The sequence below is a fragment of the Cibotium barometz genome, chromosome 44 (assembly GCF_041138505.1).
Source record: "Cibotium barometz isolate CiBa-2024 chromosome 44, ASM4113850v1, whole genome shotgun sequence".
NCBI classification, from domain to species: Eukaryota; Viridiplantae; Streptophyta; class Polypodiopsida; order Cyatheales; family Cibotiaceae; genus Cibotium; species Cibotium barometz.
In genome coordinates, this window is record NC_141089.1 from 36,252,096 (window position 1) to 36,396,274 (window position 144,179).

At 43.2% G+C, this 144,179-nt stretch overlaps 1 protein-coding gene and 1 pseudogene across 2 annotated transcripts; both read right to left on the reverse strand.

The window, feature by feature from the left end:
• Nucleotides 1-7,437: 7,437 nt before the first annotated feature.
• On the reverse strand, nucleotides 7,438-106,605 carry LOC147613233 (uncharacterized; annotated as a pseudogene). The gene is made up of 11 exons (XR_015263382.1): nucleotides 106,108-106,605; nucleotides 105,910-106,022; nucleotides 84,997-85,180; nucleotides 34,282-34,909; nucleotides 34,003-34,082; nucleotides 27,394-27,487; nucleotides 27,198-27,308; nucleotides 26,937-27,092; nucleotides 8,455-8,574; nucleotides 8,108-8,263; nucleotides 7,438-8,004 (listed from the first exon to the last, which is right to left on the reverse strand). The product of XR_015263382.1 is annotated as an uncharacterized LOC147613233 (transcript).
• LOC147613234 (uncharacterized) lies at nucleotides 61,583-71,109 on the reverse strand. The gene is made up of 5 exons (XM_086782109.1): nucleotides 69,524-71,109; nucleotides 69,119-69,440; nucleotides 68,739-68,996; nucleotides 62,252-62,551; nucleotides 61,583-62,152 (listed from the first exon to the last, which is right to left on the reverse strand). The coding sequence occupies exons 1-5, from the start codon at nucleotides 70,516-70,518 to the stop codon at nucleotides 61,583-61,585; spliced, it is 2,445 nt and encodes an 814-aa protein (XP_086638235.1). The 5' UTR covers nucleotides 70,519-71,109.
• Nucleotides 106,606-144,179: the final 37,574 nt, after the last annotated feature.

Consider the following 144,179-nt stretch of genomic DNA (forward strand, 5'->3'; position numbering starts at 1 on the left):
GATACTAGAAATAATCTCCGAGTAAGAATCATCCACTACATCATCATGGGGTGATAGAAGCTGTAAAGTTGGGATCTACCCTATTGTTACCAAGAATTTCAAAAAATGTGCTTCCTAAACATGTTTGTTACAAGATGGGCTACACGAGAGGGAGCTCTCTGTAGCTCATAACTACTGCGGCCCTTGCTTTGCGTCTCTCTTCTTGTCTTTGTCCAACTTGCCCCTCTGCTCTGGTTCACTTTCCTCATTTTTTCTTAGCCTACCTCTCTGCTCAACAATTTCTCCTTCGTTTCTACATCAGAGCCTAGCCCAAGCTCTACTCATCTAGACTTCAGTTTGTCCCCTCTCAATTAAGTCTAACTATTCGCCACCATTTTCATTGCTGCTCTCACAACCTCTTACCCCACAATCACCTTATCAGCTACCCAAGCCTTTGTTTTGGTCCCGAACTTCTGAAACTCGTTTTTTTCTACCCTTGTATGTCCCACACCTCAATGTTGGTTGCACCCTTATATTGTATTACTCACACACGGACTAGCTCATGTTTGTATAGCCCCCATTATGAAGAGCAGCCTGGGCACCCAGCATTCCCGTATTCACATGGGAAGGTGGTCTAGGAAGCCCAATGGTTTAGAGACGGCTTGGACTAGAGGTGGTCTAGGAAGCCCAATGGTTTAGAGACGGCTTGGACTAGATTTGGCACACTGCCAAATAGGCTCCATGGTAGACTTTTCTCTTGGACCCCTGTCCTGACATTGCAGGGTCCAAGGATGAGCCCATAATATTCTTCTCTATCTCTGTTAATGTGCAATTGGAGTTTTAAAGTTTTGTGTTGTGAAAGATCCTACTTCTTGTGAGTTCTCTTGTATAGACCGCATGCACTCTCAACACCTCCCCTTCCCTCAGGCTACTAAATGAATTCAATAGTTTCAGTTAGTCCTTCACCCTTTGATGGGCACATAGATTGAGCTAATCATTCTCCATCTCCATTGGCCAATAGCCAATCACTCCCTATACTCCAAGAAGCCAAGTGAGAGATTAGATATTGGTTGTCTTTCTCCCTGATGGAGTTGGGCACTTCACAAGGTTATTGGGATGGAGATATGTCCATCCATGGTTGTCTTTCTCCCTGATGGGGCTTGGAACCACCCATGGTTGTCTTTCTCCTTGATGGGGCTTGGAACACAAGGTTATTGGGATGGAGATATGTCCATGTGGATTTTGAAACCCCCAACATTGGCAATAAGATGAATGGCAACCACCCATGGTTGTCTTTCTCCCTGATGGGGCTTGGAACACAAGGTTATTGGGACAGAGATAAGTCCATGTGGATTTTGACACCCCCAAATTGGCAATAAGGTGAATGGAAACCACACATTCCCATTCAGTAGTTAAAAGATTTTCCTTTTTAGATTCCACTTAAATTTTGATACTCCAAAGAAGAACTAGCAGATGACTATCATCCTACTTAGAGTCCAAGGCTTGTTTAGAGTCAGCATCTATTGGAGCCGATAATGATGAGGTTTGGAGGTTCACCAATTCCATGACCTCCCACTTCAGACTCTCAAAGTCAGTGTACTGGTCCGAGGCCCAAACCTTACAGATGATCATATCATGTTTCAAAGGTCAAATGGGTCCTTTTTCCACCAAAGGCTGGAGATTACATAGTGACCCATGAGATCTAATTTAATGTTTTCAGTAAAAGATCATTAAGCATCTAAATTGTTCGACTAAGTGTTTGGACAAACATTGAGCAACACAACTTAGCTTCAACTAGGCCAAGTGTGCTTTTGTTATCTCAAGTGGAATGTTGTTGGGATATGTGGGTATTGGCTCTTGGTATAGCTGTGGATGATAAAACGGTGAAAGTGAACTAGCCCCCATAAATATCAGAGAGTTAGAAAGGTTTCTAGATTAGATCTAATGGCATAATAAGGTTTTTAGTGCACGTGGCTTACATGCTTATCAGCTAACTAAGAGGGGCATCTGAAGTTAATGGCCGCCACCTCATTGGAGCAAGAATTTTCATGTGTATGTGGATGCTGTTAGTGCCACATTTGGACACAACTAAGATACATTTCTAGGGATTCTATCGAGAGGAAAAGTAGTCCTAAGAGATGAACCCCTCCCGATCCCCCCATCCTTGGGTCAACAAGACTACAAGACAAGTCAATATAGCCCCTACTCCTCCTAGTCCACGGAAATCCCAATGGGTGGTTCCAAGGCATGGCTCTGACATGCCCAGACCCCTCCATCAGATCCTTTGGTTAAGCACCAATATCCTTTTGCTCCACCTCTTCCCCTAAGCTGGACAGTGATAGTGATGATGTTGTTAAGCATATCCCCAACTCTACCCATCCTCTTTGAGAGAGGAGACTTTGCCCACTTCTACTTGGATTTCAATCACGTGAAATACTTCCATGCAAATCCTTCCAATAGAGTTTCCATAGCTGTCACCTCGTGCGAGACACGCAAACTTTGCACACTTCAATCGCAAGAGGATTGTGAGTTGGAACATTCAAGGACTAGGTGGCGTACCTCATTATTAGAAACCGGCTTCACATTTCAATCATTGAAGGCCCCATTGACATCCTTCCTATATTCAACAAGATAAGCTTGATGGACGACATTGTAATAGATTAGGTAAGCTTATCTTTGAGTACACTTTTTGGTGAGATACAGTGGGCTATAGAGCTGGAATTTGTATTTCAATCTCTTCCTCCATAGTCCCCTCATCATTGCCTATCGTTATTATCATGCATGCTAGAGCATAGCGGATAATTCTACGGTAGGATTGGCATTCTTAACATATATGGTCCCAAACTTAGAGGAGATAGGGTTTGTCTATGGGAAAAATTACACAAATGGCTTCCACATGCACACATTCATGGAATGTAAGGAGACTTTGGTATGGTTGGGCAATCCCTACACAAAAAGGGTGGGCAAGAAGGTGACCTGAACCCCTTCCAAAGAGCATGTTTGAGAGAGATGTCTCTTTGTAATAGTATGGGGATGCGATGTAGGTGATGCCCTCTAGCCTTCTTTTCCCTTGGTTTTATATATTTATATTAAATATATATATATATATATGTGTGTGTGCGTGCGCGCGCGCGCAATGATTGACTGGTTCTATGTTTATGATTGTATGCGCAACGAGAGGATGCACTTTCATAGCACTAGCATTAGTACTCATCTTCCCATAGTACTCGTCGGTATTGGTGATCCAAGAAACCATGGTTCCAATCCTCGATTACATATTCATGCTTTTTATACAATGATGAAGAGCTTACTAATGAGGTAAAATAGATTACCGATACCACAATAATACTGACAAACCCAAGGATTTAAATTGGTCGTGCCGCATATCAATAATATGTTTCCAAATGGCCTAGATTAGGAGATGAGATTATCTTCAGAAAAAGGATTGTCAAAAAAAAGATTTTAGCCCTACGAAGGGCATAGGAGAAACATTCTTTGATCATTAAATTTCAGACAAATTAAGGCAAAGTTGCACCATCTATTGAATAAGCAAGCAGAGTACAAATATAGTCTTTTTGAACTCACATATGAGGTAAATGCAATAAATAGTCTAAGGTGCTTATAGCCCTTCCTCATACACCCTAGTAGCGACAAAGCACAATAGACTATGGGCAACGTAATGCTCCTTGATCACTCAAGAAATGAGGGCTATTTTGGATGCCCCACCCCTTTTAGCATTGCCATGCAGTAAGTGCCGTGAGGATAATCGTTTACCCTCCTCTTTCTTTTTGGCATCTTGGGAGGACCCTCGGGCAAACATCACCTGAACCTTTCATGAGATGTGGGACACAAGAATCATGCCAGCTCTCATTATCAAGGGCTTAATACATCTCATTCGAAAAGAAAATGAGGTGACTTGGCAGAAATCAATTAGTGGAAACGCATACACTACATTCCTTTATTGATGGTGCTTCTCTTGGTTTCCTTTTCCACTTTTCTAAAATTTAAATTTGCATTGGTGCATCGAACATGTAGGCCTCATAAGCCCTCTTCAGCTTGAAGAACAAAATTAGAAGTCCCCTTTCCAAACCTTTCAAAAGATGAGTCCCTTAGAGATTGAAAGAGAAAATAGTACCTCTCCCAAATCTACCTTAGAGAACCACTAGGAAGAAAAAAAGTCTCAACAATGACTATATGGCTTAAAGAATCAACAACTATGAACCTTTTATCTGAACGATGACGATGCCTACCAATAATAGGTAGCTCATTTTGTCTTGTATGATTTCTACGAAAGTCGTCCTTTTCTCCGAGAGTCTTATCATACTTCCAACCAATCACATGATGGTTCTGAATTTCCAACACAACTAGAAAGAGCGTTTATCACCTTGAGAAATCTCAAAACAAAGCTGAGACCAATTTTATCCAAATCTTGGGAAATAATGTTAGTGATCAAAGAATAAGAGGATGACAAGGGGGGAGGGGGTGTCTGGTCTGGTCAACAATCTAAGCTCCAACTAAAAGTTAATGAAGATATAACCATTATTAAGAATCACTATTGTATGTTAAAGTAGACATCTGAAGCTTGCAAAAAAGATGAACACCTAGTAGTACGGCATATAACCCAAGCGTAAAGACCAATCAGTGGACTCTTGAGTATCAAATTGATGGAATTGATGTGAACAGTGTGGGAAGCTTAATGGTATTAGGGTTAGCACATAAGCTATGTAGGATGAAAGTGCTCCATGATGTGTGTCGACAAAGAGGGGGAGCGAGATAGAAAGACAATGCTCAAGGAGAGAGAATATTGCACGACTCAATGATGGTTGAACTTCCGTGAGTACAATACTTTTATAGGCTTATAGCCTTATCATTTGACACCACACACTAGGGCAATGACACATGGCTAGGCCTATGACATCACTACTTATTACACTCACATAATACCTAGCTATAAGTGGTTGTTCACACATACAAACACACTAACTGACACTAAGAGGTTTACATACAAACAGTACACACACGAGACTACGAATCCCAACGTCCCCCCTTCAAAGCGAAGGTGGTGAGACGCAACACACAAAGGAAGTAGCTACCTTCTAACTCCATCACATGCTGCAAGGGAGCAAGCTAGCATGCACACCTCCCATGCAATGCTAATCCTCCAATCAAGAAGTGATTGAAGTAGCAAGGCTAGCTCTTCGTCACCCCCCTAGCCCCTAATGGAGATAAAGGATAACACGGTGCCTTTAAAAACTGAAGGCATACAAAACACGAGACTACGAATCCCAACAGTCCCCCCTTCAAAGCGAAGGTGGTGAGACGCAACACACAAAGGAAGTAGGCACCTTCTAACTCCATCACATGCTGCAAGGGAGCAAGCTAGCATGCACACCTCCCATGCAATGCTAATCCTCCAATCAAGAAGTGATTGAAGTAGCAAGGCTAGCTCTTCGTCACCCCCCTAGCCCCTAATGGAGATAAAGGATAACACGGTGCCTTTAAAAACTGAAGGCATACAAAACACACAAACATTCGTTACAAATCTTATTTGAGGGACAACCCGGGCAAAGAACCCATTGTTGACTCAACACACAAGAAAACTAGAGTGCCCAATCATAGTCTTCCTCATTGAGAGAGACGTGGGTTGTTGCTACTACAATTATCTCTTCTTTATTCAGCTCTTGCCCATCTTCAACAACAAGATCTGCATGGTACTTTTCTTGCTCTTTCACAAGCTTTTTCTTTGTAGCCCATTTGTTTGCAATACCATTATTGGATCTTTTTATTGCTTTTCCATTTCTATGCTATGACAAAAGCTTTTTCGTGGTCACGTTTGCAACTAGCTTGATGTTCCTCTTTATTTCTTCTATCCTTCTCACGAAGCAAAGCCACTAGGCTTTCAAATCTTGTAGCTACCACATGAAGGATTTCCGAAGTGTGCTCATATTTGAGTGATCCCTTGCATACTCTTAATGAGTAGCAACCTTGTTTTCAAGATCTTCATGCTCACATTTAAGACTAGCAAGTTACTGGACTACTGACCCAAACATGGCCAAATGATGACTCAACTCTTCATTTTCATTCATTTTAAGATCACAAAACTTGAGCTTCATGAAAAAAATTAGAGTTAGTGATTTTGTTTTTGAAGATGCCTTCCATTTTCGCCCAAATTTGCTTGGCTATAAATTTGAAGTCTAAGTGATGCACCAAGGAATCTGCAAGGCTTAGACCGATTAGGACAATGGCTCTCTCATTATGTCGCCGCCACATCTTTTGCTAGTCTTGTTCAGTATCTCCTGGATCTTGGTCGTCTCTTGAGACTATCTCCCATACGCCCTCTCACATCAACAAGAGCTACATCTTGGTTTGCCACGTAGGGAACCTGGTGCTAGAGAATTTGTCAATTGCTACCATTGATAGTGCCATGATGTCGAAGCAAAGGTAGGTGTTCAATGGGCAACAAACATGAGATGCTAATGGTGATGTCACACGAGAAGCTCGACGCGTTCTCTCGAGAGCATGGCACACGTGCAAGAGTTGAGGTGGAGAAGCTCACAACAATCGGCTGTAGAAGTAGCTGAGCAGAATCTAGAAGGCGTGAGCGAAGAGAGGATGGAAGTAGAAGGCATGGGCAAAACGGCCGCAATGGTGGTCAAAAAACGAGGACTGTCAGGTAAGGCCAAAAGGGGCACAAGTCCGCCCGGGGATGGGTGGCTTAGCCCAGGTCTTTGTTCCCAAAGTCCGCCCAACTGGTTGAGTTGGCAGCTCAGCCCCACCCCACCAAGAGGGCTATCATGAGCTCCACCCGCAGCTGTGGCAAGACGGTGGAGAAATGGGGGCATTGTGAGAGATGCGAACGAGCAGATGGAATCATTGCATGCGAGTGAAGGTAGATGAATGCCGGCGGCACAACTAGTCTGTGATGGGCAGCCAGAGTGCGCGAAGACAAGCACTACAGGATGTGAGAGCTAGCATGCGAGTGAAGGTACGCGAATGCCGGTGGCACGATCAGTCGGTGATCAGCAGCCGGAGTGCGAAAAGATGTGCAGTGGAGAATGTGAGCTAGCTCTGATACTAACTAATGGTATTAGGGTTAGCACAGAAGCAGGCTAGAGCTATGGAGGATGAAAGTGCGCCATGGTGTGTGTGTGTGTAGAGAGGGGGAGAGACAGAAAGAGAATGCTCAAGGAGAAAATATTGCAAGACTCAATGATGGTTAATTAAATGTGATCTCCAATGAGTGCAATGCTTTTAGCCTTATCTTTTGACACATCACACACATTGAGGCAATGACACATGTCTAGGCCTATGACAACACTGCTTATTGCATTCACATATAATATATCTAGCTATAATTGGTTGTTTACACACATAAACACACTGACACATACTAAGATGTGGTTTACACACAGACTGTACACACAAGACTCTGAATCCCAACAAAGCTGAGAAGCAAAATTTCTTTTGCGAGAAGCAAAACCAGGCTTGAAAACCCAGGCATTTCTATGCAAAATGAGCTGCACAAATAACAAGTATCGTGTCATTTTCAACCTCTCATTCAATATCAATATAATTATATCAGTGTCAATACTGATGATTCCCATATGCAGAAAAAAGTACTGCAAAAAGACTGATTTTGTTTGGCATCTCTCACCATAGTTACTCTCATAGCGTCTTCTTTATGAATATGTTTCAGTATGGTAGCCTTTTGGCCTGTGTTTTTAAGTGCTTCTGGAGCTGGCGCCTTAGAATACTGCCTATAAACTTTAAACGTTTTACACAGGATTTAGGACAGGGAAAAAATAAACCTGGTCCTCCTTGAGAAAAGCTTCTTTTACCCTTGGTTTTTAAATAATCATCTGTCTGTTGACTGTTTTGTGTTTCCCACAAAAGATCCACACTCTGATTCTCTCCATCTTGAGCAAGCCCCCTTTTGAACTTTTCTCTCTCAAATTCTGCTTTGAAAGTGTAGGTGTCATCCTCAAATATTGCATCCCAATTCCCAAATCCATGCTTCAGCACTCCCTGTATAAGAGCAGCGAAAAAATTACTGCAGCTAATCAATCTCCAAAAAGAACTAAAAGATAGTCTCAGGATGCCACTTTGCCCAAGTGGAAGGGAAAAATACCATAGCAAGTTGTCTGTCATGGTTGCCACTTTGCCACCAAGATGGTAGATTATGGCTCTGTTGTACTGTTAATCCAACACTTCTCCAGTCCTCAGAAAACAGGTCTGTGGCTTGTCTTAATGTCTCAAATAATTCGAGCCTCTCCTTCAACCTCACCTTGACATATGCGCAAATGATTTGAAACTAATGTCAAAAATATCAGTATAAAGATCACAGATTCAATATTAACACTAAAAAGATGCAGCACGCTCAGGTTTAACCACTGTAGTTGGCAAGGCATTCTTCCAAGGCCAGCTACTGCAGAAAAATAAAAGTAAGCAGTTCACTTATCAAATAAAGATTCTCACTGCCGTTTTTTGTGTAAGAACTGCTGGTCCTGCCTGAGAGGGCTGTCCAAACTCTAAGTGACCCTTCTCATCACTGTCATCTGATGACCCCTCATGATCCACAGAGCCTGACTGCTGTGCCTATTACCACCATTAAATAAATATTGTCAGTGTCATGCCTTCCTGCATTATTTTGTTGTGACCAATGTCAAAAAATGCTAACCATTTCAAAGTTGTAGCTAATCAATTTGCACACGAAGTCTGAAACTGTGTATGCAAAGTTACCTGATAAAATTGTGCAAATAAAGATTTAATATTCAAAGAATTATCATGTCCTGAAAAGTGCTATATTACCATTATGACTTCATATCCACTGTGAACCTCCAGGGTTGAAGGAAAGTCTTTTCTATTAACAAAATATAATGCTAAGACCATATTCATAAGAAACGTTTTCTCCGTTTTGTCGTTTCAAAAGGTTTTGTTTCGTTTCGTTTCGCCATTTGGAAGAAACTTGTTATATAAGCATATTGTTAAGTGATAAAAGTCACATTTTAGTCTATAACATAGAAAGAGAAACATTCAAGACACTTCTCCACAAAATTTGCATTTTGTGCCAGAAGTCCAATACTTGCTAATGAGAACAGAATTCCCCCAAATGTCCCGTTTCAAACATAAATATGTATGTGTATGTAAGCTTCAAACCTAAGATTTGTTTTGGGGGCAGCATGTCGGCGTGGGGTGGGGGGGGGGGGGGCTGTGGGGCTTCCAAAAAAAAAAAAGACGTTTGGGCGAAACAGTGTTTCTGCTAGGAGGTAAATATTTTGTCACACAGAAACATTTCATCCCGTTCCCAAGGAACAAAACACGTGTTCATGTGACTATGGGTGCTGGCTCTGACCTTTAGGCTGAATCCCTTACCAAGCACCCTCAAACTAGATTTGCCTCCCTTTTGGATAGCCTTGAATTCAACAATGGGAATGCTCAAGCTCTTGGTTGAAGAAGCTTAGCCTAAGATCCACATTTGAATTGTTAGAAGGGGAGATAATGGTTCACACAAGCATGTAGTCGACTCGGCAATGTGCAAAACCTTTTTAAGCCATCTCTAAACCATCTGGCCTCCAAGGCCACCATCCCTAGTAGACAAAGGAATCGGGCATCCATGCTTAACCATAGCTATTCCTCATCAAGATGGTAAGGAACTTTTGGTACAATATGTAACGTACACACATGGAACAAGTATGCAAAATACTAATTGGGTTAAGGTATGTTGTCATCTTTTGAACAAATAGGTATGTGCATATGACTACATATGCGTAAGCCGGACAATTCGATCTACTGTATGAGAATAGAAATGTATTCAGTTAGAAGAAACTTAGGAGAAAAAAGAAGGAAAAGAAAAAAACTCTAAATTGTTATACCATCGTAAGGCCATATGAATCTGAACTTACGAATAATTTTAAAAGAAAGAAGAGAATCACTAAAAACAAACAAAATAAAAAATAGGAAAGCTTAATAGGGACACCTAAGAAAAAACTATAAACTAATGCTTCTTTTTTTTTGCACATGTACATAATGTTTCATAAAAAATGGAACACATGGTTCTTGGAAGCCTAGTACGGATCAATACACGTGTGCCAAGGCTTTCTAAGCAATACATCACAACCATTCAAAGGCGTTACAAGAAAGTTTTCATGGTCCACATAGCCTTGAATATGTATGCATAACTTGCCAATAATTGGCATAACCTAGACTCCTCTACCAAACAAAGGCAACCCCTGCTTCAATTTGAGAACCCACGTCTCCCACTTCAATATCCAAAACAGCTACCATCTGTGTAGATATAAAGTTCGCAATCGCACAATCATAAAACAAGAACAAAGTGGGCTGATCCTTAAGCTGTCCTCAAGCTTTACATACAAGCCTGTCTTTGCTATCATGTGAAGTATTTCCCTGCACGTCCAGAACCATATGCACATTAGGCTTTGATGCATTCCCATTTTCATGCTTCTTCTTGTCTGGGCATGCGTTTGCAATATACTCATACTACCACAAGTAAAGCAATTCCCCTCGCTCATATACCGCTTTTTCTGCTCCGCAATGAGACCATAGTCTTTCACTTGGAAGGGACGCTTCTTGGTAGGCTTATTTTCAACCTTTGGACCATTTTTATCTTGGTTTTGGCCCTTTTTAGGTGGCTGTCCAGTATCTTGCAGGTTTTGGACAGCCCTCTCTTTGCCTTGGAATGAGGGTTTAGCCTTATTGGATCGACTCAATTGCTTAGTGGCAATGGCAGTAGTGGCTGTAATTAGTTGACGTAAGGTGTGACCAGGATACATTAGTAGTCCCGCTTTGTACACGGGTTATAATCCCAATTCAAACCTTCTCTTCCTGTCTGTCTCTGGAACATGCATAAATGGAGACACCTCGAGAAGCACTTTCCAAAACTTTTGCACATATGCATTCACCGATTCTCCCTCATTCTACTTCACCCAATTCCACTTCACTTTTATATCATTTAATGCATTGGGAGGCAAGAACTGGGCATAGAACCTCTCCTTCAACTCTTCCCATGATCTAATAGCATTTGGTAAGAGCTTCTCAAGAAGCCACCAATGAGCAGCAATACCTTTCATGCACATGCTTACATGCCGGATCATGGATTTCAGAGTGAAATCCTCATCACTAAAAGCAATATCAAACTGGGCAATAAAAGCAAGTGCCTTTGATACATCATATTCCCCATGATATGCATCAAACTTCAAAGATTTGTCTCCAGCTTTAAAGTCACGTGACTTTGATGCATTAGCTTGCATCTCAACATGTTTTCCCACATGTATGTCCATTGGAACAGCCCCTATGACTAGCATCTTTTTGGGAACAAAAGGTGATGCATTGGACATAGAAACATGTGCCCTCTAAGCATGAGGAAAGGCTGTCCCCTCAACACACATTGGTGCATTTTCACCCATAGCTTCTCCCTCACGAGCACACTCGAGGGCATGAGTAGCATGAGATATATGTGGTATACATGCCAAGACAGCACAAGGAGCTTCTGAACGCCATCCATATACAAAGCCATAGGGGAAAGACATTAAACATCAATGCACAATGCCATATACACCACAACAAAATGGTGTAGCAAAGAGGAAGAATAGATCATTGATGGAAATCATGAGGTGCATGATAAAAGGTAAAGAGTGGCCACACAAGTTTTGGCTTGAGGCCATCCTATGCGCAACTCATGTACTTAATAGATGCCCCATGAAAGCCTTGAAGACCATCACACCATTTGAGGCTTGGCATGAACGGAAGTCCAAAGTTGATTACTTTCGTGAAGGTTACAAACTTTATGGCCTCTCTACTCACCAGTAGGGATGTCATATTTGCTGAAAATTTGGTTCAGCCACTTGCCTCTACACATAGGCAAGTCATTGGTGTCCCAGATGACTTATTTCGTCATCATGTGACATTCCCGCATTCTGAAATTTCTGAACAGCAGGGTTTGGGACAGCAAACACCTTCGGATGAGCTTGGAAATCAGCCCATTAACGAGCCCTATGGTCATACACGTGTTGATGAAGTTGTAAGGGATGAACGGAAAGCCATACATGAGGCTAGAACAGTCCCTAGATGGCTAATTCGTACCCTTTAAGAAAGCAAGCCTAGTGCTTCTTTTGAGAGCAGGACAAGGGCAGCAAGAAGAGGTGAATCTAGCAAGCATGAAATGGATTACACTTGCTTGGGTAGTATGTTTGATTCTGAGGAACCATTCTCTTATGAGAAGGCTCATGGCAATGAGCATTGGGAGACAGCCATGCAGGACAAGTTTCGTTCCATACAAAAAAACAATATTTGGGAACTAGCTGACTTGCCTCCAAGCAAGAATGTGATTGGTCTCAAGTGGGTGTACAGAATCAAATAGAAACAAGATGGATCCATTGACAGGGACAATGGCAAGGCCGGTCACTAAAGGCTATTCCCAAGAGAAGGGGATAGACTATGATGAAGTGTTTGCCCCAACTTCAAAAAATGATAACCATTCGCACAGTCACTGCATTGGCAACTCACCATGGTTGGAGTATGCATCAGTTGGATATAAAGATGACATTTTTGAATCGGGATCTTTTGGAAGAGGTGATGAGGCTTTATGGATTGGAAAGTGAAAAGTTTAGAGAAAAGCTTGTAAAGGTGGATGAGAAGGTTCAAGAAGAGGCAAACAAATCCCGCGGGTTTAATAAAGGCCAGCACCAAAACTTTGCTCCGTGCACTTGAAGAGCTTCTCAAGAGATTCTTGAGACATTTCAAGGTACCTAAAACAATGAGAGGGTAAATCGTCTATAGAGAGGTTGAAAAAAAGCTTTGTGCTCTTCTCAAAAGCTGGCCTTTTTCAAATAAAAAGCTTAGTTTTTTTTAATAGATTAACTCCTTGCTTTATAAAGCGTGGCTTTTTTAATAAAAAGCTTAACCCTATGTTTTGCAAGGCATTGTCCTCAGCTCTTTAAAAAAGTTTGCTTTCCTTTTAAAGAAAACATGGCCCCTTGCTTTATCTAAAAACAACAAACAACCTGCTTTTTTTTTAAGTCACCCCCTCTCTCTACCTGCGTATCAGCAGTCCTCTTTCTCTCTCTCTCTCTCTCTCTCTCTCTCTCTCTCTCTCTCTCGTGTGTGTAAGCTCCACCTGTCCCCAACACATGCTGCCTGCCAGGCTGCCCACTGCTGTCCCTGGTCTGCCCGGCTGATCTGCACATCAGACATGCCCTGTACGTTGTCTTGCACATCCTGCTGCCCTGTTGGCCCCCGGCTGCCCCGCTGGCCTGCACTCTCTACTGTGCGCACAGCCTCTGCTGGCCAGCCCGTAGCACATCTGTGTGCGGCCTGATCTGCCCGCCATCATGTGCTGACTCGGCTGGGGCTTACTTGAAAGGTCTATGGCCGGCCTTACCCTAGGTTTTATGGCTGGCTACACTCAACCCAGAGCCTGGCAGTTTGGGCTGCCTCATGGGCCTGGCTACAGGTTTCCCTTGCCCATGGCCTCCATGGCCAAAGCTTGTCTACCTCCGCCCCCCCCCCCAGAAGAGCTGTGCACTGCTGCCCCCCTTCTCCATGCTTTTCCCCGTCCATAAGCTCCACCATGCTTGTCTCCCAACACGGGCAGAAATCAGGGGGCAGAAAAACCTTCTCTCGCAGGATCTTGTGCACAAAGAGGACAGCCCACAGCATCCTTTTTCTTCCTTCCTTCCTTGCTCCTTGCACATCCGCACACATGGTTCTTTTCCTTGTCTCTCCCATACATCAATACGGGGAAACCAGCCCGCATGAGGGTACTGTCAGGCACAACCTCCATGCCTCGGGTTCAAACTTTTCAGATCAAAGCTCTGATACCAATGGAAGGTCTTCACTGGTCCGTGCCCATGGATAATCTGACGACATAGAACATGTAACTATTTGGCCCTCCTAGCTCTATTTCACATGATGAAACCCATGCCCGGAAACCACACAGGTGGAACAAGACATGCAGACAGGCTCCATAAGGTTTGATTGAGAAAAGCACCAATTTGGTCAAAAAGCAAGAAAAAGCAAAAAGTCAAACTAGGTTGACTGCGAGCCAGGGCCACCACTGGCAAGAGGAGACTTGAGCCGGACCAAAAATCTAAAAGCTGCTTTCCAAAAAGCAGCTCCAGGGCCAAAAAGCAAGGCCCTAAAGTTAGAAATGCAAAAGCTAAATAACTTTGCCAAAAGTTGAGTAATATTTTATTATTGAAAAGCAAAAAGGGAAAAGCAAAGAGTAAAAAGGCAAAAGCAAAGCATGGATAAGCTTTTGGCAAAAAGCAGGGCCCTCTTCAAGTATAAAAGAAGCATGAGCCTCTCTTGAGCATCAAGTTGGAGGACAAACTCTTCATCTTTAAGGTGTTGCCGTCTCTGTTGAAGCTTGGAAATCATCTTCTTGATCATGAACCAAAACATGGAGTTTTTCATTGTTGCCCACTGATTGAGAGTGCCTTCATCGGCTATAGTGCCATGTCATCATTTGTATGTATGGCTGTACAAATCCGTATAGCTGTACAGAACTGTATAAACATGCGCGCAGCTGTACAGACCAAAAATTTCAAAAACCCTAAAACTATTCCAAAACCCCTAAAAACTCCTTTTCAGTGGTTTTTATCTCCCGAAAACCATTAAAACAGGTTTTATATCAGCTTTCTTGCCAGAAACAACTTTTCCATGGTTTTCTTCATGAACAAGGCTGTAGGAGTTGTGGAGATTACTCATGGGATGAGAGAGTTATTCTTATACTTAAACTCGGGCTTGGATCTAGACTTAGACTTGATCATTGGATTGGAAATAGGACTTGGACTTGGACTTGGATTTGCACTTAGACTTGGATTTGGATATGGATCTGGACTTGGACTTGGACTTGGACTTACACTTGCACTTGGACTTGGACTTGGACTTGGACTTGGACTTACACTTGCACTTGGACTTGGACTTGGCCTTGGACTTGGACTTGGATCTGGATTTGATGTGGACTTGGATTTGGACTTGGAATTTGGAGTTGTGTTCATTGGAGTTGGATTCATTGGATATTGAATCTGGTACTAGCCCGGTGAGAGATACTTGTGGGTCATCTCCGTGGTGTGCTCGCCATAAGAGATCTTGTGCCTCAACACCAACTTTAACTTAGGGCTTCTACATCGGCATATTTGTTTGCTTTTGTATTCATTGATTGTATTGATCCTAGCAAGTGTGCCCGTGGATTGTTCCTGAATAGATTCCTGAGAGGGGCCAGGGCCTATTCCCCCCCGCTCAATGTGGTGTACTGTGCAAGATCCCTATTCCCTTCTCTCTCTCTATCATTATCTTTTGGATATGTGGTTGAGTCTGTCACGGCACGCCCCGCTAGGCTTACAATGGTATCAAAGCAGAATTTCTCTTGAAGAAACTTTCTTAGGGTGATATATCCATGTTGAGAGCAGAGGGCGACCAAGGGCCTAATGAAGGGAACAACTATGAGAACAATACAAGAATTCAAGATGGGAATTAGGCCATGGCATCAGAAGAGTACCATGACTTTCAACAGTTCAGATAGTTTCTCCAAGATGAAGAATTCCTAGCTTGGAGAGCCGCATGTGGTTTCTATGGGTTACCATATGGATTTCACTTTGATGAAGGATCCTTATGCTACCAAAGAGGATTCCAAAGATGTTTTGGAACAAATTGCGGAATAGAAATTTGATGACTTTTTATATCATCAACTAGGGTTCTCTTATGACGCAAACCCAGGTTATTTATGACACAAGGAATTGAGGCCAAAGCAATGGAAGAATGCCATGCTCCTCCCTACATGGGACATAGAGACACCTTGACTACACTTCAAGCTTTTGAGAGCTACTTCTATTGGCCTACTACGAGAAAGGACATTAAACTTTATGATTCGAGAATGTTTGGTTTGTCAGAAGGTCAAGTTTCATCAACCAAAACCAACAGGACTATTCCACCCATTGAATGCTCTATGGGAGAACATTGCTATGGATTTTATCTTTGGATTACCAAAGTCAAGATTCGGAAATGATGGAATATGGACTATTATTGATAGATTCAGTAAGCAAGCCCACTTTATTCCCGTGAAGAAGACTATCCGCACAGCGCATATGGCGAGATTGTTTATTCAGCAAATTTTCAAACATAATGGATTACCCAAATCAATTTTAGGGGATAGAGATCCTCGGACTACTAGCTTCTTTTGGAAAGCTCTTTTTGACAACATGGGGACAAAGCTGAATTTCTCTTCCGCTTATCATCCTCAAACAGATAAACACAGTGAGACTGCAAACCTCACTATTTTGGATATGCTAAAGTGTTATGCCAGACTGATGCGCAGACTACAGGAGATGGGAGTGCCCACAGAGCTGCTTTGGGGAATCATGGCTTTATACAGGACAGTTGTGGGGCAGGTACATACTACTCAGGGTACATCTGAGATGGTTCACTCCACTATTGGGGTGAAACAGGGCTGCCCCCTTTCTCCCACCTTATTTCGGATGTATGTGGATGAGGTTTCGGACTATGTAGAGCCGGAGGGTGACAGAGGAGCACAGCTAGCAGGGACATGGATTCCACTATTATTGTATGCTGATGATATTGTGTTGATCTCAGATTCTCCAGAGGGGATGCAGCCTCATTTGGATGCATTGCACACGTTTGCACAGGACAGTGGATTGTCTTTTAACCTTGGTAAAACCAAGGTGATGGTGTTTAACACCACAGCACAGTGGGTTAGGAGGTCAGCACCCACCTTTACATATGGTCAAGAGACAGTGGAGTATACAGATGCATATACTTACCTTGGTGTGGTTTTTAGTGGCCCACTATTTTTCTTGCGGAGAGCAGATTGACCAGAGCTTATGCAGCATTGGGGAGAGCAACGGAGACCAGATTGACCAGAGCTTAGTGTGGTTTTTAGTGGCCCACTATTTTCCTTGCGGAGAGCAACGGAGACCAGATTGACCAGAGCTTAAGCAGCATTGGGGAGAGCAACGGAGACCAGATTGACCAGAGCTTGGTGTGGTTTTTAGTGACCCACTATTTTCCTTGCGGAGAGCAGCGGAGACCAGATTGACCAGAGCTTATGCAGCACGTTCGCACGTTCAGTTTCAGGAACCTCGAACAAAGCTCTAGCTCTTTGACACTTTGGTCACTTCAGCCATGCTGTATGGAGTGGAGATATGGGGACCCTCAGTGGATCATCACAGCTGAGCTGGTAGCACTGATAGATGGATATGTATGGAGAGGCCCTTGGTTTCTATGATTTCCCGGACGATTAGGGCCAAGCCCTCCGTACCACATGATATTACCCGTGCAGAGATGGCTCCCCCCCCATTGTTAGTAGAGGCACTCACTCGATCAGTCTCCTTTATACATAGCACTTGGGCTCTCCCTAGAGACAGATATGCTCGCTTAGCCCTGGAGTCTTCACGACAATTGGCATCACAGGGAGACGGATCATGTTTGTATGCACAGATATTGAAGCTTGAGGACACAAGTAGCTTAGTAGGCTAATCCCAAGTCACCTGTTTTGTTCGTCTTCGAGCCTTTGAGTACATGTTATGCATCCTGTTTGCCCTTTGAACGGCTAAGTATAGATGCTGCCAACAAAAACCAAGTGTTGTCTGGGAATCCAATGAACACTCTGCCACTAAGCATTCACCCATACATAACACAATTGCCACCTTGTGTACATGCAGTTTTCATCTTTAACTTCACTTGGCCCAAGTTTCCCCATCTGATTCCGATGAGAGCAATTGCCACCTTGCTGCTACATCCAACCATAAGTACATTGCCACCTGCACTCCTGGCTGTTTTCATCTTCAAGTTCCCCTTGGTATGCATATGTGCCTTCATGGTCCTAAATTGACCTCATGTAGCACGTTGTATTCCAAAAATCTGTTTGCCCTCCCTAGATTTCTCCAGTTTGGGTCGGCATGGATCTCGAAGCGTTACACACACTAAGAGTCCATGGATTGTAGCTCCGGTTTTGTGACCTTCTTGTGCGATACTGGTTGCACGGCCACAGTGATATGACCACTATGTTGGGTCCTTCTGATGATATGATATGTGTGAATAGGGAATCTTGGTGCCATGATTGGACTCACCCTCACCCGAATGATGATGTCTCTTGCCAGCTTTACTTGCCCGGCATTTGCCAACCTTCTGTCAACACACATGATGATATAGATGATGGGGTTATTGGTGCCATCCTTGGTCTTACCCTCACCCGCACATCAATGGTGAGAATGGCTTCCGTTTCCCAGTCGCTTCCACCAACTCAAAAATGGGGGTTCAAGCCCCGTAGATGCTGCCAATTTCAGCTGACAGGGGGTTCAAGCCCCTTTGATAAGATTGCACCAGAAATGGGGGTTCAAGCCCCTTGGATGCTGCCAACTGCAGCTGCTAGGGGGTTCAAGCCCCTTGAATGTGATTGCATCTGAAATGGGGGTACAAGCCCCTTGAATATGATTGGGGGTACAAGCCCCTTGGATATGAATGGGGGTACAAGCCCCTTGGATGCTGCCAAATCGCAGCTGACAGGGGGTTCAAGCCCCTTGAAATATGATTGCATCGAAAATGGGGGTACAAGCCCCTTGGATACTGCCAAATCGCAGCTGATAGGGGGTTCAAGCCCCTTGGATATGATTGCCTCTGAAATGGGGGTTCAAGCCCCTTGCTCAATCTGATACCTTCATGATCTGCGAATAAGATGTGGTGGCTTCATTGCCACAAGGCTCATCATGGCCTTAGCGGACACCTTGCCGCCTAGCAGGTACAATCCCGCTCGATGTATTCCCCAAAATGATTCCTCCTGGTGGTTTTGCATTCACTGCTCTTCCATGTTGTATGATATATATGAGGGTACCATGCTGACACAACGGTCCCATACCCGCTGCATCAATCTTCAAAAGACAAGCTCCCAGTCCCATACCCGGTCGCTTTCATGGCCCCTTTGTTTTGCTTCCTTGATATCCATATGCATATGCTTCATGATTCATCTATCTCTGCACAAGAACAAGTCTTCTCCGCCAAGGGTTCTTCATACTTGCCTCATGCTAGTTTCCAGCTTCACAACTACAAGCCTTCTCCTCCAAGGGTTCTTCGGTCTTCCATCATGTCACTTTCAACCCAATATACTGCATCCTTGTAGCTTCACAGCTTTGCCTTTCGGCCAATGACCTGATTCAAGTTGATCCGGCTTCCCACACCGTTTCTTCTTGGCATCCGTATTGCCGTCTATTCCACATGCTGATCTTGCTCAATTCCCATATGTTCATGCATTCTAGGGCTCCACCAACCCATTGGTTCATATCAATATGTGTCTTCCAATGATATGCCTCCCGGATTATACCGTTCGGCTAATTCACCACGATTGTCTAGTTTCCATTTCCAAATGATCTTGATGTGGCGCTTCCAGCCCGCGACCTCGAAGTCGGGTGCTGCTGGTCCGAATGTGCCATCATATCTTGATTGCCGTTTTCTGCAAATCTCCACCTTCCATGGTGGTAAACTCATGTGAGGTCCCAAGCCTGCTGTTCTTCTGACTCGAAGTGTTGTCAGCCCCACCAGGACCAAGTTGCATATATCTTCATATGAATGATATGGGCCTCTATTATAGATTAGCCCTTGCCAACAACTCAGTTGGACTTGCACCTTGATACCTTCCCTTGTATCCATGCCAAGCATTCCACATGCCAAATAGCTCATTGGTCAACTATGGATTTTCACAAAACAGACTGCATAACTGCATTCTACTCGGAAAACTGATCACTTTTCATATATAACATGTCCTCAAATTCCATCATTTTGGGCCTCCGTCCAGAGCTGCCTTGTTATTCAAGCTTCCTGTTCTGCAGCCTGGGTCACCGGCGGTCCCGACCAAGCATGCCATCCTGTACCTTGCGTCCACACGCTCGTGATAGGTATATGTAATCATGGGCAAATTCCATCGTCTTGATGTTCAAAAATGCGTTTTTTTGCTGTCGGCTACTTTTGTGCCGTCGGCTCTGTTGCCGTCATATAGTCCTGCTCAAAATGCCGTTTTTGCCGTTTTTCGGATTTTCTTCCGTCTGGCATCACACGCCCCCATGTGGGCTTCCCAATGATCTCTGCGCAGACTACAGGAGATGGGAGTGCCCACAGAGCTGATTTGGGGAATCATGGCTTTATACAGGACAGTTGTGGGGCAGGTACATACTACTCAGGGTACATACTACTCAGGGTATATCTGAGATGGTTCACTCCACTATTGGGGTGGAAACAAGGGCTGCCCCCTTTCTCCCACCTTATTTCGGATGTATGTGGATGAGGTTTCGGACTATGTAGAGCGGGAGGGTGACAGAGGAGCACAGCTAGCAGGGACATGGATTCCACTGTTATTGTATGCTGATGATATTGTGTTGATCTCAGATTCTCCAGAGGGGATGCAGCCTCATTTGGATGCATTGCACACGTTTGCACAGGACAGTGGATTGTCTTTTAACCTTGGTAAAACCAAGGTGATGGTGTTTAACACCACAGCACAGTGGGTTAGGAGGTCAGCACCCACCTTTACATATGGTCAGGAGACAGTGGAGTATACAGATGCATATACTTACCTTGGTGTGGTTTTTAGTGGCCCACTATTTTCCCTTGCGGAGAGCAGATTGACCAGAGGCTTATGCAGCATTGGGGGAGAGCAACGGAGACCAGATTGACTAGAGCTTGGTGTGGTTTTTAGTGGCCCACTATTTTCCTTGCGGAGAGCAGCGGAGACCAGATTGGGACCAGAGCTTGGTGTGGTTTTTAGTGGCCCACTATTTTCCTTGCGGAGAGCAGCGGAGACCAGATTGACCAGAGCTTATGCAGCACGTTCGCACGTTTAGTTTCAGGAACCTCGAACAAAGCTCTAGCTCTTTGACACTTTGGTCACTTCAGCCATGCTGTATGGAGTGGAGATATGGGGACCCTCAGTGGATCATCACAGCTGAGCTGGTAGCACTGATAGATGGATATGTATGGAGAGGCCCTTGGTTTCTATGATTTCCCGGACGATTAGGGCCAAAGCCCTCCGTACCACATGATATTACCCGTGCAGAGATGGCTCCCCCCCCATTGTTAGTAGAGGCACTCACTCGATCAGTCTCCTTTATACATAGCACTTGGGCTCTCCCTAGAGACAGATATGCTCGCTTAGCCCTGGAGTCTTCACGACAGTTGGCATCACAGGGAGATGGATCATGTTTGTATGCACAGATGACAGCTTGGTTCCAACTGCATGCCTTTAGTATGGACACGCTACCTCCATTTCACTACTCCCTGGATGCACCCTCCCTCTCTCTCACACAGGCAGAGATTACCAGACTTATCAGGCAGGACTTGACTCAGCTGAACACTAGGAGGACATGGATACAGCCGACACACGAGCTTGGTACGAAGATGGCTTTCTATAGAGATCATCTTCTCCAGCTCACGGAGGATGGGTTTGTGATTAGACCCAGCTACATGGATAGTCATCTTTCTCATGGGGTACGGTGTGCTATTGGTCAGATGCGCACATCCTCACACCAGCTAGAGATTGAGATTGGCAGATTCAGAGGAGTACCAGCTGAGGCCAGGATTTTGTCAGTTGTGCCAGATGGAGCCAAAGACAAAGTTACATTACATATGTCACTGTCCAGTATATTATGAGACACGAGGCCGTTTTCCCTATCTGTTCAAAGAGGGTTTCCGGATTACTTTCCAGAGTCATGAGATACCAGGATCAAAGATGCCTCGGATTATACTTGCAGGAGCTGCGTAGACATAGAGAGGGTCTCTTGAGAGGGAGGGGATCAGAGAGGAGAGACACCTACAGAGGGCAGATTACAGACTTCTTTCGACCAGAGATTGAGCAGCCAGGCTAGCAGGCATTGCAGCTAGCCCCAGAGCATAGCCGCACCAGAGGTACACTGATTAATCGGGCTATAGAGCTGGGATGGTCCAAGCCGCCCCAAGATGAGAGTCCCATCTCGACACCGGCGGAGACTACAACAGAGGATCAGAACCATACTAGCACTGCATGGGAGACGTCCAGTCAGAGTACTCACCATGGAGGACATTGAGGATATCCGCCATCGACCGATGAGAGACATCTTTGGATAGTGATGTATATGATGCTTACCTTTGTTGCTGGAGTTTTCCTTCCCAGATGTTATCCATTAGGAGCTCCTAGTACCTTACTTTTCCTCATAGTTGTTGTTTCAGTTTGAGTTAGTTGTTTAGTTGTTTTAGCTTTTCTTACACAGACATTGTATCAGATCCACCAATTGTTGTAACCCTTTTTGGTCTCATAGGTCATTTTGGCCTTTTGAAGACGTTAATATTTCATTTCATTTCTCTCTCTCTCTCTCTCTCTCTCTCTCTCTCTCTCTCTCTCTATGACGTAGTTCCCTCTGAGAGCGGCCAACCAAGGAGGGGACTACCCTCCCCAATGTTTTTTCTCTTTTGGAGGCTCTGAGCATGAAATTCAACATGTTGGGTCATTTTTCGCCCACGGTTGGGGGGGGGGGGGGGGGGGTCACGACCCTGACTACTGGTACTAACAGACACCCAGCCAGCCCACCCCAACCAGTCCATGACCTTAAGCCTTTTGGGTCTCGGCCCCCACACAGTCGTGGCCACCCATAAGCTCCTTGGGTCATATAATCTCTCCACCGCCTCGGAGGGTTCTCTCACCCCTCTCGGTTAAAATCATGGCATATGGACAAACATAACACGCCACGATATATGAGCCAGCATACAAAAGCATAGCACTTCTACTCATTGTCATGAATATTCAATTCACGACATAGAAGGCATAGAGCATGCAACATAAAAGTAGATTCAACCACAAAAATTGGCAATAAAAAGGCCTCAAAATTTAAATTCATTAAATAGGAATATTTACAAAAAAGTACATCAAGTACCCCAAAAAAATCCAGTGCTTAAGAGTTTTCCAAGTAAACAAAAAATTGACCTACGAAGTGAGTAAATACTCCATAAAAAATCCAGTTCTATGAAATCGGCTTTGTCAAGCCACTCTTGGGCCCATGCAGTACTTTAAATTCCACATGGAAAGAACCTCTCGGCACCAAGAGAGAACACCGTCTTTCAGTGCACAATGGGGCTATGGTTCCTTAATTTCACGCTCGGTCAAGTCGCTGCCCGTGAGGTTCCAGACCACGCTTTCCCAATCATCCTCCTGCAAAACACATGGCAGAGGATAGGGTCCAAGACATTCCTGTGGCTTCACTGACTTCAAGGCATTACTAGCCACAGATTCCATAGACCTAGCTTGTCAAATTGCGATATAAAAAGTACACCGCTTACAAGCCGTCAATAAACTCGGTTAATCCCATGGTTCACTAAGTGTATCCACAACTATAGCTGCCCCACTTCAATGTTCAGCCGAGAAAGTCACCCCTGAGGAATGCCTAGAGACCAAAAGCATAAAGCATGACGTGAAGGAGATGGTCACCCTGTGCCTGTGGCAACTAACGGCGCTTTTTGCAGAAACCTCTACCTAGTGTACAGGCCACTTTGGCTTCAAGCACCTCTTTGGAGAAAGGTGTCTTATTGTGCGCCCGGCTGTTCCTCTGTTTGCAGCAGTGCATGTACAGTAGTCGCCTTTACGACCCGCCCAGCATGCTACAGCCATCTTATGTCCTGTAAGGCTCACAAAACAGCCACAATAAACCTTGAACGTGCCTCCGTTAGGACTCCCATGCACACTGTGAACCCCTTTTATGGATCAGCCACCATGCATACAGACCTGGTGCATCTTCAGCCCTCAGCCTGTGCACTACTTGACCAGTCCGGACAGCATACAGACCTGGTGCATCTTCAGCCCTCAGCCTGTGCACTACTTGACCAGTCCGGACAGCACGCCTAGATGCCGGTGGTTCACGATGCGCCTTATCCAGAGGGATGCACACAATTTCCAGCCCATACACGGCCCCTATCCCGAACATGACCACCTCGTGCACAGCTTGCTAAAGACAATCTTGCACAAGTCCTGCATACTTATGATCCACCCTTAATAGGAATATACACACTTTGAGCGTTCCGAGAACCTGAAAAACACCAAATGTGTAAGATCCCTCCTCCCTTCTCCTGGTGTAGCTGAGTTGTTGAATTTTTATGTATATTTCTAGTGAGAGAATATGAAATTTTTCACAAGATGAGCATTTTTTTAAATGGAAAATTAGAAGGCTGAGAAATTAAGAAATTAGAAAATAAAAATTTGATAAGCTACCATGCGCAAAAATTAAGTTGGGGATTTCTATGTGCACGTGCACATTTGTACCCCTTTGCACACTGAAGTTGCGAAACATACACAGAAACGCTTAAGAAATGTCACTATGGACACTTATGCAGAGTGTCTGCGAAAACCTTGTAGGGCCAAATCAAGGTCCGAAATGACTCCGAATGGCCAAAATAAGGATAGTAAGGCCTTGTTTGGCCTTAAAAAGAATATACACTACTTTTGCTTCATTGAAAAGGGCTCCCCAAGATATGACAATGTCCCCTCTTGCTGTGCCTACTACCGTTGTCCTACTGCAAAGATTTGGTTTTGAACCAAAGGGAAAGTGATCGAGAGGGACGCCGGTAACGCTTGCCAATGGCTCCAAATCCAAAGGAACCTATGTTACCACAATGCGCCTCCGTCTTGACCCCCACAGAGCAAAGTGGACAGATCCTATGCTCCCTTGCAATAATTTCTGCTCTCTCTCTCTCTCTCTCTCTCTCTCTCTCTCTCTCTCTCTCTCTCTCCGTCCCACATGATATTGTATCCCCTCACTATACTCCACTCACCTCCATAGCGTACCCCCCCCCCCCCCCCCCCTCGCTATATTCCAGTTCCAGTTTCATTTTCTAGGTGCCGGTAGTATCATCTTTATTTTTTCATTTTCTGGGTTTTTTTATCCAGACATTGTATCAGATCCACCATGATGTAACTTTTGGTCTCATAGGTCATTATGGCCTTTTGAAGACGTTAATATAACATTTCATTTCATTTCTCCACTCTAAGATGGTGAGATAAGACTCAAATCTGCTCAATTGTGATCCGCATGACTGTGGGCCACAACAGATTGATTTATCGAGAGGTCCACATATATGCAAGACACATGCAACTAGTAAAACTGCATCTTCAGAGTATCTCCAGAGACGCAAACCATGTAGAGTGTATATATGCAAAGAAGATCAAAGCGGATGAGAAAGAAAGAAAGAAAGATTACATTACGAGACCCAGAATATCAAAGCGGACGAGAAAGAAAGAAAGAAAGATTACATTACCATCTAAGAGAGACCCAGAGAGTTTATGAGACCAAAAAAATGTTTCATGTAATCCATGTGTAAACTCTTGATGTCAAGGCAACATGAAAAGAAAAGAAACAAAAGCAAGCATACATACTACAAAAATCTCACGTGTCCCAGACAGTGTATTCGTACGTGAGATCCACGTCCTGCGATGGTGCCCTCCCTGTGGCATCAAAGAATACCTCCAAGATGGACAATAGCTCTATCATTATGTATTTTCTGGGTTTATTTGGTTCCAAATAGTAGGTCACCCAAATATTGTGTACAAGCTATTAAGAATGGGGGATTGTCCAATAAAATGTGCAGAGCATCATCTGGTCTTACCTAGGAGTTGGTCATGGGATGTGTGCATCTGTTGATGTGACCATTGAGGGTCTCCGTGATTTCTTGGACAACATCCTTGTGAACAAGGGTCAAAGAAAGGACATTTATGCATGTTTATAATGGTGCATTCACACCATTTATGTGTGTATAATGGTGGATTCACACCCTTTTAATAACTGGGTGGACGCTTTATTATACAGGTTGGACAACTTATAATATAGGCACCATATTTTTAATGTGGTGTGAACAACTTATCAAGCAGGCACCTTGTTTGTAATGTATGTGAACCTGATAACTTTTAAGAATGGAAATTTTAAGGCAATTGGGCATGCTAATGGAAGGGGGGCACATGTGGGTGGTCCCCCACACTAAGGCATTGACGAAACTCCTTACATGGAGTTAAATGCATAAAGCCTCTAATGTTAAGAAGGGGCACGTTTCCTAAGCTTTTACGTTTAGAAAGGAGCTGTAGCTGCACCCATCTGCTCTGTACCTGTTTGAGGCCTATTCCAGTTGTACCCAAAAAAAATTGACGCACTTGCTGTACTGGCAGGACCAAGTGCTGTACTTACTGAAGCACCAATTGTACCATGTGATGTACCTTCTGGAAGAAATTTTGTGCAATCCTGAAAGCCTGTGTATGAGTAGGGGCGGACCACAGAGGTAGAAGTATTTATAAACATACTTTGAAAATCAGAAAATTCTTAGTATTTTTGTACGCTTTGTTGGAAAGCATTCTATTTTTGAGTACTGGATGATTATATATGGGGAGATAGGCCCTCATAGCTTTTCCTTTTCCTTGGATAATAATATCTTCCAAGGGAGGGGGAGGTCGCCACATTTTGGCCCAATGTGGTCTCACTCTATTTCAGTCGTGGATTAGCTTTGTGTGGATGTTTATCAAGTGTTTAATCGTAGTAATGGTATGAAAGCGTTTTCCGAGCAGTTACATTAGGACAAGACCTCTAGTATGGAATTAACTTTTCCATGGAAATTTGCAACGGTAATTGAATGAGGAGCGTGTTTAACAATTCAAGACCCAATAATCCGAAGGCTTATTAGCATCTACTCGAATACACTTTCAAGAGCCAAATAATCTCAAGGCCTATTAGCATCTCTTGAAACAGAACTCTAAACACTTTCAAGAAAACTAATTGTGAAGAATCTGATGATTTTGTTCAAACCACGACAAATGGCACTTATCAATAACACAAAAGTTGAGAAACTTTAAGCCACAACAGAAAATGCATCCACTTGAAGATTGAATGGTAGATTCCTTTTGTAAGAAACCAGGACAGCTTTTGTCAGCATACCTCTTGTAAATCTGAACCTTCTAAAAGTTGCGTCATTTCTTTCATTAACCCATCATAGCATGCTTCCAAACTTGATTCTTTTTTACTTTTCAGTGGCCTCACACTTGCTTGATCCTTGAAGAATTGCCAGCTCACTTCATCTCCCTGACCAGGTATCTGAAAAAGTTCTTAAAATTTACTTTTAGAACTCTATGAGAACCCTAAATAAAAATACTTTGAGCATCTTTACTGTGGCTTTTATAAAGTAGCTTCTTCACTTACAACAGGAAGGCCCCAAGTTAACAGTATGCGAAGAAAGTTCAGCTTTTCTCTTTTACTCCATATCTGTCCATGTCTCACTTTTCTTCCAATTCCCTTCTGGATGTCTACTGCCTGTGCTCAACTAAACTTCCAAGTCAGGCGTACCATACATATGTGTTTAATAGGAGGAATAATGAATGTGTCCTTGGTTCAATACCTGCTCACCGATACGCCCAATATGCTCCACTAAGCGCTTCAGTCTTCGAGTGAGTGCATTAGAATCAGGCCACGATGAATCACCATTGGAATCTCTGTAAAGTCACACTTGGCATTAAGCCTAAAATTCCGACCCCCAAAAAAACGGCCAGCTCAAAACAGTTAGAACACGTCTGGACTGGATCAGTCTACATTACATAAGAACGCATGCAAAATGAAAGGATTTCTGCTTACACCAGTTCTTTCAGCCCTTTTTTTACAAGCATCAAACCAAGACGTACTCGTTAAAAGCTACACGCTCACATCAAGAGCTTGAGGTTTTATCTCAAAGCAAAGATGTTCTTTACAATGATCAATAAAACAAGATTACGCATTACTGCCTTCCAAACTTGCACACTTGCAGCAAAAAGGTTTCAAATATCTTTGTGCAGCATCATACTCCTTTCCTCAGGCTTGTTGACCCTGAGATAGTAATGTGATGTCAAAATCTCTCTCTTACTCTTAGCATACACTTGACATGCATAGCGAATGGAAGTAAGAGTAGACTCCCCAACACACATTCATAAGAGTAGACTCCCCAATGCACTTTCTTTATTTTCAGGGCATGTTCTAGCACAAGGTCAAAAGTGTAGGCTATTATCTAGAAAGGACCAGCAATGCTTTGCCAAATGGCAAAGACCTCCAAGGCACTTGGTGCACTTACACTTAGCAACAGCTTGTAAATCTCAAACACACTCAAACATCCTTGGTGCCCTCATAGTAACGCAACAAAATCTCATTTTGCAGATATGCATAAGCACAAGTGGACATTTAAATCCTCTATGGACTCATATTAAAAGATGAGCGGCAGAATATCCTCTTAGTAAGAAGACAAGAGTACAGTGGAGTAATGCACGCAAAGACGCGAGATGGAGGCTCTATGTTGACTAAAAATAGAGTTCCTTTACAAAATCAGGAAGTACAACAGTAGAGGGACCAGCCTTATTGACTTCTTCAGCTTGCCTTATGCTCTACCTTAATGGTCTTTATATAGTGGCGTATAGAAGCTTGAAGGTATTTGTGAAAGATATAAATATTCCAAAAGCTAGTAGATAAAAAAGATCTATAGTATATGTCCACATTTCTCCTAAGTAGGCGATGATATGGACATACAGTGATGTCATGGCAGTCCATGTGGGGCCGACATATGAAATCTTATAGCATCGAAAGCTCACGACCGGCGGGGGGGGGGGGGGGGGGGGGGGGGGGGGGTCAAAATGGTGCATGCCACCAGGCCGAATTCTGAAATACCTATGGGCCAAATGCTAAAATACTTATAAATCTGTAAATATAAGTGTGTGCAGAAAAAAGTAGTCATTACGGTACTCACCAAGAACCCCTCAAGGGCTACTTTGTTTTCTCACTCCAAGTGCATATCCGCACTCTTCAGATTTCTCACGTGCGAGTGGCTCTGTGTGAATTCATGTTGCTTGCTCCTGTGCTGCACAAAGTTTCATCTCGCCACTTTGTATCTTCTCCTCGATGAAGTGGTGGGGAATCTCTGTATGGTAGTCTTATCAGGGTGAAATAAAGTTGATCTCTCTATATGTAATCCCATGTTTGAAAGTACCCAACAAAGCTAGATGCATTTGTGATTTTTTCGTATTCTCCTTGAATAGGAGACAAGAGAAACAGAAGGCTGCATCTTGCTAGAATATGCAATAGCTCCACCGCTAAGATGAAAAAACTGGCCCTTGATGATCTCTGGTCATCTACATTGTCTTCCCAATCTGCACCTTAAAAGCCCCATAGTTGCAAACCTCTACTCAAATTGGTCCTGATGTGTCACATGGTGATCAAGAGACCATGTGATGGTTGTAAGGCTTAAGCAAGCCAAAGCAGGCTCTACATCATCAACGTGTGACCCAAATAAAGGCAACAATGTATCAAAGACATCTTCTCGTCCAATTGATGTCTATTTTTGACATGACATCAATGGCTAAGATGCAAATTCATCAAAGATAACATCCCAAGATACAATGATTTTACCTGTAGCACGCACATAAAGTCTATACCCTTTGCTTTCACTGTTGTAGCTTGTAAAAGTACATTTGATGGCCTTTGCATCAAGTTTATGTCTTTGTTGGGTTGGTACATGCACATAAGCCAGACAACCAAAGAATCGCATACGAGTCATCCTTGCAATTCTCCCATTCCAAACCTCATAAGCTGTCATAGATTTCAAGGCTTTAATGGGACAACGGTTCAGCACATAGTTGACACACATGACTGCCTCAAGCCAAAATCTACTAGGCAAATCCTCGGTTTTAAGCATGCATCTACCCATCAGACTGCATAAAACCTGTCAACTCATTTGATAAATAACCACCCCCTCGATCTCTACGCAAAGCAACAAGCTTATGCCCACAAGTATTTTCAGCCAAGGGTAAAAAAGCACAGAAGGATGCAGACACATTTGATTTGGCTTTCAAGCCATACACTGAAGTGAACAGAGTGTAGTCATCAATGAAAGTGACAAAATACAGATGTCCCCCAAGAGATAGAGCCCGCATCAGGCCACAAGCATCACTATGCACAAGCTACAATGATCGAGTAGCTTGCACAGTGCCGTCCTTGGGAAAAGAATGCCGATGCATCTTCCCAAGTAAACAACCCTCGCATACATGCTTCGCAAGGAGCTACAAAGGATGCAACTAATGAACCATGTTATGCTTTTGAAACCGCATATGAGATGGGAAATTAAGGTGACCAAACCAAGCATGCAACAACTCAATGTCACGTAGAACTGTAGGGATAGAGACAATCATAGCATCATGAGACTCTTGTATCCTGTCATACATATCTACCTTGTACAAACCATCGCACAATGTACCAGACATGACAATAGAATCTACATCTCGACGATCAAGCTCTGAGCCACAGTGATAAAAAAACTGAACTTTAAACCCAGTTTTAGCAAGAGCAGATATGGAAATGAGATTTTTACGAATTCCAAGTACATACAATGTGTCATGTAAAGTGAAAATGTCACCATTGCATGCTGTCAAATCTATATTCCCAATGCCTTTAATGGCATACGATGCATTATTAGCAAAAAACTGTACCACTTTTAGGTGCATCTTGCAAAGTGGCGAACAGCATCTTACATGAAGTGATGTGCTTTGTAGCACCACTAGACGAAGGCATAGACGGGGTACTACATGTGACAAGCAATGCATAGCCATCATGGGCCAAGTTGGCCTCTTCCTTAGTGTCGTCTGTGGTAGCTGCCAAACCTTGCTGCTTTTTCTTTTGCTCACTCACAATACATCACAGAGGATGAGTGGCAATTACATACAATATTACGCTTAGTAGGCAACCTTGCCTAACCGATTTTCCCAAAGTTCAGGGTGATAATAATCCTTTCCCAATGATACATCTAGCTGTGATGCTTGCATACAACCACCAGATGACTTCTGCCATTTTTGGACCAAACCCCAGACGTTTCACAATGGCAGCAATAAAGTCCCAATGCACTGTATCAAATGCTTTGGCAATGTCTACCTGCAATAGCAACACCTCCTGACCAGTATATTTGGCATACTCCATTCCCACATAAGCATTACATATGTTGTCTGTTATTTGTCGTCTAGGAATAATCCCATATTGGACACGATGCAACCCTTTGTTAAGCACATTGACGATTCTATCGGAGATCAATTTTGTCAGCAATTTGTATAGCACGACATTAAAGTGATAGGTCTCCAATCAACCAAATTTAGGCATACATTCTTTTTTTGAGCCAATTTCACAAGACCCTCTTGCCAAGAAGCAGGCATCACTCCTTGTAACCATGCAACATTTATCATTGCCAATAGAATGTCTTCAAATTCCTCTCAAAAATGTTGAAAGAATTTTATAGCCAATCCATCCCATCCTGGTGACTTCCACTTACCCAGTCTAGTAAGAGAACTTTGCAATTCCATGCTCGTGAAAGGGGATTCCATCTGTGCAGGTTCTTGTTGATTAAGAATTGGTGTCACATTTATAAGCATCTTGGCTTTCGCTTTCAACTCTTCCCGCAAGAAGTGCCCTGGTGTAGCAAAGACTGATTGGAAATGTGCCACACATTCCCTTTCAACATCATTGGTCGACTGACTGTCAGGCAGGCTTATGCACACGATGTATGCTTTGCTTTTGTCTTTTAGCATGCAAGCTTTTGAAAATTTGTTTTGACAAGCAGCCTTTATCTAGAAAAGACTTTTGTCTCGCTCGTATTTGCCATTTTTTCGATTTCCTCTGATTTATGCAATCTATATATCATATATCGTGCATTTAGCAGCTGTTCTTCTTCCTCTTGATTCAATTGCCTTGTTTATGCAGCCACATGCAATGCCTACACATCCACTTTGCATCAGTTTATTTGTCACATGCACTCTGCACTATAGCACATGGTGACAAGATGGCTCCTCATCAATGCATCGTTGTACAACAGTAGGATCCTTTAGGATATGATTTTGTCATATGCCGTAGCCCCATTGTAAGCCCCACTCCAGGATATGTCAGGCACGAGCTACATAGGTCTTTCCTCAGCCTTAAAGTGTCAGTCAGTCAATCAAGTCCCTTAACCCACTTGAAGAGAATCATTCATGCATGTAGAAGTCAATAAAAGCCTTAGGGTTTGCATTAGTTCATGGTCAGCATTTGCATAGCACTCATCTCATGTGCATGTAAACCATTGCGTAAGCCTTGAGTAAGCCTTAGATCATTTATCCAATATTATCATCCAGTCGGCAGCATCAATATCGAGTCGGCCAACATTATTACCATATATTCAGCATTTACCATATTAACAAGTCCTGTAGCATGCTTATCTCACTTGACCTGCTCTGTAGCCAGCCGACAAGAGAGAAGAAAAAGCAGAGGGGCAATGTGCAGCAAGGAGAGGGAAGGGGGGGGGGGGGGGGGGGGGGCAGACAGCGAAGAGGGGGAGGCGGCAAAGACAATGAAATGCGAAAAAGGGGGGAGGACTGTGCTGAGACAGGGCGGGCAGCGAAGCCAAGGGCGGGGGGGGGCGGGGGGGAGGGCGGGCTGGGGTGGAAAGCGCAGGCGTCGCCAATGAACAGGGGAGAGCTCGGAGCGTGCGCACGACTGAGTCTTTGCAAATCTATCTTGTCCATCACCAGTTTTTTCCAACCTAGAGGGGTGGATGGGGAGGCAGCAGAACCCATCATGGATATATGGGAGCCTATACCGCAGTGCCCCCTCGCAGCAGGCCCATGGGGTCACATTAGATTGGCCACGCACACTCCAGAGAGCTAGATGCCCTTGTGAGCTCTATTAGGGTTAGCAGGGAGGTTGCTATGGAGGCCTAAATGGATACATGGTAAAGATAGTAGTAAAGAGTGAGTGAGAGATGTGACAAACTGAAATGAGAGGAGCTCAGTTATTGCACGACTCAATATTACTTTTATTGATGATTATGCTTCAAATAGTACAATGCTAATTATAGGCTTTTGGAGCCTTATCCTTTGACACCACACACACTAGGAAAATGACACATGGCAAGTGGACATTACTGCTTATCACATACACACATAAGTGGCTACAAGAGGTGGTTCACATGCACTTACACACATACTCACATAAGTGAGTGTTTACACACACATACAAGGGCTGTTCACAAACGGACACATGGGGGTACACAAATAGAGACTCTGAATACTCAACAGCCCTCGCCCCGTTGGACCCCGGCCACCCCCAGCTCATTAGCCCCAGATTTCGGAGATCCCGGCCCACCATTGAGCAGCTTCATCTGCACAGCAGTGTATCGACATCTCTAGCCTTCTTGTATTACCCATGATGGACATCTTGCATGGGCCCTTGCCTGGCACACAAGGCTGATTTGACTGTTTTTATTCAGCTCTCCCATATCCCATTACTTATTGTACCCTATAACTGGCATAGGAGGATCTAGATGTTTCATCTTTTATAATCTCAGAGTCTGAGATCTTAGCGTTCAGTTTTCAGTTGTTGCTTTTTCTTATTTCATCCATGATGAGATTTCTCTCTCTCTCTCTCTCAAGTTCGGCCTCTAGTAGACGTTAATACAGCTTTCTTTCTTTCTTTCTCTCTCTCTCTCTCTCAAGTTATCCTTCAATGTTTCAATCAAGGAGGCAAGTGCACATGAAACAAAGTTGAAAATACTTGCCAAGGATCTTAAAGCCACAAGCAAATAAGAACGCAAAAGTAGCAGTTCCAGCCTCTTCCAAGAGGTCTTTGTTCTCACCCGCCAATCAGACCAATGACAGCAAGGACGAGAGAAACCCATCTTATTGTCAAAGGTAAAATCCCAACAGTAACAAGATTTTTGAGTAACTTTCAATTTTACCCATAGAAAAAGAGAGCAGCAATGTCCACAACCCTAAGTGATCCCATAATCCAATTACAATAAAGCTTGGAGCTGTTGCAAAATGCATATACTTTAACTATGCTCATATCATTTATACAAGATTACAGCCCACCATGTCACATGTCAAAAGCATCCATCAAAAAGAACATTACAAATGCACCTACTCTAATGGCTAGCAATGATAAACCCAACCAAGCTATGTGAATTGAAAGTTCAAACCTGGCATCCAGTTCTGCATCCGAATCATGATCGGAAAATTTCCTAAAATTATTTTGATCCGTGCTGTTTGCAACAAGATCCTGTGAAACAACGGTGATGGCTTGCACAGATCAGAAAAAATGCAGACTGGCAACCGTTTCAAAGAAGGCATCAAACATAGAAAGTGTACTAGCCCCATACGAAAACCAGTTAAACCAGCAATATCTTTTCAAGGTGCATCTGACACAAACTCAACCCTATTGCACCAGTCATCTCAATCCTCAAAGCTTGTTTTTTTACCTTGCGTCCACTTGCTGCCTCTCCCGCAGACACTTTCTCTTCCAAAGAGGGCCCAAAAGCCTCTGCAAATTGTTCATCCATTCGCAAAGATTCATAGCTTCCAAACCCGTGCTTATAGATTCCAGCTAGCAGTGCCAGATCTGATTCCCTGGTCCACCAATCACAGGGAAGGGTTGCATCACCCAAAGAATCAATGGCATTATAAGCAGCTTCTTTTGTTCCTGGGTTGGCACAAAGCCTGACTACATGACCAAGATTATCAAGCAGCCTTATTCTCTTGAGCCAAACTGAACCTGATTTTTCCATTCTTTCCCACTGACCTACACGTTCAGTAACCTCTGGACCCACTTCAATGCCTAGGTCTTTTGCTTTTCCAAGCAATTTCTCCACAAAGGCACTTTCTTTCAGGTCTGAATATGCAGAACATGCACGAACAAACTCCCAACAGCAATCTGCAATCCATGCTGCATCTGTTTTACCGAGCCACGCATGACACCCCTGACCTTTTCTGACCTGCCCACGCCAAACATCAGGATTCCACGACGAATTGCTTCTCTTTCATTACTCCGCCAAGCTAACCTTCTACGCAAGGGAGATTTTGCTGGCCGTTTCAAAGAGCTAGCTACATCTGTTAAAGAATTCACATACAACGTGCTGACCAAATTAGGATAGCCATCATATTGCAGTCTTGTGACAACCAAAAGTAAAAGTTGATGCTGTCCAAGATCACAATTAAGGACGTAAGAACCAAGCAAAGTGTCATAGTCCATAAAAGTTTGGTAAGCCTCAAAATAATGATCGCTAAAAAGACAAAAGAAATACTCCAAAGCCATTTAAACCATTTATGGAGTTATCTTTAAGGAGTAACGAAGGTGATCAGAAATTCTAAGATATTGAAAGACCAGCTTCTCTGCCCTCCCAACTTTGTAGCTTGAAAAGAGGTCCTTGTCACACTAACAGGGCTAGACAATCAACACAATAAAGCACATGAAAACAAATTCCCACATAATCTTCACACTAACATTTGAAACAAGTTTGACAGCTAGAGAATCTGCATATACAACACTGCATTAAAAAATAAAGGATTTTACTTGGTATCAAAGCCAAACAAGAAGAACAAGGGAGTTGTTTTTATCCACAGAAGAACGGTATACGAAAACCCCACGAACAGTCAAATGCAGAAAAGGAGGAAACATCCCCAAGGCCGAGGGGAGGGTCAGAGCATGGTTCCTTTTGTTCTAGTGTGGTGTACAGTGTGCTTGTGTAGCACCTATCTGCACCATTTGTATGACTAAAATTAGGATTGACTTCTTGAAATGAAGCTAAGCCAATGCAAAACTTGAAAGCTAAGATATGGGAAATCATCATGAAAGCTCGCATGTATTAAGGAGATAATCACATACAAGGCCATGATGCCTAAGTGAGTTAGCCTCTCACCAAAAGGATGGAAATAGCCTTCCATAAGCCCAATGCAAGAAAGCCAAAGGCTCCAAGATTGTCCAAAAGATAGAATGTCCAAAGATAGCAAAGTACATAGTCCATGTGCCTTTTATAGTCCCAAGGCCACATGTGCCCTAATCCAACGTGTATAGAGATATCCTAAGCCCATGTGCCTAGACCCATGCCCATGTACATGTGCACCCTAAGTTATTGCTTCATTAGAAACCATCCCCTCCCATGTCCTTGAAATCAAAGGATGATCATGTACAAACAAAACATATACAATAATAGGCTATATACAAAAAGCCAAAAATCAACCATAACTCGGTGTCGATGCCAAAGAAAATGGATGCCAAAAACACGAGTCATGAAATGTCGACACCAAAGTCGCATAACCCCAGGATCAAACGGAAAGGAAGGTGGTATGTCGTCAAAGGCGAGGCTAAGGATACGACCGCCTAGACCGAAAGGAAATCCAAGCCAAGTAGAATCCAAGGTAATGGCTCTCAAACCACCTAGGTTAAATAGAAAATGTAGCGAACCAATATCGATGATGAAGCTAACTATGCTCCCGCTTGGATCAAAAGGAAATCCGATGCATGCGAACTCCAAGACAATGGCTCTGTAATGCTCTGGATCAAATGGAAAGGATAAGAAACCATTATCGATGACAAAACTAGCCGTGTATCTTCCAGGATAAAATGGATAAGTATGGTACACATCATGGACTCCCGAAGCCAATGTAATAGTAGCTCCTGGGTCGAAAGAAAAGCTCAAATCCGAGGGAAAGCTCACTAGCCCATCCTCGTGATTGTGGTGCAAATCCAAAACCCAAGGTGTCCATCAAGAAATCTCAAAACCCCTCGCCGGAATATTGAGAGCAAATGGCATATGATACATCCAAAAATGAATGTCTCGGCTCCAAAGAAAATAGGATCGTATCGACAATCGTGAAAGCCAAAGAAACATATCTCATGGTCGGTATCGTGCAAGAACAAATCTGAAGCAATACCGTCATCCATTGTAGCAATGTGTGCATGGGCACGATCCAAACCATGCATCAAATCCTCAAGTACAAATCCCTCTATGTGTGTGTGATCCTCCAAATTAAAAACATGATCAACAAGATCATATAAGTGTCATCATCACAGAAGACAAACAATGTATCCACACATGAGAGATAAGTGGAATCAGCCACGAAATCACTAACCATGGAATCCCCAAGGTCAATGAAGCCATCCTCATAAGTTGGTATCGTGCAAAACAAATGTGAAGCAATACCGTAGTCCATTGTAGCAATGTGTGTATGGGCACGATCCAAACCATGCATCAAATCCTCAAGTACAAATTCTATGTGTGTGTGATCCTCCAAAGTAAAAACATGATCAACAAGATCATGTAAGTGTCATCGTCACAGAAGACAAACAATGTATCCACACATGAGAGATAAGTGGAATCAGCCACGAAATCACTAACCATGGAATCCCCAAGATCAATGAAGCCATCCTCATAAGTATGGTCTATCTCCGTCAACACTGGATGTAAGAAAATATCTATGTCAAATACAAAACTGTCCAGACCCATATGTATAATCCTACCCCCCCTAGAAGGTCTCACCACAGTAAAGTCATCACTACCCTCATGCTCAATGTCTTACTGCTCAAATATATGCACTATATCCACACAAACGCTGCCAGATAAGCTATGATAGCTAGTAGTAGTGATATCGTGAATGTCCCCACATGTGAAAGTCCTAGAAGAATAGCCTGACACATCTAACACAGACCTATGTTCATAGGTATCCCGTGACTCCACATGCGAAGTATCACTAACCTTGTGAGTACTAATGGATGCAATGGATGCATCACTAATCGAATGCTGCTCTACATGATCATCAAATGCATCCCTACTATGATCCCCAAGAAGGTAGGTAGGCCTAGGTGTATCAACACTCGTAATGTTCCTTGCCATCCCTATCCACAAGATCATGCCCACATGATCTAGCTTACACATATCACCATCACATACACCATCATCATGTGCATGTATCCATGTCATCATGTGCATATGTATCACAATCATCATGTGCATGTATATCTTCATGTGCACGTGTGTGATACATCAATATGATCATATGTGTGTGTGTGTGTATCAGAGATACATCATCATGTGTATTGAGTATACAATACATCATAATCATCATTCAGATCCATGTCGATGTAGTCTACACCATCAAAAACATAATCATGGGGGCTCAAGAGTGTAAGACACTCGAACAAGTCACCAAAAGAAGACTTGTTCCATGCAAACAAAGCTGGACCAACTGTATCAAGGTAACCAAGCAATGAAGTCAATGAAGTCGCCGTGTGCGAACCATCTGGACCATTTGGCACATACATCCACCTCATCGAACAAATGCCGCCAGTGGCTAGGAGCTCGAACATCCAACAATGGCAAGAGTATGCTACCTCATCATAGCATGAAGTCAGCAAATGAGGATCGAAGTGTGTAAGCCTAGAAGTGCCAAATGTATGTGTGAACTCGGCAAACCAAATGTGGTCCGAGGCACAAAATGTCAAGTTGACGTAGCAAGCACGTAGCCCATGATAATAGTAAATGAGCACGTCTCCCACGATCTGAATCTGTAAAGGTGTCGAAATGATGCCCATGAAGATGATGGTGTGCAATATGTCAATGCAATGAAGGATAGTAATAATATCCCATAGATGTGCGTCAACACAACCCGACACACTCAAAGCGTGTGAACACACTCAAAGTGCTCAAAACAAATGCTAACCCACCCAGAATGTGAAGCACATGTGAAAAAACTCCACAAAATACAGTGTGTAAGCACCCTCTCACGAACACAAAGTGTGTACAAAACACCAACCAATGCTCAATACAGACCCCACAACTCACAAAATACAATCACGTGTGAACGAACCCCATACGATAACCAACCTATACCCAAGCCACAATGTGTGTGAATTACCCACACACAGCATGTGAATGGCCACTAGCCAAAACAAATACCATGAGTGCGTGTGAGCAGTCCCTAGGGTAAACGAGGGTATAAGGTAGATCAATGGCTTGGGTGAATGAAGTGGACAAAATGGTGTAGAAGGTCCCAAGCAATGTGAATGGCCAAAGATAGAGAAGTGTGAAAAGACCCAAGTAACTCTAAAATTTGATGGAAATAGGCACCCTTTTCTTTTTTCTTTTCTTTTTTGCTCAAAATTTCCCTTCTCCTCACGCTGGCAGCCAACCCACTGAAGGTTCCTCCTCCTCCTCCTCCTCCTCAAGGTAGTGGCCAAGCTTTGCCTTGTTGTGCTTGTTCACAACAATTGAGAGCTCTTTTAGCTCGGTCTTCAACTGACAAATTCAGCTCACTGGCAATGTAAGCAGAAGGCAAAACACCTTGCACAACAAAAGGTGCATAAGCTTGATGATGCTTGGTGATCAAAACGCTGAGATCTCAAGAAAGAGAGCTCGATGATGCTTTTTTTTATAATAGTAAAAAAATTCAAATTGTCTTTTCTTCAGCTCTGCGTTCGGGCTTTCATGAGATGCCAATGCTATGCGTGCACTGGTCTAGCTCAACCGCCTCGACTGTGATGAGCTGTCATTTGAATTCTCGTTTAAGCTGTGATGCGCTTGCTACTTGTGATTTGCAATAATGTGTTGAGGCGTTGTGCTTGTGATGCTTTGCTCAATGTTTACTACAGCGAGCCATCATAGAGTCCTCTCGCCATCGATTCCTCTTACTCGTGCTAGCCTTATTAACGTTCCTCTCTACAATCTACCTATTTCATGCTATTTACATCATCTCTACCAATGAAGGAAGGCATACCCTTTATAAAGGCTATGGAACTGTGTCGCAAATTGTGTAAGCCGAGCGGGGCATGCAGTGAGAGACTCAACCATGTGTACAAGAGATAAAGATATAGAGAGAGAGGAGAGACAGAAGGGAATAGGGACCTTGCACAATACACCACACTGAGTAGGGAACAGGTCCCCCCCCCCCCTTTCAAAAACAATCCACGGGCACGCTGGCCAGGATCAATACAATCAATGAATACAAAAATAACAGATATGCCGATGTAGGATATCCAAGTCAATGTCGATTGTTGGGGTAAAGGCATTATGCCCACCCTTATAGTGTGTACAAGCCCATATGTTTTATAGTACATAGTACACTTAGTACTTTTAATGTACTAAGTGCACTATGTGTACTAGAGCAAATATACATGTGTGATAGGGGAGTCACACACTCATACTTTGTGAGTTGACTTATCCCCACATGTCTCTCTCTCTCTCTCCCTTCTTCTCTATTTGTGACTCCCACATGAAACCCTAACTCTCTTCCTTCAATTGGTATCAGAGCCTACAACACCGTTCATGGCCTCTGCAGCTCTGCCTCGCCTGCACTCCCTTGACAGCACGGCTCTCTAGCTGCTTTGCAAGGCCTCTGAGTGCCAGCTGTCCACGTCCAATTGGCTCTCTGTTCCCGCCCTTATGAGGGAAGAAGCCAGCCAAAAGAGTCGTTGAACCAGTCGCAGGCAGGTGGGCGGATATGCGCACGCAAGTAGGTGGGCGGATATGCGCATGCAGGCAGGCGGGTATGCACACTCAGGCGGACACGTAAAAGCAACTCCTTCAACTGGCGCCGGCGTGACTTCAACTCCGTGCGCGACCTCATCGCAGAGGACTGCATCTACGAAGACCTTGTCTTCCCACAGCCCTTCGTCGGCCTACGTGCCATCCCCGCTTTGTGCCCGAACCCTTGTTGCTGACCGAGTCGGCTCAGTCTGCTGCTGCACGCCTGAGGAGCTCCCACCTGAGGAGCTGCCGTCTGCACGTTTGCTGCCCTTCAACCCTGCTCCCGCCACGTCAACAACTAGCAGCACCTAGACTCTGGAGTGCAGCCTGCAACAACAGCCCGTCAGCAAATCCCGCCTACTAAATTTGTACGAGGTATTTGCTTCAATTTTTTGGGATTTGCATGTCCATTATCATCAATTGAGCATGTACAGGTCCTAATGGTTCAGATTTGAGCACAATTGGCAACATTGGGTGACATTGGTCACATTCCGGGGCTAAATTGCAGGAAATTGGAGTGCAAATCAAAGGGCTTTTGTGCCAATTGGGTTGATTTGCATGCAGGCACAGGCATTTGATGCTTTGGACAATGTGTTGATGCCTGTCAAGCACTCAATGTGCCAGTAAATCAAGGGGCTTTTATGTATTGGATGTATATGTGGCTAGGGGGAAGCATTGTGAAGACTCTGGATGCCTTCATGTGCATTAATGTACCATTCATGATCAGAAATTGATCTTGAATCAAGGGGCTTTTCAAGATTTTGTGCTTGTTGAGCTTGGCAAAGCAGCAGGGAAGACTTTTATGCCTTGAACCCTCAGTAATCCACTTGCAGTCAAGGGGCTTTTGCCCAATTTCTGTCCAGGACTGTTGTATGCAATGGTGGGGACAGTCAAGGTCTGATTTTCACTCATTTGGACAGCCAGGAGAGCATTTATTGCTACTGTACTTGCTGGTATAGATTTGGTACAACTTTGTACAAGTTTTGGCATGGCTGTACATTGATTTGAGTGAGGAAAAGGCTCATTTTCAGCTGCTGTACTTGCCGGTACAGATTTGGTACATCATTGGTGAGCACTTAGTATTGCCGTACAGTATTTTGGAAGGGGAACAGAGCACATCTAAGGTGCTGTCATAAATCTGCAGCAACCAGATTTTGGTGATTTTATCACATTCAGTGGGAGGAGAGTTGCATTCGTGCTTCCGCAGTGGGAGATAAACTTTGGGAGAACAACTGTGGCAATGTTTGCACATCTTGCAGGGAGTCAGGCATTGACTGTGTCAAAGATTGCATATTGCTATGGCAACCACAGGTGAGAGCTCTTCATTGCTTCACATCAAGAAGCTTGAAGGCTCACATAATTATGACATTTGGCAAACCCAGTGCTATAATGTGTTGCTCCAGAAGAAGCAACACAAGCCCATCAAAGAAAGGGGTGTAATGCCTGCTTCTCTTACTGCTGAAGAATGGGAAGATATGGATGAGCTGGCAAGATCCACCATCATGTTGTCTGTGTCAGACTCTTTACTTTTCAGCATACGTGAAGAGAAGACAGCTTGGGGAATGTGGCAAAGATTGCAGGACTTGTATGCCCAGCAAAGTGCCTCAAGCAAAGTGTATTGGTTGAAGAAACTCATAGGTCTTCAAATGAAGGAAGGGGCGTCTATGACAGCCCACTTAAATGAGTCTAATGGTGTTGTCAGCCAGGTCATCAATCAAAAGTTGGCAATGGACGATGAGTTCAAAGCCACCTTTCTCTTATGCACTTTGCCAGAAAGTTGGGACACATTCAGGACAGCCACTAGCAATTCAAATGCTATGCTGTCATATGCAGATGTGGAGGGTGCTCTCCTTCAAGAGGGGATGAACAGGAAGAACAACTCTGTTGGAAAATCCAATGCAATGAATGCACGTGGGAGATCCCAGCAAAGGGGTAAAAGCCAAGAATGGGGAAGGAGCAAGTCCCGCTCCAAAAAGGACTTGGAATGCCATTATTGTGGCAAGAAGGGACATTTCAAAAAGCAATGCTACAAATGGAAGAATGATCAAAAGGAAAAGGGCAAAGGAAAAGACAAAGACAAAGATGAAGCCAAAGATGCAAAGCCAAAGGGCAAAAGTGAAGTCAAGATTGAAGAAGTCAATGTGTCACATGCAGGTGACAGTGAGGATGAAGTCCTATTCATGTCTTCACTTGATGCCCATTCACTCCATGCAAGAGATGGTCATGGTGTGCACTCACGGATCATTGATTCAGGTGCCTCCTTTCATGTCACAGGTTGCAGAGACTTGTTTGTCAGGTATACTGCTGGCAATGAAGGAGTAGTTTATTTGGCTCTAAGGTGGACACTCTTTACTTCATGCATGCTGGTGTTTGTCACCATGCTAATGTAAATGCAACCGAGCTCTCGGAAATCTCTATGTGGCATAGCCGGTTGGGACACATGAGTGTCAAAGGAATGGAGCAATTGTCTCGTTTTGGTTACTTGCCTTCTCTAAAGTTCTCAAGTTTTCAGTTTTGTGAGCATTGTATATATGGCAGGCAACTCCAGTGTCCCCACAAGAAAGCTCTTGGACAGAAAGATGCTCAGTTAGAGCTTGTGCATACAGATGTATGTGAGATGCCTCAGCTTTCTTTGGGAGGGGCAAAATATTTTGTCTTTTATTGATGATGCCACACGCAAGGTGTGGGTTTATCCTCTTCGTTTGAAGAGTGATACAATCTCAGTGTTTGAGAAGTTTGTTGCTCATGTTGAGAATCAAACTGGCAAAACACTGAAGGCTTTGCGTTCCGACAATGGTGGAGAGTATATGTCCAAACAATTTCAGGACTTTTGTGATGCTAAAGGCATCAAGAGGGAGCTCTCTGCTCCTTATGATCCTCCACAAAACGGGACAGCAGAGAGGATGAACACGACCATTCAGGAGAAGGTCCGTTCTATGTTGTCACATGCTGCGTTACCTCATGGTTTTTGGACTGAAGCTGTTATGACAGCCGTTCATCTTATAAACAGGTCACCTAACACGAGGCTTGGTGGGAAAGTGCAAGAGGAAGTATGGACAAGGAAGCCTCCGTCCTACAAGCACTTGAGAGCGTTTGGTTGTGTTGCGTACGTGCACATACGCAGGGAAATACGCACCAAACTTGATCCTAAGTCTCACAAATGCATATTCCTAGGATATGGTGACAGAGGTGAAATGGGGTATAGACTTTGGGATCCAGTGAATAGAAAGATTATACGCAGCAATGATGTCATTTTTTATGAAACATGCATGTATAAGGAGCCTGCAAGGCAACAGGAGCCTGGCAGAGTCATCTTTGATGATGATGGACATCATGGACAACAACCAAGGGCTGTAAATCAGCCATTACAGCAACAAAACCAGCCCTTAAATGGTGCTCAAAATGGTCCAAATGGACAGCCAGAGATGGCAGAAGATATCCCTATGGATATCCCACAGTTAGAGGAGATACCGGGCATGATCTTTCAACCTTATGGCATGGAACAGGAGCCACCAGTAGGTGATATGCAGGCTGGACAGCAACCTGATGGTCATTGGGTACGGAGGTCCACAAGACCCTCCAGACCCCCTGACAGGTTTGTTCCAGGGGTTGACTACTTGATGTTCACTGACTGTGGGGAGCCCTCTTGTTATAAGGAGGCTTTACAGAGGGCAAACAAGGCTCTTTGGGAGCGTGCTATGAAGTCAGAAATGGATTCTCTGCACAAAAATGGAACATGGAAGTTGGTGCATTTACCTACAGGCAAGAAGGTTTTGCCATGCAAGTGGGTTTACAGGCTCAAAGTTGCACCTGATGCAACGCCAAGATACAAAGCCAGGTTAGTAGCTAAGGGGGCTTCAAGCAGGAATATGGTGTGGACTTTGATGAGATCTTCTCTCCAGTGGTCAAAATGACCACACTTAGAGCTGTATTAGCTTTGGTTGCTCATGATGATCTGGATTTGATTCAGATGGATGTGAAGACTGCTTTTCTTCACGGTGATCTCCATGAGGAGATATATATGCAAGAGCTAGAGGGTTATGCAGTGAATGGAAAGGAGAAGCTTGTATGCAAGCTGAAAAAGAGTCTTTATGGGCTCAAACAGGCACCAAGGGAATGGTATCATAAATTTGATACATTCATGAAATCCCAGGATTTCAGGAGGAGTGACATAGATCACTGCTTATACACCAAGAAAGCTTTGGATGGCAGTCTATTGATCCTCATCTTGTATGTTGATGATATGTTGATTGCCGGGAAATTTCGTAAAGAGATGGATGCCTTGAAGAAGAGGCTGCATCAGACCTTTGATATGAAGGATTTGGGTGATGCAAATCACATTTTGGGTATGCGGATACTTCGGGACAGAAATCAGCATGTGTTGTATTTGTCTCAGAAGGAATACATTGGCAAAGTTTTGCAGAGGTTCAATATGGAGGGGGGGAAGAAGACTAGTACTCCTTTGCCTCCATATGTGAAACTCAGTGCTATGGACAGCCCATAGTCGGATAGTAACAGGGCTGGTATGGCCAAGATTCCGTATGCTTCAGCTTGTGGCAGTCTCATGTATGCCATGGTTGCTACCAGGCCGGACATTGCATTTGCAGTGGGAGTGGTTACTAGATACATGGCCAAACCTGGCAAGAAGCATTGGGAAGCAGTGAAAGGTGTCATGAGATACCTGAAGGGCACACAGGATATGTGCATCTGCTTTGGCAAACAGGATGCATTAGTGCATGGTTACACGGATTCGGATTATGCCGGTCATCCAGATAACCGGAAGTCTACTACCGGTTATGTGTTTACATTCACAGGAGGTGCTGTGTCATGGATATCCAGGATGCAGAAGTGCACTGCCTTATCTACTGCCGAGTATATTGCAGCCACAGAGGCTTGCAAGGAGGCATTATGGCTATCTCGGTTAGTGGTTGATTTGGGTTATACATGGGATATTCCATTGTTGCATTGTGACAGTCAAAGTGCCATCCAGTTGGCAAAGAACCCTGTCTTTCATGCAAAGACGAAGCATGTGGATGTGAAGTATCACTTCATCAGAGAGGTGATAGAGAACAAGTTGATTCAGCTTATCAAGATTCATACGGATGACAACCCGGCTGATCTGTTGACAAAGAGTTTGCCTCCAGAGCGGTTTGCTCATTGCAGACACTTGATGGGCATTGGATGAGGCCAGTTTCAGCCTTGATATGGCCTTGTATATTATCATGTACATGCTGATTTTTTCTTTTCCTTCACTTAAGGGCACACTGCCTTTAAGTGGGAGGTTGTTGGGGTAAAGGCATTATGCCCACCCTTATAGTGTGTACAAGCCCATAAGTTTTATAGTACATAGTACACTTAGTACTTTTAATGTACTAAGTGCACTATGTGTACTAAGTCACACACTCATACTTTGTGAGTTGATTGATCCCCACATGTCTCTCTCTCTCTCTCCCTTCTTCTCTGTGTGTGTCTCCCACATGAAACCCTAACTCTCTTCCTTCAGTCGATGTCGATGTCAAGGCACAAGATCTTTGCGAGCACACCACGAGGATGACCCACAAGTATCTCTCACCGGACTAGTACCAAATCCAATATCCAAATCCAATGAATCCAAGTCCAATGAATCCAAATCCAAATCCAAGTCCAAGTCCAAGTCCAATTCCAATTCCAAGTCCAAGAATCACTCTTTTTAGCAAGAAAACTCATAAAAAACCTGTTTTAATGGTTTTCGGGCGATAAAAATCTCCTAAAAGCAGTTTTTAGGGTTTTTGGAGCAGTTTTAGGATTTTTGAAATTTTCAGTCCGTACGGCTCCATACACGAGTCCGTATTGCCCATACAAGTCTAGGGCTGACCGTACATCTGAAAAGCAAGTTGGAGAAGGTGTTGATGGCAAAGAAGAAGCTCTCCATGATCATAATGATGCCCACACACACACTCCATGATCTCCTTCATGATACTACAAGAGAGATTCAAGCCTTTTTATACTTGAAGAGGGCTCTCCTTTTTGCCTAGAGCGTAACCAAACTTTTGCTTTTGCCTTTTTCCCTTTGCTTTCCACTTTATAATAAAATATTACTCACTTTTGTCAAACTTCTTTAACTTTGCTTTTCTAGCTTCGGAGCCTTGCTTTTCGGCCCTAGAGCTGCTTTAAATGCCCACCCCCCCAAGCTTTCCTCACATAATACATTCAACGTTCACTCTCCATGCTAGTAGCTACATAGCTTGAGCCTTGAGCTTTGATTCTTGAAGCTCTAGCCTCCCTCTCTCTCTCTCTCTCTCTCTCTCTCTCTCTCAAGTCTCAACTATCAAGCCCCTCTCTCTCTCTCTCTCTCTCTCTCTCTCTCTCTCTCTCTCTCTCTCAACTCTCAATCCACTCTCCCCCCTCTCTCAAGCCTCTCTCTCTCTCTCAAGCCTCTAGGCTCTCTCTCTCTCTCTCAAGAGTCAAGCCTCTCACTCTCTCATTTCTCAAGCCTCTCTCTCAAGCCTATCCATCTCTTAGTTCTCCTTGTCTCTCTATTACGATGATGAGGGAGAAGAATGAAGCCTTCAATGTGCATGCTATCGATGTAGAGAGAGCCGATGGAAAGTCCAAGTCATATAGGTGGACTTGTAAGTATTGTGGCAAACAATACACAAGTGGAGTTACTAGGCTTCTCCAACATCTCAGAAAGGTGGGGGGGCAAGTTGCGCCATGCAAGCAAGTCCCCCCAGCTATATCCAATGAGATCTTCAACAATATCAAAGGTGGATTGGGTGCTCACCGTGATAGTGGTAGAAGCTCAAGAGCAGATGATGAGGTCATTTCCCCGCCATGTGATACATCCTCCCCCGCCGCCTCCGCTGGTGCCGCAAAGAAGCAAAGGTTTGAGTCTCACATGAGGCAAGCCACTCTTGCCCAAGCTGCTGGGGGTGTCTCTTCTTCTCTATCACATCTCTGAGAACGGCAACGATTAGCGGATATAGAGATTGCACACACCATTATTGAGTGCAATCTCTCATTCCATGTGCTCGCTATTGCAAATGTGGACCCATGTGAAGGATGGACCGACATCTCCTATCATGACATGCGCACACAAAGAGGCTTGTGGATGAGAAGGAGAGAATCGATAGATCTCTCAATCCGGTGTAGGCAGCATGGTCCAAGTATAGGTGTAGCATCCTCTCCAACAGATGGAGTGACGAGAAGAAGAGAGGCATCATCAACATACTTGTCTCTTGCCCTCTTGGCACATACTTTGTGTGGGGCGTGGATTCCGGAAAGGCAGGGAGGAAAACATCGGGCGCATTCATATATCGCCATATTAAGCAAGCCATCATGGAGGTAAGTTTCAAATTGCACTCAAGTCTTTAAAGTTTAAAGTTTAGCATATGTCATAGACTCATATGTGGCTATGTCATGAGTCATGACTCAAGTCTCATACGCTCATTGCATCCATTTATGTGTATTGTGACATGTAGGTTGGACCGGAGAATGTGGTACAAGTCATCACCGCTAACGCTTCAAATTGCCACCGTATGGGGAAATTGCTCGAGGAGGACTATCCCTCCATAGTATGGACACCTTGTGCCTCCCATTGCATTGAATTGCTCATGGAGGATATGGACAAGTTAGTGTGGATGAAGGAAGTAATGGCCGAAGCTACCTCTATTGTTATTAAGAGACTAAGGTTTTGTAAAAGGGGAGGAGAAGGGTGTGTGTGTGAATGGACTTCTCGTTCACTTCATGAGAGAGGCCATAGCGGAGTTGCGCACTTCTCCTTCCGTCGACGAGGAGAAGCGCAATGGTATGTTGGCCATTGTGGAGAAGAGATGGCAGTGGATGCAAAGACGTATCCATGGTCTTGCCGCATTATTGCCTCCAGCATACAAATCACCCGCCCTCTTCACCGACATGGAGTTACTTGAAGACCGGGATAATTTCTTGCCCAAAGCATTTCCAGAGGATCGCCATGGGAAGTTCCTTGAGGAGCTCATTAGCTACAACGACCAAAGGGGGGGGAGCCGCGTTTGCATCTACTACCTGCTGGAAGAGGGAATCCCTTGTGAAACCCCTCTTCTGGTGGGAGACATTTGGGTATGCGCTCTCAAGCCTCCAAAAGGTGGCTTTGAGAGTCCTAGCTCACAATTGCTCTTCGGGTGCATGTGAGAGGAACTGGAGTTCATACTCACTTGTACACACGAAGTTACACAATCGCTTGAGCACGCAACAGTAAGAGTGGCTAGTGTATTGCTGCGCTAACTTGTGCATGGTGCGCGCGATGCAAAAACTGGAATTGGCGAGACAAGTATAACTTATAAGTTATAACTTATAAGCATTCATTGTTCAAATTTCAAACTTCAATGTTTATTGAAACTAAATTCTAATACATTGCTTGTCACTTGATCATTGTACAATGTAGGTGAATGTGGATACATTCAAGCTCACACGGGGCACTCTTGAGAGTGTTAACAAAGAGCAAGATGAGGTGGATGAGAGGATCTATGCAGAAATCTATCGACAGCTCGAGTCGTTTGATCGACGACCTACTCACACTCATCGTGGGCGTGGAGGTAGTGGCAAAGGAGTGCAAGTAGGAAGACGTGGATGCATGATTCATCGCGCTTCCAGGGACGTGGTGCATACCTATGTGCGGCGTGGTTCGAGTAGCTCCACAGCCGCTCTTGCAGATGAGGATGCTCCCTTTGGCTTCTCACATGAGCTTAGAGAGCCCGAGTTCGATGATGAGGGCAACCTCCTTAGCGATGGCGACTTCGGCGAGGCCACCGATGTGTCCTCTTCTCATGAGGATGATTTCAGCTAGAGCTCTGATAGTGATGCCTTTGTCTAGTCTCTCCTTGGGCCTTTGCCCTCTTTTTGTACTAGGCGCATCGTGTTGGGTGTTGGACTCACACACTCACACACACAAACCTGCACATTAGGGTTAGGTGCAAGGTTGAGAAGCTCACACACAGAAATGAGAGAGAGAGAGAGAGAGAGAGAGAGCCAAAAGTGTGGTATCCACAAAATGCAAGTCAACCCTTGCATGTGTGCCACATCCATATAATATAGAAGTACAAAATATTATATGTTAGAGTGTCCTTTCACACTTGATGTCCAAGGGGAAAAACCACATGGGAAAAAGTGCCCTTGGTTAAGCCCTGTTCACACATAGCACTACCATAAGTGAGCATATGCCTACAAATCCCCCCTGTAGTGGAAGTGTGAACCTGTACAAGGTAGCAGATCACTCTCTGTATGAGAGTAAGCCCAAAGCTTTGCGGAAAGCTTCAAACTTTTCTCGAGGTAAAGCCTTTGTGAATAGATCTGCAACATTATCCTGTGTAGGGCAATAAGATAAACTGATCTCCCCTACATGTAGCCTCTCTCTGACATAGTGATAATGAATCTCTATGTGCTTGGTACGTGCATGAAATACTGGATTTCGTGCCACGGCCATAGCACTCTGGCTATCAGTGAGAATGGTGGTGGGTGTCTGCTGACACTCACGAAGATCAGCCAATAGTCTCCTCAACCATACACAATCTACTGTAGCTGTAAAGACTGCCCTGTACTCAGCCTCACAAGTAGATGTAGCAACAGTGGGTTGCTTTTTACTCAACCAAGATATGCATGAGCTGCCAAGAAAAAAACAATTCCCACTGGTGGATTGCCTGGTATCGTAATCACCAGCCCAATCTGAATCACTGTATGCATAAAGCTGCAAGCTGCATCCCCTGGGATAGAACAAACCAAGATCCAGGGTACCCTTAAGATAACGAAAAATGCGTTTGACTGCTTGCCAATGCTTTGTGCCTGGGCTGTGCATGAATTTGCTCAACAAAGACACCCCAAAAGATATGTCTGGCCTCGTGTTACACAAGTAAATGAGGCATCCCACTGCCTGGCTATAAAGGCCGGCCTCAAAAGGCTCTCCAATATCATGCATAGTAAGCCTTACACCTGGTTCTACCGGAGTAGAAATGGGCTTACATTCATCCATGTGAAACCTTTTTAGCAAACTTTTTATGTACTTAGTTTGCTGCATAACAATGCCATCATCTGTATGCATAAACTGTATGCCGAGATAGTAGTGTAAAGGCCCCAAATCTGACATATCAAATTCAGCTTTCAAATCAGCTTTGAAATCTGAAATTTGTGCTTTGCTTGTACCTGTAATGAGCATGTCATCTACATACAAGATGACTATGAGAATATCGGCATCGGTTTTCTTCACATACAATGTGCTTTCAGCTGGACTATTCTCATAACCTTGGCTGGTTAGATGAGCATGTATCTTATCATACCAAGCTCTTGGAGCTTGCTTTAACCCATACAATGCTTTGTGCAACCTGCATACTTTATGTTCCTCACCAGGAACTACAAAACCAATGGGCTGATTTACATATACTTCCTCCTGTAAATCCCCATTCAAGAATGCAGTTTTGATATCCAACTGATGCACTTTCCATCCTTTATGGGCAGCCAATGCAATCACTGATCTTATTGTGGTCATTCTCGAAGTAGGAGCAAAAGTCTCTTCATAATCTACTCCCTTTTTCTGGGAGTAGCCTTTAGCCACAAGTCTTGCTTTGTACCTGTCAATAGTACCGTCAGACTTTCTTTTGACTTTGTACACCCACTTTGTGCCAATTACATGCTTGCCTTTAGGCAATTCCACAAGATCCCATGTATTATTCTTCATGATAGAAGAAATTTCAGCTTGCATAGCTTGCAACCAATGCTCATTCTCATGTGCTTCTTCATAAGAAGAAGGCTCTTCTGAATCAAAGAGACCACCCATTGCGAATGCAGACTCCCCACGATGTACATTCAAGGCATGGCTGGAACTAGCCCTTGTTCTACCTGTGAGTGGAGCTGCAAGTTTGCTTTCTTGCAAAGTTTTCAGCAACCATCTTGGCACTGACTTGGCTGTGTCTATGGCTGTTTGCTCTTCCCTGACAAGATCTTCCACTTCTTCCACAGAAGGGGGTTGAATGGCTGGCTGGTCCACATGTTCTGCATGTGGATTTTCTTGTGTAGGGGCTGGCTGATCTGAATCCCCCCTAATTGCAATGGGTAAAAATCCATCAAACATGTCCTGTATGCCTGTATCATTGCTTTTATACAAGCTGACCATGGGCTGTTCTGAATTTTCAGCAAATACCACATCTCTACTCACAAAAATCCTTCGTGTAGTTGGATTATAAAGACGGTATCCTTTGCTTTCATTGCTGTAGCCCACAAAAATGCATTTAATTGCTTTGTCATCAAGCTTTGTTCGGAGTTGTTCTGGCACATGTGCATATGCCAAACACCCAAATGTACGCATATAATCCACTGTTGGCTTTCGGCTATACCAAGCCTCAAATGGTGTTATGGTTTTTAAAGCTTTTGTTGGACACCTGTTCAACACATGAGTTGCACACATTATAGCTTCCATCCAGAATTTGTGAGGCAACTTTTGTGCTTTCACCATGCATCTTGCCATCTCCATGAGAGATCTATTTTTCCTCTCAGCTACACCATTCTGCTGCGGTGTATAAGGCACAGTACATTGGTGTTTGATGCCCTTTTGAAGCATATAATCTTTGAATGCATTTGACATGTATTCTCCACCTCTATCTGAGCGAAGTGTTTGGACTTTAGATGCACACATATTTTCAGCCATTGCTACAAAGTGTCGAAAGCATGTAAACACATCTTCTTTCGCTTTCAAAGGGTAAGCCCAAGCAAACCTGGAGTAGTCATCAATGAATGTGACAAAGTAAAGATGCCCCCCTATGGATGGTGTCCGCATTGGACCACATACATCACTATGTATGAGCTGTAATTTATTTTCAGCTCTAACAGCTCCATTTTTGGGGAATGGTTTCCGATGCATCTTTCCCAAAATACACCCCTCACATACATGTCTTGGCGGAGACTCAAGAAGCGGCATATTATCAACCATATGATGCTTCTGCAAAAGCATCAAACTCTGAAAATTTACATGCCCAAAACGAGCATGCCATAGCTCTGCATGATGCATAGCAGGAGTGTGGGCAGCCACTGTATTTGCATCATAAGTGCGCTTGTCATAGCTGTCCAGCTTATACAAGCCTTTGTATCGTGTTCCAGAAGTGACTATTTCATAACCCTTTGATGGGTCTTTTACCAAACACTTCCCATCTTCAAATTCAACCTTTAAACCTTGATCGTTTATGGCTGAGACGGAGAGCAGATTTTTCTTTATTCCTGGAACATACAATACATTTTTCATACATATATTGGCACCATTGGCTGCAATAAGTATGACATTACCAATTCCCTTTACTGGATATGTGGTATGATCTGCACATGATACAGTGCGGCCATTTGAAGCATAAACCAAGTGCTGAAATACATCTTTGCATGAAGTGATGTGGCTCGAAGCACCACTATCAAAATACCATGATGCATTCTGTCTGTCAGATGCAATGCAAGACATATCAGTGTCTGAAGCACCTGGTGTGTCACTAGTGCATGTGACCAAAAAAGTGTACTCTTCCTGGATTACATTAGCTGACTGCTGTGCTTTGTCATCCGAAGAGTCTGCTACTGCATTGCCTGCTTCTTTCTTTTTCTCTTTTGCAATCCTTTTTCTACATTCACTGATGTAGTGTCCAGGCTTATGGCAGTAGTGACATTTGCCCTTCTTTTTGGGCTTGTTTGCATCCCCTTTGTCAGACTTTTCACCACTAGAAGAGGGCTGTCCATGACCAGCCTTGCTAGACTGTTGTCCCCCATGCTTAAAGCTCTTTGCTTTACCCTTATCCTTGGCTGTAAATGCCTTTTCTCCACCACGGTTGCTCGATATGTTTGCTCTTGTTTGCTCTTCCTGCAAGAGTAAACCCACGAGCTCTTCAAAAGTGACGGGATCACCACCTCCTCTCATCGAGAGGTTGAGAGAGGTATGAAAGCCCAAGTAGGAAGGCGGTAAAGAATGAAGAGTGTTGGTGACCATCTGTCTGTCTGGGATAACCTCATCAATGTTGAGCAATTGTTCCTGCAAATCTTTCACTTTGGTGAGATGATCTGCCATGGAGTCACCCTCATCCATAGAAAGAAGATCCAATTGCCTCTTCAAGTAGGCAACTCTTGCCTCGTTGCGTACCTGATACATTGCTTCCAATGTGTCCCATGCAAGCTTCGATGTCTTGCATGAACGAATGTGCGGAATAATAGTCCTTTTCACTGAAAGGGCTATCAATGACATGGCCTGTGCATCTCTAGAGTCCCATCTCTTCTGCTCTTGTGTGGGAGCAGGATCTGCATCAGGAGCTCTTTGAGCACCTCCCCTTTGAGGCGTGGCTGGTTGAATGGTATGTGGGCGTGTGTCATCACCACACACGATGCCCCAAAGCCCTTTGGCTACCAGCAAATTACGGATCATAAAACTCCAGAGGGAGTAGTTAGATCCATCCAGCTTGTCCTCCTGGGTGAGCACACCAAATACATCTGTAGCATTTTGTGCCATGTCAACAAAGTATAACTGCAAGCAAACCAAGCACCAATGTGCACTGCCAGGCAACCAAATGTCCTGTGCAAATGTATGCCTGCAAACCAAAGCAAGTGTAAACTTGCACCAAGTTGTCCAATTACACTCAATGTGTATACATACGCGACAAATCGCAGCTGTAATGCCCAATTACATGCTCCAATCAGAAAATCCCCAATTTTTATGCACTCCTATCGCTTCAATGTGCATCTAATTGGCCAATTTTCAGAAAAGCCCCAAATTTCTGCAAATGTAAGAGCTTCAATTTGCCAATTTTGACCTCAATTTTGAAAACCCCCAAATTTTTGCAAATTAGAGAGGTTCAATTTGCTGATTTTGACCACAATTTCAAAAACCCCCAAATTGCCATGCCCAATTTTATCAATTTGTCCTGAAATTGAGAAATTCCCCAAATTGGACCTGCAATTTTCCTGTGAATTTGACTTGCACAGAAGTGTCTGCTGAATCTGCATATGACCTGCACTGGAACTGCTGCAAATTTTGTATTTAGGTTTGATCTAAAATGTGTACAGAGAAATACCTTCCTGCAAGGGCAGCAGGCTTGGAGCAGAGAGTCGAATAGAGGGAGCCAGCAGGCTGACCAAGTCGTTTTGCAGGTGGAGGCTTGGATGGAGTCGTTGCAAGGCGGTGGTTGGCTGTGGGCAGCCGACGAGGAGCTGGGGCTGAAGATCACGGAGCTGATGGCGCAGGCATAGGCTAGCTGCACCAGGGCCAGGCGACAGTGAAAAACATGAAAGGCGGCAGCTGGCGAGCAGGTGTCGGGCGAGTCGTCAGTCGGGCAGGTGAGCATGAGCCAGCGTGAAGGCGCTTCAGAACAAGCGAGCAAATGTTGGGTGGGCGACGGTAAAGACTGCAGGCGCGAACGGAGGGCAACTGGAGTCGCCGGCGTAGGATGGCCGGAGCAGGCACGGGTCGAGACGGAATAGCGAGCCGGCGACGTCGGCTGCTGTGGCGGAGCGCAAGGCGCCGACCGGAACGGAGAGGGTTGGCCAGAAGCGTTCGGACGACGCTGGGCGAGGCGACGGCGGCCGAACGGGACGGGAGCCGTGGCGCGTTGGAACGGGTAGTCGCAGTCGTCGACGGAACGGGACGGCGCTGCGTCCGTTGGAGTAGCACCGGCCGGAACGGGACGGCGGTAGAGCTGACGGAGCTGGGCGGCGCTGGTGTGGGTCGCCGGCTTCAGGGCGGTGCCGCCCGCGAGGCTGGGCGGAGGTGGTGGGCTCCCCACTAGTGCCGCCCGTCTCTGGCGGCCGGACGGTGGAGCTACTGGACGGAACCGGCGGACGGAAACAGAGCGGCGACGGAACCTGACGGACGGAAAAACGCAGGCGACGGAATATGGCAGCCTACGGACGGAATTTCACAGAAATTTTTCCAGCAGCAGTTCTCCAAGGCCAGCTCCCAGCTCCCAGCTCTGATACCAAATGTTGGGTGTTGGACTCACACACTCACACACACAAACCTGCACATTAGGGTTAGGTGCAAGGTTGAGAAGCTCACACACAGAAATGAGAGAGAGAGAGAGAGAGAGAGCCAAAAGTGTGGTATCCACAAAATGCAAGTCAACCCTTGCATGTGTGCCACATCCATATAATATAGAAGTACAAAATATTATATGTTAGAGTGTCCTTTCACACTTGATGTCCAAGGGGAAAAACCACATGGGAAAAAGTGCCCTTGGTTAAGCCCTGTTCACACATAGCACTACCATAAGTGAGCATATGCCTACACATCGCACCTCTATGCTTATGTACTTTTGTTTGTCACTTCAAACTTATTTTTAATGAAATTTTGGTTTGAAACTTCTCTAGAGTCTACGCTTCCAAATTGAAAATGTCTATGTTTGTAGGTTTTCTTTAAATAAAAAACCGTATTTTATTGTACAGTATCCCAAAATTTCATATCGTACTGAAAATTCCTGTACCGTATCGTATTTTCCTACCGTGACAACTATGCATAAATCGAAGCATTGTGCACACATCAACAATAGCACACAAAGTCAAAGAAATTCAATCATACATCTACACACGTAATGATTCTCCTATTCATAGATTGTCCTGTCTAGTTTCATTGGAAACCGTGCTAAGCTATCTAGCTCCTGAGCCACATGTGTCCTAATCCCACATGTATACAGATGTCCTAATCCCACATGTATAAGCCCATATGCCTAGACCCATGCCCATGTGCATGTGCACCCTAAGTTATTGCTTCATTACACTTCTCCTTCTGTGAGGAGAACTAGCCTTGCTCCTAAAGGTGAAACACAACATGCTTCTATATTCTTGAAGAAAATAAAAATGTGGACTCTTGCCAAGCCTTAATTGAACAATCCACCCTTTGCATGAGGTTCTCCAAACTCATAAAGTGAGAAGTGCTTTGGTTGAAGTTCCAGCTGCAAGCTGACACTAGCACCTCCTTTTTTTGTGCAATCACATCCCCTCCATACACTTCTAGAGTGGGAATATCCCAATGCTCAAACCTCTCAACAACGCGCTGGGTGGCCCCCTCTCAGATCCAAACAATGAACCTTAAGTGCATTGGGATGCTCCGAATCTGTTGGATGCCCACAACATGCGGCTCATGTTATGAATGACAATTACTTCCTTGTCAAATGTAGCTTTAAATGCTTACTATCAAGATTCCTTTGGTTGAAGTTCCAGCTGCAAGCTGACACTAGCACCTCCTTTTTTTGTGCAATCACATCCCCTCCATACACTTCTAGAGTGGGAATATCCCAATGCTCAAACCTCTCAATAACGCGCTGGGTGGCCCCCTCTCAGATCCAAACAATGAACCTTAAGTGCATTGGGATGCTCCGAATCTGTTGGATGCCCACAACATGCGGCTCATGTTATGAATGACAATTACTTCCTTGTCAAATGTAGCTTTAAATGCTTACTATCAAGATTCCTACGAATCTTTGAAGGAAGAGATCATCATCAAGGTGCTTGACTGCAACAAAAGTACATCTTGATCACCAAAACTACATCATCAAGATGTTTGAGTGCTCCTCATGAAAGGGGGCCTCACAAACATTTCAAAACAAGTTCTTAAGTTAGCCAAAAGATATTGCACGTGACACATAAATTACTTAATGAAGAGCCATCTAATATGTGGGCTCCTTTCACCATTGAATGGACTTATTTTAACTTACTTTTATCTTTCATGATATGGATCTGTATTGTGGATCAAACCAACGAGCACTAGTTGTGCCTACAGGCTCAGGACCTTTCAGAGATCCTGAGAAGTAATCGCAAGCTATACATGCACCTATTCTACTGATTCTTCTAGATTTGCTAAAAACTGCACTGCTTTCTAAACTCCTCAGTTCTCAAAGATCTAGGGCTGTGGACAAAGCAAGTAACTTTTATGTAGTCCTCTCCAAACTACTGAGAAAATACTACTGTAGGAACCCGTGGACTGATCTTAATCAATTTCTGCTGTTCACGCTGCTTCCTAGGGCTCAGTCAGGACCGATCCTCTCCATTGGCTGGGAATTTCAAAAGATCTCTGTAAAAGATTCGTATAATAAGACCAGAGAACAATCAGCTACCTGCCCCGAGTATCAATGGCATTGGACGTTTTTTCCAATCATCAAGGCTTGAAAAGAAAAATCATATCGCTCTTAGCTATGCGGATTGTCTCATGGAACATCCAAGGGTTGGGGGCCGACAGTGCTTCTCTAAGGACACCACAGAGCAACAGTTGGTGGACCCATTGATATCCTCTTCTTACAGGAGCACCAGTTTTCAGAGGGACGGACCCGCTGCTGCGGGAAGATCTTGCAGGGTAGGAGTCACACCTTGTGGTCCTACTCTTTTGGCCCTTTTGGGACATAGGGTGGAGTATGCATTTCCGTCAGTGAGCAGCTTCTGCTGGCAGTGGTCAACTCAGGCACCATTGTCACTGGACGGGCTCAGTGGGTGACCATCAGGAGAGGAGAGGACTGTATAGGCTTCTTGAATGTCTAAGCAACGTGGCAGCAGGAAGAGCCATCTTCTGGAATACAATCCGTCGTCCTTGCCACAGGCAAATTTCTGGTGTATGGGTGGGGACTTTTTAACATGCTAGAGTCGATCAATGACAGATTCGGAGGTAGCATGGCTACTATATCAGGTAAAGAGTACTTGGCATGGGAGGACTTGATTTTGGCTCTCAATGGACCGGACCCTTGGCATCTTCCAGAGTTCGGACAAAGTCCCGGGAGTCTGTGTTTCTCCGGATCTGACAAGAGGAATACCGGCCCTAACTTATCCACACTCAATCGGTTCTATGTTGACAAGTGGGCTTGTGGCTGTGGAGGCATGATTGGTATTTTGGTGGCACTACTTTTTCCGACCACACACCGGTTATTCTCTCCCTCGATGACCCCTGGAGACAGGCCAGACATGTGAGTACCTCGACTCGAAATAGCCTCATTCAGGACCCAAAGATCTGCAAGATAGAAGAGATTTGGGAGAGGCTTGATTTTCACTGAGGAGAAGCCGCAAGAGCCCTAGATGCAAGCCCCAGCGAGATTAGTTATCTTTTATAGGAGGCAGCACAGAGCAAATTGGCAGCTTCCGTCAGTAGGAGAGGAGTCTTCGCAAGGGTCTTGCCTTTCTATAGCAACTTCAGGAGAGTGCACCACATAGCCCATGGATTGAAGAGTCAGCTCCCTACCGCCCATACAGAGCTCAGAGCCATAGAGGACTGACAGGTGGAGTACAGATACCATGCCAGTGCCGCTTTTCGGACGCACGCGGAGACAAGGTCACTGGAGATTTCTTTGAGATTGCTCGAAGGTGGCCTCAGGGCTGCCTTCAACGAGATAATGGTTACAAGAGCCATGCCGGAGAGGTTCTCAAAGGGTTTGATCCACTTGATTCCCAAGGAGAATGGTGACAAATTGGAGATTCGACAGTGGAGACCCATCACCCCCCTAGGGACAGCCTCAAAATTCTCGCCAAGGCCTTCACCTGGAAACTGCAACCCTTTCTCCCCAACTTGATTCATGGTACACAAACCTGTTTCGTTCAGGATCAAAGTATTCTGGACAACATCTTCACCTTCTGGGAGGTGACCGCGTCAGCTAGGATGCAGTAGCGCGATGTAATTGTGCTCCTTGATTTTCAGAAAGCCTATGACAAAAATCACTGGGGCTTTTTGGAGGGGAGATGTGCAGGATGGGTTTCCCAAAGTGGGTCTGAGGTGCATCGGGACTCTACTCGGCTTCTCATGGCCAAGTTCTTATTCAGCATGCTAGAGGTGACAGATTTTCGCTTTCACACTCGGTCCATCAAGAGTGCCCTCTAGCACCTTATCTCTTCCTATTCGCTGAGGCCATGAGCACCTTTCTTTCTGCCCAAGAGACCCAACTCCAAGAACTACGTCTCTGAAGCCCACCGCAATTGCGTAACAAAGTATTCACTGCTAATCACTGGTCACACTTCACCAACTTTAATCACTCCTGAATTTTGAAGCAAACCACTCAAAAATTTTCAGCAATCACTTGAGAGAGAGAGAGAAGAGAATGGAAGAGAGAAAACCGACACAACATAGACCCGGAACAGCCGGGCCCCTTCGCAGGAATACAAATTATTCCTCCAGCATTTTTTACAAAGTGTATTGGCTGATTAAAATCAGCATGGTATCACCATCAAACAAGATTGAAAACAAATGATTTGGAATCTCCTAATTTGTACATAATGGCTTACCATATACGCACGAGTTGGAGAAACTCACCTATCTATGTGCCACCCCAATGGCCTTCCAATGGGTCACACAACTGGCTGTCTTCTCTGTGTTTTGGATGCACACAAGAGTGTAGTCCTTCGAAGAAGAATTCAGCTAGCTTTTCTTCAAGGGCTTTGAAACACTTGCTTACATACAATTGGGCAGCACCTCCACCATGAAGTGATGGTCTTCTTTTTTGCAAGACAATCTCCACATTTGATAGAGTAGCTTTAGCCTCCTTGTCTTCTTGCTCTCAAGCTCTAACTATTGTTTCTCTCCCCCACAAAATGATTATGAAGTTCTTGCCTCTCCTCTCACATGTGTATAATGAGGATAGCTAGCGTCTTTTTATAGTGAAGTTCTTTCCTCCTTTTCAAAAATAGAAAGAGATAGTCTAAAAGTGCATCTCCCTCTTGAAAATAGAAAGAGATGGTTGCTAAAAGTGCATCTCCCTTTTGAAAAGGGAAAGAGATGGGATTAATGAATGTGCATGAGAAACTTTCTTAATAGTTCTCTCCTCAAAATAGAAAGAGATGGTCTAATCTTCTTTTTTTTAAATAAAGTCATGGTTCTTCACAAGTAACTTTCCCCCTTCAAAAAATAGAAAGAGATGCTGATAACTAAACTTCTAAAATGAGTTTGCATATTCAGCTAAAGGGAAAGTTACTGAGCTGGCATGGACAAGCAGATTCGTTGCCACATCATCAGTTTTGTCTTGGGAATTTTTGACTGTTCTAATTTTGATTCCAACCTCCGTTTTTCCAAAAGATGAAGAGAAAGCCCTTAAATCAGATTTAGATCCTAAAAGTTTGTATATCTTTAAAATTTGTTGAAATTAAAAGTTGTTAGGTGATAAGAATACTTAACCTCCTGCAAAATACAAGTAGCTAGATCAACAACCAATAACATACAAACATTTGATGCTTAAGAATGAATGCCTGCATGTTCACACATTCCCAAAACGGCATTTGATGCAAGTTCATAAAACAACTTAATGTGCATGTGCCTAAGGTGAATACCATCCGTTCAATACACTTTGTATCCATCTATACCCTCCTCCATAAAGGTAAGAGTGCATAGTCCATCATGCTTTATGAAGCATGTCTAATCACACTTCCCCACTTAGGGATGGAAGTATGTCCATGGCCATTCATGCTTCCCCACTTAGAGATGGAAGCATGTCCAATCATACTTCCCCACTTAGGGATGGAAGCATGTCCATTCATGGGTTCCTTTGGAATAAGAACTCATGTCTAATCATGAAGCATGTCGTGCTAGGTCAGACAACATGTCCAAGTTGTATTTATCTTCAAGATTCTTGATACAAGATTCCATATACATGGTTAGGGTTTCTCACAAACACAGGTGCGTGACATACCTCCCCCCTATATTGGAGTTGTCCTCAACTGAAAGGCATCCAGATAAGGGTTCAATACCTCTAGATAATCTTCAAGGTCTTCTGGATCCATCCACTAAACATCCAAGGATGGTTAGTTCTTGAGCTTTACCACGAACTTCCTGATAAGCTTTCCTTCGGGTCCTTTCCTTTCCTTATGATAGACAATTTGTTCACGTTGTAATACCTCAATAGTCTGCTCATGTACTTCAAGTGGATCTTCCATGACTGGAGGAGTAGGCACCTCTCCATGATATGACTTTAATAAACTTACATGAAAAGTGTTATGAATTTGCCAATGAGAGGGCAATTCAAGACAAACAACTCAATCATTAATCATTTGTTTGATTTTGAATGGTCCATAGTACCTATTTGAGAGTTTAATAAATTGACTCTCTTTCCCTTTCTTCTTCTTCAAGCATGCTTGTCAAACTTGAGAAGCAACCACTAACCTTCTTTACAATCAGTGTCTCTTCTATGTTTGTTGGCAGCTTTCTTCTATTTGGCTTGAGATCTCTCTATGGTGTGGTGCACTTGAGTCAGCACCTAGTCCATGTCTTCAACAAACTTATCAGCTCGAAAGATCTTCTCTTTGGTTTGCATTATGGGCAGCAAATGCGGCTATCCATAGACTACTTCAAATGGCGCTTTTCATTCTCAAAGAGCGCTCTCCAAAACAAGCTAGTAGTCCTTGGATCTCTATCTCCCACTATGGTCTTTGTAAGTCCATGATGCTTGAAAATTTGGGCCAAATACGTAGTAGCCATCTGTTCAGCCCCCACTGTCTTCTTCACTGGATCAAAGTGAGCCATTTTACTAAATCTATCCAGAATTGTCCACATGGCATTATTCCCCTTTGGAGTCTTCGGCAATCCTATGATGAAGTCCATGGCAATACTTTCCCATGGTTTTTCTGGAATAGGCAAAGGCTGTAATAAGCCTTGTGACCTGCCTCGATCAAGCTTCACCTTTTGGCATGTGATGCATTCACGAACAAATGCCTCAATGTCCTTCCTTATAGAAGGCCAATAGAAATATCTTTCTAACATTTGTGTGGTAGGAAGAATACCCCTATGTCCAGCAAAAGGAGGTGCATGGCATTCCTCCATGACCCTTTGCCTTATACCCTTCACCATGCAAAGCTGATACTTCATCATTAAGAAACCTCCTTTTATTGAGAAAGGTATCTTAATGTTTCCTTGCTATAAACAGTGCCATACCTGGGTAAAATCTGCATCTCTAGCATATAAATCATGCATTACTATGAAGTCGGTGTGGTATCATATAGTGATGGCACCAACTTCAGGTCTTCTAGACAAAAAATTGGCCACCAGGTTGTCTTTGCCCTTCATGCCCTCCATTGTGAAGTGAAAGATGGACAAGAAGTTTGCCCATCTCATCTGCATAGGTGACAACTTCTTCTCGGTAAGAAAGCACTTCAAACTTTGGTGATCGGTCTTGACCACAAAAGTAGTGCCCAAGAGATAATGCTTCCAGATGGTCAAGGCATGGACCACTGCATGCAATTCCTTTTGATAGGTGGAGTAGTACTTCTCACCTTCATGTAGCTTCCGGCTTTCATAGGCAATCGGTCTTCCTTCCTGCGTCAAAACAACACCTATGCCTACATCTGAAGCATCACAATGTACCACAAAATCTTTATTTAAATATGGCAGATGCAAAACAATATGTTTGATGGCTTCGTCTTTCAGCCTTTTGAAAGCTGCCTCCTCCCTTTGAGTCTAGCTAAAAACAGCTCTCTTCTTGCATAAGTCATGCAAAGGTGTAGCAATGTGTGCAAAATAGCACACATACTGCCGATAGTATGAGCAAAGTCCAAGGAAGCTTCTCACTTCATGGACACCTTTCCAAATCAGCTACTCCACAATGGCCTTGACTTTGGCCGGATCATAGTTGCCAGGCGTTTCAGAAACGGCAGGTATGAAATGGGTTTCATACGTTTTGAAACGTTTCACAAAAGGTAAGAAACAGGTACAAAAAGGTTTCATACAAAACAGAAAAAACATGTATATTTTTTACTTGAAATATACAAAAGAAAAAACTGTTGACATAACTTATAAGAGACCACATTGAATTCATTTCAATAAAAACAAAATACATGTAAGATATGATGATATCACAAATCACGTGGGTGATCACTGATGACTAAACAAAAATCAAAAGCATCACCACGTGGGTGATGAGTCATGACTCAAAATCCAAGATCAAAATAAATAACATGTCCAAAGTTCAAACTAAATAACATGTCCAAATAAAATGATACTGGCAGCTGCTAGCTACTATCTGCATCCTCATGCTCATCCTCATCTGCATCTTCTACCTCTGCAGCCTCACTCTCAAGGTCACTGCCGGTAGCCGAGTCCTCAAAGGCCTCATCCTCTAGAGGTGCAGGTGCACCACTAGTACTAGCCTCTCGAGAAGATCGTGTAGTGCGAGCCGGAGCCATGATCTCCTCATAGAGCATAGAATAGATGTCTCTCTCCTCCTGAGGAATGTCAGGAATCTCCTGTCAGAATATGCAGCGGAAATGACAACCAAACTTGGGTAGACAAGAGCAAGTAGACTGCAATCAGCACAAGAAACACAGAGAGATAGGTGTGTAAACTCTTCTCTATACACAAGATCCCGAAAAACTGAATGAGAAAGTGATGGGGGCTGAGGGGCAATATATACATCTCCATGTGAGCAGTGGCCAGCTCCAGAAGGTGCCCACGACTGTGAAAAATGCCCACGACTGCTGAAAATAGCAGTCGGCCAGCTACAGATGCCTACGCCTAGTCAGAACAGGTCAGCCAGCAGCCCAGATGCACACGACTGAGGAAAGTCCAGTCGGCCAGCATTGGGATGCTCCTGGCATCACCTGGCAACCCTCCAGCCACTAGGAAAAAATGGGAAAAATAGGGAAAAAATACGGGGAGTGTGGAAAAATGATATACGGGCGGGCGCACCCACAACAGAGGCCCTGGTGTATACAAATAGACAGGAGATGACTTCTAACACCCCCTCTCAGCTCCTGGCTGTGTAACCAACCCCAAGGAGCTGGAGTGCCGCCTGAGCGTAGCCTTAGGTAGAGACTTCGTGAAGAGGTCCGCCGCATTGTCCTCCGTCGAACAATAAAGTAGCAAGATGTCACCCGCCAAGATCTTCTCACGTACAAAGTGATACTATATCTCTATATGCTTGGTCCTGGCATGGAAAACCGGGTTCCGAGCAATAGCTATACAACTCTGGTTATCACACTGGATGACTGTGGGCTCCCTCTGTGGAAACCCCATCTCGCCTAGCAACCTCCGCAGCCATACAACCTCACAGGCAGCACCACAAGCAGCCCGATACTCTACCTCTGTCGAAGAAAGAGCAATAGTTGGCTGCTTCTTGCTGCTCCAAGAAACTGCTCCTGAGCCGAGGGTAAAAGTGTATCCTGAAGTAGACCTCCTCGTGTCTGGATCTCCTCCCCAATCTGAGTCACTCCAACCTTGGAGCTTGACTCCATTCCCTCCTGTGTAAAAGAGTCCCAGATCCTTCGTACTCTGCAGATACCGCAAGATCCGCAATCCTGCGTCCCAATGAGTCTTCAATGGTGTCTGCATAAAAGAGCTCAACAGTCCCACGGAGAAGCTCAAGTCCAATCTGGTGTTCAGCAACCAGATCAATGAACCAACCAACTTCCGGTACTGCGAGGCATCAACTGGCTCACAAGGATCTGTAACGGTTAACTTTGTGTTCGGGTCCATCGGCGAAGTAATAGGCTTGCAGTTCTCCATCCCAAAGGCCTCAAGCAACTCATGAACATACCGCTGCTGAGAGACGAAAAACCCCCTCTGGGTCTGCCAGATCTCCAATCCCAAGAAGAAGTGGAGTAAGCCTAAATCGGTCATCTCAAACTCCTTTGACAAGGCAGCCTTCGTCACTCCGATGTGCTCCACATGACCGCCGGTGAGAATGAGATCATCCACATAAAGGATGATGAGTGTGACCATGCCGCGTTCCCGAAAGAGATACAGGTTCGGATCTGCAACCGATCTCTGAAATCCAGTCCGAATAAAGAAGGAATCAATCTTTTGATTCCAAGCCCTCGGCGCCTCCTTAAGACCATACAAGGCCTTACGTAACCTGTAAACCATCCCTTCCGATCCTAGAACAATAAAGCCTGGAGACTGCTCAACGTACACCTCCTCCTGCAAGTCACCATTAAGGAACGCCGATTTTACATCCATCTGGTACACGGGCCACCTCTGAGAAGAAGCAAGGGCTAGAACGGTCCGAATCATGGTCATCCACGCTGTCGGTGCAAAGGTATCCTCGTAGTCGATGCCTGGCCGCTGAGCATAACCCTTAGCCACAAGCCTGGCTTTGTGTTTGTCCACCGACCCATCAGACGCGTACTTGGTCTTAAAGACCCACTTGACACCAATGACTAACCGCTTCGACGGCCTCGGTACCAACTCCCAAGTGTTGTTCTTCTCGATGGCATCAAGTTTCACCTGCATGGCTTCCCTCCGAGTATCCTGTGAAAGGGCTTCCTTTACGGAAGTGGGCTCTTTATCCCGCATGATACGAGACATCAGAGCATAGTTCACCTGAAGAATCCGCCGTGTTGCTTTTATCTCGGACTCGATGTGATCTTCGAGGGCCGTCCTCTGTGGTCCACTCGAAGGGTAGCTCCGTGACACCTGACTCCCGAAGGGTGTCCAACAACCACCTAGGTACTCGAACAGATCGTGGAGCCTCCTGTGATCGCGGGGGCTCAACTCCAGCTGCGGGCTCAACCTCCTGTGATGACTGGGGTGGATCAACTGGAGTGGTATACTGGGAATCATCATCAGACTCCTCTGGATCTCCAAGAAGTGGCGGCTCCTTGACAGTGGATGCTGGAACATGCTCGTCAAAGACCACATCCCGGCTGACAACAATCTCGTTCCTCTCTGGATCATACAACCTGTATCCCTTGGAAAGAGAGTTATACCCCACAAATACCAGCTTGCGGGACTTGGAGTCAAGCTTCCCCCTCTGCTTCTTCGGAATATGTACATACGCGTCACTCCCAAAGACACGGAAGTGCGGGACATCGGGTTTCCTGCCAAAATATGCCTCAAATGGAGTCATATGGGGTACAGAAGTCGTCGGAGAGCGGTTAATGGTATGGACAGCTGTTGCCACAGCCTCACCCCAAAGTGGACGAGGAAGATCACGATGCTCCAGCATAGTCCTCGCCATCTCCACCACAGTCCTGTTCTTACGTTCAACAACTCCATTCTCTGAAGGCGATCCGGTATTGGCCAATTCCCTCTTGATGCCATGATCTGCACAAAACCGGAAAAATACAGTCGAGGAAAATTCACCTCCTTTGTCAGCCCTGAGAGTCTTGACCTAAAATCCAGACTCTTTCTCCACCATCACGTGCCAATCCTTGAACCGAGCAAAAGCCTGGTCCTTCTGTGAAAGAAAGTAGACCCACGTGGATCTGGTACAATCATCAACAAGCAGCATGAAGTAGAGAGATCCTCCCAAGGATGGTATCTGCTGTGGTCCACACAAGTCAGTGTGAATCAACTCCAAAGGTTTCAAAGCCCGCCTGGAAGCCTGCTTCGGAAAGGATTCCCTGTACTGCTTACCACGTATGCAAGAACTGCAGCGTCCTTGCCTACTACCAACATCTGGCAAGCCAACCACCATCTGGTCCCGGAAGGCGCGCCGCAAAGCATCCACATTTAAGCGGCCAAAACGAAAGTGCCACAAATCTCCGACCTAGGAGCCTGTCAGTGAGGAGAGTGCAGAGAGCTTGTAGATGCCATTCTCCACACCACCTTCCCAAACAACTTTGCCTGTCTCACGGTCCCTTAGAGCAATTGAATGCTCCTCAAATTCCACCCGAAAGCCAGTCTTGCATACCTCATGCACTGACAGAAGATGAAAGCCCAGAGCAGGGACATAAAGAACACGGGAAGCATGCTTGCCCCCCTTGCCGTCGGGAATAATCTCCATCCGGCCCTCACTATGAATCGGAATAGTGGAGTTATCGCCAATAAAGATACGACCTGACTGCCGTTTCAGATCCAGAAAGAAGTCACGGGATGGAGTCATGTGCCTGGAAGCACCACTGTCGAGAATCCATTCCCGGGTATCCTTTGCGGTGAAGCCAACTGCCTCCTCGCTCGAAGATGATGAAGCATCGGAGTCCACCATCTCCAAGTGCACAAATGCCGGAGTCTTCGCAGCTGAGGCTGAGGAATCAGCACTCTTCCCTGTCCGCTTAGGGCACTTCCTCCAGTAGTGGCCTTTCTCGCCACAATCATTACACGATCTTTCGGCCTTCAGCTTCTCTCGTTCTGGATCAGGTTTCTTCTCGGAAGACTTCTCCGTTGAAGCCTTCCCTTTACCCTTGTTGGTATTACGGCCTTTCGACCGTTGGCCAGTTAAGGCCTCCGAACCTCCGCCCTGAGGAGGGTTCGTGAAACGTTCCTCCTGGTCCAAGACCATTGGCACAAGCTCCTCCCAAGTAATGGTGCTGAGCTTGCCACTAGTGATCAACGAGGAATAGAAAGCGGAATACTCACCAGGCAAGTGGGAAAGTAACGTGATGGCCATGTCTTCGGATGATATCTCTTTCCCAGCTTGAAGGACTTCCTGCTGAAGGGCCTGCAGCTTGTTAATGTGTTCCCGCATCGTCAAAGACTTTGCAGGGTTCATAACCCGCATCTGCACTTCCAAGGATATCCACTTCATGGGTGACACCCTGTTGTACAAAGAAGCCAAGTGCTCCCATATGCCTCTCGCCAGCGTCATGTGCTTCACATGGTTGATCACCTGTGGTGTGCAATTGAGGAATACCTGGCGTTGACACGGTCCCACATGTGTACCTGTGCCTCGCGGTCCTTCCTCGTCGATAATAACTCCCCTTCCTCAGCTTCCGGCCGTGGCACCCCTTTGATAATAAAATCAGCAAGATCATATGACTCCAAAACTGACTCCATCATGACCTTCCAGATGCCGTAATTGGACCCGTCCAACTGCCGATCCACTGGGAACGTGGGGAGAGTCGGAATCTTTACGTGCTTCTCAGCCATCTCGAGTAAATCTGCCATCTCGGAGAGTAACCTGAAAGGGTGGGTGGGTGGGAAAAATCTGAAAATCTGAAAATATGCAAGTGGCTGTCCAGCCCCTTTGCCCGCCTTCCTCTTGCACCTTCTCTTCCCGTTCAGCCCGGAACAGTCCACCGATCAGCAACCTGTTGCTCCCCCTCTTGCTCAGAAAAACGCCCAAGATCTCCTAGAGCCTAGGGCTCTGATACCATGTCAGAATATGCAGTGGAAATGACAACCAAACTTGGGTAGACAAGAGCAAGTAGACTGCAGAAAATAATCAGCACAAGAAACACAGAGAGATAGGTGTGTAAACTCTTCTCTATACACAAGATCCCGAAAAACTGAATGAGAAAGTGGTGGGGGCTGAGGGGCAATATGTACATCTCCATGTGAGCAGTCTGCCAGCTCCAGAAGGTGCCCACGACTGTGAAAAATGCCCACGACTGCTGAAAATAGCAGTCGGCCAGCTACAGATGCCTACGCCTAGTCAGAATAGGTCGGCCAGCAGCCCAGATGCACACGACTGAGGAAAGTCCAGTCGGCCAGCATTGGGATGCTCCTGGCATCACCTGGCAGCCCTCCAGCCACTAGGAAAAAATGGGGAAAATAGGGAAAAAATACGGGGAGTGTGGAAAAATGATATACGGGCGGGCACACCCACAACAGAGGCCCTAGTGTATACAAATAGACAGGAGATGACTTCTAACATCTCCTTGCACTTCATGATATCAATCTTATTTGGATTCACTTGGCGAGGCTCAATGGGATGACCCTTTTGTTCTAGCAATCGGAGATTGCAATGACAAAAGACAAGCCTCTCCAATTGTGCTGAGGAGAGTCTATTTCTCTTTTTCGTGTGAAAAAGAGCCCATGTACTCCAGTTTCTCTCACAAGGCCCTGAACTGCAATCCTGGGAGAGAACTCTCAATGCAATCCGTCTCTACATTGTACAAAAAAGAATGTTAAGTTAGAGTCAAAAAGAGAGTAGCATTTGAATGTAGATTTTGAAAGAGTAGGACTCACGAGACAAAGATACAAGATTCAAGAATCAAGAAACCTTACCAAGTTGGGTGTCCCAATACCGTATTTCTCCCACCAAGACACTGGCTCCAACTGTGTCTCCCTGAGCAATGCAGTAGCTCGCCCAAACATATGGCTACCGTTGCGGTAAATGAGAAGCTCATCCTCGAGCTTTCTCATCAGCTGTATATCACCTCCCACTCCCACCAACTTGGTAATGTACTCGATCCATCCTGACTCTAGCTCCTCATTGAGGTATTGCTCCTCATTCCTCCAAAGGGGATGCAAAATGTGAGCAACAGCATGGATTGGCCTATGAAACCAATCCCAACGCCGATTCCAGATCTCCTTAATATCTTGAACTCTACATGTAACATGTGACATACATAAGAGATCAAGATTTATAAAATAACTCAAAGACTAAAGTTAAAGCCCAAGGGTGAGCACCTGTCACGCGACAAGGTAGTGAAATCATTGAGAGCTTCACCAATTCTGTCCATGAACTCATAAAGCAGCCCAATGGTACTTCCCTCCATGTCTGTGAGCCGAAGGACACTATACATGGGCTGAAGTGCCTTCACAAGTCCCTCTGCATCCTGCCACCAAGTATCTCTCATGACCATACGAGAGAATGCTATAGACTTGGACTCATCCTTGTCCTCCCATGCTGTCCATTCACGACACACAACAGTGCGTAATAAGCCATGTCGCACTCTCACTAGTCTCTCCACCACAATAAACATATATGCAAACCGAGTTTTGGAGGGCTTTAGAAGCTCAAGATCACTATTGGCCCTGTACATGCTCAAAACCTTTGGCCTCTTTGTGACAAAGTTCACCATGGTAGCTGCAGCTGAAAATACATGGCTCACCCAATCAAGCTTCCCCACATCCTCAATCATCAAGTCAAGGCTGTGTGCTGCACAAGGTGTCCACACAATCTTGGGGAAGTCCTCTAACATCCTGCCCATGGATACACAATTGGACCCATTGTCCGTGATCACCTGCACAATGTTATCAGGCCCAATTTCATTGATTTCCTGGCGCATGTGGGACATAATGAACTCCCCTGTAACCACTATCCCTAGCACCGATGCATCTATGGCACGAATGAACATTGTGCCTTTGCAGGAGGACACAAGAATGTTGTACACATTTCTCTTCCGCGCATCTGTCCATCCATCACAAAGCAAAGTACAACCATACTTTGCCCAAGTGGCCTTGAGAGGCTCCATCTCCATCTCCACAGCCAGTTGCTCCTTGCGAAGCTCAGTAGTGCGCAATGTCTCGTATGAGGGGCCATCCCACTCACACCCAATGCGGGAGATAGCTCTCATTGCCTTCTTCCATCGAGGAGTCCTGACAATGTGGAAGGATAATCCACATTGAATAAACAACTTCATCAACTCCCTCGTTGCCTCTTTCATGGCAGCCTTTTGCATCCCTGCCTATACATGTCCTTTCTTGAACACTGGAAGACTAGTTCTTTTGGCTCGAGGTGCCGAGCTAGAACCACCTGCAACCTCACCACTGGTATCTTCCTCTCTGATACTGCGAGTCCTCTTGGAGACACTTTGACGTGCTTCAGGCTCTCCTAGATTGGGGATATCCTCAAGGGGGATACCTAGCTGCATGGCCTTCCAAGCCTTGAGGCTATCATAGATTTCTTGTGGCACATGCTTACATGGCCCAATGCCGAAACCCTTTGTTTGTGACAAATGTGCCTTCAACTTGGTGACACTGCCATGGTGCTTATCAGCACAAAAGTTGCATTTCCACTTTCCGGAGCCTGAGCGGCGAGCCACCATATCTAGACTCGAAGGTGACATTGTTCCAAAGAGAATCACCTGTTCGAGGCATCCTACAAGGCGGGGATAAATGCAGATTGTTGGCCCTGCAAGTGCGACACATAACATAAACTAATCTCAATAGAGCAAGGGTGGACCGTGGAAGATATGCCATAAATATTGATGGAAGAGAAAAAAGTGTGCTGCTTTGTGAGTTGTGCAGAGAAAACCAACTTAAAGCAAAACATGACATTACCCCTCCACAAGGCCCAAGGACACCAAGGAGCAGGGTGCCGACACAAGCGATGGAAGGAATCGAAGGATGGCACACAAATCGGCAAACTCACCAGGCGGCCGCCATTGGGAAGCGTGAATGAACTGCGCCGTACGATTCACGAAAGGAAACGTTTTTTAAGGTTTTTAAAAACTGCATGATGTATGAAACGCGTTTCATACTGTACGAAACGTTTCGCAACGTTTCGTACGTTTTGAAACTGTATGAAACGCGTTTCTATGCAACACTGGGCCGGATCCATCATCCGTACACCTGCTCAGATGATGTGCCCAAGTTTTTGATTTCCTCCAAAAAGAACTCACTCTTCTTTGGATTTATCTACAATTTATGTGCTCTTCACTCTTGAAATACTACAGTTGAATGCTTCTTATGTTCCTCTTCATTTTGTGAAAAGACAATAATGTCATGAAAGAAAGTTCCACAAAATCTTCTATGTTGGTGAAAAATCCGCTCCATCATTCGGTTGAAGGTAGCTGGTGCATTGGTCAGACATGACCAAGAATTCATAGAGACCAAAAGTGGTATGGAATGCTGTCTTGGAGATATCCTTTGGTGCAATTCAAACTTGATGATAGCCACTCTTCAAATCAATCCGACTGAAAACTAAAGGTCCACTTAGTGGATCAAGATATCATCGATTCTTGGAATAAGGTATCTATTCTTTATGGTAACCTTATTCAAGGCTCGTAATCCACACATGCGAAAAGAACCATCCTTCTTTTGCACTAGCAAAACTGGCGAGTAGTAAGGAGAGTGACTAGGTTGGACCATGTCCTTCTCTAGCAACTCATTGACTTGATTCATGATCTCCTCCGGTTGTGAAGCACTCACGGTAAGGGGCTTGATTCGGAGGCGAGCTTCCCAGGATGAGATCTATCTTATGATCTTCAAGTCTCTCAGGTGGGAGTTCTCTCGAATAGACACACTAAAACAATCGTTAAATTGCTGCAAAAAGTTCATATGCCCAACATTTACATTATCTTCAGGTTTACTTTCTTGTGCAAAGACTAAATAACTGCAAAATGGAACTTTTCATTGCCTTTTTAATTTGTACATGAACCACAAGAGGAATGGAGTTTCCTCAAACTCCTACTTCTAAAACAATATTCTTTCCTTTATGAGTGATCCTGAGTTTGTCTTCATCTTGGCCGTAGAGAGGTACACCTTTGACCTTGCGCACCCAAGGCATGCCAAGCATCGCATCACACCCTTGAGTAGGACCTATGAGAAGGTCCACATGGTCCAAGTAACTCCCTATGTGAATCCTCAAAGGATTGTGCTTGTTGCCCAAAAAGTGTGTTAGCAATAGTGAACATATCTGTCTTCCAAGTTCCTCCATTAGACCAATAGCTCGGGCAACATTTTGAGAAATGATGTTACGAGTCAATCATAACAACCACATGCTGGTTTCTCAACTTACCAAATGCTTTCCATGGTTGCCTTTCTTTGGCGTCGTGGGTCCATTCGGTGTCACCATTTGGTGCATCTCCATTTTTGATGCCACTTCTATCTGACTGTCACTGCATAGAGCACCCAGATTTGTGCCATGTGCACATGAGGCCAGGCCGGTGTCTCATGTGAGAGGGCCAGTTACTTTGTGTCACATGGATGGAAGCCAGTCTCGTGCCACCCGTGTGTGACTAGGATCGTGTCACATGGACAGGAGCCTGTATCTTGTCGATGGGATTGTCACTCCATGGAAGGACCCGTGTTTGTATCGTGTCTTACCTATGGGATTGTCACTCCATAGGAAGGCCAGGATTTTCACATTCTATTGCACCAAATTCGTGCCCGACCAGAATGTCTTGTACAAGTTTCATGAAAGGGAGATTTCGTCCATTGCATGTGCACGTGCATCCATCTTTGTATGTTGGACTTGTTTTCGCGTGACTTGTTTTCGTGTGACTACCTACTATGTTGTGCCAGTGCACAGGACGGGGATGCCCACCAATGTACCGTGGGTGTGCCTGTCTGCTGACGCGTTGGTGTGGCATGTAATTAGGTGGTAAGTATCCTTTTTGACCCATTTTCTACTGTTATATTTACAACTTATGCTAACCTTTGTATTTATAAGGTTATATGTTCACATTCATTAAACCATTGGCCATTGACAATAATAAGCATGAGTGCCCAAAGTTCACTTGTAGAAAGTTTAGTGTAAACAAAGCCTATAACAAAACTTGCCATGTAAATTAATCACACACAAGGAGGCGGGGTGGGGGGGGGGGGGGGGGGCATGTAAGTTGGACGCCGTGGAGGAAAGGTGGAAACGACCATCACCAGCTCTCTCCAGGGACTAGCACGCATAGAAGCGAAGGCAGCAACCTGCACCTCAGCCCGTACAGCCCCTTACCAGCCGTACATGACTTACACGCTACTGGTACCTACTCCGTACACCATGTACCTATTTTGCACAGCCTGTACCCACCCTGTGCAACCGGATTATTGCTCTGCACAGCATATACCTGCCCCATACCAATTCGAAACCTGTCCTATACAGCCGTACCGGCCCTGTACATGTTCCTAAACAGCTTGTACAAACTTGTTGGCTGTACAATACAGCTCCACGTGGAATGGCAACGATTCATACAGTAATACCAGGTTTTTCTTCTCTTGTCTAGCAAGATTTCTGTGCAAGTCAATTCTCTCTACTCTATTTTGCAGAGTTTTTCTTGCAAATGTTCTTTCTCTCTTCCTCCTAGTGGAACTCTTGAGGATGCAAGAGCCAAGGTGCTAGAGGACAGGACAAGAGACCAGGATTGAAGCTGGGAGTGTTTCTCTAGAAGAACCGGCCATCCTGTCACCGGTGGTTGAGCACTCTGCCAAGCGTTAGTACAGGAGTGCCTGTTCGTGCACGGTCTCGGAACACCAGTTTTGTGCAAGTGTTCTACCCAGGAAAGGTGAGGATTTCCAGAGATTGGTCTTCATCAACGGAATTCTTCACGGACCCATACACTGTTTTGGTATTTGTATTCACTCCATGTTTTGGAGAATTTGGCTCTCAAGCCCGTGAAACTTGTAATCATCAAACTCTCCAAGAAATACATTCTGTATTGAGGGGGGGGGTCAACCTTTTCCAACCCCATTGGTGGTGTCAAGTTGTCTATTATCATTTTCAAATATGTGGTTGCTTATGTTGTTCATTAATATCAAGGTTAAGTGATCTGAGATTGTGCATTTGTTTTTCCAGTTGTGGTTGGCATTGGTATCAGAGCCTGGTCGTCTCTCTTTCTCGAGAGGGGACACTGTTTTGAAATCCGAATGTATTATATTACAGAACAAGGAATAATCCACCATGGCATGGAGCTCAAATTCAACATGTTTTCATTAGAACATAGCAAAGAAAGCTGATGCTATGGTGGATATGACCTTTGAGTCCATGGCTCGTGAAGTGGGCAAGAAGCCAAGGGAGTCGGCCCTCTCCTATCTCATCCGAAAGGGTGATCTCAAAGAGAGAGAGGATGGGGAGTTAATGTTCAAGAATCCACCTCGTTTGAAGCATGGTCACCCAGCATCTCAACGGTTGAGATCTTTTGTGCACAAGGAAGACGTGTCAGTCACTTCTCGCCATGCATCTACTCTGCATGGGACAGGAGGAAACATGTATATGCATGTTGGTGCCAGTGGAAGGCAAGATGGCCGAGTGGATTCAAAGCATGTATCTCATGGTGAGAGTGGCCAGCATGCAAGCCGAAAAAATTTGCCCACTGAGTTGTCTCGTGGTGAGACATTGCATCATCCAAGGAGGTCAGATGCATCTAGGCCACAGGTTCATAGAGCACATGCCGCCGTGCCTCATGAAACACCTTAGCCCATGCAAAGAGGGCTGTTCTGTTGGATAAGGGAAAGAGAAAGAGGGAAGAGCATGAGTCACATGCCAAAAAACTCAAGGAGTTTAAGGTAGATGATAAGTCTGTCAAGTTTGATGCCTTTCATGGGGAATATGATGCATCTAAGGTGCTAGCATTTGTGGCACAATTTGACATTGCTTTCAGTGATGAGGGCTTCACCAAAAAGTCAAAAGTCTGCCATGCAAGCATGTTCTTGAAGGGGACAGCCGCACATTGGTGGATCACCGAAAATACCACCAAAGATCCCATTAAAAAGAACTTTCGGGAAGCCCAAAAGGAAGGTAAAGCTGAAAATACCTCATCCAAGAACAATGGGGTAAAGAAGAACAAGTTTGGCTTGACTCCCGAGCAAAGGGAGCAATATGCGAAAATGTGGTAGCAAAGAGCACATATTTAGGGAATTCCCAAACCGCAAGCAAAAGTAAGAGGACAAGCAACCCAAGGTCAATGTGCATGCCGTTCCCGATGTGCAAGGTAGCACTGAGCATGATGGCAAAGAGAGGGTGGTATGCAAAGCTTGGGGGGAAATCAAGGATCAGCCTGCCTTGTTTATGTTTGATGATTGTGCAATGGATAACTTCATCTCTACACAGATAGCAGCCGCCTTGGGCCTAGAGGTTGGGGATATGGGACCCCAAATTGAGGGACAGAGGCCGCCTTTGTTGGCAAAGAGGCGCAAGTTACTCCTCTTATTGAGAAGTTGCACATACACATATAGGGTTATCTAGATCATGAGCACTTCTTGATTACTCCTTTGAATGGATGTGATATATTGCCTAGTAAGCCATGGATTATGCTCATATTACAGGAGGTTCATAAGGCATTTTGCCAAGATTGCCTCGTCCTTACATGAGCTTACAAAGAAGAAAGCCACTTTCAAATGGACCCAAGATGAGCAGGATGCCTTCTACCAACTCAAGGATGCTATCATATGTGGGCCTGTATTGATCATTCTGGACTTGCAAAAGCCATTCACGGTGGAATGTGATGTTTTTGGGAATCGCATAAGGGTTGTCCTATATCAAGAGGGTCATGTAGTGGCCTATGAGAGCCGTAGATTGCATGATGCAGAGATCCATATGGATATTTATGACAAAGAGGTTTTGGCTGTAACTTGAAAATATGGAAGCATTATCTTCTTGGGACTGAATTTATAGTCAAAACCGATCACCAAAGTCTGAGGTATTTTCTATCTCAAACAAAGCTCTCGGAGAAGCAAATGAGAATGGCAAATTTCCTTTCTATGTTCCATTTTCAGATTGTACACACTCCTCGAGAGAAGAATGTAGAGGCAGATGCCTTGTCCAGGAGGCCATATGTGGCTGCCGTTTTAGTGGCCTCACATGGGGACTTGACTGCCATGCGTGATTTGTACCATTTGGATGCTGATATTTGGACTAATTCGATGGCTAGTAACACACATGCCTCTTATGTGATCAAAGAGGGTTATCTCATGAAGGATAATTGTTTATGTGTAGTGAAGGATATGCATCCAAAGGTTATGGAGGAATGTCACGCTCTACCTTATGCTGGTCATAGAGGTATTTTACAGTTTACCTGCAACACGCATGATTGAGAGATATTTCTTTTAGCCAAGCATGCGTAAGAACACTGAGGCTTATGTACGCGCATGTATCACTTGTCAAAAGGTGAAATTTGATAGGCAAAAGCCTCCAGGTTTGCTTCAGTCTTTGCCTATTCCCTCGCAACCATAGGAAAGCATTACAATGGACTTCATTATGGACTTGCCTAGATCCCCGCAAGGCAATGATGCTATTTGGACCATTGTGGACAGGTTTAGCAAGCAAGCTCACTTCTTGCCAATCAAGAAAACCATTAAAGCCGATCATATGGTGAAGCTTTTTCTTGCTCAGATATTTAAGCATCATGGTATGCCTAAGTCCATCGTTGGGGATAGAGATCCCTAGACTACGAGCCTCTTAGAGGGCTCTATTTGACAACGTGGACACTAAGCTTGAGTTCTCATCGGCCTATTACCCCCAAACAGATGGTCAGAGTGAGGTTGCAAATTCAGCTGTGTTGGATTTGTTAAAGTGTTATGTGGCAGATCAAAAGCGTGCATGGGAGAAGTATCTTCCACTTTTAGAGTTTGCCTATAGTAACACGATGCAAGCCTCCACGGGAAAAGCCCCATTTGAGATTATTTATGACAAAGTCGTCTCGCCACCCATCCTTCGCACAAAGGATGAGATTTTTGCAACTGATGAGCATGTGCGTGATTTGGATATAGCCTTTGCTCAGGTGCAGACAACCATTGCAAGGTCTCAAGACAAGTATAAGAGGGTTGTCGACATGCATAGAAAGGACATGCAAGTCAAGGAAGGTGTTGGGGATTGCTAGAATTTGAGAAAGCTAGGCTTCGGAAGAGGCCACGACGAGAGGGATCATACCCTAAGCTTTCTACTCGGTATTATAAACCCTTCAAGGTGATTGAGAAGATCAATGAAGTGGCTTACATGCTTGCTTTACCCAGTCATTGGAAGATTCACAATGCCTTTCGTGTGAGTCTTTTGCAAAGTATGTGGGGACAGACCCTAAGGAGCCTGTAACAAAAGACCCGCCAGAGGTTAATGAGCTTGAGGAAGAATTATTTACCCATTGATGTAAAGTGGATAGATAAGGATTACTTTGTTGATTACCCGCAACTTTCACAAGCATATCTTGCGGCTTTTCAGTTGAGGTCAACTATTTAGAAGTCGAGGGGGATGTCACCATTTGGTCCATCTCCATTTTTGGTGCCATTTCTATGGGACTGTCACTCCATAGAGCGGCCAGATTTGTGCCATGTTCACATGAGGCCAAGCCGGTGTCTCATGTGAAAGGGCCAATTACTTTGTGTCACATGGAGACGGGAGCTAGTCTCGTGCCACCCGTGTGTAAACAGGATCGTGTCATATGGACGGGAGCATGTATCATGCCACCCGTGTATGGCCAGGATGGTATCTTGTCCATGGGACTATCACTCCATGGAAGGACCCATGTTTGTATCGTGTCTTGCCTGTGGGCCTATCACTCCATAGGAAGGCCACGATTTTCACATTCTGTCGCGCCTAATTCGTGCCCGACTAGAATGTCTTGTACAAGTTTCATGAAAGGGAGATTTCATCCATTACATGTGCATATGCATCCATCTTTGTATGCTGGACTTATTTTCGCGTGACTTGTTTTCGTGTGACTGCCTGCTATGTCGTGCTAGTGCACTGAATGGTGTACCATGGGTGTGCCTATCTGCTAAAGTGTTGGGCTGGCATGTGAGCAGGTGGTAAGTATCCCTTTTGACCCATTTTCTAATGTTATATTTATAACTTATGCTAACCTTTGTATTTATAAGGTTATATGTTCACATTCATTAAACCATTGGCCATAGACAATAATAAGTGTCGGTGCCCAAACTTCACTTGTAGAAAGTTTAGTGTAAACAAAGCCTATAACAAAACTTGCCATGTAAATTAATCACACGCAAGGAGGTTGGGGGGGAGGCCACGTAAGTGCGAAGGCATGGTGGAAAAGTGGAAGCGACCACTCAAATCCTTAACCTCATTGAAATATTACCCTTGAGTATGAGTGTTATTTCTTGGGTAGGTGGAACCCACCAGCTCTCTCTCTCTCTCTCTCTCTCTCTCGGGACTAGCACCCATAGAAGCGAAGGCAGCAACCTGTACCTCAGCCCGTACAGGCCTTGCACGATGCTGGTACCTGCTCCGTACACCGTGTACCTGGTCTGCACAGCCTGTACCCGCCCTGTGCAACCGGATTATTGCTGTGCACAGCATATACCTGCCCCATACTAGTTCGAACCTGTCCTATAGAGCTGTACCGGCCTTGTACATCCCATCCCGTACATGTCCCTAAACAGCTTCTACCAGCTTGTTGGCTGTACCATACAGCTCCACGTGGAATGGCAACAATTCATATAGTAATACCAGGTTTTTCTTCTCGTCTAGCAAGATTTCTGTGCCAGTCAATTCTCTCTACTTTGTTTTGCAGAGTTTTTATTGCAAATGTTCTCTCTCTCTCTTCCTCCTAGTGGAACTCTTGAGGATGCAAGGGCCAGGGTGCTAGAGGACGGGACAAGAGACCAGGATTGAAGCTGGGAGGTTTCTCTAGGAGAACCGGCCATCCTGTCACCGTGTTTGAGCACTTTGCCAGGTGTTAGTACGGGAGTGCATGTTCTTGCACGGTCCCGGAACACCAGTTTCGTGCAAGTGTTCAACCCAAGAAAGGTGAAGATTGCCCGAGATTGGTCTTCATCAACGGAATTCTTCACCGACACATACACTGTTTTGGTATTTGTATTCACTCCATGTTTTGGAGAATTTGGCTCTCAAGCCCGTGAAACTTGTAATCATCAAATACTCCAAGAAATACATTCTGTATTGAGGGGGGGTTGGCCCTTTCCAGCCCTAGTGGTGGTGTCAAGTTGTGTATTATCATTTTCAGATTTGTGGTTGCTTATGTTGTTCATTAATATCAAGGTTAAGTGATATAAGATTGTGCATTTGTTTTTCCGATTATGGTTGGTCTCCCGTGGGGAGCAGTTGCATTCGGGAACTTGCACATCAACGATGGTGCCAACCTTCGGATTTGATGTCTCTTTTTCTTCAGTCCTCTTTTCAGTGTCCTCCTTTTTGCACTCCCATGCCACGTGCCCTTTTTGTCCACATTGGAAGCATCTTCCTTCTTTGATACGTTGCTCTAGCTCTTTCCTTAGTCAGCTTCTTAAAGATTGGGTCAGGCTTTTTGGCTTGATCTTTAAGATTGGATGATTTGGAGGCTGGCTTTTCTTGCTTCTCTTGGTTCTTCGCCTTCTTGGAGTGCAGCTCCTCCGAAGAAGGCCCCTTCCTCTTTACCATCCACTTCATATCACAAGCGTCCGCATTCAATGCAGACTCCATGGAATTCTTGAGGGAAACATGCATAAGGGGTTGTAGGAGAAGATTCAAACCTCCCTCAAACTTGCGGATGACTTCGCTATCACAGATATCAATGTATTGAGCGGCTTTAAGATAAACATCCCAAAACTTATTAAAGTACTTTTGCACATTATTTCCTTGTTGATCCTACTGGTCCCACTCTATGCACACCTTCTTCTTGAAATCCGTGGGCAAGACTTGAGCTTCGAACATCATCTCCTTGAACTCCTCCCAGGTTTTTGGATTGAGGTTCTTGCTAACAAGTGTTAGATACCAATTACTAGCAACTTCTTTGAGACGTATAGCTACCTGATGGAGTTCCGGTTTTTCCGAATAATAATGATTTTTGAAGGCCAAATCAAACTCCCTGATGAAAGCTACGATCTTTGTGATGTCATTGTCCTTCCCATCATAATATGGTAATTTCACACATCTGTCTTGTAGCTTGCAAGTCTCTTGCTTCTCCTTCTCCTTGATGTCTGGTACAACCGCCTTTTTTACCATCACTAGTGACTCCGCTCGTGGTAAAATAGAGGGAGCTAGAATGCATATCTCCAAGAAAACCGCTTGCCCAAAAGAATCCAAACCAATGATTCCCTTCTCATGAAGATATTCCTTTGCAAACACCAAAGGATCACCTAACTTTGACTTCTTCAAATAATCTTCAAAATGAGATACCTTTGAATGGCTGATGGCCTTCCTTGATACCAAGGCTTGCACATCCGGATCTGTTAATAAATCCTCCATTTCTTCGAGTAAACGAAGGAGCGTCGCTTCATCATTGGCATGAGAAGTATACTGAGTGCCTTCTCCATGGCTTATCGACCTTGAGGATTGGGGCCCTTCATCATGTTTCCTAGATGCTCTGTAAGCATCACCACCTCTTCTTCTTGAAGACGAAACTGCCTACCTGACATCCAAGATAGCGAACTAGAGTGCCCCTAGGGATCCATTGGAAAGCCTCAATTGGGCGCCAAGCCGGCGTGGGTGCAGAGCCTACCCAGAAACCACACGACTTGTGCCAGTTGATTTGCGTTCCTTATGCGCGACAAAAGATCTTGATCGCCTCAACAAATCTCTGGAGATTCCCCACATCTCCTGATAGGTAAGGTGCTGTGTCATTTGCAAACTCTGAGTCCAACAGCTTCTCTTGAGTGCAGAGGGGAAGACACAATCCTTGGAGGCCCGTCTCCTGAGCTAAGAGAAAACTGCTCATGGCCTCGGCAACGAATAGGAAAAGGTAAGGGGCTAGAGGATAGCCCTGCTGGGCCGAGTGGGAGAGGGGGAATATGTCAACCTCCTTGAATGAGAACTTAACTGTGAGAGGCTGAATAAAGTCCTGAAACACCACGGATCCCCACAGGGAACCCCATCCGTCTCATCGTGCCCTCCAAAAAGCTCCAATTAACCCTATCATAAGCCTTCTCAAAGTCCAGGAGTAGCACTATGAGGTCCTGCTGCCGCATCTTGGCCAAAGTTGTCGCCTCCCAGAAGGTGAAGAGACTGAACAAAACCTGTTTGAGTGTCATGGATCGAGTCAGGGAGGAAAGACTGAAGTCTCCTGCTGATGGCCTTGGCCAAGCTCTTGTAGGCAGTCCCAAGAAGGGAGATGGGTCTCCACTGCTGGATCTCCAATCAATCACCACCCTCCTTAGGAATTAAGTGTATCAAACCCTCTGAAAGCCTCTCTAGCATGGCACCTGTGATCATCTCATTGAAGGCAGCTCGAGGCCGCCTTCCATGAGGTCCTAGTGGCGAAGAAAGAAAGAAAGAAACTAGAAGCCCATTCTCCCCTTGGCACTTGCCCCTAGGAAAAGCCGTCAATACCTCTGCCAGCTCCTTTGCATTGAAGGGAGTCAATAAGGACCGAAGAGCAGGGGGGAACCACCTGTTTCGTGTGCCACCAAACTCTCTCGCGCACGTCCATCACTTGTGGGGATAATGGGGCACCAGTGATGAGAGAAAAAAAAATCAGTAGCGATGGCTCTCACATGGGGGGGATCAGAACACTTGGCCCGGATTTCAACCCGCACCCTGAGTCTAAGGGACCCTTGGCCGCAAAGTACCAGATGGATCTTCACAGAGATGCGGGCCCACGGATTTTGCCCAACTTTTGAGGACAGATTTGCAGCCAATTTACTACGTGCCTGGGATCACCTCAAGCCAGCCCTTAGGCAACTAGCTCCGGTTGCCTCAGACGAGCGTCTTCCACAGCCATTGATCTAAAACCCCTTGATCCGTTTACCCAGTGGCCATATGTTGGGGACCCGACCTCATGTATCATGGGGCACATTGAGCATAGGACCGGCAAGGTCACTTGGAGATTGGCTTGCACACACGCAATTACCCCCTAAGGTTCAAGAGAGAGGCCTAGTAGGGATCCGGGGTATAGACAGACTCAACATCGACATCGACTCTGCTATTCCTCAGGAGTGGCTGACTCCTATTGCAGACCCGACCCTTGATCTAAAACCCCTTGATCCGTTTACCCAGTGGCCATATGTTGGGGATCAGAACTCTTGGCCCGGATTTCAACCCGCACCCTGAGTCTAAGGGACCCTTGGCCACAAAGTACCAGATGGATCTTCACAGAGATGCGGGCCCACGGATTTTGCCCAACTTTTGAGGACAGATTTGCAGCCAATTTACTACGTGCTTGGGATCACCTCAAGCCAGCCCTTAGGCAACGAGCTCCAGTTGCCTCAGACGAGCGTCTTCCACAGCCATTGATCTAAAACCCCTTGATCCGTTTACCCAGTGGCCATATGTTGGGGACCCGACCTCATGTATCATGGGGCACATTGAGCATAGGACCGGCAAGGTCACTTGGAGATTGGCTTGCACACACGCAATTACCCCCGAAGGTTCAAGAGAGAGGCCTAGTAGGGATCCGGGGTATAGACAGACTCAACATCGACATCGACTCTGCTATTCCTCAGGAGTGGCTGACTCCTATTGCAGACCCGACCCCCCCACTGTGGCTAGGCGTGTTTACTAGGCATGATATTCTTTTGGCAATCCATGGAGCATGTGAGGGCAGTGGGGTTGCTCACTTTTTCTATTGGTCCCCATGGCAAATTAGAGAGATCCGAGCCCCCCTTGGAGGATTTCAATGGTTGGCTGTACCTTACAACAGGTGCAGGTGATCAGATTTCAGTCACATGAATGGCACATAGACCCCTGCCGGCCAAGGTGGCTAGGGAGAGATTCTGGCGGCTGTGGATATGGGAGAGCCAACCTCTCACACACCTCTAGTGGGACCAAGGAGAGCGGACCTAGCATGATCCTACTGATCGGGAGGAGACTCTAGATGCCCACTTTTTTGCATATACAACGCGGCTAGGCCGCAACATTCAGATGCCAGAGATTGATGGCACCCTGGCAACAGCATTACATTGGCAGTCACAGGGCCTCTCCCAGCATTTCCTCTCAGATTTTTGGAAGAGGCTCTAGGACAATTTTCGGCCTCGAAAGATCACCCTCTTTCTTTAGCTGATGGCACACAGGAGCTTGGCAGTTGGCACGTGGTTGGCCATTGGAGGTTGACCAGTAGCTGCACCATGTGTAGCCACCCTAAGGAGTCTCAGCGACATTGTCTTTGGGATTGCCCGAAGGCTCAGCATGTTTGGCAACGGATTCTCCGCATCTTCACGATGGATAGGGCCTCAACTCGGATCATTACATGAGGTACCATTGCTTGGGCCATAGAGGCTGAGGTTGTCAGGGCTTATGAGGAGGATGGTAGGGGCTAGCCCTTCAGGTTTCTCACCTTTACATTTCAGCAATACCCCTTTTCTCACTGATAGAGGTGGTGATCCCATTTGGCACTACAGACCACCTGTGTGGTTATCCCCCCCCCCCCCCCCCCGGTCCCCGTCCCCCCCCCTTGTATGAGATAGATTTCTCCTCATAGAGCGGCCAACCAAAGGAAAAGTGCATCTTTCTCCACCTTTTGATTATTTGATACCCGCCCTGTACATGAGGCAAGGTTGTATCTAGCCCTTCATGGCTGTATTTAGCCCATCATGGCTTTTTTTTCATTAACTAATAGAAGGATCTATTTCCCGGGGGAAAAAAAAGGTCTCTCACCGTCGCATTTCTATAGTGCCAATCCCAGCTCCATCCATAGGTCGTTGGTCACCAAGTTCTTGCAAGAGATGGGAGATTTGCAGTAGTATAGCTGTGTGGCACATATGGAGAGCTCGATGCAGTGAAGCCAACAAAGGCAACCTCACCCTGCCCAGCGGAGTCCATCCGGAGCATCTAGCTCGATATAATTCATACCCTTCGTGACCAGTGGGGCAACTTCAGGGTGGCTCAGACCGCATGCAGAAGCGCCCGGAGGCCTTCCTGAGGATCTGGCATCATGGTCCCTTTCTCACTGACAGTGGTGGCAAGCCCACTTGGCATTATAGACCACCTGTGTGGTTGTTTCTCCCTCCCCCCATTGTATGAGATAGCCTTCTCCTCCTAGAACAGCCAGCCGGAGGAGAAGAGCATCCTCCCCTTTTATGGATCTTGACTCTCTTTGAGGACGAGTTTGTATGTAGTCACTTTGGAGGTTTTCTTGGTAACTTATATAAGGATCTTTCTCGCGGGGCGTGGGGGGTGGGAAAGAAAAATCATATTAGACAGCCAACTACAAGCATGCGTCTCTAACCTTCAACATCTAACCTGTGCTTATTATACCAAGTCTTTGTCAACTTTTCCAATTAAAGGTAATTTTCAGCTCTAAATGTCTTTCATGCAAAGCAGTTAAAAATTGCAAATTCTACCAAAAAGCAGCCACAGCAAGTCACAGGCACCAAACATTTATCAACAGGAGGCTAGTGTATTTTACCTAGATTGGCAAGAAAAGAGAGTAAAACTTTACCTTTATTAGAGCCTATTCACAATTCCCAACAGCATAAACTAACAACCTTATACACATCCTCAATGAACTTGAGAATAAAAGATGACAAGGATTGCTAACCACACTACTAGTATTTTAGAAATATATAACATGCTTTTTTTCAGGGTTTCTTCTTCTACGTTACCACATGCAATCCATAACCTGGAGTAGCAGCATTTTTTAAATTTGAGGTCACCGCTGAAGTTGCTCTGGATTTCGGCACAGCCACAATAGAACTCTGGATCTGTGTGTCTGATTTTGAATGGAATATATCTTTTTGCTTAATTGTTCCTTCTCGTTGCAAATAATCAAAACTGATCAATCCTGGTACTGGATCCTCAAGTTCCTGATTTTTTCAAATATTACCAATTAACAAATAAAACAAGTACAGGATGACTTGTGAGCAGCTACCCAAGCATGTTTCAAAATTACCAAGATGCTTTCTCTACCTAAATATGGATAAAAGTTGTGTGAAAAGCAGCAAATGTGGAAGGATGGTGATACAGCAAAGGCTACAAAGTGAGATTACATCATCAAAGTCCACTAAGAATTATATCCACTTAACTTTCGATCTAATTGGGCAACCTAGCCTAACCAACATGGCAATCCAAAATGAATTTATGGACTTACAAATGTTTAATTTGAATCAAAGGTAGTTGAGACTATTCATGTTGTGAAGATTTTTGTAGATGGACATAAATTTTTGAGTTCTTGCATAGCAAGCAAACATGCAAGGCACAATACGTCGAAATTGGCACATTGGCAGGACACAACACAGTAGCATGGCCATACAAAGCCATGCAAGAACTACTCAATTCATAAAAGGCAACTTATGTACCATCTGTGTAATCTGACTTACTAGGATCAAAAACAAGGAGAATATATTTGCAGGACTAGTGACCAGCAGAGAGGTCTTGTAGTGATTTCTAGTTTTGGGTGGGAAAAGCTGAAGGCAAGTGCACACTTATGGTAGTGCTACGTGTGAACGGGACCTAACCAAGGGCACTTTTTCCCATATGGTGTTTCCCCTTGGAAATCCAGTGTGAAAGGACACTCTACTTATTACTTTGTATTTTCATACTATTATGGATGTGATATACGTGGAAGGCTGACTCTACCACCTCCACTGATTCTCACTCTCAACGTCTCTATGCATTGTGTCCATCTCCTTCTCTGTGTAACTCTGTCAGCTGAAAACCTAACTCTCTCTATGTGAGTAAAGCTTTCCAACATTTGGTATCAAAGCCCTTCTGCCCTCCTGCCAATCACGACCCTGTGAATTTGTACAACGTATCTGGACAATGTGGGCATGGTGGTAAGTGTGCAGGACATTTATTTAAATGTGCACACTTGGGGTCAAGAGGTGACACTAGGAACTATTAATTTTTCCCTTTTTATATCCCCATGTGGGGGGAGGACAATGGTTGGAGGGGACAAAGGGTTAAAAACCTTTTAAAATAAAAGAATACTCCTTTTAGAGCATCATGGCCCATTTGGGGGAGGCCTACGCTATTATTGGGGGGGGAACTTCTTTTGGAGGGGAGTTGGCTGCGGCATACGTGTGCTTTCTCTCTCCTTTTCACGACTGGTGGGCTGTTGGAAAGTGGCGCGCAGGGGCTGAACAGCAAGCCCTTTATCTCCTTGCAACAGGCTGGCTGCAGCTACACATCCTGGTTATTCGCGGGCTGGCAGCAGGATTGCAGGCGGACTGGACTGTACGTGGGCTGGACAGAGAGCAGGGCTGAACACTGTACGTGGGCTGGACAGAGAGCGGGGCTAAACAGCACGCTCTCTCCCTCTGTGCAACAGGCCGGCGGATTAGACTGTCTCTCTCTCTATCTTGGAAGGGAAGTCGACAGGATTGCAGACGGCTGCTGGTTGCAGAAAGTGCCCAGCTGACAGGTTCCTCACACACACTCTCTCTCTCTCTCTCTCCCGACCACGGCAACCTCACCATCGCCAGATCAGAGCCATTATTGCTCCGCATCGGAGGCGCCTACCTCACTTCTAACGACCTCTCCATTCTAGACAGCCCCATGGCGGAGATACTTGATCTAAGGAGAGGGCAACAATTCAACTGATCAGCATACATGGATCTACCTGATATACATTTTCCAGTATTTTCTACTCAGTATCATCTCGGAGTCTTACAATTCTGTTTTTATAACTATAAGACAATCAGTTTATTGTACTTTTTAGTCTCATTTAGTTGTTCTCTTTGATGAGACACCAACTTCAGATGTACTCTCAGTTTTGGTCTCATAGGCCATTATGGCCTCTTAGAGACATTAATATATCATTTCATTTCTCTCTACCCCCAGACTTCATGAGAGAGAAATCACGTTTAACATGTCAGTCATATTTGCCTTCACACTATCTTCTTTAATAAAACTCTCTCGCCACCAGCTTTATGTCCAAGAGAGGCTCACACATTTTCGATCAGATCTAGGGAGGATCCTACAGGAGGTCTTTGACCCTCCCCCACTGATGTACACCATCCTACATCCCCAGTATGGTACTGGATGGAGCTAGCTAGATTTGCATAGCATGATTGTATACCCGATGCATACAGTACTGCACATTGAGCCCCTAGTGATAGAGCTCCATCCATCCCTTGTCAGTTTTGATGGTCCACTCTCCCATCGCTCCTTAGCTTTTCAGTTTTTAGCTTTTCAGCTTTGTACCTTGTACCTTTTTCTATTATCTGGATACCCAAAGGACATTGACAGTTGTATATTGTTTTGTCTCATAGGCCGACTTCGGCCTCTAGTAGACGTTAATAAAGCTTTCTTTCTTTCTTTCTTTCTCTCTTGGAGGGTGACACGTTGCAGGAGAAACAAGGGGGAGGGGTGTTGCTAGACAGAGACAGCCGACTACTATTCTCTCTTTCTTTCTTTCTTTTTACAGGTTAGTGGGCGGTGTCAGACGCACACAAGCTAAGGGTTCCTCTTTCTCCGGCTCGTGGGCTTTCCGGAGTGCTAATCTTGGTCCCTTGTGATGTGAGAGGAGGGATTTGCAGCCTACGAGGGCAGAAACAGGAGCATATCAAGCATGTTTTTGGAAGAGTCTACAGGCTGATGTATGGCTGTGTTTTTGGCTATATGCATGGGCCAATTGGATGAGTATTCAAGACCTCGTGGATGTACTATCTTGGCAGATTAGAGGTGAATAACAGTGTGGTGTTTTGGGCACAGGGCTATGTGAAACCTCTACACTAAGAGGACCAGAGGACTGGCAGTTTGGACATGCATATGTATAAGCCATGTATGGCCATAATGTATTCAATTGAACTCTTCCATGAATGTGAATAAAGAAATACCAAAAGGGGCGCCAAGCTTTGGGGCCAACAGGTGTCGTTTTTGTGTAGGAGCACTCTAGCTCCCCTTTTGTCTATCCTATTTGCTAATTTACAGCTGTTTGTTGGGGCGGTGGAGGAACTCAAGCCTTGTTGTGCCATTATAGGGAGAATCGACAACATCCTCTTTGGCATTTTCTACTGCTTCTTCTTTAGCCTCAATTTGGAGCTTGAGCAATCTGTTTTGCTCCAAAATTGCTTGGACGAAGTTCACTCAAGTGGTGGTATGTTCTTTGTTGATCTTTCCTTCCATGTCTTCTTTGAAGCTTACCGAAGAAGTCTCTCCTGACATTTTGGAGGCCCGGGTGGTTTTTCCTAACGGCAGTTTTACCATCCACGAGATGCTCTCATTTTTGGGTAGCTAAGTTCCGTTACTACCTATAGCTCTGAACCAACGTAGCATGCAATAGGTTGATTGTCGTAACACACAACAAAGCCTTCTTTAAACCTCTGAGTTTATGCAATCCACTTAACTTAAGAGAGAAGAGTTGATAGAGAAGATAAGAATCTACACCAGATTGGATCCTTGCAAGCAAGAGTATTTGCTTGTATTACTCTGGAGAACTTGTACAATGATGTGAATGATGACTATGGACTGCCAAATGCAACGACGCGGAAGACTGAACTAGATGCTGACTGAACCATATGCTGACCCAATAGCACTATAGAAGACTCTGAAGCCACTAAAGTCCAAATCTGCTGAGGATATGCACATATGGTGGCTGAAGATGAGAGGATCTTCTATGCTGCCTAGGGGATGAAGCATGGGGTCCTTGAAGGCTGATTTGTATGCTCTAGAAAAACCTAGAGGCTTTTAGGCATACATGCTCACTAAAATTGCTTAATGAACTTCTGTGAAATGAGTTGATTTTTTGAGGGGAATGTGTATAAATATACCTAGATGAATCCAGGAACATGCCCAAATTCACCTTATAAGAAAGTGCAATTTATAACCTCATGGTAGTCATCCACAGGACAATAAACCATCAACTCCATCATGCATAGATACTACGAGTCACGACATCCCCACTAACGTCATCAGTGCCCAATAGTGGGTGTGGAACTTGATATCAATATATGCAACCATACACACACACACCCGACGCACACACACACTATACATTCATACAAAGGTCTATGTACTAAGTTTCTGTCAGAGATTCAGAGATATAGGGCAGACTCAGCCATAATGAAGCCTAGCACCAAGGATCATAACAAATAGAAAGAATTATTACAACAAAAAGGTAGTTGATAGGGCACATGCACCACTAAAGATAGAAAGAATTAACACAATATCAACAGGCTGCAACTTGGATGAAAACTTCACAATGTGAAATTTGCATGTCCGCTAATACATCATAAAGATATACCTAGATGAATCCAAGAACATGCCCAAATTCACCTTATAAGAAAGTGCAATTTATAACCTCATGGTAGTCATCCACAAGACAATAAATCATCAACTCCATCACGCATAGATACTATGACATCCCCACTAACGTCATCAGAGCCCAACAGTGGGTGTAGAACTTGGTATCAATATATGCTCCCACACACACACACCCCACGCGCACACACAGCATACGTTCATACAGATCTGTGTACTTGGAATGTCAGCTGCCTTATATATAGGTCATATGCTGCTGGTCGGCTGCTTTAGGCTGATGTCAACCTATTTTAAATGCCTATGACTTGCTGAATTAAACATTAAATGCATAAAATTTATATGCGCATTTTCCTAATGCTGGCCGACTGCTCTTCTGTGTTGTTTATGCTGGCTGACTGCTATTCCATGGCCACAAAGGCTGCCAACTGGGAATAGGGGCTGCCTATGATGCTTGTGCAAGGCATAGGACATGCCTTGGCTGGCCCATGTACTTATACCTCTACACGCATTTATATGCTTGGTTTAATGCATCTAATGGACTGAATTAACCATGCCTAGCCTCAAATGACTAATATGCTTTGTTCTCCTAGTGGGTTAAGGGACTAACCTTGACACCTAAGGCTGGGAGACTGACCTACATAGCTCATGTTGGAAGAAGGCTAGGTAGCTAGGGTTAGGGTTTACACGGCATAGGCTGTGGAGGGTCGAAGATATATGCCATGGCTAATGTGCTGGAGCAGTCGATAGTGATAAGAGAGAGACAAAGAGAGAGAGAGAGAGAGAGAGAGAGAGAGAGAGAGAGTACAATGCTAGAGAAACAGAGTACACACTAAATGATGCGATGTATTAGATTGATTTTCTTTTATAAGTACAAAGGTTCTTCTCCCTAACATCATTACTTATGTCATCACGCAAATATGCAGATATTATTGTGACCACTCTAAGAGGTGGTTCACACACACATATAAATGAGTGTTCACACCCTTTTTAGGACACACACACACACATACTACCACCTATTTGACCAAACTTAGAAGTCTTTCACACAAAGGTAAGACCTAGATTCCCAACAATCCCCCTCTCAAGGGATTACCTCGTACTATGTCCATGATAAATCTAGGCTCATGGTTTCTCATGCCACTTTTCTTGATCAAGGATAAATCTCATGGCTCTTAGTCTCACACGCCAGTTATGGGTCCCAAGGGTAGCGACACACAGGATCAAGTTACAAAGTCAAAACACACAACTCACATTTGAATAGTAAACAACACATCAAAACATAACACAAACACACGACTGAATAGAACACAACAGCTATTTTGGACTTAAATAAGCCAAGACATCCACATAAAGAAAACACATATAAATTTGACACACATAGGGGCAAACACATTTGTGCTTTGTCGCACAACATTTATCATCAACCCCATACTCATTTGGTGGCTCAGAGGTTGAATCATTACATAAAGCAGATTTTTCATCTCATCCAAATTAGAGTTCTCAAAAAATTAGGGTTTTCCAAAAATTAGGGCTTTTTGAAATTGATGCTATAGGAGGCTGTAGCAACACTCCAATGCTTGATAATATGCCCTCAATTTTGAAAAATGATTAGGGAATGAGATAAATGCTTTGTTTAAGCGAGATTTTGCAAAAAATTAAAAAGCCCCAATTTTTTCCAAAATTTGCTTTGTACCTTCTTATTGAAAGAAGCTTGTTGGTGTTGTTTCTTGTCTTGTCGATTTGATGCAAGCTTCTTCTTTTGATTTGTCAACTTAGGCTTTTTGATTCATTTTGAGATTGCTGTCTACTTTGATGCTGCTCTCTGTTGGGTGCTGACATGGAGGTTGTGTGGAGCTGCTAAGGTTCTTTGCTCTAGGGCCACCTTGCTTTAATTCTTTATAAAGCTTCTAAGAACCTTAATAAGGTTAAGAAAAGATTATTACCTTTACTTATGCCGGTTCAAGAAGCTTCAACGAATTCAAATGAGATCTGTGCAAGTCCACGTGTTGGTGTTGATGGGGTCGACGAGGAGAGTAGAGGCTGAGCTTTGACGTGGGCACTCGTGTTGGAAGGGTCAACCATTGGGAGAAGCCGTTTATTAAGCTTTATCAATCTTATAACAAGGCTTTGGCTTATAAAAGCTAGGGGCAACATGCGCAGGTGGAGAATGGTATACGTATGCAGTCGCGTGCGCAGGTGGAGAATGGTATACATATGCAAACGCGCGCACAGCGGCACGAGCAGCGTTTGCAGTGCTCGACGGCGTTTTAGTGTTGTGTGAGTCTAGTGTGGACAATAGCTTCAACAGACGACATATGCAGGTGCGTGGACAATAGCAAGGAAGACGACTGAGGTATATGCACCTGAGCAAAATTTGTAGGCATACAAGGCTCTGGTATCGCCCATTTATTTGGGACATGGATGCTTTCAGTTGTATTGGATTTATAAGACTGTCTCGTCTCGCCCACTTGATGGGACATGATCATATCTTGGATATATGGCCTGAAGCTTAAAGTTGCGGACAACTTTTAAGAGGTTGAGGAGGATGTCACCAGCCCAAACATTTTCGAGTATGAAAGGGGTCTGGTGGACTCTAAGACGTCTAAGTACAAGCTTTGGAAATGGGAAATTATCCACTACAAAAGATCTAGCACCTGAAGCTTGGTCTACGCGCTCGAGATGGTTTCTTGGAGACAAAAATGTGCATTGGAGCTCAAGTATCAAGTGCAAAGCATGTATGGCGAGCTCCCGAGGATTTGGGAGAGATCTAGTATTGAAACATGGTTATTGGCATATATGCTATGAGTAGTGCCACACGTGAACATGGACTAACCAAGGGCACTTTTCTCCCTTTGGGTTTTTCCCCTTGGATATTAGGTGTGAAAGGACACCACTCATTTATTGTATTTTGATATTGTAGAGTCAACCCCCAAGCTCCACACACGTATCCTATCTTCTTTGTGTGAGCATCAATCACCATCACTCTTGAGAGTGCTTACTGTTGTTCATTCTGTGTGTCTCTATTGTTGTGCAGTCCTAACCCTAATAGTGGTACCAGTCTCCAGAGCAAGGTTCCCCCTTCTGCACGCCTGTTCGCGGAGTTCTGTCACCGGCTGCACTTACGTCGACTTCTATGCGCTTCCGTCGACTGCGCAGCTGTCCATCCAGTCAAGTACAGATTTCCATCTCCGCTCCCTACCGCCTGGCGTTGCACCGCCCAATTCAACCACCAACTCGGGCGGCACTCGTGCCGAGGGCTTCAACACCGCCCAACCCCCTGACGGCGCTCAGCCACACTTGTGGCCGATGTGGCATTTGACGGATTTGTGAGTTTTTTTGGGCCTTCGTTTCGTCACTGTCCCAATTTCGTCACCGTCGACTTCGCGCTCCGTTTGCAACGTCGCCCTCCACCTCAACTTCGCCCTCTTCGGCTCCATCTGCGGCGTGCCAACTCTTGCACCTCGCCGCTGACCGTCTAAAGCTCCTGCTCACCGTCTGCAACAACCCGTCGACCACGCCCTTGTGGCTCTAGATCCCACCCATTGCCCATGCGTGCGCCGCCACCGCTGCTAGTCAAAGGCCATTGCCAAAGAAAGTTGACCGTCGCCCAGCTGTCTTCAAGCATCACCAGCTGCACGTCTTCAAGCGTCGCCAGCCACCACCTACAACTTGCAACCATGCCTGCAAGTCTGCCGCGTGCGTCGCCAGGTTTGCTGGTCAAAGGCCATTGCCTTAGAAAGACGACACCTGCAATAGTGGACATCGCCGCCTACTTGTCTGCCAACTGCCAACCTAAAATTTTGTGAAATCAGGGTTCCAGGTAATTGATTTTTTGGTTCAGTTCAAGGGGCTTTTGCACGTTTCTTGCTTCATTACAAAAATCAAGTGCAGGCGGTAGTGCGGGCAACATCTCGGTGCAAGATGCAAATATATATATATATATATATATATATATATATATATATATTGGCCATTTTTTAGAATTTGGGGATTTTTCAAAATTTGCACAATTGCAATTACAGGACACTGAGAAATTTGGGGCTTTCTTGAATTATGTGCAATTGACACATAAATCAGCCCATTGGTGCTCAAAAATTTGGGGATTTTTAGCATTGCTTATCTGCAGCGTTGTATTCGGGGCAAAACATTTGCACAAGACTTTGTGGTTGCTTGGCATTGCACTCTGATGCGTTTGGGATTTTGCAACATATTTTGCCTGCAGTTGCTTTTTACAGCATATTTGGTTGCACGTGTTTGCATCACTCTTGCAAGAGATTTCAGCACATGGCTGGAAATACGACTGATATATTCAGGGTTTGTCCCAAGAGGACAAATTGGATGGCAGTAATTACTCCCTCTGCAGTTTCATGGTCCGAAATCTTCTTGTGGCCAAAGGATTTTGGGATTATGTGTCAAGTGAAGGTGTACACCCTCTTGACATAGCACCTAACACGCATGGCCGTGGTGCTCAACAAGCTGCACTACCCACTCCTCCCTCACGGGAGCAGAAGAGATGGGATACTCGCGATGGCTTTGATTGCGTTGTCAGTAAAGCAATCAATCATACCGCATATTCAGTCTTGCAGCAGGACCTCGCGGCGAGCTTGGGATGCACTTGAAACCATGTATCAGGCAAAGAACGAGACCAGGGTTGCATTTCTCAAGAAAGAGCTTGAGAACTTGGACATGAATGATGGTGATAGTATGGTTGACAATCTTACGAAGATCCGGGACCTTCGAGAGCAGCTGCTCAATATTGATGAGGTCATTTCCAAAAAGAAGCTGGTTTCCAAAATACTGTCATCTTTGCCAGAAACCTACTTGAACTCCACACATCGCTCACTCTCTCTATACGGGGAAACCCGGAACCAATCTTGTTTGAAGAGTTGGTCAGTTTGTTACTATAGGAGGAGCATAATCAAAAGAATAAATCCTCTAGCATGCGTGGTAGTGATGGGGCTTTTGTTGCCCAGGACAAGGACAAGGACAAGGGCAAGGGAAAAGCCAAACACAGTTTTCAGCCAAAGGCTGATTCGGGACAGCCTTCACAAAAGGCTAAAAATGATGCAGGCAAGTCCAAGAAAAAGGGCAAATGTCACTACTGCAAGAAGCCGAGTCATTACTTGAATGAGTGCAAAAAGAGGCATAGCTGTAGATTCTTCTTCATCACCTGCAGGGAAAGATGATGCATCAGTAAATCTTATGCAGGATGAGTGGACTTTCCTTACTTGCAGTTATAATGCATCGTTGGAGCATGTCTCTCAGTTTCAATGAAAGACACGACACATGGTACTTTGATAGTAGTGCTTCTAAACACATTACCTCACCGAGGGATTTGTTTAAGAAGCTTATGGCTGCCCTTGAGGGCAAGCGGGTAACATGTGCAAAAAATTCTTCTTATCTAGTTCAGGGTATTAGTGAGGTGATCCTCACAACAGCAGATGATGCAGACTTATGTCTTCCAAATGTATTGTATGTGCCAGGGATTAAGAAGAACTTGCTGTCCGTCTCCTCTTTTGCTAAAAGAGGATATGCAATGAACTTTGAGGACACCAGATGCATAGTGAAAGACCGTGAAGGTGGCTCTGCATTGGTCACTTCCGGCACATTGTACCATGGGTTATATCAACTTGACAAGTTTGATAGGAGAGAGCATGATGCTCATGTGGATACCACTCTTACACCTACCATGCATGAGGCAAAGTTGTGGCATGCCAAGTTTGGGCATGTGAATTATGGCAGTTTCATGCTATTGCAAAGGCATAAAATGGTACAGGATATGCCTCATGTAGAGCTGCCACCGAAACATATAAGTGAAGGGTGCATAGTGGGTAAGATGCACAAAAATGCATTCCCAATAGATGGGTCTACAAGGGCTGTCACGAAATTACAACTTGTGCACAATGATGTGTGTGGCGTCCTATGCGGACACCATCTATTGGTTAGCACCTATACTTTGTAACCTTTATCAATGACTACTCCAGATTTGCTTGGGTGTATCCCTTTAAGGCAAAATTCAGTTTGGGGTTCCATGTGTAGCAAATTTATGCACAGCCCGCATTGGCAAGCAGTGAAGCGGATCTTCCACTATCTTTAGGGCTCCTTGGATCTTGCGTTGGTATATCCCAAGGGGGCAGCTTGCAGTTACATGCTTACACTGATTCGGACTGGGCTAGTGACTATGATACACAGCAATCCACCAGTGGGAATTGTTTCTTTTTGGGGCATTGATGCATATCATGGTTGAGCAAAAAACAGGCCACTGTTGCCACATCTACTTGTGAGGCTGAGTATAGGGCAGCCTTTACAGCCACAGTAGATTGTGTATGGCTGAGGAGATTGATGGCTGATCTTCGTGACTGTCAACAGACACCCACCACCATACTCACTAACAGTCAAAGAGTGCTATAGCCGTGGTACGAAACCCAGTGTTTCATGCATGTACTAAGCACATAGAGATTCATTATCACTATGTCAGGGAGAGGACCCACGCAGGGGAGATCTTATTATCTTACTACTCTACACAGGACAATGTTGCAAATCTGTTCACGAAAGCATTGCATCGAGAGAAGTTTGAAGCTTTCTGCAAAGCTTTAGGCTTACTCTCCTACAGAGAGTGATCTATTGCAGACCTTGTACAGGTTCACATTGCCACTATAGGGGGGATTTATTGGCATATATGCTAGGAGTAGTGTCTCATGTGAACATGGGCTAACCAAGGCCACTTTTCTCCCTTTGGGTTTTTTCCCTTGGATATTAGGTGTGAAAGGACACCACTCATTTATTGTATTTTAATATTGTGGAGTCAACCCCCATGCAGATTGTATCCTATCTTCTTTGAGTAAGCATCAATCACCATCACTCTTGAGAGTGCTTGCTGCTGTTCATTCTATGTATCTTTGTTTCTGTGCAGTCCTAACCCTAACAATGGTGCTCACATATATTTCTAATAAGGTGGAATACAAAGGATCACACTCATAAAATCTAGGAGAGTTACTACGTTTGGACAACCCTCAATGGAAATTTCGTCCGCATCATTGCGTCCATAAGTTAAGCAAAAGGGGGGACTTGCTAAAGCACCTTTAACAGAAGGTCTACCAGTTGAGATATTTTTAGAGATGAAGTTTATGGGTAGGAACCATCTCTTAAATTGGGACATGTGGCATGACAATGGATTGTGGTCTCACACTTGTCACCTCAGCTCTCCACTTGTCATTATAGCTTTACTTGCCATTCTAACTTATGAGAGCCCCAAATCTGAAAATTGGAGCCTTGTCACATGCAGAAGCTTTGGGAGTCTTCTTTCAGCCCTAAACACCATCCTAGAACATGCTTGATGCAAAACGTACGCAAAAGATAGAGAGAGAGAGAGAGAGAGAGAGAGAGAGAGGTGAGTTTCAGTATATTCATAATGTACAAAAAGGAAGTACAAGTCTTATAGCCATACGCTGTCTTGGAAAAGGTAGAAGTTCACCTAACTACACCTAGTCTATGACCCAGTCCTTGGCTGGATTGAATGATCTAAACGATGAGCAAAGTTGCCATTTATAGACCTCAAGAATTACTGAGACTGGCCGACTGCTGGTCGGCCAAGTCCTAGACAAATTCCAAATACTTTGCTGCAACCGACAAGTGTCCTTCTTATTCATGCGCTAGCCGAGCCTCCTTTTGTCCACCACCAGTTCTTCCCTGCCAATATCAACAACATATGCTCCAAAATCAGGTTCTGATCTGTGTCTTTATCTTGTTGCCTCTTTAGGATTAGCCCTAGGATTAGCCAATGCATGTCTTGCACATGACATCCCCCTTTGCTAAACTTGATGACGAGATTCCAATCTGTGTTCTTGGATGACTGTCATCATCCCATTGTCTATTCCTGGAGTACTGTCATCCTTCCCTTCCTGGCAACCTTTTCACTAAAAACCCTGCCTGGTCTCCAAATCCACTCTGGCTCTGATGAAGATCTATGCATCTGTTCCATCCTGTCCCCTTTCCATTCATGCCCTGTCCTTGAACATTGTCTCTGGTCTTCTTTCCTAAGTATTGAGTCTGGCACTCCCACTCCACCCCTTGAAGGATCATCCTCCATTGCTTGAAACTCTTTCCTCGTGTGCCCCAAGTGGCATCCGACTCACAGGACTACCATTCCCTTGGGTTTTGTGGAACACCACCAACCAACCTCCTAGGATTCTTCCACGTCTTGTGTTCCTTACCTTGGGTCTCGTACCTATGTACTTTCTTGTACCTTAGACCTGCACACCTTCATCTGGGACTGAATTAGTGTTTAGCCTTGCTAAGCCTAATGCTGAAACAATGTTGCCTGGTCCCCACACTACCAAAAGATCAAGGACACGGGCGATGGTTTCATCCATGCACGATGCAGTAAGGGTGGGTGGGACATGGGCAACAGCAATATCTCAAAATTAGCATGAAGCTCTGATACCAATGTCACATGCAGAAGCTCAAGGAGTCTTCTTTTAGCCCGAAACACCATCCTCCAACATGCTTGATACAAAACGCAAGCAAAAGATAGAGAAGAGAGAGAGAGAGAGATACCTAAGTTTCAGCATATTCATAATGAACAAAAAGGCAGTACAAGTCTTACAGCCATAGGCTGTCTTGGAAAAGGTAGAAGTTCACCTAACTACACCTAGTCTATGACCCAATCCTTGGCTGGACTGAATGATCTAAAACAATGAGCAAAGTTGCCTTTTATAGGCCTTGGGAATTACTGATGGATTGGCCAACTCCTGGCCGGCCAAGACCTGATCTACAGCTTTATCTTGTCATCTCTCCAGGATTAGCTAGTGCATGTCTTGCACATGACAAGAGCTCTCTCTTCATTTGGGCAGGCTCTATTGCTGCAAACTAGCCTCCACCAAGTTGCCAAAGGAAAGCTCAGCTTGAAAGGAGGAAACAATTTAAAGAAGACGTCCCTTAATGTTATTTCCGAGAACGTAAACGTTTCTTATGGGAAGGCAGTATAACATGACCTCTATTGACACAATTTCTCTAGAAATGGGTGCGTATTTAGGAAGTTAAGAGGACTTAACCAAAGCTTGAGGTGACCAATGTGAGGTAGAAAGCCCAAAGCAGACACCCAAAAGAATTAATGAAAGGACTAAGATGAAAGACCAAAAGAGTTTATACCTTAGAAAAGTAATTTACCACATCATGGCAAGCATTAGGAAAGAGGGTGTACTGCCTAGCATGTAAAAGAAGCCACACATTGAGGACTCTAATTGGGGCTTCTAGAAAATTGTCAGCACTTCAAGAATGGGCTACACTATGATTAGGTGGAAAACAAAGAAGACGTCCTCTGGTGTGCAATAAGGGTTTACACCTTTTTATGGTAATCTTCAATTAGTTGCACAAAGTTGCTTTAGGATTTAATTGACAGCTTACTAGTGTTAAGTAGATGCCCAATATTACACTGACTTAGACCACTCCATACTTTCAGCTCGTGTGTCCATAAGTGGAAGATCCCTCAATACTACTTGATCGTTAGTGTTGGAGACAACACATGTTCTCCTGCTATTTATCATTGTACAGGTTCCAAAGTCAAAGGTTAGCATGTAGCCATAGTGTGTGAACACCATAGTAACATGGGACGGGGAACGGGGACGGGGATTCCTAGGAACCGGGACGGGGAACAAGGGACGGCATACAAAATATGCAATTTTAAGTAAGCACTCATTCAAGAAACTTAACAATACTAAAACAAAGTCACTTTACACTTCCAAAGCATTAATATTAAGTCATACTAGCAAAAAAAATAGGTGTTACAAAAAAGGAGATCACTCAGGACCCCAGGTGAAAAAGGCTAAAGCAAAAGACAAGGGCAAAGGCCTAGGTCCTAACCACGTAAGTGGCATACAAAAAAGAGACTATCACTATAGTACAAATGTCAAAAAGCCTCAAGGGACATGTGAAGTGCTGGCCTCACGATCATGGGTCCGTGCAATGCCTGCAGGCTCCATAGAGATGTCCTCCACTTGCTCCTCCAACTGCTCATCATCCTAAGACATCTCCCACTCGGTAAATGCATCAGCCTTTGTAGTTGCACTCTTGCAAAGCATTCGCAAGTTTGCACTCACAAAGACTAGATCATTTGTCCGTTCCACCCCAAGACGGTTCCTCTTCTTCGATGCAATGTGACTGTATGAGCTCCAAAGTTGCTCTAGGCAAGAGGACTCACTACCTGGCTGAGAATGCGGATGGCTAGATGCTGAAGCTCAGGTCCATCCGAACCAAAATTTTCCCACCACAAAGCAGCCCCAACTTTGAAGCGATCATCGTGTGCATCCATGTCTCCATAAGAGCCCTAAAAGCTCCTATACCTGGACAACTGGTCACGGATCTTCCTCAACTCTGTGTCACTTTCTTGCCCTTTACCCTGAAACTCAGGGTCCACCACATAGGCTGCTCCATGCAAAGGAGAGGAGTAGGAGTTCCACCTACGCACACATAGGGCACGGATCTCTAAGAGGAACACTGTAAAATGATAGATCTTAAGCTAGACATCTTAATTCTTGATTACCTGGCAGCAAGGAAAGCAATGTGGTCATGAAAGAAGAAGCGGGCTATGGTTGTATCCACCTCTTCCTTCTTCTTGGGATCCCAACTACCCTCAAAAGTACTTAGCCGACGTGAGTGTGTGGATGCGGTCGGCATGGAGGATGGTGTTGGGGCCCATTCTTGTGGGGCAAGTGATGCGGCCGCGGGTGCCGATGAAGTGGATGCACATGGGAATGCCAATGTGAATGCCAAACCTTGGGATGGCCTCACTAGTGTTGCGGGATCCACGGCCACATGCAGCACTCTCCTCCTTGAAAGCAAGGCCTCGTGTGCGGCAACGCGTTCAAGAAGCCTCCTTCTCGTCTCCAGTGTGACCTGATCACAAAATCGGACCTCATGACCAGGCTCATGCAAGAGGTGAGCTCTCACTTTATCTGCCCCACCCATTCGCCTATATGGACATAGCTTGCACGACCAGGATGATCGGAGTTGACCTCTTCCCACCAAGACCAACCTTCGGTCCTCCTTCCTCTATTCATATTGGCGCCTCCGGAACGAGGTGCGGGGGATGATCGCAATGAAGATGTTATGTAGTCAAGTACCAAGGAGGCTTGAGCAATGGAGGTGAGTGTAGGAGAGAGATGTAGGAGAGGCTAAAGCAACTTGCAAGAGATGACTGTGTGCTTGCCAATAGAGAGGCTTAAGCAAGAGGTGAAAGTAGGAGAGAGAGTGTAGGAGAGCAAGAGGGGTGTGTCTGTGTGTGTGCGCGGCGTGCGCTTGCCAATGGAGAGGCTAGAGCAAGAGGTGAGTGTAGGAGAGCAACAAGACTACAAGTGACAAGTTGAAATTACAACTTACCCAATGCCACTTGAGCCTTGAGGAGAGCTTGAGCCTTGCCCAATGCCCACTTGAGTCTGGAGCCTTGAAAGTTGAGGAGTAATGAGCTTCCCACTTAAGCCTTGAAAGTTGAGGAGCCTTGAGCTTGAGCCTTGAGGAGTGTTGCAAGTGCCAAGAGCTAAGACACTAGAGCAAGTGCCAAGGGCTAAGAGCCTTGAGGAGTGTTGCAAGTGCCAAGAGCTAAGAGGCTAGAGCAAGTGCCAAGGGCTAAGAGGCTAGAGCAAGTGCCAAGGAGGTGTGTCTTGAAGTTCCTATAGCATGTGTCAATGGTGGCTCTTCTTACAGCCATGGGCCAAGTGGGGAGGGGCTACTCAACACCTACAAAGCGCAACGGCTACGGCACAACCCTGCGCGCAACGATCAATTGACCGTCCCGTCCCGTCCCGATGTCCCCGAATAGGCGTCCCACGCTGTTACAGCATGGACTCGCACATCCCCCAGCCGCCACCATCCCATCTCCGTTCCCGCACGTTATGAAACGGTGTTCCCCCGTCCCAGTGGTCCGTCCCCCACATCCCCTGTGACTATGGTGAACACTCCTTATGAGTGTAGTAGCATATTTATGTGTGTGTGTGTGTGAATAGCCTCTTAGGGTTAGATAAGATATTATGCAAGTGTGTAGGATGCTTCCTTGGGAAAAACTAGTCCAAGTTTGATTGAGTCAAAAGATAAGGCTTTATGCCTATAAAAGCATGTATTTGGTGGAGATTTTATTATTCAATACAATCCTCACGTGCAAATCCTCTCACTTGAGCTTGTGTTTCCCTCTCTAGCTCTCTCTCTCCTTTTCTCTTTCTCTTCCGCCATGGAATTCAAGCCTCCATAGCTGCACTTGTGCAAACCCTAATATCTACATTTGGCATAGTACCTACACATCAATTCATCTGCCATTATTCTGTCCAGTAGGCGATTCAGCACAAAAGAGCAGCGAGTGCATCGAAATCTATTGTCATGCAGTGCGGCTCTCTCTAGCAACCAATCACCGTCTCCCACTACCTTTTAAGAGTCACCTTCAATGGACTGCACCTGTTATGAATCGCAACCCTCCTCAATCGACTGTTAAGAGTCGCCGCTTAACTAGTTGCATAGAAAGAGTGCTGCAGTCGTAATCGCAAAGCCCCAACGCTATCGTGGCTCTAGCGCCAGCTACCAACTCAACGTTGTCGATTGCAAAGAGTTCCTTGTTTTGGTATTACTAAAGCTGTAGCTGTGCCTCTAAAATCAACGCCCATCGCCAATCGCACCATCGACCTCCTACTACGTAGACCTCTCCACTGGTCGCTTCTAAATAAGGTTTTTTTCGAAAAGAGTGTTTTTTTTTAACCCAAAAAAAAGAGAGAATTAAAAGCCTTCACAAGGCTCTCTTTTTTTTTAGAGAATTAAAAGCCTACACAAGGCTTACTACGGGGCAAACAATATTAATTGGAGGGGCATTCCACAAAGAATAAATTTTGACCTGCATTAATTTTGGGATAAAAGATTTTTATCTATAATATTTTAAGTAGCTCTTTCATGTGAACAGAATAGACACTGGCTATCACTGGCTAAGACCCCCGTATTATCTTGTAAGCACCCTTTATAAAGTTTTCAATCAAAGAGAGAAAGTGTGTGTATTCTCAAACTGTGTAAAGGATTTAGACACTGCTTTTGAGCTTCAAGCCAAAAGTAAGACCTATCCTCTTCATTAATCATAGCTTCTCAACCAAAAATCGATAAATTTGAAGAAGAAGACTTCCACACCTGGTAGACGAAGGTCAAATTCACCCTTATGAGAAAAGGGATACGGAATGTGGCAAATGGAAAGGAGAAAAAGTGAACAACTCGGGAAGGAGAAACTGCTTGGCTAGTTAAAGACAAGAAGGCCTTTGCCATCATAGCCTTGGGATTAAGTGACTCTTTCATCCATCATATTGATGGGTGTGATACATCACATGAGGCTTGGGTACATCTTGAAACCGTGTTTGGTGCACAAGGAAAGTGCTCCAAGTTTAGCTTGCTAATAAAGTTTTTCAGCTAAAAATGAAACCAGAGAACTCTCTCTCCTTACATATGAACTCAATGAAAAGCATGCTAACACAATCGGCAAGTATCAAAACTGCCATAGACAAAGACATCACAATTGCAGTCTTACTCAAAAGTCTTCCAGATGAAGAGTATGGTAATATTGTTACTACTCTTACAAATCTACCAACACAAGCTCAAGTGAGAGGATTTGCACGATTCCATGAGGATTGTATTGAATAATAAAACCTCCACCAAATACATGCTTTTATAGGCATAAAGCCTTATCTTTTGACTCAATTAAACTTGGACTAGTTCTTCCCAAGAAGCATCCTACACACTTGCACACTTACATAATATCTTATCCAAGCCCAAGAGGCTATTCACACACAAACACACATAAATATGCTACTACACTCATAAGGAGTGTTCACACACTATGGCTACATGCTACCCTTTGACTTTGGAACCTATACAATGATAAATAGTAGAACACGTGTTATCTCCAACATGCCCCCTACAATAGATGTTATAATGCCTAGGGGTGGATACAATGCTAGATACATAGATGTTCTATCAAGTGATACATATTTGAATACATTAGAGATCTAATATCCATAGGTTTGATACAAATTGTGGTTCGAGGTTACTTGTCAAATGTCAGGCCAAGTGGTCTTTGGTAGTAAGAGTAGCCTAAAAAACCCAATCTTAGTCAGCCATAAGATTGGCCTCTTTTGGTGAGGCCTCCACTTCATTGTCTTTTTCTTGATTATCTTTAACAATCAAAGTTTTGGTCTTTTGCTTCAAGAAACAATTTTCTTTCTTATGATTCTTCTTACCACATAATCCACATCCATTATTGGTTTTGTCGGTGAAGCCCTTGGAGAAATTCTTGGTATTGGTGTAGCCCCTTTGCTTTTGCTTTGTGAAATAAGTCGCCCCTTCATTATAGTTGGAGCTTGAATTTCTTTGCTTAATCTTTCTTTTCTCCTCTAAGAGAGCTCTCTCTCCTTTTCTCTTTCTCTTCCACCATGGAATTCAAGCCTCCATAGCTGCACTTGTGCAAACCCTAATATCTACAGTTAGCCAAACTCCATGGAGCTATCTCATGTCTTCTCTACATGCTCCTCAAAATAAGCCTAACTAAGAACCGTTCTTTTTTTTGGCGTGATCAACTCCTATTCTTCACAATTAGCATGAAAAGCCTTCAATCACTGACTCTCCTCTTGAAGTCAACACACTTGACATCTTAAAGTCTCAATTTGGAATAAAGTCTCTTCATCAAGGAAGTGGCATGCTCATTAGACAATGCACGATTATCTGGAACCCTTCTTCCTGCCATTGCGAGTCAAAGCAAGTAGATACCAAGACCTCACAAGACTAGGACTGCTACTTTTTACACAAGTGTAAAAGAGCTAGAGCTCTGCTACTAACGTTACTCAAGCGTGGCTCACAATGAACACAAGATTGATGTGTGTTGTGAGAACATGCTCAAGACACCGCATCTGGGCTGAAGATGAGCCAAACCACCCCCAAGCAGTTGCAAAAAGAGAATTAGAAAACTTTGTGAATACCAAGTAAAAACTCACTGGAGTACTTAATATTTTCGAAATAAATCAAACAAGTCAAATCAGCTGGAGGATCCGAAAGCATCCTTCCTCCGCGATGTCAAATGGGTCACAATCTTTTTTCTCTAGTCAACGTCCATGCTTCAATGTATAAATGCATCTCTCTATCAATGTCCAAAGAGAAAAATATTGCCTGCCAATAGTTTGAAGTCTATAATGTTGTAATAAAGGTACCCGATGGACGTGGAAGAGGATCACAAAGATGATGTCACCTACGGCCCGTACGGCACAGAAATGAATCTGAGCATTAAAAGGGCAACAACGGCACTAGGCACTGCAGAGGAGCGGCAGTTGTGATATTGGGTGGTAGCAATGGTGGTGCTCTGTGGCAGCCCCACAAAGATGCACAAAAGAATCACATGCAAGAGGGTGGCAGAGCTCTGAGACAGCCTCCAATCAATGGCACTGATGAAAAGGGAGACACATACACACACACACACAATTTTCCCTTCAATTCCTCATCTTGAGGGGGATAAATCATGAAAAAACAACATAAAACTATTTATCAAAAAAATGTCCCCATCTTTCACAGCTTTGTACCAATTCCAAAAAGGCAAGTCCATATCATGATTGGCTTGTCATGCACAGCACAACCACAATCAAGCCAATATATTGGTCTATCCGCAAACAGCAGGCTATGTCCAAGACATCTCTTGGCCTAGCCACAAGGAGTGATCTACAGCCCAAGAGCCACCTCCTTAACTAGTCGCACACGTCGAGCTACGACTAAGAAGCAGACTTTGGCCATACACAATGGAACCAAATCTAAGTCACGTTCAATAATGTCCAATCCATAGCCCAAGGAACATGTTCTAGCATAGCTGGTGTCAGCTGGTCTAATTTTTGTTGATGCAGACCAGCTTTTAATCTCCATTGAGATGCATTCCATGCCTTGCCCCATATGCACATGCCCCCACAGCAGAACTGGTGAGCCGTTGAATGGTCTGATTTAGGTACACTTCAAGCCCTTTCTAAAGAATAGAATGAAGCCCCGATGCAAACTTCCTATTTTGTTCATTGTCCGAGATAAAACATTAACGGAGTAACCTTGAGTAGCACTCTCCAAAACTTTGAAAAGTACAAGGCAACTGATTCGCTCCCAGTTTTAGACAACCAACATATTCCAATAGGCTTACAAAGTTCAAAGATTACTTCTCTATTTTTAGTACATTTAGCAAAGACCCAAAAGTCACCATAGCTCATAAGGCCAGGCTCAAACAGCATTGCTTCTCTCCTGATAAAACATCTAGATTCAAGTTGATAAGAAGGGAATTAAAAGAATCAAAAACCTGACGCCACTGTCGCTGTAGAGCTAGCAGGGTACGGCAATACGATAGACATTCCTTCTGGTATTTCAATTCCAGCTCCTTGATTTTAGCCCTCCTCTGATGGACTGTTGTAGCTGGAATGCCCACAGCCTCAATAAGTACGTTTCCAGATGCACAGCGCAAGGCTTAATAACGCTGGTGTGGGCGATAAATAAAAACCTTGAAACTGATCAGAATCAGCAGGCTGCTGTTCGGAGCTTGCGAAGGAAGAGGGAGTAGAGACAGTAATCCGAGAGGCACTCGGGACTCGTCGTCTGGCCTGGGAGGCTGATGGCACTACCTCTTCGCCTTCCGTGGAGGAGTCATCGTCCATACTGCACTGAGGGGAGCTTGGAAGAGTGGTGGGCGCCCTCGTCGCCGCCGTCGCCTTCGCCGCCGCCGGAGGTGGAGAGGAGGACGGGGAAGAGGAAAGCAGGCCCCATTCGTCGTCCTCCTCGCTCTCGTCGTCTTCCTCCTCCTCGTCGTAGGCATCGTAGTCCTCTTCATAGCCTTGCGTGGCCATGGCTCCCTCCGCGACCCTGCTTGCTGTTATTGGTCGAGATGCATATGCTATGTTCGCTTCCTTGTCGACGATGAGAACTGCTATGTTTCAAGAAGAAGGAGACCCTGTAAAAACTCTAAGGGTCACTGTAACTAGAATGCTTAGGCAACAACAAATTAGAGCATTGAGACTGCAAATTAGGCTTGCAATCATGAGAATGCCTACACTCCACCACAAGGCTCTTTCTCATGGCCGTGTTCTTTGCTTTTGTTTACTTAGTTGCCGTACAAAGTGACAAAGGAAGAAAAGGCTAAAAGCATGCTCCTTTGTAGCTAAAAGCTTGCAAAGCAAGCTTGCACTGGCAACAACTTGGCTTGCACCGATGAGTGTAGGCAAAAATGCAATTGTAGTTTTTCTTTTATATATGTCTTTCTATCTATTACAAGGCTTCGTTTCGCTCTTTACATATGGCAGTTTTTTTAGGTGCCTGTGGGCTATCATGCACGTGTCGCCTCCTTGTGCAGCAGCACCGCCTCCTGTCCTTGCTCAAAGCCGCCTCTTGTCAAGTTGTAGAGCCGAAAACCTACATGCACCACCCTTCATCAATGAGGCATGAAGAGTTTTTTGAATTTCATGTAGGTGCGCGTTCTTCTCTTCCTCATTTCCTCATTCGTTCAAAGTTGTGCAAACCCTGGTTGAGCTATCCCCTACGTTCCTCTTCGCCCTTCATTCTGCAGTCTGTTGGCTCTCTCTCTCTCTCTCTCTCTCTCTCTCTCATGTTCTCATGTCCTCCTTGTATGGCAAGTTGCCGCCATGAACAGGTAGGAGGTGTTCACAAACAAAGTTGTCGTCGTTTTCGATTGCATGTGAGCTCTCTCTCTCTCTCTCTCTCTCTCTCTCTCTCTCTCCCTCTCTCTCTCTCTCTCTCTCTCTCTCTGCCCCTCACCTTCACCCATAACTATACATAGCCATGTGGAACTCGAAAATATTGACGGATTTTTCGAAAAGACAATAAGCAGCCTCTACGTGGCAACAAAGCATCCAGAATTCTCACTAGTCCCAATCGAGCCATTCTATTGAATTTTGGCCGTTCAATAAGCTTGTCATGCCACTTCAAGTATACGACATCTGTGGTTGCAAGGCCATTCGTGATTCATGTATTCATGTTACATGGTGTACTACAACATATTGCGAGTGACCAAGATGTCAAATTCATGAGTTCATTTAAGATAACTTTATTTGATATCATGCAAACCAAGCTAACGCCAAGCATCGCTACCATCCCGTAATTTAAGGTCAAATAGAGATCACGAATAAGTTTAAACTTAACGTGTGTGGGAGAAATGGTCAGCTTTAGTCGATTTTTTCTACAATAGTACTCATCATGAGAGTATTAACATGCCGCTTTCTAAGGCATTGTGTATAGTTAGAAGGTGAATGCCAGCCGCCTTTTGAGGCACTGCGTATGGTTAGATGGTGAATGCCACCTTTTGAGGCATTACGTATGGTTAAAAGGCAACTACACCTATGATAGTTGTCAAGCAAAAGGGAGTGAATCCAAATGCAAAAGAGGAAGCGGAGATAGTGAATGCTCTTCTCCACCAAAAATGTGAGGCAAACATGAAAGTAATCTCAAGTGAGAATGAAGCATTATGCCGATGCCCATAGGAGACCTTTGGAACTTCAAGAAAGAGATTGGGAATTGAAGCTAATGGACTGTGTGTTTGTTTAATAGCATTGCAAAGAGGATGATATGGTTGAGAACAAGAAACAAATGCATGAGGGCATGGCTGAACTATAGGATGAGTTTCATGATATGCTTTAAATTCCAAAGAATCTACCAACAAAAGGACATTTGTATGATCAAGAGATGATGGCAATTTCACATCCCATCAAGAAGTGGCATCATTACCTTTATGATAGTCATTTTTATGTGAAAAGTGATCACCGTGCATTGAAGTAATTCTCTCCTAACCAAATCCGTCTCCTAAAGCGAAGAAGGTGGTTGGCAACCTTGCAAAATTATGATTTTGAGATCACCTATATAAATAGCAAGGATAATATAGCGGCGATTGAGGCTCTTTCAAGAATGTGGGCACTTTCTCTGTCGGCTGTTTCCAAAGTACACAAAGATTGGGTCATGGACATTCAAAAGGAATATCTCTTAAATACAAATGGTGTAGAAATTATGACATGGTTTTCATAAAGAGTTGCCTTGTTTCTAGCTATGAAATGGTCTCGTTTTTACTACAAAGATAGAGTCTACATGGTGCCTACATCAAAAATTACAAGCAAAGACTAATCGAACAAATACATTCTTCACCAATGGTGTGTGGCAGTCAGGAATATTACCTTCACCAATGGTGTGTGGCAGTCAGGAATATTACCTTCACCAACGGTGTGGCAATCAAGAATATTTAGGACCGTTGATAAGATAAGGAAGAGCTTTTATTAAAAAGGGATGTGGAAAGACTTACATGCTTTTCTCACAAGATGTATGCCTTGTCAACTTAATAAGAACCCAATACATAAGTCCGATGGGTTACTTTAACTTGCCTATTCTCTAGGGGTTACTTTAACTTGCCTATTCTCGAGGGAAAGTGGATTCGTATTTCTATGGATTTCACTATGGGTCTTTCACACACGAAGAAACATTGGGATAGGTCATATGTATGTGTGAATAGGTTGACAAGGGTAGAACATTTCATCTCTACTAAGGTCAAGTAAATGAAATCTATGGTTGCAAGGCAATGGGATTTTAAGAGGATGAAAAAAAGGAAAGACTTCATAATTAAAGAATGTGCTTCCACTATCAAATTGTTGTACAAACGATTACATCACATTGTCTTTTCCCATGGAAGAAAGGGTATTTGTAAGTTGAAGTCTTATGGTGTCATGGTAGACTTTCCATGTTTGGGTGGGCTACTCTCTATGATGAGTATACTCCATGTATAGGGAGTGCATTTTCTTGATCTCTCACTAGATCCCTTTCTTGCATTGTTGGTATCAAAGCTTTTCTTAGAGCCATTAGTATTAGAGCTTTGCCTAGATCCTTTTCTTACATTGGTATTAGAGCCTTTATGGTAGTCACTTTATGTCAGAAGTGATCAACGTGCATTGAAGTAATTCCTCTCCAAACCTAATCGATCTCATAAACAAAGAAGGTGGGTGGAAACCTTGCAAAATTACGATTTTGAGATCACCTATATAAAGAGCAAGAATAATGTGGTGGCCGATAAATAATGTGGCCATTTTCTCCCTCGACTATTTCCAAAGTACACAAAGATTGGGTCGTGGACATTCAAGAGGAATATCTGTTAAATACGGAGGTACCACAAATGGTGCAGAAATTACAACATGGTTCTGAGACATAGTTGCCTTGTTTCTGGCTACAAAGATAGAGTCTACTTAGTGCCTACAATTAAAATTACAAGCAAAGGCTGATTCGAGAAATGCATTCTTCACCAACAATGGGACAATTGGGAATTTCAAGACCTTTGATAAGATAAGAGGAACATGAGGTGCCTTGCCAACTTAATAAGAACCCAATACATAAGTCTGATGGGTAACTTCAACCTGCCTATTCTCGAGGGGAAGTGGATTCGTATTTCAATGGATTTCACTATGGGTCTCCCTCACACACAAAGAAAGGTTGGGATAGCTTACATGTTGTGGATAGGTTGACAAGGGTGGCACATTTCATCTCCATAAAGGTCAAGTATATGACATCTATCGTTTGCGAGCCAATTTTCGGATCGTACCTTAAAGTTACATGATGGTGTACCACAACATATTGTAAGTGATCAAGAATGCCAAATGCATGATGAGTTCATTTTGCAACAATTTGTTTGAGATCATGCAAACCAAGTTGATGCCAAGCATCGCTACCATCCTTAGATCAAAGGTCAAACAGAGGGTGTGAATAAGTGGGTGGAGACTTACTTGAGATAATATTTCCATGATGCTCAAAGTATGTGGGATGAACGCTCAACTTTACTCAAGTTTTCCTACTATTAATAGGACTCACCAATGAGAGTATTGGCATGCCACCTTTTTGAGGCATTGTGTATGGTTAGAAAGTGAATGCACCTTTGATAGTTGTCAAGTAAGAAGGAGTGAATCCAAATGAAAATGAGGAAGTGAGGTAGTGAATGCTCTTGTCTCATTTTTACTACAAAGATAGAGTCTACATGGTGTCTACATCAAAAATTACAAAGATAGAGTCTACATGGTGTCTATATCAAAAATTACAAGCAAAATCTAATATAACAAATACATTCTTCGCCAATGGTGTGTGGCAGTCACGAATATTCAAGACCATTGCCTTCACCAACGGTGTGGCAATCAAGAATATTCAAGACCATTTTATAAGATAAGGAAGAGCTTCTATTAGAAAGGGATGTGAAAGGACTTACATGCTTTTCTCACAAGACGTATGCCTTGTCAACTTAATAAGAACCCAGTAGATAAGTGTGATGGATTACTTTAACTTGCCATTAGTCGAGGGAATTGGATTCGTATTTCTATAGATTTTAATATGGGTCTTCCACACACGAAGAAACATTGAGATAGGTCATATGTGTTTGCGAATAGGTTGACAAGGGTGGAACGTTTCATCTCTACAAAGGTCAAGTAAATGAAATCTATGGTTGCAAGGCAGTGGGATTTTAAGAGGATGAAACAAAGGAAAGACTTCATAGTTAAGAATGTGGTTCCACCATCAACTTGTTGTACAAACAATTACATGACATTGTCTTTTCTCTTGGAAGAAGGAGTATTTGTAAGTTGAAGTCTTATGGTGTCATGGTAGACTTTCGATGTTTGGGTGGGCTACTCTCTATGATGAGTATACTCCATGTATAACGAGTGCATTTTCTTGATCTCTCACTATATCCCTTTCTTACATTGTTGGTATCAAAGCTTTGCTTAGAGCCATTGGTATCAGAGCTTTGCCTAGATCCCTTTCTTACATTGGTATAATAGCCTTTATAGTAGTCATTTTATGTCAGAAGTTATCAACATGCACTGAAGTAATTCCTCTCCAAACAAAATCAATCTCCTAAGCAAAGAAGGTGGGTGGCAACCTTGGAAAATTACGATCTTGAGATCACCTATATAAAGAGCAAGAATAATGTGGTGGCCGATACTTGAATGTCGGCATTTTCTCCATCGACTATTTCCAAGGTAACACAAAGATTGGGTCGTGGACATTCAAGAGGAATATCTATTAAATATGGAGGTGCCACAAATGGTGCAGAAATTATAACATGGTTCTTAGAAAGAGTTGCCTCGTTTTTTGCTACAAAGAGAGTCTACATGGTGCCTACATTAAAAATTACAAGCAAAGGCTAATCCGAGAAATGCATTCTTCACCAACGGTGGGGCAATTGGAAATTTCAAGACCTTTGATAAGATAAGAGGAACGTGAGGAACTTACATGCTTTTGTCACAAGATGTATGCCTTGCCAACTTAATAAGAACCTAATACATAAGTCAGGTGGGTTACTTCAACTTGCCTATTCTCGAGGGGAAGTGGATTCGATTTCACTATGGGTCTTCCTCACACACAAAGAAAGGTTGGGATAGCTTACATGTTGTGGATAGGTTGACAAGGGTGGCACATTTAATCTCGACAAAGGTCAAGTATACGACATCTATCGTTGCGAGGCGATTTCTGGATCGTACCTTAAAGTTACATGATGGTGTACCACAACATATTGTAAGTGATCAAAAAATTCCAAATGCATGATGAGTTCATTTTGCAACAATTTGTTTAAGACCATGCAAACCAAGTTGACGGCAAGCATTGCTACCATCCTGAGATCAAAGGTCAAACAGAGGGTGTGAATAAGTGGGTGGAAACTTACTTGAGACAATATTTCCATGATGCTGAAAGTGTGTGGGATGAACACTCAGCTTTACTCAAGTTGTTCTACTATTAATAGTACTCATCATGAGAGTATTGGCACGCCACCTTTTTGAGGCATTGTTTATGGTTAGAAAGTGAATGCACCTATGATAGTTGTCAATTAAGAAGGAGTAAATCCAAATGAAAAAGAGGAAGTGAGGTAGTGCATGCTCTTCTCCACAACAATGCAAGGCAAACATGAAAGCGGGTTAAAGTGAGAATGAAGAATTATGTCGAAGCCCATAGTAGACCTTTGGAGCTTCAAGAAGGAGATTAAATGTTTTTTAGGAGCTACAAATACTTAAGAGGGATTTGAAGTAAATGGGCTGTGTATTTGTTTTATAGCTTAGCAGAGAGGATGGTATGATATGGTTGAGAACAAGAAACAAATGCATGAGAGCATGGCTGAACTATTGGATGAGTTTCATGATATGTTTTAAATTCCAAAGAATCTACCAACAAAAAGAGATGTATATGCATGTGTATGATCAAGAGATGAGTGCTATCTTTCGTGCCATCGAGAAGTGGCATCATTACCTTTATGGTAGTCATTTTTATGCTAGAAGTGATCATTGTGTGTTGAAGTAATTCCTCTCCCAACCGAATATATATCCTATGCACAGAAGCAACCTCGCAAAATTATGATTTTGAGATGACCTATATAAAGGGCAAGGATAATGTAGTGGTGGCTAATGATCTATCTGGGTATTTCTAAAGTATACAAACATTGGGTCATGCAATTTCAAAAGGAAGATCTCTTAAATAAGGAGGTGTCACAAATGGAAGATCTCTTAAATAAGGAGGTGTCACAAATGGTATTGAAATTACAACATGGTTCTCATAAAGAAATGCCTCTTTTTTGGTTACACAATGGTCTCATTTTTACTACAAAGATAGAGTCTACATGGTGCCTCTTTTTTTGGTTACACAATGGTCTCATTTTTACTACAAAGATAGAGTCTACATGGTGCCTACGTCAAAAATTACAACATGGTTACTGTAGTGGTTGCATTTTTACTACGAAGATAGAGTCTACATGGTACCTACATAAAAAATGCATTCTTCATCAATGGTGGGGCAATTGGGAATATTCAAGTCCTTTGATAAGATAAGAAAGAGCTTGTAGTGGAAAGGGATGTGGAAGGACTTACATGGTTTTGTCACAAGATGTATGCCTTTTCAACCTAATAAGGTAAGCTTGGTGGGCTACTTCAACTTGCCTATCAATTCTCGAGGGGAAGAGGATCCATATTTCTATGGATTTCGCTATGGGTCTTCCACACACAAAGAAAGGTTGAGATAGCTTATATGTGGTTGTAGATAGTGACAAGGGTGGCACATTTCATCTCTACAAAGGTCAAGTATACGACATTCGTGGTTGTAAGGCCTTTTGTGGTTCATGTATTTAGGTTACATGGTGTACTACAACATATTTCGAGTGACCAAGATGTCAAATTCAAGAGATGATGGCTATTTTGCATCCAATCAAGAAGTGGCATCATTACATTTATGATAGTCATTTTTATGTCAGAAGTGATCATCGTGTATTGAAGTACATTTCTCCTAAACTGAATCTGTCTCCACCAAAGCGAAGAAGGTGGTTGGCAACCTTGCAAAAAAATGATTTTGAGATCACCTATATAAACAGTAAGGATAATGTGGCGGCGGCTCAGGCTCTGTCAAGAATGTGGGAACTTTCTCTGTCGGCTATTTTGAAAGTACACAAAGATTAGGTCATGGACATTCAAAAGGAATATCTCTTAAATACAAATGGTGCAGAAATGATGACATGGTTCTCATAAAGAGTTGCCTTGTTTCTAGCTATGAAATGGTCTCATTTTTACTACAAAGATAGAGTCTACATGGTGCCTACATCAAAAATTACAAAGCAAAGGCTAATCGAAAAAATACATTTCTCAACAATGGTGTCTAGTAGTCAAGAATATTCAAGACCGTTGCCTTCTTACCAATGGTGTGGCAATCAAGAATATTTAGGACTGTTGATAAGATAAGGAAGAGATTCTATTAGAAAGGGATGTGGAAGGACTTACATGACGTATGCCTTGTCAACTAAATAAGATTCCAATACATAAGTCCAATGGGTTACTTTAACTTGCCTATTCTCAAGGGGAAGTGGATTCGTATTTCTATGGATTTCACTATGGGTCTTCCACACACGAGGAAACATTGGGATAGGTCATATGTGTTTGCGAATAGGTTGACAAGGGTGGAACATTTCATCTCTACAAAGGTCAAGTATATGACATCTATGGTTGCCAAGGTAGTGGGATTTTAAGAGGATGAAAAAAAGGAAAGACTTTGTAATCAAAGAATGTGGTTCCACCCCATCAAATTGTTGTACAAACGATTACATGACATTGTCCTTTCCCTTGGAAGAAAGGGTATTTGTAAGTTGAAGTCTTACGATGTCATGGTAGACTTTCCATGTTTGGGTGGGCTACTTTCTATGATGAGTATACTCCATGTAGAAGGAGTGCATTTTCTTGATCTCTCACTAGATCCCTTTCTTGCATTGTTGGTATCAAAGCTTTGCTTAGAGCCATTGGTATCATAGCTTTACCTAGATCCCTTTCTCACATTGGTATTAGAGCCTTTATGGTAGTCATTTTATGTCAGAAGTGATCAATGTGCATTGAAGTAATTCCTCTCCAAACCTAATTGATCTCGTAAGCAAAGAAGGTGGGTGGAAACCTTGCAAAATTACAATTATGAGATCACCTATATAAAGAGCAAGAAAAATGTGGTGGCTGATGCTTGGTGTGGCCATTTTCTCCCTCGACTATTTCCAAAGTACACAAAGATTGGGTCGTGGAGATTCAAGACAAAAATCTATTAAATACGGAGGTGCCACGAATGGTGCAGAAATTACAACATGATTCCGAGAAAGAGTTGCGTTGTTTCTAGCTACAAAGAGAGTCTACATGGTGCCTACATTAAAAATTACAAGCAAAGGCTGATCTGAGAAATGCATTCTTCACCAACGGTGGGGCAATTGGGAATTTCAAGACCTTTGATAAGATAAGAGGAACGTGAGGAACTTACATGCTTTTGTCACAAGATGTATGCCTTGCTGACTTAATAAGAACCCAATACATAAGTCCAGTGGGTTACTTCAACCTGCCTATTCTCGAGGGGAAGTGGATTCGTATTTCTATTCTCGAGGGGAAGTGGATTCGTATTTCTATGGATTTCACTATGGGTCTTCCTCACACACAAAGAAAGGTTGGGATAGCTTATATGTTGTCGATAGGTTGACAAGGGTGGCACATTTCATCTCCACAAAGGTCAAGTATACAACATCTATTATTTTGTGAGGCAATTTCAGGATCGTACCTTGAAGTTACATGATGGTGTACCACAAAATACTTGAAGCCAAATGCATGATGAGTTCATTTTGCAACAATTTGTTTGAGATGATGCAAACCAAGTTGACGCCAAGCATTGCTACTATCCTGAGATCAAAGGTCAAACAGAGCATGTGAATAAGTGGGTGGAAACTTACTTGAGACAATATTTCCATGATGCTCAAAGTGTGGGATGAACACTAAACTTTACTCAAGTTTTCCTACTATTATTAGTACTCATCATGAGAGTATTGGCACGCCACCTTTTTAAGGCATTGTGTATGGTTGGAAAGTGAATGCACCTATGATAGTTGTCAAGTAAAAAGGAGTGAATCCAAATGAAAAAGAGGAAGTTAGGTAGTGTATGCTCTTCTCCTACAGTGCAAGGCAACACAGTGCAAGGCAAACATGAAAGCGAGGGGTGAAACATTTCATCTCTACAAAGGTCAAGTATACGACATCCATGGTTGCAAGGCCTTTCGTGGTTCATGTATTCAGGTTACATGGTGTACTACAACATATTGCGAGTGACCAAGATGTCAAATTCATGAGTTTATTTTAGATAACTTTTTTTGATATCATGAAAACCAAGCTAACGCTAAGCATCGCTACCATCCCGAGATTTAAGGTCAAATAGAGATCACGAATAAGTTTACACTTAAAGGTTAAGGGACGAATGGTCAAATTTTGGCCGATTTTTCCTACAATAGTACTCATCATGAGAGTATTGGCATGCCGCTTTCTAATGTATTGTGTATACTTAGAAGGTGAATGCATGCCGCCTTTTGAGGCATTGCGTATGGTTAGATGGTGAATGCCACCTTTTGAGGCATTACGTATGGTTAGAAGGCAGCTGCACCTACGATAGTTGTCAAGCAAAAGGGAGTGGAATCCAAATTCAAAAGAGGGAGTGGAGATAGTGAATACTTTTCTCCAAAAATGTGAGGCAAGCATGAAAGTAATCTCAAGTGTGAGAATGAAGCATTATGCCGATGCCCATAGGAGACCTTTGGAACTTCAAGAAGGAGATTGGGAATTAACGCTAATGGACTCTGTGTTTGTTTTATAGCATTGCAAAGAGGATGATATGGTTGAGAACAAGAAACAAATGCATGAGGGCATGGCTGAACTATAGGATGAGTTTCATGATATGATTTAAATTCCAAAGAAACTACCAACAAAAGTAGATTTGTATGATCATCAAGAGATGATGGCTATTTTGCATGCCATCAAGAAAGTGGCATCATTACCTTTATAGTAGTCATTTTTATGTGAGAAGTGATCACCGTGCAATGAAGTAATTCTCTCCTGACCAAATCCTTCTCCTAAGCAAAGAAGGTGGTTAGCAACCTTGCAAAATTATGATTTTGAGATTGCCTATATAAACAACAAGAGCATAATGTGGCGGCGGCTGAGTCTCTATCAAGAATGTGGGCACTTTCTATATCGGCTATTTCCAAAGTAAACAAAGATTGAGTCATGGACATTTAAAAGGAATATCTCTTAAATACAGATGGTGCAGAAATTATGACATGGCTCTCATAAAGAGTTGCCTTGTTTCTAGCTATGAAATGGTCTCATTTTTACTACAAAGCTAGAGTCTACATGGTGCCTACATCAAAAGTTACAAGCAAAGGCCGATCGAACAAATACATTCTTCACCAATGGTGTGGGGCAGTATGGAATATTCAAGACCATTGCCTTCACCAACGGTATGGCAATCAAGAATATTCAGGACCATTGAAAAGATAAGGAAGAGCTTCTATTAGAAAGGGAAGTGGAAGGACTTACATGATTTCTCACAAGATGTATGCCTTTTCAACTTAATAAGAACCCTATACATAACCGATGGGTTACTTCAACTTGCCTACTATTCTCGAGGGGAAGTGGATTCGTATTTCTATGGATTTCACTATGGGTCTTCCACACACAAGAAAACATTGGGATAGGTCATATGTGTTTGTGAATAGGTTGACAAGGGTGGAACATTTCATCTCTACAAAGGTCAAGTATATTACATCTATGGTTGCAAGGCACTAGGATTGTAAGAGGATGAAAAAAGGAAACACTTGGTAATCAAAGAATGGGGTTCCACTATCAAATTGTTGTACAAATAATTACATGACGTCGTTCTTTTCCTCGGAAGAAAGGGTATTTGTAAGTTGAAGTCTTACGGTGTGGTAGACTTTCCATGTTTGGGTGGGCTACTCTCTATGATGAGTATTCTCCATGTATAACGAGTGCATTTTCTTGATCTCTCACTAGATCCCTTTCTTGCATTGTTGGTAGTATCAAAGCTTAGTGCCATTGGTATCAAAGCTTTGCCTAGATCCCTTTCTTACATTGGTATATTAGAGCCTTTATGGTAGTCATTTTATGTCAGAAGTGATCAATGTGCATTGAAGTAATTCCTCTCCAAGTTGAATCTATCTCCTAAGCAAAGAGGGTGTGTGGGCAAGCTTGCAAAATTACGATTTTGAGATTTCCTATATAAAGAGCAAGAATAATGTGGTGGCCGATACTTGAATGTTTGCATTTTCTCTATCGACTATTTCCAGAGTACACAAAGATTGGGTCCTGGATATTCAAGAGGAATACCGTTTAAATAAGAAGGTGCCACAAATGGTGCAGGAATTACAACATGGTTCTTAGAAAGAGTTGCCTCGTTTTTGGCTAGAAAGATAGAGTCTACATGGTGCCTACATCAAAAATTACATGCAAAAGCTGATTTGAGAAACGCATTCTTCACCAACGGTGGGGCAATTGGGAATTCCAAGACCTTTGATAAGATAAGAGCTTCTAAAATGGAGAGGAACATGAGGAACTTACGTGCATCGTTTTTATGTGAGAAGTGATCATTGTGTGTTGAAGTAATTCGTCGCCCGAATCTATCTCCTACGCGAAGAAGCAACCTCGCAAAATTATGATTTTGAGATGACCTATATAAAGGGCAAGGATAATGTAGTTTGCTGATGCTCTATCAGCTATTTCTAAAGTATACAAACATTGGGTTATGAAATTTGAAAAGGAAGATCTCTTAAATAAGGAGGTATCACAAATGGTGCTGAAATTATGACGTGGTTCTCATAAAGAGTTGCCTCGTATTTTGGCTACAGAATGGTCTCATTTTTACTACAAAGATAGAGTCTACATGGTGCCTATGTCAAAAATTACAACATGGTTCCCATAATGGCCTCATTTTTTATTACGAAGATAGAGTTTGCACAAGGTACCTACATAAAAAATGCATTCTTCATCAATGGTGGGGCAATTGGGAATATTCAAGTCCTTTGATAAGATAAGAAAGAGCTTCTAGTGGAAGGGGATGTGGAAGGACTTACATGATTTTGTCACAAGATGTATGCCTTTTCAACCTAATAAGGTAAGCCCAGTGGGTTACTTCAACTTGCCTATCAATTCTCGAGGGAAAGTGGATCCATATTTTTATGGATTTCACTATGGGTCTTCCACACACAAAGAAAGGTTGAGATAGCTTATATGTGGTTGTGGATAGTGACAAGGGTAGAACGTTTCATCTCTACAAAGGTCAAGTATACAACATCCGTGGTTGCAAGGCCATTGGTGGTTCATGTATTCAGGTTACATGGTGTACTACAACGTATTGCGAGTGACGAAGATGTCAAATTTATTAGTTCATTTTAGATAACTTTGTTTAATATCATACAAACCAAGCTAACGCCAAGCATCGCTACCATCCCAAGATTTAATAGAGATCATGAATAAGTTTACACTTAAAAGTGTGTGGGATGAATGGTCCGCTTTAGCCGATTTTTCCTACAACAGTACTCATCATGAGAGTATTGGCATGCCGCTTTTTGAGGCATTGTGCATAGTTTGAATGCATGTCTCCTTTTGAGGCACTGTTTATGGTTAGATGGTGAATGTCACCTTTTGAGGCATCACATATGGTTAGAAGGCAACTACACATATGATAGCTATCGCGAGCAAAAGGGAGTGGAATCCAAATGCAAAAGAGGAAGTGGAGATAGTGAATGCTCTCCTCCAAAAATGCGAGGCAAACATGAAAGTAATCTCAAGTGAGAATGAAGAATTATGCCGATGATAGGAGACCTTTGGAACTTCAAGAAGGAGACTGGGAATTGAAGCTAATGGACTGTGTGTTTGTTTTATAGCATTGAAAATAGGATGATATGGTTGAGAACAACAAACAAATGCATGAGGGCATGGCTGAACTATAGGATGAGTTTCATGATATGCTTTAATTTCCAAAGGATCTACCAACATAAGGAGATTTGTATGATCAAGAGATGGTGGCTATTTTGCATCCCATCAAGAAGTGGCATCATTACCTTTACGATATGACATCATTTTTATGTGAGAAGTCATCACCGTGCATTGAAGCAATTCTCTCCTGACCGAATCTGTGTCCTAAGCAAAGAAGGTGGTTGGCAACCTTGCTAAATTATGATTTTGAGATCGCCTATATAAACAGCGAGAGGATAGTGTGGCGGCATCTGAGGCTCTATCAAGAATGTGGGCACTTTCTCTGTCGGCTGTTTCCAAAATAAACAAAGATTGGGTCATGGACATTCAAAAGGAATATCTCTTAAATACAGTGCAAAAATTATGACATGGTTCTCATAAAGAGTTGCCTTGTTTCTAGCTATGAAATGGTCTCATTTTTACTACAAAGATAGAGTCTACATGGTGCCTACATCAAAAGTTACAAGGTAAAGGCCGATTGAACAAATACATTCTTCACCAATGGTGTGGGGCAGTCAGGAATATTCAAGATCCTTGCCTTCACCAACATTGTGGCAATCAAGAATATTCAGGACTGTTGATAAGATAAGGAAGAGCTTCCATTAGAAAGGGATGTGGAAGGACTTACATGCTTTTCTCACAAGATGTATGCCTTGTCAACTGAATAAGAACCCAATACATAAGTCTGCTGATGGGTTACTTCAACTTGCCTATTCTCGAGGGGAAGTGGATTCGTATGTCTATGGAGTTCACTATGGGTCTTCCACACACAAAGAAAGATTGGGATAGGATGTGTTGGGTGTGCTACTCTCTATGGTGAGTAGACTCCATGTATAATGAGTGCATTTTCTTGATCTCTCACTAGATCCCTTTCTTGCATTATTGGTATCAAAGCTTTGCTTAGAGCCATTGGTATCAGAGCTTTGCCTAGATCCCTTTCTTACATTGGTATTAGAGCCTTTATGGTAGTCATTGTATGTCATCAATGTTCATTGAAGTAATTCCTCTCCAAACCGAATCTATCTCCTAAGCAAAGAAGGTGGGTGGCAACCTTGCTTTGGAAGGACCTTGACAACAAAGGCCTTGGCAGTCCTTTGCCATTTGCACTGCTTCAACCATTGAAACTGGTTTAGGATTCTTTACCAGGGTATCCAAAGGTTCGTTCATTCCCCAAATGAACCTGGCCATTAGCTGTTCTTCGTCTAGCAGTGGCAAGTATTTGAGGAGAAGAGCGAATGCCTGGTGATATTTCTTGGTGGTACGGCTTCCCTGGGTTATTTCGAGGAACTCATTCATCTTTGTTTCCAGGAAGCCTGGAGGACAAAATCTCTTCCTGAGGTATGCTTTGAGATCGTCCCACATTTGGGTGTTCTGATCTAAACGATTTGTCTCACAGTGGTTTCTCCATGCTACTCTGGGTGTTTCTACAATCTTTAGCCTGGCAAGAGCTACTTTACTTTTTTCATTGTATCTAGTGACATCGAAGTATTCTTCCATGGCTTCGATCCACTTCAGATCTTAAGACTTAAGAAGTTCAGAAATAATTACTTTAAACAAGGTAATCGTTCTTACTAGAGACCTACAATATACGTCTGAGAAAACAGATCTTATTTCTTTAAACTCGATATCTGATAGTCAAAATCACTTAGACAACTGGAATTTTTTCACAAAACATTCTTTATTTACATAAGATTTGCAATATATACATAGAGCAACATGGCTCCAAAAAATCAATGCCTCAATAGTATACGCATGAGACAGCGATACTGGGCTATGGACATGCCACGATACATTTGTTCCCTTACCGCTATTGGTGCTACAATCTTACTTCTCGGGATAAAACGGCTAAGAAGTCTGAAAAGATGACAAGTAATCCTAAAATCTTAAGTGTGGGGTGATAAAGGATAAGACCACGAACCACCTTTAACCTTAACAAGACCATGGCTAATGAGACGTTCTGCATCAACATCATTTGGCCTTGGTTGCAAGAGGCATGGATATATTGTGTTGCAAAACCACTTATGCTGTCGTCTCTCAGCTGGGTCTGGAAAATATAGCTCCTTTAGATGATTAGCAAGCCTTGCCTTGCTCGTTCGAGTCGTTAGCAGAAGAGAGGATATGCTCAAAAGCGAAAGTAGAAGAGAGGATATGCTCAAAAGCGAAAGCAGTCATATCCTGAGTTTGAGTAAGATTAGGGATACCAGATAAATACGAGGCATCCATCTATAAAATCCAATTCATCAATTAAAAGTCTTCATCATCAATGAAGCTTAATCTAAAAGAAAATACAGCATGTGAATGCATCTTTCTAGGATTTTATTATAAAATTAAGACAAAATTCATCTTTGATTCTTGAGCTTTCAACAAAGCTTTGATACTAGCTGTGAGACCCCTGCCCCCTCTGTGCAGCATCAACACTCTGGAGTGCTGGCAGTGGAAGTAGCAACCTTGTGCGGAGGGCAGAGCTTCCCACTCGGGGCCTCGCCCACACGAATGCCCAGACAAGAGACTAATCTGGCGGTTCTTCCAAAATCGAACCCAATAAAAACTTCCCTCGCCCAGAAAGCATAGGTGATTCCTCCAGGAAAATCTTTTAATGTAGTCAAGGGCCTTATCTATCCTTTGTATTCTGATCGAGCCTGTGGGTCACATAGTCGAATCAAGGAGAGGAACTTGCACTTGGTTCATAGAAATCATCGCTTTTTTTCCTTTAAGCGAGGCATAGCCGTTGATTCTTTCCCATAGAACAAGAATCCTCCTTGGACTTACTTTAACTATCGTAACTTAATCTTAACTAAACTTAGTTGTAGGAATCCACCGATCCAGTCTAACCCCAATTGGCCCATGGGTTAGCCAACCGCCCAACCACTGTATTGGTGTGGGATTCCTTTTTATAAAAATTTGGTTGTGTTTTGTTCCGAGTACCAGGGAAAAGAGTTCCTAGGCTCCCTAGCCGACACTCATGCAAAATACAAAATAGACACACCACTTACGCACACCACTTACGCACCCAATATGAAATTACCTTTTCTCAGATTCAACTATCTTTAAACAGAATTGGAATGAAACCACAGTGTTTCCATCATAATCCTAAAAGTTCCAGTTCCATTGTTTTATAATCAAATTGTCATGCGGACCCTCCGTTGAAGACCAGCTAGTTAACCAACGAGATCCAATTTCAAGTTTCCAATTCACTTAGATAATTTCTCGCCAATCCATGAATATCTTCCTCGACATACGCATGGGTATCCTAGCAGCCCGTGATCCCGTGCATCGCTTGCTCAGAACCCCCTAGGTTCCTCCTTAGGTGTCCTAGTACTTCACTCAGGGACCGCTTCGTCAGTCCTCGCCCATTGTACCGGAAGCGCACCATTTTCAACCATACCAAGGCTGGTCAAGACCTTGGCAAGCTTTATTGTTGGGAGATGTCCTTCGATGACTCCCTGCCAGCTATTGCAACATAACTCTCCTTAGATTAAACAATAAGCCAAATGCTTCCTCCAGCATTCTGGCGTAAGATAGTCCTTTACAAAAACAGAGTTTCTATGCAAGTAAGAATTTTCCATTGAGTTGATTTTTCAAGACCCTTTTTCTCAAAACCCAGACTTTCTCAATGAAAATCACGAATCTCATATCTCGGTGATTCACCCATCAATTACAACAAACTTCTAACCCATTTCTCGACGATTTTGGGTCTTAGGGAAAACTTCTCTAAGTCAGTCGGTTATCCATTCTTCGTACTAAAGAAATGGGAACGGTCACAAGAATTGGTTTAATTTCTGATTTAAGAGATGGGTAGGCATCTTACTGATCCGCCTTTCTCATGTGGTCATGGTTTAGCCCTGAACTACTCGGATTTAATCCTAGTTTATTTCCTAAAGATTTTTCTCCATTTATCTGATAAATTAACTGTGATTTCTAATCATAAGGGTAAAAATCCAAAATTATGAAAGTTCATTCTCTATTGGGCATAATAGAATTATAAATAATTCTATTCATAAATAATAAAATTTAACAAGAATATTTCTTTTTCCTATGATCCTTTTTGTGAATATGTACATATACATCATTTATTTAAAATTTTCACATAGAATTATACTAAAATTTTCTTTTCTCTATTTGAACCTTGGCATTGACATGCCCTAAATTATCTACGTAAAATATGGTGAAACCTTCTCTTTTGTTACCAATTTTAATTTATGCATTTTTTAAATTAAAAGTACAATAAAAATTTCTCTTTTTGATAAATAAATAAAAATACCCATGTATATACATACCATGAATATACTTATTTTGAAATATGACAATTATTCCTCTTTTGATATTTAAAATATTTGTACATAGAATATCGTATAAATACTATAAAAGTATTTTCAAAAAATGTAACAAAATCCTTCTCTTAGCATTAAAATGCTTATGCATAGAATATGATGAGAATTCCTCTTTTTGCATTATCAAATTTATGCATAAAATTAAATTTATTTTTTAAAAAATTTACCATAGCTTTGCTGCATTTTTTGAGAATACTCAAAAATTCTACTTTTAATATTTACTCCTAATTATCTAAAATATGGTGGCTTTTCCTTTTTTTAATCTAAAAATTCATTATGCATACCCAAGCATAATTACATTTAAACCTCTTGTTTATTTTTAAAAATATCCCATTATCATTTCCATATAAAAATAATTACAAAAATGTTAGCATAAACTCTCTTTCAACTTAAAATGAATAATTGTGAATTTTCTAATCATAAAACAAGCTTGAATGAATTAATCCTTATTTTAATTAGAATAAAAATCATAAAAATGCTTAATCTCTATCTCTAGCTTGTTAAACCTAGAGTTTTGGTTAAGAAAATGAGATTAATACTAAGATCCATCCTTCCAAGAAGGATTCAACCATAAAGATGAGTAATCTTTCTAAAAGAGAGATTTACTAATAAAAAATATTATATTTAAGCATAAAAGATTAGCATTAATGCATATAAACAATATGAATCACTAGAAGCTTGGTTTTAAGAAAAAAAACCATTGATTAAAATGCTTTCCAAGCATTAGAGAGGTTGGAAAGAAGATTACCATTGGAAAAGATAGAAAAACACCATTGATTTAGGCTTACCCTTGGTTTTGGCTTGATTCTTTAGAGAGAAGTGAAACCCACAAAAGAAAGCTTGGCCACCAAGATGAAGAGGGTAATCTCTAAGAGAGGATGAAGATTAGTGAAGCTCCAAAGCTTCCCAAGCAGAGGCAAAATAGAGGGATAATAAAATTACACTAATTTGAAGATTATAATGGCATGTAAATACACAAAGATGAAAATACAAAGGAATGAGGATCTATTTGTAGGTGCGGGAGGCCACCAACCAAGTCCAACTGGGTTCTTGAGGCTTCCAGCTTCAGTTTGATTCAGTTTGGACAAGATTTGGACCAGTTTAGCTCACTTTTTTGATCGAGTTTGAAGGAGGAGAGATAAAATATCTGATTTTTTTGAATTAAAAATGTGGAGTAATGATGTGAAATAGGCGTCTCCTTCATGATCCCTCTCCCTCCTTTTACTGAGGTGTCAAAAATTTATTTTTAAACTAATAAACCTCATTTTTTAACTAATAAACCCATTACTTGACTCTTCGTCTTATGTGAGAATTTACTCATTTTTGGGGGATTTTCTTTTATTCTTTGCATTTTTCTTATTGAAACACTTGGATTAATCCTATTGGCCCTTTAGAACACTCTTTGGACCTTAATCAAAAATTTCTGAAAATGTGGACCCTTAGGCTAAGGTCTCTAATAAACACATTCAATTAATTTCTAATGCACATTGAAAAATTCATTTTTAACTTTTGTTTCAGGGGAATTTATCTTAAATATAAGGAAAAACTTTGTATCCAAAAATATCTCAAAATTGAATTATCTCTCTCTAGAACATTTTCTCTCTCTAGGCCAAAACAAGGGATAACAATGTTTTCTTGCATTATGAAATAGGGGATGATTACGGGGGATTTAGAGGAGAGCTTATACATCTTTTAGGGCTGAGGAGGAACCTTATAAACGATGTGGCAATCAAGAATATTTAGGACCGTTGATAAGATAAGGAAGAGCTTCTATTAGAAATGGATGTGGAAGGACTTACATGCTTTTCTCACAAGATGTATGCCTTGTCAACTTAATAAGAACCCAATACATAAGTACGATGAGTTACTTCAACTTGCTTATTCTCAAGGGAAAGTGGATTCATATTTCTATGGATTTCACTATGGGTTTTCCACACACAAAGAAACATTCGGATAGGTCATATGTGTCTATGAATAGGTTGACAAGGGTGGAACATTTCATCTCTACAAAGGTCAAGTATATGACATCTATGGATTTCAAGGCAGTGGGATTTTAAGAGGATGAAAAAAGGAAAGACTTGGTTATCCAAGAATGTGGTTCCACCATCAAATTGTTGTACAGATGATCACATCACGTTGTCCTTTCCCTTAGAAGAACGGGTATTTGTAAGTTGAAGTCTTACGATGTCATGGTAGACTTTCCATGTTTGGGTGGGCTACTCTCTATGGTGAGTATACTCCATGTATAATGAGTGCATTTTCTTGATCTCTCACTATATACCTTTCTTGCATTGTTGGTATCAAAACTTTGCTTAGAGCCATTGGTATCAGAGCTTTGCCTAGATCCCTTTCTTACATTGGTATTAGAGCCTTTATGGTAGTCATTTTATGTTAGAAATGATCAATGTGCATTGAAGTAATTCCTCTCCAAACCGAATCTATCTCCTAAGCATGTGGGTGTGGCAACCTTGTAAAATTACGATTTTGAGATCACCTATATAAAGAGTAGGAATAATGTGGTGGCTGATGCTTGAATGCAGGCATTTTCTTTATTGGCTATTTCCAAAGTACACAAAGTTTGGGTCCTCGACATTCAAGAGGAATACCTATTAAAAATAAGGAGGTGCCATGAATGGTGCAGGAATTATAACATAGTTCTTAGAAAGAGTTGCCTCGTTTCTGGTTACAAAGATAGAGTCTACATGGTGCCTACATAAAAAATTACAAGCAAAGGCTGATCCGAGAAATGCATTCTTCACCAACGGTGGGGCAATTGGGAATTTTAAGACCTTTGATAATATAAGAGCTTTTTATGGAGAGGAACATGAGGAACTTACATGCTTTTGTCACAAGATGTATGCCTTGCCAACTTAATAAGGACCTAATATATAAGTCTGGTGGGTTACTTCAACTTGCCTATTCTCGAGGGGAAGTGGATTCGTATTTCTATGGATTTCACTATGGGTCTTCCACACACAAAAAGAAAGGTTGGGATAGCTTACATGTTGTGGATAGGTTGACAAGGGTGGCACATTTCTTCTCAACAAAGGTCAAGTATACCACATCTATCGTGTGCGAGGTAATTTTTGGATCCTACCTTGAAGTTACATAGTGTACCACAACATATTGTAAGTGATCAAGAATGCCAAATGCATGATAAGTTCATTTTGCAACAATTTGTTTGAGATCATGCAAACCAAGTTGATGCCAAGCATCGTTACCATCCTGAGATCAAAGGTCAAACAGAGGGTGTGAATAAGTGAGTGGAAACTTACTTGAGATAATATTTCCATGATGCTCAAAATGTGTGGGATGAACGCTCAGCTTTACTCAAGTTTTCCTACTATTAATAGTACTCATCTCATGAGAGTATTGGCACGCCACCTTTTTGAGGCATTGTGTATGGTTAGAAAGTGAATGCACCAATGATAGTTGTCGAGTAAGAAGGAGTGAATCCAAATGAAAAAGAGGAAGTGAGGTAGTGCATGCTCTTCTCCACAACAATGCAAGGCAAACATGAAAGCGGGTTAAAGTGAGAATGAAGAATTATGTCGAAGCCCATAGTAGACCTTTGGAGCTTCAAGAAGGAGATTAAATGTTTTTTAGGAGCTACAAATACTTAAGAGGGATTTGAAGCAAATGGGCTGTGTATTTGTTTTATAGCCTAGCAAAGAGGATGGTATGATATGGTTGAGAACAAGAAACAAATGCATGAGGGCATGGCTGAACTATTGGATGCGTTTCATGTTATCTTTTAAATTCCAAAGAATCAACCAACAAAAAGAGATGTATATGCATGTGTATGATCAAGAGATGAGCGCTATCTTTCGTGCCATCAAGAAGTAGCATCATTATCTTTATGGTAGTCATTTTTATGTGAGAAGTGATCATTGTGTGTTGAAGTAATTCCTCTCCCAATCGAATCTATCTCCTACGTGAAGAAGCAACCTCGCAAAATTATGATTTTAAGATGACCTATATAAAGGACAAGGATAATGTAGTGGCTGATGCTCTATTAGCTATTTCTAAAGTATACAAACATTGGGTCATGGAATTTCAAAAGGAAGATCTCTTAAATAAGGAGTTGTTACAAATGGTGCTGAAACTACAACATGGTTCTCATAAAAAGTTGCCTCATTTTTTGGCTACAGAATGGTCTCATTTTTACTACAAAGATAGAGTCTACATGGTGCCTACGTAAAAAATTACAACATGGTTCCCATAATGGCCTTATTTTTTAATACGAAGATAGAGTTTGGCATGGTACCTACATAAAAAATGTGTTCTTCATCAATGGTGAGGCAATTGGGAATATTCAAGTCCTTTGATAAGATAAGAAAGAGCTTCTAGTGGAAAAGGATGTGGAAGGCCTTACATGCTTTTGTTTAAAGATGTATGCCTTTTCAACCTAATAAGGTAAGCTCGGTGGGTTACTTCAACTTGCCTATCTATTCTCGAGGGGAAGTGGATCCATATTTCTATGGATTTCACTATGGGTCTTCCACACACAAAGAAAGGTTGAGATAGCTTATATGTTGTTGTGGATAGTGACAAGGGTGGCATGTTTCATCTCTACAAAAGTTAAGTACATGACATCCATGGTTGCAAGGCCATTGGTGGTTCATGTATTTGGGTTACATGGTGTACTACACTGTATTGCGAGTGACCAAGATGTCAAATTCATGAGTTCATTTTAGATAACTTTGTTTGATATCATGCAAACCAAGCTAATGCAAAGCATCGCTACCATCCCGAGATTTAAGGTCAAATAGAGATCACGAATAAGTTTACACTTAAAAAGTGTGTGGGACGAATGGTCAGCTTTAGCCGATTTTTCCTATAATAGTACTCATTATGAGAGTATTGGCATGCCGCTTTATGAGGCATTGTGTATAGTTAGAAGGTGAATGCATGCCGCTTTATGAGGCATTGTGTATAGTTAGAAGGTGAATGCATGCCACCTTTTGAGGCACTGTGTATAGTTAGAAGGTGAATGCATGCCGCCTTTTGAGGCACTGTGTATGGTTAGATGGTGAATGCTACCTTTTAAGGCATCACGTATGGTTAGAAGGCAACTCCACCTATGATAGCTGTCGAGCAAAAGGGAGTGGAATCCAAATGCAAAAAACGAAGTGGAGATAGTGAATCTTCTTCTCCAAAAATGCGAGGCATAGTGAATCTTCTTCTCCAAAAATGAGAGGCAAACATGAAAGTAATCTCAAGTGAGAATGAAGCATTATGCCGATGCCCATAGGAGACCTTTGGAACTTCAAGAAGGAGATTGGGAATTGATGCTAATGGACTGTGTGTTTGTTTTATAGCATTGTAAAGAGGATGATATGGTTGAGAACAAGAAACAAATGCATGAGGGCATGGTTGAACTATAGGATGAGTTTCATGATATGCTTTAAATTCCAAAGAAACTACCAACAAAAGGAGATTTGTATGATCATCCAACAGATGATGACTATTTTGCATGCCATCACTCAGGAAGTGGCATCATTACATTTATAGTAGTCATTTTTATGTGAGAAGTGATCACCGTGCATTGAAGTAATTCTCTCTTGTCTGAATCCTTATCCTAAGCAAAGAAGATGGTGGGCAACCTTGCAAAATTATGATTTTGAGATCGCCTATATAATCAGCGCGAGAGGATAATGTGGCGGCGACTGAGGCTCTATCAAGAATGTGGGTACTTTCTATATCTGCTATTTCCAAAGTAAACAAATATTGGGTCATGGACATTCAAAAGGAATATCTCTTAACTACAGAGGGTGCAGAAATTATGACATGGTTCTCATAAAGAGTTGCCTTGTTTGTAGCTATGAAATGGTCTCATTTTTACTACAAAGATAGAGTCTACATAATGGTGCCTACATCAAAAGTTACAAGTAAAAGCCGATCGAACAAATACATTCTTTACCAATGGTGTGGGACAATCAGGAATATTCAAGACCGTTGCTTTCACCAACGGTGTGGTGCCGTTGATAAGATAAGGAAAAGTTTCTATTAGAAAGGGATGTGGAAGGCAACTTACATGCTTTTCTCACAATATGTATGCCTTGTCAACTTAATAAGAACCCAATACATAAGTCCGATGGGTTACATCATTTTGCCTATTCTAGAGAGGAAGTGGATTCGTATTTCTATGAATTTCACTATGGGTCTTCCACACACAAAGAAACATTCGGATAGGTCATATGTGTTTGTGATTGAATAGGTTGACAAGGGTGGAACATTTCATCTCTACAATGGTCTAGTATATATGACATTTATAATTGCAAGGCAGTGGGATTCTAAGAGGATGAAAAAAGGAAAGACTTGGTAATCCAAGAACGTGGTTCCACCATCAAATTGTTGTACAGATGATCACATGACGTTGTCCTTTCCCTTGGAAGAACGAGTATTTGTAAGTTGAAGTCTTACGGTGTCATGGTAGACTTTCCATGTTTGGGTGGGCTACTCTCTATGGTAAGTATACTCCATGTATAATGAGTGCATTTTCTTGATCTCTCACTAGATCCCTTTCTTGCATTGTTGGTATCAAAGCTTTGCTTAGAGCCATTGGTATTAGAGCTTTGCCTAGATCCCTTTCTTACATTGGTATCAGAGCCTTTATGGTAGTCATTTTATGTCAAAAGTGATCAATGTGCATTGACGTAATTCCTCTCCAAACCGAATCTATCTCAAAAGCAAAGAAGGTGGGCGGCAACCTTGCAAAATTATGATTTTGAGATCACCTATATAAAGAGCAAGAATAATGTGGTGGCCGATGCTTGAATGCGGGCATTTTATCTATCGACTATTTCAAAAGTTCACAAAGATTGGGTCTTGGACAAGAGGAATACCTGTTAAATAAGGAGGTGCCACGAATGGTGCAGGAATTACATTATGGTTCTTAGAAAGAGTTGCCTCGTTTCTGGCTACAAAGATAGAGTATACATGGTGCCTAGATCAAAAATTACAAGCAAAGGCTGATCGGAGAAATGCATTCTTCACCAATGGTGGGGCAATTGGGAATTTCAAGACCTTTAATAAGATAAGAGCTTCTAATGGAGAGGAACGTGAGGAACTTACATGCTTCTGTCACAAGATGTATGCCTTGCCAAAATTAATGAGGACCCAATACATAAGTCCGGTGTGCTACTTCAACCTGCCTGTTTCTCGAGGGGAAGTGGATTTGTATTTCTATGGATTTCACTATGGGTCTTCCACACATAAAAATAAAGGTTGGGATAGCTTACATGTTGTGGATAAGTTGACAAGGGTGGCACATTTCATCTCTACAAAGGTCAAGTATACGACATCTATCGTGGGAGGCAATTTGCGGATCCTACCTTAAAGTTACATGGTGTACCACAACATATTGTAAGTGATCAAGCATGCCAAATGCATGATGAGTTCATTTTGCAACAATTTGTTTGAAATCATGCAAACCAAGTTGATGCCAAGCATCGCTACCATCCTGAGATCAAAGGTCAAACAGAGGGTGTGAATAAGTGGGTGGAAACTTACTTGAGACAATATTTCCATGATGCTCAACGTGTGTGGGGATGAACACTCAGCTTTACTCAAGTTTTCCTACTATTAATAGTACTCATCACATGAGAGTATTGGCATGCCACCTTTTTGAGGCATTGTGTATGGTTAGAAAGTGAATGCACCTATGATAGTTATCGAGTAATAAGGAGTGGACTCAGGAGGACCAAGAGGATGCCTTTCTCGTAAAACTTTCAGCTTGGGAGAATCAAGACTCAAAAGCTCACTCTGCACTTGTACGAGCCATCTCACTCGAGGTCTCCCCTGTTGTGCAAACATTGGATTGTGCTGCTTCTGTTTGGAGAAAGCTGACAGATCTATATGCACGGGACTCTACAATGCGGTCTGTCAACCTATTGGGTCAGCTCTTTTCTCTGGAGTTTACAGTAGGGACTTCCATCATGTAGTTGTTTGTGATTAAGGTTAAGGTAATCCAGATCTATATGCACGGGACTCTACAATGCGGTCTGTCAACCTATTGGGTTAGCTCTTTTCTCTGGAGTTTACAGTAGGGACTTCCATCATGTAGTTGTTTGTGATTAAGGTTAAGGTAATCCATGACCAATTAGTGGCAATGGGTACTACCCTGACCTCTTCTCAATTAGCTGCTCTCCTCCTCATCAGGCTTCCTGCAGATTATGACATGGTTTCTTGAGCTTTGCAGGTTCAGATCACATGTTCCCTCGAGTTTGATGATCTGTGTATCCTCTTGGAAGAGGATGGATTCCTCTTGGAAGAGGATGGATTCCTCTTGGAAGAGGAATCCATCCTAGTTTCACAAGGGAAATTGAAAGTTTCATCGTCTATTGGACTTGATCAGGCACTTGCGAGCGATGGTGCAGAAGAAAGTTCGGAGTCGGTGTTACAAGTGTGGGAAGAAAGGCCACCTGTCAAAGGATTGTCAGTCAAAGGACAAAGGCAAAGCCAAGGACAAGGGTAAGTCTTCAAAGAAGGGCAAAGACAAGACATAGGACACTCACACAAACTCGTCCAGCGATAACCCTAGCTCTCCCAAGGCCTTACAGACTGGAGAGAACATGACTGGTGTCCTGCTTTGATCCTAAGGGCATCCCCCTATGTGCTGTCTTCCAGAAATGGCTTGTGGGCGGGAGAGGGGGCTTTCAAAAGCTCTCTTATATTAAATCTGGAGCATGGCACCCATGTTTCGGAGTTCCAAGTATAAAGACAGCCAAGTTCACTTGATGGTCCGGATGAGTTGTAGGATCAACCAAGTTTCCTTCATGGTTCAGATGAGTTCCATAACTATTGGTCAGCAGAGACTATGGATAGGATGTGTTCCATGTTCATTTGTTCGAGGTTATTAGATGTGATGTGTTCACAGTTCTACTTTGAGTTTGGAGCCAAGTAGATTTTCTTTTGCTCTTTATACTGGCATTATGTTTTCTGAAGACAACAAGCTGATATGTGCGTTTTTCGAGGTGTACTCAGTACTGGCCATGCTGAGGTGTCCATGGTTGCACCTTCGTCACATCAGTTTTCTTCTAACTTTTTTGCACACTTCAAGATGCAGAGGGGGTGTTAAAATATTGGATCTTCTTTTGTTGTCGTGGAGGTCCTGTCGGCCTGTTTTCTATAGCCGACTTGCTTCATGCATAAGTATATAAGAGTTGCTCTCTTTTATTCATGCAATCGGCTCTTGCACTCTGTAACCTCAAGCTAATAAAGCTCTTGTTCTTGCTTGCAATCTTTCTCTCATGTTTATTTGCTTCCGCTTTGTGCACATTCTTTCAGGCAAAACATAACCAAATTTCTAAATGGATCATATCAATACAGTGGTTGGGCAGTTGGCTAGCCCATGGGATTGGATGGGGTTAGGCTGGACTAATGGATCCCTAAAATTAGACTCAATTCTGTTAAGTTATAATAGTTGAAGTAAATCTCGGATAACCCTTGTTTTATGAAAAATAATCAACGGTTGTGCCTCTTGATAAGGAAAAAAGCGTTGGTCTCTATGATCCAAGTGCAAGTCTCTTCCTTGATCGAAACATGCGACATGTGGGTTTGGTCGGATCAGACCTTGACTGCATTAGAATAGAATTTTCAAGGTGGAATTGCCTATGTCTGCTGGGCAAGGCCCCGCGTGGGAGACTTTGCCCTGCGCAAGAAGTGCTACTTCCGTTGCTAGCATCCCCGAATTTGTTGCAAAGGGGGTAGGGATCTTTCAGCTGGTATCAGAGCGAATTGGCTAAAGTGGAATAACCGAGAAGCTAGAAATGTCAAAAATTTATGAAGTACTGGTAAAAGATTATAATTGTGTGATGAAATTCATACAAATTGATATTCAGAATAAAGATTCATAAATTGGAAATTGGGTCTTCAGAAGGAAGTACTGCAATTGTGTGGAATCCCTGACTTGCTTGAGGCCTAGATATGATGGTATTTACCTTATAGCTCCAAGGACCGTGACTACCTGTGTATACCGTGGGTATATCTGCAGCTCTTTATGAGTAATATATACGAGTAAATCTAAGACCTTGAAGTTATAAGCAAAAATGCTGTCTAGATGTTGAATTAGAATGCTGGTTGTTGATATGATTTTAAAATTCTGGTTGAGAATTGATGAATTGATTTGGATTCTGACTGAAAGATGATGATTTCTGAATTTTGGTTGAAAGAAGATAAGTTGAACAAAGCCACAATGAGGATGAATGGGGAGAATCCCAAGGGATGATGTTAGTAACTAGAATGACGATTATGACTTTAGCAGATCACTATGAGATTAGTGAATTATGATGACAGATTGTTGCTGTTTAACCTTTGACCCAGTGGATCTAATTAAGGAATGACAAATTGAAAACCTGCATAACTAAAATTCCCGTGAGGAATGTTCAGATGGAATTTCCGATTTAATGGACCATTCTTGTGTTAAGAATATGAATGAATTATTCTCTGGTAATGAGTTCTGTATGTTCTTCTTGTATAGAAGGGATCTTTATCCCAGGATTCTGTGGGGGACTGACCAAACTATAAAGAACCCCAGAATCAGTTGGATCTAAAGTCGGATTTGAATTATAAATAAAGTGGTCTTTTCACCTGAGCATCTTGGTTAATTTGGAACAAACAGACTCAATAAGAATTTTCGTATTGATAGGATCATGGATCGAGGTCGTCATGGTGGGAATATTAACCCCCAAATTGATGAGGAAGAGCTCAACCTGGATGTTTGTAAAACTCTTCATAGATCGTAGCCTGGACCTTTCAAGAGTGAGGCTATGGAGAAATGGATCAAAGCAATGGAAGAATACTTCGATGTCACCGAATACAACGAGAAGAGTAAAATGGCTCTTGCAAGGCTGAAGATAGTAGAAATAGCCAGAATGGCATGGAGAAACCATTGCGAGACAAACCGTCTGGATCGGAACACCCAGACATGGAATGATCTCAAGAATTACCTAAGGAAGAGATTTTGTCCTCCCGGCTTTTTGAAAACCAAGATGAATGAATTCTTAGAGTTAACCCAGGGGAGCAGAACTATTGAACTGTATCACCAAGCGTTTGCTCTCCTCCTCAAGTACTCTCCATTGGATGAAGAGAACAATTGATGGCCAGGTTCTTTCAAGGAATGAACAAACCCTTGAATACCCTGGTGAAGAATGCCAAGCTAGTTTCTATGGCTGAAGTCGTACGTATGATGGCGAAGGATTTCGCCAAGGCCTTTGTTGTCACAAGGTCCCGCCGAAGCCAGCACCATCATCTTTCAAAAGATTTTTAGCTCGAGAAGGTGATTCCAACTTTCCATCGCCTAAGAGACAACAAGGTTAATCTCAGGATATGGGAAGTTCCAGAATAGAAGAAAGGTCCTTTTCTCGAAACTCAATCCCTTGGAATTCAACTTCAAAAGTTCCGCCCTTGAACAAAGACATTAAATGCTATAACTGTCAAGGATTTAGACATTGTAGTATGGATTTCCAACTCCTTTTGGATCAAGGTTTTCGGGGCAGGGAAGTCAGGGACAAAGATTCCAGACTCCAGCTCCTTCCTTCAAGAGTTCCTTTCCGTCAAAATGAGGGAAATCCCAGAGGAAGACCCTCTAAGTAATGCAAGACCTCCGCCTCAGAATAAGGGAAGTCAAAGAGAGATGTTCCCAAATCAACCGTCCACTTCCAAGGTAGTAACGTTGGAAGTGATTGAAGAGGAAGAAGATGAAAGAGATTATACTCCACCTACGAGATGAGGAAGAAGATGAAAGAGATTATACTCACCTACGAGATGAGGACATCTCGCGTTTTTTAAGTGGGGTAGGATGTAAGATTCCTCCCTCTAGATTTTCAGGTGTAAAGGTGTAAGAACCTCCCCTTCTGTTCTTGTAATTATTCCCCTCTTTGAAATAGAAGAAAGATCTTATTTTGTCCTATTTTGGCCTAGAGAGAGAAAATATCTAGAGAGAGATAATTCAAAATTGAGATATCTTTGCATACAAAAATTCTCATGGTGTCGAAAATGGATTCCCCTAAAACGGAAGTTTAAAATGAACTTTCCAATGTGCATTAGGAATTAATTGAAAATGGTATAAGGGACCTTAGCCTAAGGGTCTACATTTTTAAAAATTTTGGATTATGGTCCAATAAAGGTTCCAATGGGCCAATTGGATTAATCCAAATGTTGGGATGAGATAAATCCAAAGAATAAAAGAAAATACTCAAAAATGAGTAAATGCTCACATAAGATGAAGAGTTGACTGAGTACAAGGTTTATTAGTTAAAAATTAAGAGATATTGCTAAAAAATGAGATATTTTGGAGTAATGATGCATTTTTGACACCTTGGTAAGGAAAGGGGGACCTTTAAGGTAGGCGCCTTTTTCACATGTGTGGAAGGGTTTTTTAATTCAAAAAAATATGATATTTTTATCTCTCCTCTCTCCTCTCTCCTCTCTCCTAGATCTAACTAAATAAAAAAGGGAGCCAAATTGGTCCAAATCTTGTCCAAATTGAGTCAAACCGAACTTGGAAAATTCTAGAACCCAGTTAGACTTGGTTAGTGGCGTCCCTAACCTATAAATAGACCCTCATTCCACCCTCATTCCTTTGAAAGGTTGAGATAGCTTATATGTGGTTGTGGATAGTGACAAGGGTGGCACATTTCATCTCTACAAAGGTCAAGTATATGACATCCGTGGTTGCAAGGCCATTGGTGGTTCATGTATTCAGGTTACATGGTGTACTACAACGTATTGCGAGTGACTAGGATGTCAAATTCATGAGTTCATTTTAGGTAACTTTTTTTGATATCATGCAAACCAAGCTAACACCACGCATCGCTACCATCGTGAGATTTAAGGTCAAATAGAGATCACGAATAAGTTTACACTTAAAAAGTGTGTGGGACGAATGGTCAACTTTAGCCGATTTTTCCTACAATAGTACCTCTTCATGAGAGTATTGGCATGCCGTTTTCTAAGCCATTGTGTATAGTTAGAAAAGGTGAATGCATGCCACCTTTTGAGACACTGTGTATGGTTAGATGGTGAATGCATGCCACCTTTTGAGACACTGTGTATGGTTAGATATTGAATGCCACCTTTTGAGGCATCGCGTATGGTTAGAAGGCAACTGCACCCATGGTAGAGCTGTCTCGCGAAAAAGGGAGTGAATGTGAATGCAAAAGAGGAAGTGGAGATAGTGAATGCTCTTCTCCAAAAATGTGAGGCAAACATGAAAGTAATCTCAAGTGAGAATGAAGGATTGTGCCGATGCCCATGGGAGACCTTTGGAACTCCAAGATGGAGATTGGTAATTGATGCTAATGGATTGTGTGTTTGTTTTATAGCATTGCAAAGAGGATGATATGGTTGAGAACAAGAAACAAATGCATGAGGGCATGGCTGAACTATAGAATGAGTTTCATGATATGATTCATAGTTTTGCGAGGTTTCTTCTTTGCGTAGGAGATAGATTCGGCTATGAGATGAATTACTTCAACACACAATGATCACTTCTCACATAAAAATGACTACCATAAAGGTAATGATGCCACTTCTTGATGGCAAGAAAGATAGTGCTCATCTCTTGATCATACACATGCATATACATCTCTTTTTGTTGGTAGATTCTTTAAAATTTAAAACATATAATGAAACTCATCCAATAGTTCAGCCATGCTCTCATGCATTTGTTTCTTATTCTCAACCATATCATACCATCCTTTTTGCTAGGCTATATATAAAACAAATACACATCCCATTTGCTTTAGTTCCCTCTTGAGTATTTGTAGCTCCTAAAAAACATTTGAAGCTCCAAAGGTGGAGTCCTATGGGCTGTGACATAATTCTTCATTCTCACTTGAGCTCGCTTTCATGTTTGCCTTGCTTTGTTGGAGAAGAGCATTCACTACCGCACTTTCTCTTGTTCATTTGGATTCACTCCTTCTTACTTGACAACTATCATAGGTACATTCACTTTCTAACCATACACGGTGCCTTAGAAAGGTGGCGTGCCAATACTCTCATGATCAGTACTATTAATATAGTAGGAGAACTTGAGTAAAGCTGAGCATTCATCCCACACACTTTGATCATCATGGAAATATTGTCTCAAAGTAAGTTTCCACCCCCTTATTCACGCCCTCTGTTTGACCTTTGATGATCTCCAACAAATTGTTTGCAAAATGAACTCATCATGCATTTGGCATTCTTGATCTCTTCAATATGTTGTGGTATACCATGTAGAATGCATTTCTCGGATCAGCCTTTGCTTGTAACTTTTGATGTAGGCACCATGTAGACTCTATCTTTTTAGCCCAGAAGCGAGGCAACTCTTTCTAAGAACCATGTTGTAATTCCTGCACCATTCATGGCACCTCCATATTTAATAGATATTGCTCTTGAATGTCCAGGACCCAATCTTTGTGTACTTTGGAAATAGTCGATAGAGAAAATGCCCACATTCAAGCATTGGCCACCACCACATTATTCTTGCTATTTATATAGGCAATCTCAAAATCATAACTTTGCAAGGCTGCCGCCCACCTTCTTTACTTAGGAGATAGATTTGGTTTGGAGAGGAATTACTTCAATGCACATTGATCACTTCTGACATAACGTGACTACCATAAAGGCTCTAATACATTGCAATGTAAGAAAGGGATCTAGGCAAAGCCTTGATACCAATGGCTCTAAGCAAAGCTCTGATACCAACAATGCAAGAAAGGGATCTAGTGAGAGATCAAGAAAATGCACTCATTATACATATGGAGTATACTCATCTCATAGGGAGTAGCCCACCCAAACAACATGGAAAGTTTGCCATGACACCGTAAGACTTCAACTTACCAAATACCCTTTTTTCCAAGGGAAAAGGACAACATCATGTAATCATTTGTACAACAATTTGATGGTGGAACCACATTCTTTGATTACCAAGTCTTTCTTTTTTTCATCCTCTTAAAATCCCACTGCCTTGCAACCATAGATGTCATATACTCGACCTTTGTAGAGATGAAATGTTCCACCCTTGTCAACCTATTCACAGACACATATGACCTATCCCAATGTTTCTTTGTGTGTGGAAGACCCATAGTGAAATCCATAGAAATATGAATCCACTTCCCCTCGAGAATAGGCAAGTTGAAGTAGCCTATCGGACTTATGTATTGGGTTCCTATTAAGTTAAGAAGGTGTACATCTTGTGAGAAAAGCATGTAAGTCCTTCCACATCCCTTTCTAATAGAAGCTCCTCCTTATCCTATCAACGGTCCTGAATACTCTTTATTGCCACACCATTGGTGAAGGTAACGATCTTGAATATTCCTGACTGCCCCACACCATTGGTGAAGAATGTATTTGTTTGGTTGGCCTTTGCTTGTAACTTTTGATGTAGGCACCATGTAGACTCTTATCTTTGCAGTAAAAATGAGACCATTTCATAGCTAGAAAGAAGGAAACTCTTTATGAGAACCATGTCATAATTTCTACACCATCTGTATTTTAGAGATATTCCTTTTGAATGTCTATGACCCAATCTTTGTGTACTTTGGAAATAGCCGACAGAGAAAGTGCCCATATTCTTGATAGAGCCTCAGCCGCCCACATTATCCTTTTGCTTTTTATATAGGCGATCTCAAAATCATAATTTTGCAAGGTTGCCAACCACCTTCTTCGCTTAGGAGACGGATTCAGTTAGAAGAGAATTACTTCAATGCATGGTACGGTGATCACTTCTCACTTAAAAATGACGTCATATCATAGAGGTAATGATGCCACTTCTTGATGGCATGCAAAATAGCCATTATCTCTTGATTATACAAATCTCCTTTTATTGGTAGATTCTTTGGAATTTAATGCATATCATGAAACTCATCCTATAGTTCAACCATGCTCTCATGCATTTGTTTCTTGTTCTCAACCATATCATCCTCTTTGTTGCAATGCTATAAAACAAACACACAGTCCATTAGCTTCAATTCCCGATATCCTTCTTGGAGTTCCAAAGGTCTCCTATGGGCATTGGCACAATGCTTCATTCTCACACTTGAGATTACTTTCATGTTGCCTCGCATTTTTGGAAAAGAGCATTCACTATCTCCACTTCCTCTTTTGCATTCGGATTCACTCCCTCTTGCACGACAGCTCTATCATGGGTGCAGTTGCCTTCTAACCATACGCGATGCCTCAAAAGGTGGCATTCACCATCTAACCATACATAGTGCCTCAAAAGGTGGCATGCATTCACCTTTTCTAGATATACACAATGCCTTTGAAAGTGGCATGCCAATATTCTCATGATGAGGTACTATTGTAGGAAAAATCGACTAAGCTAACCATTCGTCCCACACACTTTTTAAGTGTAAACCTATTCGTGATCTCTATTTCACCTTAAATCTCGAGACGGTAGCGTAGCTTCGCGCTAGCTTGGTTTGCATGATATCAAACAAAGTTATCTAAAATGAACTCATGAGTTCGACATCCTGGTCACTCTCGCAACAATACGTTGTAGTACACCATGTAACCTGACTTATTCGTCATCTCTATTTCACCTTAAATCTCGATGGTAACGATGCTTCGCGCTAGCTTGGTTTGCATGATATCAACAAAGTTATCTAAAATGAACTCATGAGTTCGACATCCTGGTCACTGGCAATACGTTGTAGTACACCATGTAACCTGACTACATGAACCACCAAATGGCCTTGCAGCCCACGGATGTCATATACTTGACCTTTGTAGAGATGAAATGTGCCACCCTTGTCACTATCCACATACCACATATAAGCTATCTCAACCTTTCTTTGTCTGTGGAAGACCCATAGTGAGATCCACGAAAATATGGATCCACTTCCCCTCGAGAATTGATAGGCAAGTTGAAGTAACCCACCGGGCTTACCTTATTAGGTTGAAAAGGCATACATCTTGTGTGACAAGAGCATGTAAGTCCTTCCACATCCCTTTCCTCTAGAATCTCTTTCTTATCTTATGAAAGGACTTGAATATTCCCAATTGCCCCACCATTGATGAAGAATGCATTTTTTATGTAGGTACCACATGTAGACTCTATCTTTGTAGAGTAAAAAATGAGACCATTATGGGAACCATGTTGTAATTTTCGACGTAGGCACCATGTAGACTCTATCTTTGTAGTAAAAATGAGACCATTTTGTAGCCAAAAAAGGAGGCAACTCTTTATGAGAATCATGTCGTAATTTCAGCACCATTTGTGACTCCTTATTTAAGAGATCTTCCTTTTTTGAAATTCTGTTTGTATACAAATAGCTGATAGAGCATCACCCACTACATTATCCTTGCCCTTTATATAGGTCATCTCAAAATCATAATTTTGTGAGGTTTCTTCTTTGCGTAGGAGATAGATTCGGTTGGGAGAGGAATTACTTCAACACTCAATGATCACTTCTCACATAAAAATGACTACCATAAAGGTAATGATGCCACTTCTTGATGGCAAGAAACATAGCACTCATCTCTTGATCATACACATGCATATACATCTCTTTTTATTGGTAGATTCTTTGGAATTTAAAACATATAATGAAACTCATCCAATAGTTCAGCCATGCCCTCATGCATTTGTTTCTTATTCTCAACCATATCATACCATCCTCTTTGCTAGGCTTTATAAAAAACAAATACACAATCCATTTGCTTCAGTTCCCTCTTGAGTATTTGTAGCTCCTAAAAAACATTTGAAGCTCCAAAGGTGGAGTCCTATGGGCTGTGACATAATTCTTCATTCTCACTTGAGCTCGCTTTCATGTTTGCCTTGCTTTGTTGAAGAAGAGCATTCACTACCGCACTTCCTCTTTTTCATTTGGATTCACTCCTTCTTACTTGACAACTATCATAGGTGCATTCACTTTCTAACCATACATGATGCCTCAGAAAGCTGGCATGCCAATACTCTCATGATCAATACTATTAATATAGTAGGCGAACTTGAGTAAAGCTGAGCGTTCATCCCACACACTTTGAGCATCATGGAAATATTGTCTCAAAGTAAGTTTCCACCCACCACTTATTCACGTCCTCTGTTTGACCTTTGATCTCAGGATATGGTAGCGATGCTTGGCGTCAACTTGGTTTGCATGATCTCAAACAAATTGTTTGCAAAATGAACTCATCATGCATTTGGCATTCTTGATCACTTCAATATGTTGTGGTACACCATGTAACTTCAACGTAGGATTCGAAAATTGCCTTGCAACAAACGATAGACGTCATATACTTGACCTTTGTAGTAGAGATGAAATGTGCCACCCTTGTCAACCTATCCACAACATGCATGCTTTCCCAACCTTTCTTTGTGTGTGTGGAAGACTCGTAGTGAAATCCATAGAAATAATAGACAGGTTGAAGTAACCCACCGGACTTATGTATTGGGTCCTTAATTAAGTTGGCAAGGCATACACCCTGTGAATAGAAGCATGTAAGTTCCTCACGTTCCTCTCCATTAGAAGCTCTTATCTTATCAAACGTCTTGAAATTCCCAATTTTCCCACCGTTGGTGAAGAATGCGTTTCTCAAATCAGCTTTTGCTTGTAATTTTTGATGTAGGCACCATGTAGACTCTATCTTTGTAGCCCAAAAGCAAGGCAACTCTTTCTAAGAACCATATTGCAATTCCTGCACCATTCGTGGCACCTCTGTATTTAACTGATATTGCTCTTGAATGTCCAAGACCCAATCTTTGTGTACTTTAGAAATAGTCGACAGAGAAAATGCCCACATTCAGGCATCAGCCACCACATTATTCTTGCTCTTTGTATAGGCGATCTCAAAATCGTAATTTTGCAAGGCTGCCGCCCACCTTCTTTGCTTAGGAGATAGATTCGGTTTGGAGAGGAATTACTTCAATGCACATTGATCACTTCTTCTGACATAACATGACTACCATAAAGGCTCTAATACATTGCAATGTAAGAAAGGGATCTAGGTAAAGCCTTGATACCAATGGCTCTAAGCAGAGCTCTGATACCAACAATGCAAGAAAGGGATCTAGTAAGAGATCAAGAAAATGCACTCATTATACATATGGAGTATACTCATCAAAACAACATGGAAAGTCTATCATGACACCGTAAGACTTCAACTTACCAAATACCCTTTCTTCCAAGGGAAAAGGACAACGTCATGTAATCATTTGTACAACAATTTGATGGTGGAACCACATTCTTTGATTACCAAGTCTTTCTTTTTTTCATCCTCTCTTAAAATCCCACTGCCTTGCAACCATAGATGTCATATACTCGACCTTTGTAGAGATGAAATGTTCCACCCTTGTCAACCTATTCACAGAAACATATGACCCGTCCCAATGTTTCTTTGTGTGTGGAAGACCCATAGTGAAATTCATAGAAATACGAATCCACTTCCCCTCGAGAATAGGCAAGTTGAAGTAGCCGATCGGACTTATGTATTGGGTTCTTATTAAGTTGAGAAGGCGTACATCTTGTGAGAAAAGCATGTAAGTCCTTCCACATCCCTTCCTAATAGAATCTCCTCCTTATCCTATAAACGGTCCTGAATACTCTTGATTGCCACACCGTTGGAGGCAACGATCTTGAATATTGTTGACTGCCCCACACCATTGGTGAAGAATGTATTTCTTTGATCGGCCTTTGCTTGTAACTTTTGATGTAGGCACCATGTAGACTCTTATCTTTGCAGTAAAAATGAGACCATTTCATAACTAGAAAGAAGAAAACTCTTTATGAGAACCATGTCATAATTTTTGCACCATCTGTGCTTAACAAATATTCCTTTTGAATGTCTATGACCCAATTTAACAAATATTCCTTTTGAATGTCTATATAGGCGATCTCAAAATCATAATTTTGCAAGGTTGCCAACCACCTTCTTTGCTTAGGAGACAGATTTGGTCAAGAGAGAATTAC

Excerpts from the sequence above, each read along its gene's own strand:
- LOC147613234 (XM_086782109.1), bottom strand. The coding sequence starts at position 70,518 with ATGCAAAAGGCTGCCATGAAAGAGGCAACGAGGGAGTTGATGAAGTTG. Across the intron at positions 68,997-69,118 it reads GTATTGGGACACCCAACTTG|AGACGGATTGCATTGAGAGT; the intron begins GTAAGGTTTCTT and ends TGTACAATGTAG. Across the intron at positions 62,153-62,251 it reads TTTTGTCTAGAAGACCTGAA|CAAGGAAACATTAAGATACC; the intron begins GTTGGTGCCATC and ends CACTGTTTATAG.